This window comes from Parasteatoda tepidariorum, chromosome 9 (genome assembly GCF_982258835.1).
Source record: "Parasteatoda tepidariorum strain Cologne lab strain chromosome 9, Ptep-v5.0, whole genome shotgun sequence".
Taxonomy (NCBI): Eukaryota; Metazoa; Arthropoda; class Arachnida; order Araneae; family Theridiidae; genus Parasteatoda; species Parasteatoda tepidariorum.
Genome location: NC_141763.1, coordinates 58,197,740 through 58,321,757, shown reverse-complemented (window position 1 = coordinate 58,321,757; position 124,018 = coordinate 58,197,740). Strand labels below are relative to the sequence as shown.

The 124,018-nt window shown below is 29.8% G+C and overlaps 7 protein-coding genes across 10 annotated transcripts; 3 read left to right on the top strand and 4 right to left on the bottom strand.

Annotated features, from left to right (window-relative positions):
- Positions 1-884: 884 nt before the first annotated feature.
- Positions 885-1,907, bottom strand: LOC110282598 (mu-type opioid receptor-like). The gene has a single exon (XM_021146455.3). The coding sequence runs from the start codon at positions 1,905-1,907 to the stop codon at positions 885-887; it is 1,023 nt and encodes a 340-aa protein (XP_021002114.3).
- A 4,244-nt stretch (positions 1,908-6,151) lies between these two features.
- On the top strand, positions 6,152-16,486 carry LOC107437996 (monocarboxylate transporter 12-like). Its single transcript, XM_043046061.3, has 5 exons — positions 6,152-6,236; positions 10,666-10,860; positions 11,815-11,958; positions 13,828-14,667; positions 16,041-16,486. The coding sequence occupies exons 2-5, from the start codon at positions 10,677-10,679 to the stop codon at positions 16,175-16,177; spliced, it is 1,305 nt and encodes a 434-aa protein (XP_042901995.2). The 5' UTR covers positions 6,152-6,236; positions 10,666-10,676; the 3' UTR covers positions 16,178-16,486.
- A 3,466-nt stretch (positions 16,487-19,952) lies between these two features.
- On the top strand, positions 19,953-37,196 carry LOC107437683 (uncharacterized). Its single transcript, XM_071186663.2, has 5 exons — positions 19,953-20,056; positions 22,824-23,027; positions 27,128-27,271; positions 30,286-31,683; positions 36,368-37,196. Exons 2-5 carry the CDS (start codon positions 22,844-22,846, stop codon positions 36,493-36,495), a joined length of 1,854 nt encoding a protein of 617 aa, XP_071042764.2. The 5' UTR covers positions 19,953-20,056; positions 22,824-22,843; the 3' UTR covers positions 36,496-37,196.
- Positions 37,197-39,676: 2,480 nt separating this feature from the next.
- LOC107437682 (monocarboxylate transporter 12) lies at positions 39,677-62,351 on the bottom strand. Of its 4 annotated transcripts, none has more exons than XM_043046035.3 (5): positions 62,011-62,351; positions 45,271-45,458; positions 43,984-44,127; positions 42,450-43,526; positions 39,677-39,922 (listed from the first exon to the last, which is right to left on the bottom strand). In XM_043046035.3, the coding sequence occupies exons 2-5, from the start codon at positions 45,455-45,457 to the stop codon at positions 39,759-39,761; spliced, it is 1,572 nt and encodes a 523-aa protein (XP_042901969.2). In that variant the 5' UTR covers position 45,458; positions 62,011-62,351; the 3' UTR covers positions 39,677-39,758. The 4 variants fall into 4 exon arrangements, with proteins under 4 accessions (XP_042901969.2, XP_087008008.1, XP_015905251.3 ...); XM_087151882.1 differs by lacking the exon at positions 62,011-62,351 and adding an exon at positions 49,044-49,191; XM_016049765.5 differs by lacking the exon at positions 62,011-62,351 and adding an exon at positions 46,465-46,903.
- Positions 62,352-69,168: 6,817 nt separating this feature from the next.
- Positions 69,169-72,083, bottom strand: pix (ATP-binding cassette sub-family E member 1 pix). Its single transcript, XM_016049801.5, has one exon. It carries the CDS (start codon positions 71,822-71,824, stop codon positions 70,019-70,021), a length of 1,806 nt encoding a protein of 601 aa, XP_015905287.1. The 5' UTR covers positions 71,825-72,083; the 3' UTR covers positions 69,169-70,018.
- A 210-nt stretch (positions 72,084-72,293) lies between these two features.
- LOC107437712 (WW domain binding protein VOPP1) lies at positions 72,294-101,516 on the top strand. Its single transcript, XM_043046083.3, has 5 exons — positions 72,294-72,729; positions 80,818-80,873; positions 84,562-84,642; positions 91,770-91,894; positions 101,157-101,516. Exons 1-5 carry the CDS (start codon positions 72,649-72,651, stop codon positions 101,378-101,380), a joined length of 567 nt encoding a protein of 188 aa, XP_042902017.1. The 5' UTR covers positions 72,294-72,648; the 3' UTR covers positions 101,381-101,516.
- LOC147804077 (zinc finger protein 862-like) lies at positions 87,144-89,901 on the bottom strand. The gene has a single exon (XM_087151880.1). The coding sequence runs from the start codon at positions 89,236-89,238 to the stop codon at positions 87,202-87,204; it is 2,037 nt and encodes a 678-aa protein (XP_087008006.1). The 5' UTR covers positions 89,239-89,901; the 3' UTR covers positions 87,144-87,201.
- Positions 101,517-124,018: the final 22,502 nt, after the last annotated feature.

The following is a 124,018-nucleotide window of genomic DNA, read 5'->3' as shown; positions in this document are numbered from 1 at the left end:
TAAATTAAGGTAAATGAAAGGAGATAAAAATGCAATTGTTTGCTGCATTTTGCTCAGAAAAACAGATGATCAATTGTTCCAGGTTTCAAAATTTGTTACAATAGCTGATTAGAAATACTGTGCATAGTTTTTTGCTGCATACATTTTTAAGTCTAAAATATGAGCATGGACACCTTTTAATGTCTTCAGACCTCAACACGTTGTTGCTGAAAATGGTGGCTATGTTATACACATTATCTTATAGTTTTTCAGTTTGCGGAACCATCAGTTGTAACTGACTTCAGGAGAAAATTATTAAGCAGATTTCAGCAAAGCTTACATTGCTATCTCCAGCCACTTTCCTCAATTTATTTTTTAAGTAAATTTTAAAAAACTAAAAAAAAAGATTTAATCAGGTGTCGGTAATGTCGTCAGACAGCACCATGTTGTTACTGCAAAAGTTTTTTTCCCTTCCAGTTAGCAGAACTCTATGTTGACGAATTTTGTAAATTTCATGAGGAAGAACACTGATTTGTCTCGAGAAACGCAGCAAACCTTACGTTTCTATTGACTCTCACATTTCTTAATTGTTTTTTTTTTAAATTAAGAAAAAGTTAAGAAAACAGATTTAAACAGGCGTCTGTTAATGTTCTCAGATAGCATCACGTTTTTGATGCAAATGATAATTATTTTATAATCATTACTTCGGATGTTTTTCATTTAGAACTCTCTGTCGAAGAACACGCTGGCAAAGAGTTTAGTAACTCTAGAAACTTATTGCGAAAAACTCCAGATTTTCCAAGCAGAACGTAACAAATCATATGTCTCTATCTTCTACCATCATTTTGAAATTTTTTTCGAAATCATCATTCAGTTTTGGGGCACTCGGCATCAAAACCATTACATTAAAAGCAGTAGTAATAGTATTTTTCCCTGAATAATCTGGGAATTTTTTTGAAACCATCCCTATAATCTTTACGCAGAATACCATAGATAAAAGGATTTGTTGCTGACGAAATAAACATCAGTATTGTGATTGTATAATTCAGCCACGGAGGAGCATCAATCCCAGTCATCGCTTTGCCCTGTTTGTTGATGGAATAAGGAGTGAGGCTAAAAAAATAAACTATAACAATGGCCATCATACTATATATGGATTTACGCATTTCCATATCTTTCCGTTTTTTCATATTCTGTTCGAAAACTAGAAGTTTTATGGTCGTAATGTGTTCAGACATCACTTTAGAAGACCTCCTTATTTGCATCAAGATGATGGCGTTGCAGGTTCCTATGATCAGTGCAGGTATGTAGTAACAGAATGCGCAGCCACAATAAATAAAGACCTTCGAAAGATATTCTGAATAGGTGACAGCACAAACCGCTTCATTGTAGTCATAAGAAATCCATGGCGTTGCACCGACAAATATCGCGCAGGATCCAGTGTTGAATAGAATCCAGACGCAAATACTAATCATAATTTTCGCCGTCATCATGGATTTATACTTCAATGGGTAAACAACAGCAATTGTTCTGTCGAAGCTTATCATCGCTGCAGTATGTGATGAGGAGCATGCGCACATGTAGTTGAAGACGGCGTTGATTCTACAGGCTATTTCACCAAAAGGCCAAAAGCCGACGGCCATTGCGATAGCTGAAGGCATCATGACAAATATGGAGGTCAAAATATCAATGCTTGCTAGGAAGACTATCAGGATGTTGCCGGTTTGATTTCGAAGTTTTTCTTCCCAAGACGAAACAATTATGACAGCAAGATTGCCAACAAATGAAGCGAGAGCTATCAATACAATCGTCAGGCAAGCAAATACATTGAATATATGATTAGTTTCTTCAGATTCAGGAGTCATTGTGGAAGAAGTTAAGTTGCTGGCGTTCATAGAACAATCTTCATCCAAGTTTGTTAGTTCCATGATTCTGAAATAATAAAAGATCAAGTGAAGCATTAATAACATAGCTTTAAATCAAATTTGAGGAAAAAGAAAAAAAAATATATGAAATAAATGACGCACAAATCCTAAAGTTAAAGAAAAGCAAACTAGGAAATAACGTATATGACATAAATTAGAAGTACACAATTAAAGTTGAATACAAAGCTTAAAACACAAATCGAAAAATAAAATAGAAAATATCGAATAAAGCACAAAGTTTTTTTAATTCCACAGTGCGCAAAATAAAATAAAAACAAAAAAAACGGACCATCCTGAATTACTTTTGATCTAATGATCTGATCTTCACGCTCGGATTCAATCTTAATGATTCAAAGGGGTTACTTCAAATATGCTAATATATTAGTGCAGACCATTTCTCAAGTCAACGATATTTAAGTATTTAGGATATTTTAGACACTAAAACTTACTTTCTTTGACTAAACATACTCTTTTTTTTCTCCATGGATTCGGATTTCTGACCCCCAAAATATAGGGGGTAGCCGCAATCTGGGAAATATGGTCTTTATAATATGGTTTATAGTTTGGTTATGAGAGCGGTCTAAAGTTTGAACCCCTTAGTTTACTTTTTGCATATTTCGTCATATCTCGTGAACTTTTTCAGCGAATTAAAGCTTTTTGGAAAACAGTTATAAAATTCGTTTAAAGATTATTCCAGATGAAAAAAAGACTTTTAGTAAGGATTGATTATTGTTTTTTCTATTTTATTTAATAATAATCAAAATATAATATCGTTTGAAATTTAATTTTCTTCAATAATAGCTTGACTTGTCAAAAATACAGTTTCTTACATCTTTTTAATGAATGTAATTTGACATGAAAAAATACAAATTTTGTGCGAAATCGGTCGAATAGTTCGTGAGAAATCGAATTTTGAAAAAGTCGTATTTTTAAAAATCTGATTTCTCTTGAACTATTTGATCGATTTTGTTCTAATTTAGTATGCTGCCATGTAAAATTGCATTCTTTAAAATGGTGTAAAAAATGTATACCTTGCGACTAAATTTTTTTTACTATATTATTAATTAACTGGACAGTCCAAATTTAACAAAACAGGGAATTACGCGCTTACTTTTCCTTATTAATTTAAACACTAAACATAATCATTATTCATTTAAACACTAAATATAAGTCAAAGTCCAGGACTTTGGGGGCCGGGGTAGCGACAGATCTAACTTTTCAAGCGATGTCTTCGTATTCAGAATTCTAAACAATAAAGTGAGTTTTAAAGCTCTAAATTTATACATTTTAAATTTACTACCATTATTATAAATGTACAGTTCACATGGCAACTTTGTAAAAACAACTGTTCAATTTTCAAGTCTTTTTTTTTTCTTTAAGGGAAATACTAAGTTAATAAAATGTACCAAGTGATTTATGCAAATCTAAGATATCACATTACGAATTTATTTTTTTTCATTCGTTTATTCTTTAAGATAAGAACAATACTCATAAAAAAGGTTTGAAAATGGAATTAAATGCAAGTCCATTATTATAAATAGCTATGTCCATTTTCGCATATATGCATTTCGCGCAGTGTCCATTTTTGCGAACAAGCATTTCCAACTATGTCTATTTTCGTAAATACGTATTTTGAACTTCGTCCATTTTCGAAATCGCGCACTTCTAATTGTAATCATTTTCGTAAATACGCATTGTTCTAATTGAAAAACTCAATTGCAACATAGAAAAAAATTTCAAGTATTTTATTACATTTGCAAAAAAAACTTAAATATTTGTTAAATTAAATTTCAAAGTCATTCAAATCTTTATACTTACAACAAGAAGCTGTCTTTTGAGGTTGAAAAAATATCTTCTGAAGCTCTTCAAAGTATGTCTTTCTAAATTCGAAAGCACTATAAAAAGAAACTGTTATGTAAATACTAAAAATAGTACTTGTTTTTTTCTCCTTTCTTCGTAATCTTCATTAAAATTGCATTCATTGTCCGGAAGCTGATCATTACAATGAGTTTAATATTTTTATTAATGATGGCAAATCTTAATCATGAAACGTAAAGTTCGATTCTATAAATCAAAGTCTTTAAAATTTAATGGCACTGAACTGGATCAATTATGTAACTAATCGATTCTAAGGAATTGCTTATAGTTCTTGAAGAAAAATAACATTTCGTAATTGTTGAAAAACTAACTTAATGTTATCTAACTTATCGACTAAACTAACTTAAACTAACTTATCGTTAATGGTTATCCAACTAATGACAAAGAAACTCACCAAGAAAAATTTAAAAGTCACAGTTTAAGCGTCTTCCAATTGAGGCTAATCTATAATTGCAATTTCTGTCTAACTTTTTTCCTTAAGGAGTTACTAAGGAACGGATAAATAACTTAAATATTTGAAGAGTTATACGTCTTTAAAAATCGCTAATTTGGCAAAGTTTTCACTCCTAGATGAAAGTTATCAAATTTAATGAATAATTCACAACTTTTGCTAATTTTTAAGAGCCCATATAATGCAGCGCAATTTTTTTAATATAAAAAACTTAGACCACAAATACTTTTCATTTTCACAAATCTTCAGCTATTTTTTTAAAATTTTTTTATGCTATCTTCAGGATTAGCCTAAAGGGCGCTGACTAAACATAGGCTAAATTTAACCTAACAGTATAAATAACTGTTATCAACACACAGCAGTGGCAAAAACAGCATATCATTCAGAAGAAGAGCATTATTTCATGCGAAGTCTGAGCCAACGAATCATCTATAAAGTAATAATAAACTAGGACCGACATAACAAAACTTAGTACTCGCATATCTTAGTTAGAAATTTAACACTTACTGGAAAATTTAGGGTTCATTATAAAGGATAACCTTAGCTTGCTGGAAAGCTTTTGAATATTTTGGTATTGCACAAAACTCATGAAATATTTGTCTTATATCATAAATATATTTTGCAACATTTAATCTTGGGAAATTAAAATACATGCTTTAATTAATTTGCAATGAATGACATTAATATAATTATGTTACTTGGTATATTTTTGTTAAATTAATAATTATTTAATTACGAAATATTGGTGTTATTTAATTTCTACCTCTTTAATGTAATTTATGTCATCAACTATGACTGCTAACTAAACTATTTCTTTCAATATGTTATTTACACAATATATAGGGTTAGAATATTTTAAATAATTGTCTATTAAAACATTTAGTTTAATTTTATTTTGAATGTTTGATATTTATGCGGATTAATTGTCAGTTTAATTTTTATCATGTAATGTTAACACTATTCTTAATTTCGCAATTTAGTCCTGCCATTTCATTGTTTGTTAACAGTACAAGTACACTATCGATGGTATGATATATCAATATACGATAGTGTTTTTTTTAACCTTAGACATAAAAATAAATCAGAAGCAGTTACCCAGAAGTCTTATTACGAATTTTAGCCGCAAGCATCACCTGCGTTTAGCTTTATACGGCTATTTACTCATAGTTACTCTTCTCCCTTTTGGTGCATGCTAAATGCACATGGAACGTTCTTCAACTCCCAGATCAGACAAATGCTGTTGATTAATATAGTCTCTTATCTCCTGGGTTCTAAGATATGACCGAAAAAATAAAATAAAGGATTAAGATCTTTTCTGAAATCAGAAACTTTTTCAAATGTCATCAAGAACTTTTTTCCTCCAAGCTTTTAAAATATGAGCAGAAATTTTTTTTCAGTTTTATCATCTCCTAAAATACGCATTAAATAATTATTTGTTTCAATATACATTTTAAAATCATTATATATATATATATATATATATATATATATATATATATATATATATATATATATATATATATATATATATATATATATATATATATATATATATATATATATATATATATATATATATATATATATAAATTTAAAATTTTCCCCTTAAGCCAAGAAAGTTGTTGTTAAATCATATTTTTGTATTTTTGTCACGGAAACAGTTTCCATGCATTTTTAATTCTCAGATTGATAGAAAAGGTTGAAATAGTTTTTATTCTTCTAAAATATTATTTCTTGTTTTAATATTTATTAAATAATCTATTCACGAAATGAATTTATTCTCTGAACTATCATAAACATACAGTTTACATCTTTTTACTCCGTTCAACAGACAAAGGTTTTTTATTGTGTGCTTTATGGGATACATATTTCAGAACGACGTTAATGATTTCTAAATTTCACTTACTTTTGAACTCATTAGAGAAACAGTTTTAGCAAGATCAATTATAACAAAAGTCTCCGCAATAGCTTGTTATTCCATCTCAATGTTTACTACATAACAAGTAAGTTTTTTTTTGTTGTCATTTGTCATAAAAGAATGGTTTTATTCATTTATAATTACTACTTTCTCACAATTTCACTAGTTTATGTAACGATTAAAACGATCTTAATATTAATCTAACTAGAACAATAATGTGCTATGATATGTATAAAAGATACTATGCTATATAATAGATAATAGTGTTAAATTCATCGGCTTTGGTTATCAGTGTTCTAAAAACTAAATCCTTCATATATATGAAGGATTTAGTTTTTAGAACACTGATAACCAAAACCGATGAATTTCATTTTCTCACGTTGTCAACAAGAAACTGGAAGAGATTGAGCGATAAATTGGACTGTTAAAAGGGAACAGTTCATATAAACAAGTGAACTGTTCGGTATTTTTTTTTATAATTATGATTAATAGTTAGTATAGTTACCTCAGGAGAAAGATGTGTTTGATAAACGGATGTCGGGCACGAATTATATTGGGTTGCTCAGAAAGTAATTTCGTTGTTAATTTTATTTTATGAAAATGGAAGACGTTTTTCTCATAGTGAATAAATATTTTATTAAATCAAGTATTGCTGTCCATTCTGGTCCGATGATCTTTACAATCTATCTGGCTGTGGCATGATTACACGCGCATAAAATTTTTGTGTTTTGCTGGCAAAAAAATTGATCCAGAAGAATTTTTAACTCCTTATTTGAAGTAATGGTTTTACCGTCTAAAACATTTTGTAAAGAGAGGTTGGAGCATTGCTGTAGACAAGCCATTTCCTGTACATGATGATGCGCTCCAAAACTAGATAATTTTCCTGACGTTTGGGAAGACAATCAACAGGCGTCAACGCGATGGCACTAATTTCATTGTGTAAGAACATGAAAAACTCACCTGTCGAGGTTTGAGATTAATTATTTACGTCTTTCAAATGATTATGAACCGTCAAATTCGATAAATTTAATCTCTTATCGATCTCACGAGTTGTTATTCACAGGTTGTATTGTCTCTTCATCAATTTAAACTGGCGTGGTCTCAATTAGTCTGTTGGAAATATCTTGATCTGTACCTTTTCTGCCCTTAATAACTGCTCCAACGTAGGTAAAACTATTGACTTTTTCGATTGGATAGTTTTCGAACTATATGTTGTTATTCTGCTTTGTGTTAGTTTTTATGATCTTTGTTTTGTCTTTCTTGATCTTTAATCCACATCTTTTTGCTGCAGTTCAAATGGTATTTGCATTGGTTTTCATATGTTGCAGGTTTCTTGTTTGAAAGCAGAGATCTTCTGCAAAATTCAAGTCGCTGAGATATTCCGATTGCAACCATCTTATACCCTTATTGTTGTTAGCTATTTTTCTCATAATACAATCAATTACTATTAAGAAAGTTGTTGGGAGAGAGAATGCAAACCTGTTTTACTCTTAATAACATTTAAAAGGGAGGTGAATTCTCCAAATTGCACTATTTTTACACGGTAGTTTCCGTACATTTTCTGTACGGAAACTATTTATATGCAAACTGCAGAAGATATTTATAAATAAATCTGGAATTCCGTAATATTTTACCAGTTTCCAAAGTGTTTCTCAGTAGACACTGTAAAATGCTTTTTCAAAATCGATAAAATTTAGGTAGAGTGTAGCCTGCAATTCAATTGATTGTTAACTATTATTTTTAAAGTAGCAATTTGGTTGATGCATGATTTGTTTGCTTAAAAGCCAGCTTGTTCAGGTCCTAGTTTTTCATCGATCACATATTTCATCCTCTCAAAAATTATTTTGTTAAAGTTTACTTGAAACATTGAAAAACATTCCTCTCCAACTGTTACACTTCGCTATGTCTCCCTCGTTCGCCATTCCTTTTATTTCAGAATTCTATTAACAGAGTTGTTATAGACTTCAGATGCTATTTCAGGAATGGATTTTCTTAAAAAGTTCTGCAAAAAAGGTTGTCGCTTCCAGCAGCTTTACCTCCTTTTAGCGATTTGATTGTTTTTAGCACCTCTTGTCTAGTGATTGGGTATGTGTTTATGTTCAGCTGTTCTATTGGTTGTTCTGAGATGTCTTCAATTTCTACAGGTGCATTTCAGTTCAATGCTTCTTCAAAATGTTCTGCCTATTTCTTCATCTGTAATTACTTTGAAGTGAATTTTATTCCTTGTTTATCCCTTAGTGATGTATCTGTTACGGGCAATGTAATTATTTAGGTCAGTATTCATAATGCTTAGTTATTATGAATAATAACCATCAAAATTGGGCAATTTGATAAATTTGAATTACTTTACGATAATTTCTCACATTGCCCGGTCATTATAAATACCGCTATTATTTCTTTGGGCACTTTGATTAATTGACAGCAATGGGACAACTACGTGCGTGTGGTGTGATTCTGGCTGGCCAATGTTCACCGGTGAATATTGACAATCAAATTAGTCGCTTTGGTGAATGTCCGTAATATTTATTACATCCAATTTGATACTAATTTATTCGCGGATATAATTACATTTATTCGACATTTTAATACTTACTGATGATAGATTAGAACAAACATCAGTGTTTGCAGTACCGGGCAAATGTATACCGGGCAATGGCATTTAACCAGACCTAGTATGACTAGACCTTTGGTAAATGTCCGAAATATATACTAGGTCTAGTGCCACTTTTGCTATAGCTTAAATATTTAAAAAAATTAAACAAAGCGTTTGAATAAATTTTAAATTGATACCGAAATTATTGCTTTAAAATTAAAAAAAAAATAATAAAAACTGCACCAGATAAGAGTAATTGAAGTAGTTGCTTTATACAGCGCATGTGAGGGAAAAAATTAAAAAAAAATTATCCAGGTGCATCTAAAAGTGGATGAATATCCCAAGACACCCTGTGGCTGTGTGTGACGCAAATTGCCCACTTGACTTTTAGCATTATACATAATGACCGGGCAATGTAATAATTGCAACGTAATTTATCATTTTGTCATATCCTTTTGGGCACTTTTTAAATTGCCCGGGCATTATAAACAATGCCCAATTATTTACATTGCCCGTGACATATCCACTGCATGCCTTTTCCCTATTATTTTATTTGTAATATCACACAGTTTTTTGTTATCATTTATACAATGCATTTGTAAATGCAGCTATTATTTATACAATGCATTTACTACTTTTTCTACATATTTTCTTTTATCTTACGTGCACTTTCACATTCTTTGTTTTGTTTATTTGTATGAGTCAAGTATTTGCTTTGTATTTGCTTTTTAATCACAGTTAATAATTTTTAAGTTAATTTTCCTTCTTTCTTTAACTAAGTATTTGGTGTGTTCAAATATTCAGTCATAATATTCATGTTCTTTCTTCACAAGCATTTCTTCTGCTGTTTCTGTATAGAATTTTTTTAATTATCTCCCATCTTTTATTTACCTCCATATCTTTATCATTTTCCTCTTTTAGAGTTTAGAATCTGTTTTTTAGATTCAAGGTAAAATTAAGTATAGGAGTAATATTTTGTAGTTTGTCAGTATTGCATCTGGTTCTGCAGTTGCCGCTATTAGTCATTATATTATATTAGTATTTATTTTAGTCAGTTTTAATTTTACTCTTGCTCTAACTAAGTAATGATCTGATAGATTATGCAGAAAAAATCGTGGTATTAAAAAAATGCATAAGCATCTACAAATGATGCAGAAGATGAAGAAAAAGACTAATTTTGTTAATATCTTACAAGATACTGAAAATAATATAAATGCAAAGGACGTGCTGATTGTTATGGGAGACTTAAATGCAAAAGTCGGCCACGAAAATTAGGGAGCTGAATCAATAATGGGAAGAAATGGACAGAGATTAATGACTGAAAATTGAGAATGTTTTATATAGAATTTTGTTAATTATCCGTCCTGTGTATAGATGGAACTCTATTTTAACACAAGGAAGTCCATAAAGCTACCTGGATATCACCAGATAAAAAATAGAAAAAACCAAATTAAGAACACAAGGAAGTAAGTTACCTGGATATCACCAGATAAAATATAGAAAAAACCGAATTGGAGACACAAGGAGTCCATAAAGCTACCTGGATATCACCAGATAAAAAAATAGAAAAACCAAATTGATCATACTACTATCAATAGAAGCATAATCGATAAGAACATTTATTAGACATTAGTACCAAAAGGATCATTTTTTAATTAGAACACGGTAAACCAAACGATTTTATTTCTTTCATTTTCTATCATTGATTTTTAAACTGTTAATTGCCTTTGAAACAACGATATTTATTTTCTAAATGATATCGCAAGTTCAGCGAATAAAGCGGGTTATTAATATTAAGATATAAAACTTTTTATTTTTATCGGAGCTACCATAATATATTTGACAGTAATGAATATATATAATGCAATTCATAAATAAGTGATATTGTAGCTAATATTAATCATTACACTTTTTTTTTCAGATTTTATCTAAATGATTCAACTAACATCTAATGATTTTAGGGTGCTAGTTGGAGCATCTGCAATCAATTTCTTGATAGCTGGTAGTGCCAGACTTTCTACAATATTTTTTGTCGAATCATTAACTCGTTACAATGCAAGTAGGAAAGAGGCCTCTTTAGTTTATGTTTTGCCTTATCTGGTGAGAACTCTTTCAGGCAAGTATATATTATATCAAGGATCATCGAAAAATATGATAACTCATTGCTATAGCATTTGATGAGGTCAATCTTAGCGACGGTTACAACTTAATGTCTATTCTGGAAAGTAGGAGTCAGTTGTTGTATTTAGGACTACATGTACTACAGTGCTCAAAAAACCTGTAAACGTGGGAATAAGCAAATTAAATTCTTCTTTAACCTGTTAAGTTCAACTTGTTTCACAATGGGGTCTTTTTTTCGTAGTTATCTGTAACATAATTACACCACAAGTAATTTCCATGACGAAAAATGTTGTTATACCCTTTGCACTAGTAGTTCGGGTATGACAAAATATTTCATCATAGCCAGTTATTCAGGTTAAGGTTCAGACACTATCATTTGCATTTTGTACTTTTTTTAGGAAATATCAAAATATACAAAATTTAACTTAAGTTTGTTCAACAAAAATTAGTTTTTACCTACAAAAACATCATCAGCTCTTTTTTATTTCGTAATGGAATAAATTTTCCTGTTGCTGGAAATCCTAGCGTTTCGTAAAGGAATAGAAATTAAAGAAATTTTTTTTAGTTGCATGTAAGTTCCTCATGAAAAATCAGCATATGGAACATTTACATATTTTTAAGAACTAACAATACATGCGTACATTTATTTAGAACATATTTACGGGTGAAGTGTTGTTAAGTTATCGGTGAAATAGGAAAGCAAGTTTGGATGGAGCTTCTGAGCCTACTTGCTTTCTGAATAAGATTCTAAGTTACAAGGAGAAGAAAATAAACTTTATCGTCTCAAATCCAGTAATATAATTTAAAAGGAGGTCTTTAATTAATTTTAATTCCTTTTTAAAACTTTACAAATTATTTGCAAATTTTAAAAAGTTTTAGAAATTGTGGATGTTTTAAGCTAATTCAATGTTGTGCTTTCCTTTAAATAATTGATGAATTTCCCTTATAGGTCCTCTGATTGGATACTTTGATCAAATATTCGGATTAAGAAAGCTCATTATCGCGGGATGTCTGGTGTCTACGCTAAGTATAGGGTTTTGCTTTTTTGCCGAAGATATTTTTACAGTCACAATTTTATGGGGCGGACTATTTGGTAATTTCTTAAGACTTCAAAAATATTTCCACCCGTCTTTGTGAAGTAAAATCTTTAATTCTTAAAATAATTTAGTTTTACTACTGGAGAAAATTAGACTTAAAGCAAATAGTTGAAAGTCGAACAGGAGCACGATCTGTTTCTGGGTTTGAATGATAAATTAAAAAAATTGGAGTGCATATGGTACACCAATTGGCATTGTCTTTTCAAAACATTTTCATTGTCTTTTTCAACCAATTACATTCTTCAATATTTACATCTCTAATAACAACTAGTTTTTACATATATAGTGTTTAGTGAGAGAATAAAATTCCTTCAATTAAAACAAAAAAAGAGGAGTCCTAAAAAAAGCTTCTCCTGATGAACAGAGATGTATGAAAGACAAAAAAAAAAATTAAATATGAGAGATTACACGTAAATTTATTTTTACACATAATTACCAAGTACGCTGAAGCATTTTCGATATCGCTTTATAAGCTTCAAAAAGCTCTCCTCAAAAAAAAAAAAAAAAAAAAAAAAAATCAGAGCTCTGCATATAGAAGAAGCATTGAAGAGTTTGCGTGATTTTAGCATTGCTTCAGGAATTGGAAGTCACTGGGTGCGAGATCAGGACAGTATAGCTAATGGTCAAGGCGCCCTTAATTAAGAGGTGCAACACGGTTTTGTGTTGCTATCACCGAGTTTCACATCATCATTCATTAACAGAACGCTAGATGTGAGAAGGCTCAGCCCTTTTTCCGAATAGCCATATTCTATTTCGGCAGGTTGTAACAGTACAACATAGCTTTTTTCCAACTTCTAAAAACACTAGCAACATAGCCCTTAGACCAGACTGATAGGTAATCACCTCTGCTTCGACCATGATCATACTCAATAGTGTATGAGTGTTTTTCACATTAAGCCAGTGTGCCTAGTAATTGATGTTCGATTTCCTGTGAAGAACTATGGGTGGGGGGAGATTAATTTTCGGAATCACTCTTGAACATTAATTGATATGTCCTCAAAATAACCAACGGTTGGAAAAATAAATTTTAAAAAAGTTGAAGGAGATAAAAATTTACTGATTTGCAAAGTTCTGCTTAGAAAACCAGAACATTATTCCTACCATGTCTTAAATTAGTTACTAAGTTCGTTAACAGATAGCCAAAAACTGCAAAGTAATGTTTTCAACTGTATTTCAGACCATTCCAATTGAAATATTTTCTTGGATATCTTCTGAACTTGTCTTCAAATTGCGCTGCATTGTTGCTGATAATAATGGTTATTTATGTTATTCTCAAAAAGTTTCAAAATAGTTACCAAGTTCGTCAACAGATAGTATTGCTGACTGGAAGAACAAAAACATGCCATTTAGATGCCAGATCATTTTAACTAAAATTCTTATTCGAGTATCATTTTGTCCTCAGACTCTGTCGCTTTGTTGCTGAAAATAGTATTTTTTTCTTAAGAAACATTATTTTTTCCCCCTCAGTAAGTAGCGCCATCTGTTACAAAACTTTGTTACTAATTTTGAAATTTAGTGAAGGTGAATCACCTTGATTCCTTAGAAAATCGCAGATAAGTTACATATTTATTTACTTCCCCTTTCTTAAAATTTATTTTTAAAATCGATAGTTATGTTTGCAATACCAGGTATGTAAAGCGCAGTAAATATTTAATTAACTTTTTAGACGTGAGAAACTGAATTAACGTTTTTTCTACAAATCATTCATCGTTAAAATCCTTGTTTTCTTGATTTTTAATTGCTGCCGAGTTATAAAAAACATAGCGTCTTGATTTGATTACTTTCAAATTAACAAAAAGTCACTAACTTGCAGTTTTTTGTGTTATCTATTTTGTGTTACTCAGATTTTTGTGAATATTTTGCAGGTTTCGGTTACGGATTATCACACCAAACTATTCCACCTTATCTCAACCAACATTTTTCTGAAAATAAAAGTACAGCAAATGGTCTGGCATTGACGTTTGCAAGTCTAGGTGCAATTTTATTACCTCCCGTAATGCAGGTTTGCATAAACTTGTACGGATTGTCTGGATGCTTCTTAGTTCTCTCTGCTATGGTAGCAAACACCATTCCAGCTAGCCTAGCGATGCCAAATCTTTCAAATAATGATTCACCGAAGAAAAATAAAAATTTCCCTGCAAATGGCCTCACTACTGAAACTAATTCTGCAAAACAAATTCAGAAAAGTGATAAAGATAATTACATTGCAGAAAGAAATATAAGAAATTTCCCTGGGAATAAGATTTTTGTTGTTTTTATTGACCCAGCATTTATTATAATGCTTATTATCAATAGCTGTTTTATGTTTATTGTTGTAACAATATGGACTATAATTCTTGATTACAGCTTGGATAAAAATCTAGATGAAGGCATGAAAATACACGTAGTTACAATTATATCAGTGTCTGACTTAATTAGTCGTTTCTCTTCTGGATTTATCATTGATGCAAAATGTATGGAACTCACCAAACTGACATTTATTTGTTTCTTCAGTACGGGTCTATTGCTTATAGTTCTTGTGTTTGTGTATAATCCTTTGTTTCTGATGATATGCGAGTTTGCAATATATTTTATATTCGGATTACTGTTCCTTTTAACTATTGCACTGGTTCCAGAATTTATAGAAGATGATAAAAGGACTATGGCACTGACTAGTAGACATATACTGAGTATTCCACTTAGTTTAGCAACTCCGTCTATCATAGGTAAATATATAAACTTTCACTAATTAAAACGATTATAATATATAGTAAGCGACTTTAAGCATGCATATTTTTTTACATTTTGACAACTTGTTTTTTGCTGTAGACACATTTTATGTTAACTTTAGTTTTCTCAGAAAATTAATATTTGATAAATATTTATTGATTTGTTTTAAGGTGAATTTTTTTATTTTTCACACCAAGGAACAAAAATTTCTAGATTTTCAGAACCATTTTTTATTTATTCAGAAGTTTAGTGTGCACCAGTCGCCATTTTGTTCACGGAGAGTTTTGGGCCGGCGGGGATCGGACCGACGGCCTCTTGAACATGAGCCAAGCGTCCTTCCAACCAGGCTATCCCGGCGCTAGTAATACTATCGACTAGGAATAAAATTGGTTTCATTTTGTTCACCACAAAAATGAAATTTATCAGAAACAATTGGTCATTTGCTTTAATAACAATATTTAAGGTCTATAGTAACTCTATTTTGCTTGGCTTTATCCTTTCCTCTATCCAGTATAGAGTCAGAACATAAAGTACCCCAGTAGCTTAAAATCATATTCGTATCAGGTATCGAAAATTGATAAAAATGTTTTTTGCTTTTATCACAAAATGTAACATTTTTGTGTACAAAAGGTGTTAACTTAAAAAGAGAAAATTTTCTTTATTGATTTACACTAAAATAATACGAAAAATCACTAAAATAATAAAATGAATCACTAAAATACTTAAGGCCGTGGTAGTTCAGTAGTTAGAGAATCGGTCGGGGTTCGATTCTCTACTCCACTAAGACTCACCGAGTGCAATGCGATATACTTGCACGCAAAATGTGTGAATCGAAAGACCTGTGGTCAGTCCCTGAGCGCATGTCCACGAGTACATAGATCAGGAAAAAACTTCCTTCTCCTACAGATCTCACGAATGAGTGGTGCTGCCATCTATCCGTGGGTGCTCTGAGCCACGATGTTCTTTCACCCTTGCAGTGCTCTTTTGTCAAACGACTTTATTCGCGAAAGGCTGATGGTGAGCTTGGCTTGTCCAAGTATCATTAGAGACTACAACAACATAAATACTTACACGAACTTCTAAAATATTAGGGAGACCGGAAAATAATGTCGCTTCGGCTCATTAATATTCATTCGTATTAAAAACCAATAAAATTTTTTCGATTCATTTTTGATCCGACATTGAAAGGTTGTTGCTTACGAGGGTGAATACATTATTGATTAAAAATAAAATCTTGATAAAAAAAATATCAAATGCACCGAAATGACATTACTTTCCGGTCTCCCTAATACTTACACGAGCTACTAAAATATTTTATTATTTTCATAATATCTGTTGCCCATAATAGAAGCTTGTTTTTGTTTTTCAGGTTACTTCAGAGGAACTCATGGTTCATATGACGGTGTATTCTATATTTTGGGCATAACATGTATTTTCTGTGCTTTTTCAGCGTGTTTCGTTCCTTACCTAGCGAAGAAGAAAACGAGAACTCCTGATTTTGAATGAGCTACATAGTGCCCGAACTATAAATAGACCATGAAAAGAAAAAACAGAAAACGAAAAAAACTGACAGTCTGGATTGTGTTACGTGATGCCCAATCCATAAACAGACAAAAAAAAATAAAGACTGACAATCTAGATTGTGTTACATGATGCCCGAAATATAAGACAATAAAAAACAAGAACTGACTATCTGGATTGTATTACATAATGCCCGAACTATAAAGGCACAGTAAAAAAATTTCTTGTTTCTCCCAAAGAAAAAGTGAATAGTGTGATCTAACATAAATACATAATAAATTTCTTAAAAAAAAATGTATTTTTTTATTCAATGAGACGAAAAATTTAGAGAGTATCTACATCGCATTTTATTAATGCGTATTGTATTTGAAAAAAAAAGGAACAGTCCATTTAAAAGGACGTTAAGCACAGGGTTAATGTAGAGTCATTAATAAAATGTACTTTTAAAAAAAAGGTCAAATAAAACCCAGATATTTTTTGTGAATTAACTCTATCGTTTTAAGGTGTTTAAGATAAATATATGCATTAAATAATTATTAATATTAGGTAAAAATATTTGGGAAAATAATTTTCCAACTTCACCTTTAAAACAGATTTCGAATCAGTTTTGGGAATCAGAACGTAAAAACCATACATCATAACTATTTAGACGTGCAGCGGTAACACTAATGAAAGCGAAACTAAAGACAGTGCAAAATAGTTTTTGGTTTAAATACAAGGCGGGAAATCTCACTGAAAAAATTGTGAAGAAAGGGGGACTAGTTGCCTCTTCATAAAGCGTATAAGCCAGTCCTCTCTTGGTTTACCGTTCTTAAAAATATTAGAAGATGAATTTTTAAGTGGCTAAAATTCTTGCCTGTTATAAGAATAATCAAACCTGGTTCATGCCAATGAATCCTATACGTTCCTGCTCTTCTTTCAAATTCATGTTCACAGCAGTCAGTTCCCTGATTTCTAAAATAACTTTTCTTCTAATTTGCAGCTGATACTGGAATGCCATATTTTCTTTCAATATTTCACTGGCTCATATTCTTGGTTTTTACCATAGCAACAGCTTCTGGCAAGTTCTTTGGAGTGTAAGAAAAAAGATCTGGAACATACGTAAAATAGAGGATAGAGGATCTAGAACTTACACAAAACTGTGTATGTTCTAGATATTTTTAGGCAACAGAATATAAAAAGTAATCAATTTTGAATTGAATTGAGATATGATCATAATTACTCCATTCAGGTAAAAAAAAGGAAAAAAGAAAATGGGATAATTATGACTATGTACTTTTAGGTTATAAACATTAATACCAATCTAAAGTATTAATGAAATATGAAAGAACATGGCCTAATACATGAGCTTTGTTATAAGTCTATTTACATTTACTACAAATCACTTTGAATCAACATGAAACTGTTTTTCATAGATTTGAATAGTTTTTTAAAACCATTTGGAGAATTTTGACTCAATATTTTTTTCCGAGAACTATTTAAAGGTTCCCGGAACAAAATGAACTTGCAAAACTTGATAAAAAGTATTATTTTACATTTTGATCCAGGACAATTTAAAAAAAAAAATGGCGCTAGTCACAGTTATCTCGTGGTATTAATTTCAATACTTAACCCTAAATGTAACATAAAGAACAATTTTTTTTAATTATCTGTGGACTAACAATTCTCTACACTGGGCTAAAGCTTCGAGGAAAAATTCGAACTTTGAAGTTTTATCTCAAGAGACAGCTAATATTTGGGGAAGTATGAACATCAGCTTATTGTAGAAAGTAATTATTTTCTACAATAGGCTAATTTTTCGATGCAAAGCTATAGTTTTCGGTGGCCAGGTTTCTACAGATTTCTTAAGACATCAATTCGCATTCGTCATTGTTGCGCGGCTTGCTTTTGTATTTACCTCTTAGAATGTGATGAACATTCTAAAATAAGTATGACAAAAAATAAATATGACAAAAAATAAATATGACAAAATATGACATAATGAATGACATGACTCGTTGAATATTACAAAAAATATAGCTTTAATTACATTAAATAAATACTAACTGTTCCTAAGGAATAGTTGCGGTTCACCTGTTTAAATAAGTAGAACTTCAAGTATTAAAAATCGTACAGTCGAAAACCAAAACAAAAGGCATGTGCTTGTATTGCAGAAGAGAAATTGAATTTAATTTTTGCTTCTTGCATGTTCACATTTTAAGATCTTGGAGGTATTTTTTACAATTGACAAAAATGGGTATCGTGAGGAATTTATTAATAAAATGTTGAGTATAACATATGCTAACATTTTGAACAAGAAAAAATATGTATATAAATGAATTGGCTCACGAATAAGCATATTTATGTTTAAAATTACCACGGATGGGGAAATATAATTTTTTCCTTAATTTTTAAAAAGTTATATTAGCCAGCGTATTTCTTTCTAACACGCGTTTTTACTTAACTATCAGCAGATTTTAAACTATCAGCTAATTAGATGTTTATTTTTTTTCGAGATTTCCTCTGCTTCTATTCTTTTTTAAGCATTTTGTTATAAGGCTGTTTCCCCGACAGCACACCTTAAAACAATGAGAAAAAAACATGAGCTTTCAATATTGCATTCGAACAACTTAACCTAGAGGAATAGATAATATCACAAAATGATCCAAAAAGTATTCGTAATGTATAACAAAAAAGGCGTACCAATCGGTTTAGCCGCTTAAAAGATATTAAAACGAGTTTTAACCTTAACAGTGGGCTTTAATAAAGGAATTTCGTATTTTCGATACTGCGCCTAAAATACATGGCTCCAGAAAGCGCTGATTGTTTACAAATCGCACCATAAAAATTTGTAAACTGTTGAAAAAAAAGAAATGATCCAAAATCTGTGCTGTCGTTTTCGAGTTATTTGACTAATTCATCCCATACAAACAGAATTTCGCTTTTGTATAGAGATATCTTATTTAATATTTTTTTTTTAAGTTTCAGAAATCAATTCCCCCTTAGAGCCGTGGTAGCCCAGTGGTCACAGAATCAGACTCCGTTCCGGAAAGACAGAGGTTTGATCTTCTACTTCGATAAGACCCACCGAAAAAATGCGATATAAGTATATTCATAATCGTAAACTCGTAACCTCTGTTGTATTGAAAGACCTGTGGTTGGTTGCTTAACAGTATAATGGGTACAAGAAACTGGAGAAAATTTCCTTCCCCTTCGGATCTATGTCTAAATTTGCGGAAGCGGCCTCACAAATCAGTGGTCCTGCCATCTGTCTGTGGGTTTCCGAGCTAAGACGTCGGATTATAGAATCTTCTTCTTTTAGTTTTTTGAGTAACTGTTTTGAAAAACTTTTGCTTGTTCAGTAGATAAATAATGAAAAAAGATTTTTATACAAATAATTTCTTTTTAAAAATAATATTTTATCAGCATTAGCATTTCTGAATAAATATCATACAAACAATTTATTCCTACAAACTATTTATTGTTTAAAAAATCCATTTCTTTAAAAAAAATCCATTCTTTTAAAAAAAATCCATTCTTTTAAAAAAAATCCATTGTCAGTTTATAAATTTATATTTAAAAATACAATAACAATTTTCTATCTTTCAGTTTTGTATTAGAAAATAAACATAAAAATGTTAATTAAAGAAAATATTTGATTAGTTTTTCTCCATTCTAATTTTCCTCTTTCAGAATTTAAAATGGTCGTTTTCCTATTATTGTTCTCATACTTTATTCAATTAGTGTCAACGTGATTACGACCTATCTTAATTATAATGACATGAGAGGCAATAGCTCAGGAAGAAAAACCATGAAACAATACTTTATAAGATTACTAACAGAAGAAACTTAAGTTTTGTCGGAATTTAAGCTATTTAGACTCAGGTAATGCATAATATATTTATTTTAACAATTAACTTAACAAATTGTTTAGTAAAGATATAGTTAGTTTTGCTTTTGTGTCGAATGTAAAATCGTATTCCTGTAATAAAGTAAGTCATTTAATTTAATTTTCCTGTTTTTAATTTTATTTACTGAATTCTGCGTAATCTATTCGATAAGCAAAGATTATTTAACAAAAAATTGCAATTTGAAAATGATATATGAGTTAATTTCTCTGTTGTGTCGAAAATACAACGTGTGTTGTAAAAAAATATATTTGTTTTGTCCACTGGTTTAATATTCATCAATTGATTTATGATCAATCTATTTGATATTAAAAGTACACTGAACTTAACAAATAGTTTTGTTAATGATATAATTATGCTCTTTTCATGCTAAAAATGCATGTGTGCTGCTGTAACGATTAAATTCAATTATTTTAGAAAACTGATTAAATTTTAATCTAATGATTTCAGCTTTATCTAGTTGATACTAAAACTTTACTCAATTTGACAAATAACGTAATTTTATGGGGCGTAGTTATCTTTTGCTTTGTACTGAAAATACAATCGTATTATTGCAAACTTTAAAATGCATTTGATTCAGTTTACAAGTTTAACTTTACTAATTTATGCTTAATATCATTGATATTAAAGTGTTTACTCTATTCGACAAGTAGTAGGATTCTATGCGGTATGATAAAGTTTTGCTTGTTTTTAATGACGAAGACATATTTGTGCTGCTGCAACAATTAAATTCAATTATGTTAATCAGTTAATTAAATTTTAATCTAATCACTAAGCATCTAATTTTAATCTAATCACTAAGCATCTAATTTTAATCTAATCACTAAGCATCTAATTTTAATCTAATCGTAATTTGATAATGAAATTGTTATCTTTTCTTTTGTGCTGAAACTAAGTTCGAATTGTTGCAATCTATGTATTTGGTTTAGTTAACTAGTTTAATTTTAATATTCTGTTTCATGCTTTATCTATTTGATATTAATAGTCTACTAATTTGACAAGTTGTGTAACGGAATAATGATATAGTTATGTAATTTTTTTTAGTTGAAATTTGCAAATAATTTAGTCGAAATTGTGCTGTGATAACAGATTCAATTGGTTTAGTCAACTGATTTTTAATCTACTGATTTTTGTTTAATCTAGTTCACTCAATTTGACAAACAGCTTGATTTGATAATGATATAGTTAGGTTCTTTTTTATGCCAAAAGTACATTTGTTCTGTTGCATCAATAAAATACAATTAATTTAGTCCATCGATTGCTTAATTTTAATCAATTGATAATAAAAATTTCTCAATTTTTCAAACATCGTGATTTGATTATGATAAAGTAATGATGCATTTTTTGTGCTGAAAATACATTTGTGCTGCAGTAACAGCAAAATTCAATATGCTTAGTCAAACTGTTAGATTTTAATCTAATGATTTCAGCTTAATCTATTTGATATTAAAGTTTACTCAATTTGACAAACATCGTAATTTGATTATGATTTAGTTATCTTCTCTTCTGAGTTAAAAGTTCACTTGTGTTCTTGTAAAAATAAAATTGACTTGATTTAATTTACTGGTTTAATTTTAATGAATTGATTTAAGATAAATATATTAATTATTAAAATACAATTCAGTTTCATAAAATAGTTCTTATTTGGTTATAATACAGTTATTTTTTCTCTTCTGTAGAGATTACAATCATGCTGCAATAACAGTAGATGGTACTTGATTTAGTTCCGTGACTTAATTTTTATTTATTGACAATTTTTTTCCTAAAAAACTGTAATCTTTAAAAAACCGTGCTTACTGGTTAAGGGTACTGAACTGTCTTTTAGATGGACAGGGGTTCGATTCTCATTTGCCCGCTTGAAGCTCGTCTAACTTCAAATAGATGGATTCCAGCTTGTCTGGGAAATAATGACAGTCTATGCGTAACCACATTACCGGGTTCGAATCCCAGCTATGGCAGGTCGATACGAATTCTGCACACTGCTTGCACGGACCACAGTGCTGACGTAAAATATCCTCAGTGGTAGACGGATAATGGGTTATAGTCCCCTTGCCGTCAAGGTAAGCGTGGAAGGTTTTCCTCACCATGTAACCCAAATGTGGGTTAGTTCTATCAAAAAGTCCTACACGAAGGAAAAAATTTCTCCCAATACTTGATCCAGAAGTTCTTTTGTCTTCTGGATTGGGTTCAAAATTACAAGGCTACCCAGTTCAATATTAGCAGTCGTAAGTCCAAAAAAAATTGGGTCAGCTGTTCAACGACGTTTAAAAATTAAAATAAAATCATGTCGTTGGCCTCGAAAATATAGACCCTAAGCCACTCTCGGCACACAACGGGCTGTTCTAGGAATATTTTATTCAGATTAAAGATTTTTCTAAATCCATTTAAGGTATAAAGCTTAAATAGAACCAATAAAATATTTTTGTTCAAAAGAAAAACTGAACGTTTATTCGGCAAAAAAAACTGATTTCGTTAATAATTGCGCTTTTCAAGGCCACCCAGTAAATTAACTGGCCCTTAAGATTTTAAGGCCTAACTTTTGAGATGATTATATTCCCTATAAAAATAATAGCGTTTCTCTTTACTTCGTTTAATTATTAATTTGAGATCGTGAATATGCAGGATTTAACGATTTTATTTTTTACAATGATTCTAAAACTATGTATTAAAGAGAGTGATTACGAAACATCCTGCACAAAGAGTTAATAAGGTAATTTATTAATTGTTGTTGTTTTTTATTGTAGCTTACAGTAAATGTACATTGATGAATCCCCACAGAATTGACTCTTGTAAAATTCTAATAGGAACCTTTGTTATAAATTTTTTAATTGCTGGTGCGATGAGACTTCAACCATTGATCTATGTTGAATCTTTAACGTACTACCAATCGGATAGAAAACTAGCCTCTCTTCCATTTGTCATATGTTTCCTACTAAGAAATATTTCAGGTAAGTTGAAAGAAACCAATTCATTGTTTCTAAAATATTATAAATATAGATAAATTGGAGCGCTTGCAAGATCAATAAGATAGGTGGCAGTTTGAGAACAATTTTTGGGTTTAATCCTTTGACGCATATCTTTTTTTTTGTTGTTGCTTTTTTTCTCATTATTTTGCATTGAGTTAGATCAAAATGAGTGACAAATATTATATCTAACACTTCAATGATTTATAGTTATGAAATACGACGTGGAAACACCGGTGTCTTTTTCTACGGTGTTAAAGGTAAAATCTTCCAAGCACGACTGGCTTCCAAACTATCATTTTTAATATTCGCACTTTTTTTAAAGATGTTTAGATCATTGAAATTTCTTTCTTTTAAGAAATCAATTATTAATAAATTTTTGAGCACGAGTGAAAAAAAATTTAAACTGCTTTTTTGGATTTTATATTTAATACAAATATAATTCCAATAATCTGAACATATTTTTATTTTTTTATTAACTAGTACTTTTGCTTGTAATTAGAATATCAGAAATGATATATATATATATATATATATATATATATATATATATATATATATATATATATATATATATATATATATATATATATATATATATATATATATATATATATATATATATATATATATATATATATATATATATATATATATATATATATATATATATATATATATATGAAGATAAATCAAAGGAAAATTACTGACATATGAAAAAAAAGGGGAAAAAGAAAAATGATAATAAAAAAAATAACAAACAACTGGGGGGAAAATAATCCGGGGAAAAAAAGGATAAATTTTTTTAAAAAAATATGCACTCTTTTTTGCGGATATAATCGTGTGGGCTGATAAAAAAATTATATTTTTTATTTTCCGGATTTTTTTAAGAAAATTTATCCTTTTTTTCCCCGGTTTATTTTATTTCATTGTTTCCCCAGTTGTTATTTTTTTTATTATTATTTTTCCTTTCCCCCCTTTTTTCATATGTCTGTAATTTTCCTTTGTTTTACCTTCATTTTGATCTTATTTAATGAGTTCTATTTACTTGAAGCTTATGCGCAATAAATGAAATTTATTGTTTTTCTTAATTTTCTTCGTGTTTTTTTGTATTTATTTATTTTGCTATATATATATATATATATATATATATATATATATATATATATATATATATATATATATATATATATATATATATATATATATATATATATATATATATATATATATATAAATAAATAAATAAATACAAGAAAACACGAAGAAAGTTAAGAAAAACTATAAAGAAGAAAGATTATATCTTTTTTTACCGGTTTTTTTTTCTCCGGTTTTTTAAATAAAATTTCACTTTTTTTTTCTTTTTTTTTTTAAAACTGCTGTTTGTTATTTTTTTACTTATTATTTCCCCCCCCCTTTTTTTTTTCATTTGTCTATTATTTTTCTTTGCTTTATTCTTCATTTTGAACATATATATATATACATATATATATATATATATATATATATATATATATATATATATATATATATATATATTTCTGATGTTCCATTGTATGATTGTATGATGATTCATGTGTATCCATTGTTGTATAGAAATATATCGCTCTCGAGAACTTGTGTTTGACTTGATGTCTTAAGTAACAAAAAATGAATAAATATAAGATGTTGTCATATATATATCTTAGCAATTATTTTGAAATTTTTAAATTATAAAAGAGTCCAGTTAGATAAAAACTGGTTACAATATAAACGGCAGTAATGATAAAAGTATTAAGAAAACAATTACTTCCCATTTATTCCTCATTGAGCCACACAACCTATATTTCTTACGTTTTTTTTCTCCAAGTACAATTGATTATTTTTCAAACTCAGGCAATCATTCATTTTGTTACGATAAGATATAAACGAGATGTTCTTACAAAAAGAAAAAAAAAAAAAAAAAAAAAATACAATAATTATAGATTTTCGTTCGTCGAACAAACTGTTCGTTGTTTTGTATAAAATATCAACTTTTAAGAAAAGAAACAACCATGAATGAAAAGTATTCACAGGAGCTGGTAAACGTAGCCTCCTAGCACTAATAATAATAAAAACAAGGATTTAGTTAGCAACAAAATTTAAGGAATTTAAACGATTTATTTAAATATTTCTGTTCTTCAGGGTAATAGTTTATCCAAATGTTTGTTTTCAAAGTTATTGTTTTTATTAAAGACAAGGATTTAGTTAGCAACAAAATTTAAGGTATTTTAACGATTTATTTAAATATTTCTGTTCTTCAGAGTAATAGTTTATCCAAATGTTTGTTTTCAAAGTTATTGTTTTTATTACAGACAAGGATTTAGTTAGCAACAAAATTTAAGGTATTTAAACGATTTATTTAAATATTTCTGTTCTTCAGGGTAATAGTTTATCCAAATGTTTGTTTTCAAAGTTATTGTTTTTATTACAGACAAGGATTTAGTTAGCAACAAAATTTAAGGTATTTAAACGATTTATTTAAATATTTCTGTTCTTCAGGGTAATAGTTTATCCAAATGTTTGTTTTCAAAGTTATTGTTTTTATTACCACCGCATTTAATAAAAATACAATACTGAAAAGTAAACTTAAAAGAAGAGAAAAAAGGTTTTTTATTCCATATCTGGAGAATTAAAATAAAATTACCAGGATATTTTTCAGAATGTATAGTTTTTAAATGTTGCAAATTTACTACCTTATTCGGTAGTTTTAATAGTAATGGTAATTCTATTATTATGGTGATTTTATCACAGTAATTTATTATCAACATGGTAATTTAATCATACCTCATTACGAGAAAGCAACGGTTAAAACTTTGGTTGTTCCCATAGTGCCAGAAAAGATTATAAATTTTATCAAGTTGTGGTATTTTTCACTACATTTTTTTCTTCTTCCGTGAATAGGTTACAATGCCTATAAAATCATCATTTATTCTGATAAGCACGTTTTTTTAAAATCTAAAATATCCTTAAAAATTAATTTTTATAATCTGATATGAAACCGATAATAAAGGTACAAGGGAGAGTCCGAAAATAACTGCCTCCTGGCGACTGTGGACAGACGAAAAATATAATGAGATATTATAGGTAAGGCGTAACTTTATTTTCCCATGTAATTGCGAAGTGCGTTGAGACATTTATTATACCAATTTATAAGGTTCAAAAAGCCCACCAAGAAAAAAAATTAGGTCTCTGAATACGGAAAAAGTACTGAATGGCTTGTGTGACTTCAGCATCACTGTTTCCAAAGCACCATCTACAGAGATTCTTCATCAAAGCCGGAAGTCTCTTGGTGTGAAATTAGGACTATATGGTGAATAATCTAGGCACTTCCAATCAAGAGTTGCAATATCATTTTGCATTGCTGACACCGAGTATGGTCTCGCTTTGCCCTCTTACACCAAAACGCCAGATATGAGAAGGTCAGGCCACTTTATCCTAATTACTTCCTTCAGTTTTGATATAGTGTGACAGTATCACGTAGCAGTGATGGTTACATCTTTCAACACTATGCAGCTTAATAGGAAACTTAAGTGTTTAATAGATGATGTGTTTTGATCGTCTTGGTGAAGACGTATTTTGGAGAGTTGTTCCTGTTTCTTTGTTAGGAAATGATTACCTTTCTTTTGTTGCTTGTAATCTTTATTTTGAATAATTAAATGGTTAATGCTGTGATTTAATTAAAGTCATTATTATTCTAAGTCACTGCACCTTTTCTTTTTAATACACATTAGATAAAAAAAAGAATAAGAAATGTTTGATGAAACAGAAAAATTTTCAAGCAAATGTTCATAAATGAGCGGAACGGTCTTTCATCTCTTGCACTTAATTCTCAACTCTTTCAAAACCTGACGGCTTAGTGCAATATTTCTTCTTTTCTTTTTTTTAAAGTTACATTCTTTTAACATGGTAGTTTTTTATCTATAATTTTTTATAAATTAACTGCTGAAAAAATTAAAACAATTTTTTCATAATAACTTCATTTTAATAAAACTTGTCAAAATTCAAGAAGTTCATAAATTCCTTATTTAAACAGAAGAAATATAATTTGTCTTTTTCCTTTTCAGGCCCGATTGCTGGATATTTAACGCAAGTTCTTGGAATAAAATTTATAATTGTTGCCGGATGCTTAATGTCAGTTGTTAGCACGGGAGCCTGTTACTTTGCCGATGATATAATAGACATTATAATTTTATGGGGAATTGTATTTGGTAAGTGAATTCAGTTATTAGTTTTATTTCTATGCAAGAATCGTATATTTGGCTATACATTTGGTAAAAAAAAATGTTGAAAATGGTAATCAAATTAAATCTTTCAATAAAAACCTCTGTTCTTTAGATAAAATATAAAATTCCGAAATGAAGTAACCTCAATTAAAAACTGCAAGGTTGGAAATTCATGATTAAAGACGGTTGTCTGTGTTGTCTATATTTCCTGCACTAGGTCAAAATGTGTTACACTGTCAAAGGTTCTTCACACCTTGAACGTCAAGAACTCTGGCTTTTTAAATGACAAGTGTTTGTGGGTACAGCGTGCGTTCAATTCATCATCATCAGCGTCGGCACGACAGCCCTTTGTGAGCTTGGGCCTTCCTCAGAAGTTTTCCCCATTCTGCCCTTCTCCCAGCAATTGTTTTCCAGTTCTTTTCTCTTAGGATGGCAAAATCCACACAGTCCTTTCATCTCTTTTTGGGCCTTCCTCTTGGCCTTCTATTGGAGAGGGTTGCATTAAAAACTCTCAATGCTGTTCGTTCTGGGCTCATTCTCACTACATGCCCGGCCTATCTCATTCTACTTAGTTTAATAGATTTAATGATATCATCACTATTAAAGATCTTATACATTTCGAAGGACTTTCCTTTCGAAGGTTGCTAATATCATCTCTGCGTCCAATTCATAATATATCTATATATAATCCTAGAAAATTTAGAATAGAAAAATTAGATTAGATTAGAAAATTAAATTATATCCTAGAAAATTAGAAATCAATATAATGATTTCTTACTTTCTAGATGGAATAAATGGTTCGAAATATACTGTTGATGGTTTTATATGAATGGTTTAATTATTAAATTTTCTGGTCCATCTGGCCTCCTACGCTCCTGCTAATGTTCCCTGAAATAACTTTTTTTTGAAATTTATGTTACCCTTTTCAATTTCTGTTATTTTTAAACCTTTCGTATGCAAATCAATAAATTAGTTTAAACTCGCTTGTACGGATATATGTTTGTTATATTATCTTAGTTCAACTTATTTCAAATTCAAATTTTGAACGAAATTGATGGAATAGTTATAAATTTAACTCTCTATTGTGGAATTAAAGTAGACTCTTTTCCTCATATTTTACGAAAATAAATAAATAAATACAATTAAAAAAAAACGAGAACAGTCCTTAAGACTACTAAAAATTTATTAGTAGAAACTTTCAGAAGATGCAGCTATTTATAGCACTCAATCACGGCTCAAGTAACAGCGTAAATACAGCATAATACAGGCTTTACAACAGCAGACGAGTCAATGATCTGACTCAGGTCAGAACACTAATACAGTTTTGAGAAAAATGACACTCTTTTTTGGATATTTGATCCTGTTTTGTTGCTCAGAACTATCCCAAAGGCTCTCGCCGATTCATGAGATATGGTAACAATACAAGGCACAGTGGGCCAGAAGACTATGATCTTTGGCCAAAAGTCAAAAATTAAATTTCAACTAAACTATGCTTAGCCAGCTTTAATATCGCCCAAATTAAATATTCATAATTATTCCAGACATTATAATTTACTTTTTGGACCGACGAGAATACAAAATATGCTAAATTTTTTTTAAATGTAACTTTTAAATTTATATTTCAGAAATATATATAGGAATTTCACCTTACTGTTACATTTTTATGTCTGCTAAACAGCATGCTAATAAAAATCATATTTTATTGTTAATTTTATCAAAACTCTTTGAAAAAAATGCCATACTTTTTGGTTTCCCCATAGAGCTAGAAACACGGTAAATTTTACCATATTCCGGCAGTTTTTGTCATATATTTTTTTCTAAGTGAAAGGAATGTAAATTTTGATTTTGTCCTAAGTATAGAATTGAACTAAACACTATTTTCTTTACTTTTTTCGAAGTTATAATCATTACAATACTACAGAAAAATTAAATTATTTTTAAAAATGTAGTCCAATATAGTTTTATATATAAAATTAAAGTAACTTTTCTTTTTACTAAATCATAAAGCTTGTGAAATTTCCGTAACTCCCATAGAATAGAAACTAACCTTATAAATTATAATGTGCTGTTGTCTTAAGTACAAAAATGACTTTGACGCTATTTTTTAAGGAAATCAAAACCTAACAGAAATATTATCTTTTTTTTAAAATTATTATCGAGTTTTGTCTTACATAAAGAATTAAACTAGAGATTTTATTAACAACTTTTACTAAAATAAACACATGAAATTGCTATTATTAAAAATTTACCCAAGGCTTTCACAGATTTAATTTTTTGTAAAAGTTGCTAGCAATGAATTTTCAGATTAATTTATTTTTATAAAATGTAAAATCTGTATTAAATCTATACTGTTTTTTTTTCTTTTTTCTTTGATTTTTTTTTTCAATCTGCGCATTTTAATAGAGGGCGTTGTTTTCTTTCGTTTTAAGTGTTTCCTTTTCATTTGATTTGCTTGTGAAATCGCTGTTTGACCTGGTTAATGTGAGTTTTTATTTTCTGATGATTTTGTTTAAATTTCTTTTCTGAATTGGTTCTATGTATTTCATGTCTTTTTTCCTGGACTTCTACGCAAAACCATCGGAGCACTGAGGGAGTTAATTTAGGCATTTGCCTTCTCCCTCAATAGAAAAGGTTTTGTTTTATGGCTACCGGGGCCGGTACCCCCTGAAGACGTCAGCTTCGGTGGTCATATTTTTATTTTTTTCGTTTCCCTTATTTCTATATTTATTCTTTCTTTTTTTGAAATTTCAACTGCTTTTAAGCGCGTTTTTTTTCCAAAGAAGTTTTGTCAATTTAGAATTAATTTTTTTGTATTCTTTTAGTATTATTAAAATAAACACATGAAATTGCTATTATTAGAAATTTACCCAAGACTTTTACAGATTAAATTTTTTGTAAAAGTTGCTGGCAATGAATTTTCAAATTAATTTATTTTTATAAAATGTGAAATCTGTATTAAAAGAAAAAACGTAACATCTGTATTGCCATTATTTTCACAGGTCTCGGCTATGGGTTCGCACAACAGTTGATGTCTCCATTCCTAAATCAACATTTTCCAAACCACAAAAACAAAGCCAATGGTGTTGTTTTTTCTGGATCAAGTTTAGGCGGAGTCTTCATACCACCTTTAATACACATACTCATTAAATCTTATGGTTTATCAGACTCCTTCCTTTTGCTATCTGCAATCGTTGCTCACACCATTCCTGCATGTTTATTGCTGAAAAATCCTGACAAGAAACTGAAACAAACTGATAATTTAAATTCCAGTCAACGTTCAATTCGGGATGAGGAAGAGAAAGAAGTAATTTCAGAATCTAATCTGCTGTCAATAGAGGATAAGGGAGACGAAATTCCAAACTCTTTAAAATCCAGCTCGTGCTTGATGCAGAGTAATGATGAAGAACTCGGGATTTCAAAGTCTTTCAAATCCAGTCTGTACTCATTTCAAGATAAAGAGATAACTTCAAAATCTTTAATATCCAATTTGTGCACAATTCAGAAAAAGGATGACCCTATTCCACAATTTTTGATTCAGGGGAAAGAAAACGTGGTCTCTAAAGATGTTCTATACATTTATAAAAAACAAAACAACGAGGATATTGTTTACGTTGAAGAAAATAAAAATGATTTACAGTGCGGCACTGAAAATGACACTAAAGGCTTAGATTATGGATCGAGAGAAAGAAATGAAGATTTGAACAGTACGGCAGAAACAAATACGAAAGATTCACAAGGTAGAGAAGAACAAAATAAAGAAAGCATTCTAATTTCGCAAGCGATTGCACCCAACTTAAATAATTCAAAAAACAATCTTAATAAGGATACAGTTTTTCCTACGAAAAATACAATGTGCCGAAATGATGATTTTGAAGACCATAAGAAATTAGTTAAAAGTAAAAGCTTTTTTGACAGTAAAAACTTGAGTTTCAAAAGTTTCTCAATTTTTATTGATCCTGCTTATCTTGTTATTCTTATTATTTGTTCGAATTCCATCTTCGTATATTTAGCCTATTACACGATACTTGTAGATTGCATAAGAGACAAATCTGTCGATGAAAGCTATGAAATATACTTCGTAACTTTATTTTCCATTTCAGACTTTGTCGGCAGATTTGGGAGCGGATTTGTAATTGATATGAAATTTCTGACTACAGAAATAATGCTAATAATAACATTACTTACCATGGGTGCATCTTTATCGGCTTTTGCTATCTTCAACGATCCTATTTTACTTTCATTTTTCAACATTATATTATCGATGATATTCGCTTTTAATATCTTTTTGAACATAGCACTGATTGTCGAAATCGTTGAAGAGGAGAAGCAAGTACTAGCACAAAGTTCTAAATTTCTGCTAACTATTTTCTTCAACCCACTACTGCCATATATGATAAGTAAGATTTTTATTACTATTCTTTTCGTAATACAATAGGGCTCAATTAGGTAAAGGCGCCTTGATTTTGTGCCGCAAATGGGCGCGAAGAAAAGTAATGAAATCGACACATATAAAGAAAGTTTATATCTAAACACATATTTATAAGGAAAAACTTATTTCCTGCTTTACCTGGATAGGGAAAAAACATCAGATTAAAAAAAGGAGGAAAAAAAGTGTCCCGCTAAAATAAATTCACTTCTGATTATAGTTAATATATCAGCTATGTTTATATTGGGAGTACAAATTAGTTCGGTCCGTTTTTTTGTGGTCAAAAATGCATTTATTTCAGAACAAAATGAATGAACAGATTAATCAAAGTATTGCCTATCGCTAGCTACTACTTTTTCCCACCTCTCAGGCAATTTTCGAATTCCATCTCGAAAAAATGTCTCGTCTTTTGAGGCGATCTAAGTTAGGAGACAATTTTCGATTTCTGCGAATGAAGTGAACTGGTGACCTGCAAAATCATGCTGCATCTGTCTGAACAACCAGTAATCAGAAGGAGAAATGTCCAGTGAATACAGCGGGTGCAGTAAAATATCCCACTTGAGTGTTTCCTTATAATTTTTTGCGACTTTCGAGACATCAGGCCGACAGTTATTATGCAGAAGAATAACTTCATCATGTCTTTTCTCGTATTCCGCCCTTTTCTCTCGCAATGCACGGCTCAAATGAACCAATTGTAGCCTATACCGATCGCCCGTAATGGAATCACCAGGTTGTAGCAGCTCATAGTATACAAAACTATTCACCATTTACCATTCTTCATTTACCATTCTTCATTCACCATTCTTGAAACGTCGAAACCATTCCCTACATGATTTATCAGTTGGAGCATTGTCAACATAAACTTCTACAAGCATTCGATGCGCTTCAGCTGCACTTTTCTTCCAATTAAGGAAGAAACATAAAACCTCCCGCAAATGGTGCTTCATTACCGCATGCTCAACAAAGTAAAAAATAAGATTTTTGTATGAAACTCAAAGCTATATAAACTAAATATTATTGAAAGATGCTTAACCTCTCTGAAACCACCGAAACCAGCTGTCACTATATAACATTCATAACAGCAGAGCCATTTTTTAAAAACGGACCGAACTAATTTGTACACCATATATGGCAACGTTACTTTTAAAAAGTAACGAGTAAAAGTACAAGTATTTTTAAAAAAAGTAACGAGTAAAAAGTAAAAAGTTCTTATTTTAAAAAGTAACGAGTAAAAAGTACAAGTAAAAGTACAAGTACTAAACAAAAAAAGTAATGATTTAAATGTACATTTCTAGGAAATCGAAAATTCAAAGTAACCTAAAATTTCATTGAATAATATTCTTATGTTCTTTAATGTTTTCGCAAAAATTGTTATTATTTATTTAATTATTTTTAATTTTGAATGTTATGGACACTAATTTACTTTTAAATTCGGAAGAATATTATAATATAATTTTATAATATAATCGTATAATATAATTTTAAAATCAAATATAATTTTAATATCAAACTTTTTATGGATTTGCGCGAAAAAGAAATTTTATCTATTGATTTTAATTTTTAGTTTATTATTTTTATTTATTTAAATTACCATTGATTTAAAATTTTTTTACTCTATAGAAACGCGTTTTAAAAGCACAAACATAAACAAAGCAAACACGGGGTTTCAGATAGCTTTGTGATCTTTGAGCTAGTAAAAAATAATTGAATGTGCAGTATAAGTTGAAACAGAACAGTCTACACTTTTATTTGTAACAATGGCTAATGCTCAAGTCATGCGAGGAAATCATTTTCCGAACATTTCTGCCTAACGGAATAATTAAAATTTGTAAACGAATTTTAGTATCAGCGGCTAAATTAATACCTTCGAGTTTTCAAGAGTTAAAATAGTAATTATAATAGTTTACAATAGCACATATAGTTCTGAAGTTCTTAAAGATTTGACTGGGCGTTGTTTGACAAGGTCGGGCAAAAACATAATTTTAGTATAAAATGTACTAGGTAAAAATGTATTTAGTAAAAAATGTATTACTAGTGAAATCAAAAAGAAAATTGAAAAACGTAATAACAAAATCCAACATTTTTTATTTAAAATTTTTTAAACAAATGCATAAAACTCTAAAATGAATGAAAATAACTTGCTAATTAATACTTTTATTCATTTTTCAAAATAATTGCATTTCGAAAGCATTTATTTTATTTTATTATTTTTAGAAAACTTACCGAGTTTTAGAAAAAAGTAACGATTTAATTCGACATTTCCGTTACAAATACTTGCACTTTTTCCCTAAAAAAGTAACGAAAGTATAAGTAAAAGTACTAAATTTAAAAAGTAACGAAGTACAAGTAAAAGTACGTACTTTTTACTTGTACAGGCGGTACAAGTAACGAAAGTAAAAGTACTGCCATATATGTTGTACACCCTATACATTACCTGGAAAATATAATGCTGCGTACCATTTACTAAACCCTGGAGGACATTTGCATCAATATTATCCAACGTTTCGATGATGGCAATCTTCAATTTTACCACAAGCTGATAATTTGTGGCACATACAGTCCTACTAAGGAAAATCCCAGTGTTTTCTTCGGGTATAAGTCACGTAAAAGGGCAGGCTATTTCTGCTGAAATGCATCCTATTATCTTAAAACCAACACTCTGGAGATTTTGCAACGTAAATGGTTGCTTTGTCCTGATTGGGCCACTAATTATCTCTGAGGGGCTATTAATGGATTTCCAGATACCAAATATAAAAAAAGAAAAAGTAAGATATATGAAATAAAACAGTAGGTAAGAAAAAAAAAACCCAGAAAAAACTTCTCCAAATGGAACACAATATGAAGGCTTCCGATACGGATATAAGCTTCGTCTATGGTGGTAAACTTAAGGTGGCCATTTCTCCATACCGCCTGAAGACCACCAATTATATTGACTAGCATTTGAGGAGAGAATTGTTGAGCCCAAATTGATTTTTAAGGCAAAAGAATGCCTTCGCTTACGTTTCAAAATCTTTAACGAGGTGGGCTTTTTGATTAAACTGGTGGATGTCATGAATGTCATGCCATTTATCACAACACCGATTCTTAAGAAAACGTAAAGAACTATCTTCATCCTTAGATAACAGATATAAAAGAAACAGTTTCAATTTGTAGCAGAGCTAGTAGACTGCTATCATAGAAACTTCACATCATATTCATGCTGAAGTCCTCTTCAGATTTGTAATTGGTTTGAAACACGACATATTTCAAGTCATGGAGAAATAAGGTGGATATTTTGGCTGCATTCAAATGGGACTTTATTTCAGTAGGAAACTTATTTTTCTCCTTTTTACTTATTCGATGTTTTTTCCCCTTCATATCCAGGTGGAAAAGAAAGTGAGTTACTTAGATATAGACTACAGAATAATGTGTTTAGATATGCACTTTCTTAATATACAAAGAAGAGCCATTACATTATGACCACCTTTAGCCCTAAAAACTGCTAGCACCCGCCGTGGCATTGATTCCACAAGGTGCTGATAGGTAGTCTGAGGCATCTGGTACCAAGCGCTCACCAACTGGTCCTGCAATTCCCTCACAATGCGAGGGGGTAGCTTGGCAGCACGAATTTGGTTTTCCAAGTAGGATCACAAATACTCTATTGGATTCAGGTCAGGTGAATTTGGGGGCCAAAACATGACTTGAAAGTCACTGGAATGTTCCTCGAACCAATCCATGACCCTTATGACATGGTGCATTATTCTGTTGGTAAACACCATCCCCCGCAGAAAAAACTGTTTGCCATGAATGGGTGAACCTGGTCTGCAACTATGTTCAAGTAGCTTACAGACATCAGGGATTGTTCTATGAAGATTATGGGTCCTAATGTGCCCCATGAAAACATTGTTCCTGGGCGAGAAACCATGAAAACCTGGGAGAGCCCATTGTTACAGATGGAGGGTGGTCATAATGTAATGGCTCTTCGGTGTATATGTTTGTTTCGCATTGGGTTTCTTTCCCTCAATTATGGTACAGAATCAAGGTTGCTTAATTTAAATGGGACACAATGTAATATGATAGTGGATAACATGCTTAACTACTGTGTTAAAAAAAGGAAGGAAAAAAAAGAAGGAAAAAAAAAGAAGAGAGAGAGGGAGTTTAACATTTCTCCATGTTGAATCGAAAAATTTTCTTCTCAGGCTTATTATGATTTATAAGACAAATAGCAAAAGAAGGAGATTTTCAAACGTATAGAAATATTTCCGAAAAGGTGTTTTTAAGTCAGGGTTACTCCATAGAAAAAAAATACAGCTATTAGATTTCCATACAAATGAAGTGAACAAAATCTTTAATTGAAATATCCAACCATTTTGTGAGTGAGTTTAACTTTTTTAATCTTAATTTGCTCACATGTTCCCCCATCATGGTACTTCATTAAGATCCCGTGTTATTGCAATTTTCAGTTCCTCAATCTGAAACTTTACTAAATTAGTTTCACAGATCTGTGAAAGAAGCATCAAGTTTTTTTTTTAATTTAGATATGGTAGGGTAAAGCGACGATGAGTTGAAAATTTTTCCTACTTTAGTGAAATAATCTTTGTTTGGTATTATTTTACGTAATAGTCTAAGATTTTTTTAACATTCCGCTCTTTTTTAAATATTTAATTTATTTGCAGGTCATTTCAGAATGACCCACGGGTCTTACGATGGTTTCCTCTATGTGTTGAGTTTGCAGTGCTGCATTTCTGCATGCTTAGCATACACCATTCCTCATCTTGTTAAAAGAAAAGTAAACTCCAACTAGTGAAAGATTCAAGAACTTACCGATGAAAATCTTCGGGATAAACAAAGATTGGAAGTTGATATATAAAAAAGTAATTGATTATCACATTCTATTGTTAAAAGACTGCTTTTGAACTTCAATTATCTATATCTGGAGTATAAGTCAATATTGAAGGCTGGAATGAGAACGAATGAATTACTATGTTCTTTATCTTTCTGAATTAATTCCTTGAAGAACGCATATTTCAAGCATATGAAGCTGTGCATTCTTTGTTTTTTTAAATAATAATATTCCAAAGGAAGCATAATAAAAGCATCTAAACCCGAACACTTTTGTAAGACAATATTATAGGGTTATCAGTTGTAAGAAAGAATGAATTAATACATGGTTCATTTTTCCAAAAAAATACTTCCACGAAAGCATAATCCAGAGGTGAACACTTTTGTACGACAATATTATAGTGTTGAGGTAGGAAAAGATGAATTACTACGTTTTTCATTTTTCCAAAAGAATACTCCAGCGGAAGCATAATCCAAGCATCTTGAAACTGAACACTTTTGTAAAACAATATTGAAGGACGATATTGTTCAATGTCATCATCGTTCATCGTTCTCAAAGTTTTTTAAAGTTCAAGTTTTAAAAATATTAACAAACTTGAAATTTAAAATTTGCCAAAAAAACGTTTTATGGAGAACAATTTTAATAAATAAAGTGGAGCAAAATGTATTCCAAAATATTAATGAGTTACATAATAACATGGAGGGAACAGAATTTCTTTTCTCTCCGAAAAGGAAATCTTGAACCACATTTCTTGACCACCACATTACTCATGCTTTGTGGTAGTCAAGAAACACCACATTACGTGAGTTTATTATTAAGACTCACATTTCCCGACCACCACATTACTCGTGCAATGTGGTGGTCGAGAAACACCACATTATATGAATTCATTATTTTTAGCATTTTTAAATCCATTTTAAAATTAAGTGACGTAGAAATTTTGTATTGTGCTGAAGTTCAAATAAAAAAATCTTATTAACTGTATAATCGCTTGAAGAACGCTTTTCTCTATAAAAAAAAATTATAACGGATCTGAGTAGATTTTAATACAATCGTTTACCAAAAATATTTTCAGTGATTAATTTCGAGAAAAAATCGAATTATAAAACATTTCCGATTATTTTTTAATCTTCTGTTATTATTGATTCAAACGCTTTTTCTGTTTCAGCGAAAAAAATTATTTTCTAAAGTTAGAGGTAAACGAGTATCGTATGCATGTATCATTAAACACAAATTTAAATTTTTAACTTAATACAAGGTATAATATTGATAAAAGAAACCATTTTTTCAAATTCAATAGGCAATTATTTACTCCCGAAAAATATTATTACTATTGTGTTGCTTCTATAAAACAAAACAAAAACTATATCATGCATAAATATGCTTTCTGAAATACGTGTAGAATATGAAAAACATTAGGAAACTATAAGAAAATATAGTAGTCGGGGGGCAATTCGTGAAAAATACACGAAGAAACTGATTAAAACTATTAATGAATTGAACAATTATGAAATAAAATATCAAATCAAAAATAGAAAATTATAAAAAACTTCATGCGTTGTTACAGACATAAAATATTTTATTTAACTTAGAATTTTAAATTTAACTAGAGATTTTTTTTGCTAGAAAATCATCATTCACACTATGAAAGCATATTTATGTTTTTAAACAAACTTGTAAAACATGAACTATTTCCCCTTCATATAATTTGTTAAAAGTATTTATTTGAATTGTTGTCAGTATTCATTAATTTGAAACAAAACAGTTGAAAATCTCTTAAACTCAAGTTAAGCAAATGCTTGCTTTATCTGTATAATGTTTGACTGATAAAACCAGGAAAATAAATTAAAATTCGATTTTAATACCACATGCAATTTAATGTCCATATGATTAGTGTATTAACCTTAATGCATTGATTATATTATCAATTGCAATAAAAAGTAGAATTAACAAATGAAACGTGTGCTTTTTTGCGTCAATACTTAAAAATTAATTTATAATATACACGATAGAAACATCTGGCAATAGAAAAAGACTTTCGTTCACCATAAAATTATTGTTTTGAGTCGCGATGGCTCAGAGGAAAGAGCGTTCGCCTTCTAGTGAGGTGAACCGGGTTTGATCCCGGGGATGGCAGGTCGATACGAATTCCGCATCCGGCTTGCGCCGACCACAGTGCTGACGGGAAATATCTTCAGTGGTAGATGGATCATGGGTTAGACTCCCCTTGCCGTCAGGCCAGCCGTGTGAGGTTCTCGTGGTCTTCCTCTTTATGTAACAGAAATTCAAGTTAGTTCCATCAGGAAGGCCTCCACGAATGCAAATTTCTCCCACTACTTGATCCAGGAGTTCCCTTGTTTTCTGAATTGGGTTTTAAATTACAAGGCCACGGAATTGAACATTAGTAGTCATAAACCCAAAAATTGGGTCTGCTGTTCAACGACGGTTATAAAATTAAAAATAATAAAAAAAAAATAGTGCGTGGAGTCCCTCCGCGCGGAAGAAGTTAAACGTCGCAACCTGCGACGTTAAATGTAGAAGAATCAGCAGTCGTAGAAGGATCACTAGTTCTATTCAACGACTCTTCTTTCCTGCTCCACTCGCTTCCGTGCTCTGTAATCACGGTAATATTGTGCATTTTTCCCTCGTAGACCTCTTGAACCAGTGGAAGTGCTTGTGGTTGCCTCATCGTCTCGCCCTGGGAAATGTATTTGTATTAATAATGTATGTGAATGAGTCATAATGTAATTTCAGAAGAGAAAACCTAACAATCAATTGATATTCACAAGAGACGTACCATGACATAACCTTAAATCCGTCGCATTGTCCGTGGGATTGTTTTCACTCATTTTTTACAATTTATTATTATCCACTAAATTTGAAAATAAAAAATACTACCCTATTAAATTATATGTGTATCAAAACAAACTAAAAAAACTATTTATAGAAAAACAATACTTTTATGACTTTTATTATTTTTAAGCTAGTGAGAACCAAAACAATATGGAAATGAATGAGGGAAAACTGGATCCTACCACGTGATTTCCCGGCCAATAAAAATGTAGCGTTAAACGTTTAACGCAACCTTGTTGGAAATCGCATAAGAAGTATAACTTCAAAAAAATTATTATACTGCTGTGAATTGTAAATTTGAGAAATTGTAGGGTTTATAGAAATATTAAACAATATACAGACAAAATATATCTACAAAATATTACTAAGCGTTATATGGACACTTTTTTTGGTTTAGACAGCTTAGAAGTCATTCTCAAATCTCTCCGTTTAGCAGCCATTGGAGTTAGAATTGTTAGTCCACTGCATAGAAAGCATAAGATAGTTAATGTGTAATACACTCCATCATACGATCCCAAACGACTTCGGAAGAAGCCTGTAATAATAACAAGTTGTTAATAAATGGCATAAAAGCGATAAAAAGAACTTAATGATTAAAAGAAACAGGTTAGAACAAATAGTTATTACATGTTAAAGAAATAACCCATAGAACATAAATGAAGCACGATATGTTTATTATTAAATTAATTGAGGGATGTTTTATGAGATTAGAATAAATCTGTTTAAAAGAGTATCTCTGTTTAAAACATGTTATAGTGTGAAAATAGTTTCCGAAGAGTCAATCGAAGACCAGAGAGAAAATAGAAGTTTTTTTATTAACATATTTGCAAATAGCTGAAGTAATATTTTATTTGGTGTTTTAAAACACCCATTGAAAATAGCATCGGCTAAACTATTGCTATCATTACATGGCTTAAACCATTTAAAATATTTAATTTTTCTTGCGTTTTTATATCTAACAATTCTTCGATTTAAACTCACTAATTGTTTAAAAACCTTTCTAGGCAAAAGAAATACAGATATTTAGTTAAGCTGAGGCATTTTAAGCAATAATACAAATGAAGGGCCATAAAAATTATTTTATTTTACAGTACAAAATTTAAAAAAAGGGCAATTTTTTAAAAATTTCTTTTTTATAAAGTTATTGTTCAAATCTTTAACTGTTGCTCTAACACCAGCCTTACTGTATAATGACAATACCGTAGGGTTTTTTGAAATTCAGTAAAACGAGACACTGTTCTGGGTAACAACGAGCTGATTATTAATGAAGCCATGATGATATAAAAACTTAGCAAGAAACGTACAAGTTGTTATACAATATCGGCAGTAATTCTGCATCACTTTATCCAGTCACAACTTAAAACCAAATGGGATACCTGCAAGTGACCTGTTGTCGGAATCTCGATCCTGATTGGTTGTTGAAGCGTGGCATTTATTTACGTTAGCAACTAATCTTCCCATTCTATTTCGAGTAAGCCAAACCCGTCAATTATCAATTATCTTAGATAACACATTCTATATTTTTTCACAAAGATTCTTTCACAAAGAATTAAATTCTTTCACAATATATTTCTCACTTTGCCCAAAGCCAGACACGAAACCACGTGAATCATTAGCTAACTAATTATACATCATAGTATGTATTTTGTATCCCAGGTACGCAAATGAAAAATATATCACGGTTATAATAAAATACAGAAACAAATAATAAATATAAGTTAAGTAAAAGACGTAGAAGAGAAATAAATCTATTTCAACAAACTTGTGATACGGCACTATATTTAATTAACTTCATATTAATTAACATTCTAACGTGTGTGGAGAAACTTAGCTCAACTTCAATACGCCATTTTGCTTATAAGCGATCAGCTGGCACTAACGTCTTAGATCCCATGTGTGGATGTCCCTGATCCTCTTCTTCTTGAAGTGCAAGTACCCAATCGCACAAAATTACACATATTGCAAGAAAAGCTTGGAAGTTATTCACTAATAACAAAAATCGCCGGCAATGAGGGATGTCAATGGGCAGACGAGGCACTTGTTTAGTAAGGGTCCCTGAATTTGATAATTGGAGAGAAAATTTATTTTAATTCAACGTATGTAAGAGATACACAATGTGTATACAGTGAAACCTGCCAAGTTGACCACCTTTGTAAGTTGGACACCTGTATGAGTTGACCTCAATTATCAAGAATGTAATTTTTCCTATATAATATAAAGAAGCAAAACTTTTGTAACTTGACCACCTGCCTATCTTGCATGTTGACCATTAAAATAAGTCAATTTTGTCAAGGAGTATTATGAAATTCTATTCTAAAACCCTCATAAGTTGACCAGAAAAAAAAAATCAGAAAATTTTCTGTCATTTTGAAATGTATGTTAAAATTTCACTTGTTTGGTGAAACAATGTAAAAAGCTAATCTAAACCCTTTTGTGAGTTGACCATCTGGGAAAACTGTAGGGGGTCAGTTTTTGACCATTTCTTTCATTCAAAACATTGGGCTGATGTAAAGTCTAAACAACAGCTCCAAACAACAATGAGGGAATATTTTTGTAACAAATAGGTTTGCAAGTGTAGTAATAACAGAATAAAATTTAAAGTGTTCAAATAATTTTGTTTTGTTAAAGTTTTCAAATTACATGTTTTCGTGTACTGATATTTTAAGAAATTATTTTTATTAAACACTTCACATGCATAACTAACGAAATAATTTATTTTTAATAAGTTAGTTAATTAGAATTATATGTAACAAATTGAAGTTCATTCAGGTTTAAACACACATCTTAAGATATTCATTTGGCTATTGGCTAAGTAAAATTTTTAAGTCAAGTAAAATTTTTTTTAAATATATAGCAACATGATATAGGCAGCGAAAAAGTAAACAATGACCCACCCCCTCTATAAGTTGACCCCTTGTTGACCACTAAAACAATACACCACAAGTGATCAACTTACACAATTTTTACTGTAACTGTGTTATTCTTCTAAATCAGGACTTGAAAAACCATCAAATGTTTATGTATCAGTTATAAGAAAAAAGTATTATAATTTTGAAACTTACCTATAAGAGGCGACTGTGATAAACTAAGAGGTCCGTAGAGTGACAATCTTGATGCTAAAGCCATTGTAACTTTGTCTTCTTCCACGAAGTCGGATACGATTCCAGGAAAGACGATTAGAAGACCGCCTAACAGTAATCCAAACGGAAGCATTGTTGTCATCAATAATGCAAATCCTCTTACCCAAACAGTCAACAGTAAAAGCAAGCCCATCACTGTGTAACAGGACGCAGTAAACGCAGTTTTAGTCATGTAGCCTGAATCTGTTATGAAGCCTAGTCCAAAGCGTCCTACCATATCTGCAATGGAGATACCCATGACAATATATACTTCTTCCTGACCTACAACTCCAATATCTTTGGAATAGTCAACAACAATAGTGAGGGCCGTTGTGGTTATGTAAATGAAGAGACTCTGACCAATTAATATAAGAATAAATGTGATGTCAAAAAATACAGTAAAAGATCTGAAAGCTGAATTGTTTTCATTTGTTGCTGGAGCGTTACTAAACGCGTGAGAATCTGATTTTCTTCTTTCAGATGATATTTCATGGACGGAATAATCTTGAGATAAAGTGTTGTGGCAGTTGATAGGACGAGCATAATCATTTGATGATCGATGATAATTATTTAGAGCGCAACTATGGTCAGCCGATGAATAGTAAAAACTACGAGAGTTTTCAGGAAAACAAGGAGTCTTTTCAGATTTCTTTACGGCAGGTTGAGATTGGGAAATGGAATGAGATGAATTCTTGCTGGAATCATTTTCATCAGAGTCATCATTTTTCTCTGAAACATTATCGATTTTACGATGTTGGTGAGCCGGGTGGGATTTGGTGATTGGTTTCATTTGTGTTAAAAATAAAGCAGCTGGTAAACTGTTTAAAATTAAACCAGATAAAATTAAAAACGTTCCTTGAGTGCCATACTTATTTAAAGAAATGTCAAACAGTACTGGTAATACGAAACCAGCTACACATTCCCCAGCAAATGCTATTCCATTCGCTTTGGCTATATCAGCTGTAAAATGTTGTCTTAAGACTTCCGGTATGAGAATAGTAGTCAGTCCTAATCCAAGTCCTGTAAAAGAATGAAGCACTTTAAATTTTACAGAAAGGATTAGCATATGGTAAAGACAAAAAAAAATTTACAGCTGGACAATAAAGTTAGGGTAAGAAGTTCTAAATCATGTAAAAGAATGAAGCATTTTAAATTTTACAACAAAGCATTAGCATAAGGTAAAGTCAGAAAAAAATTTATAGCTGGACAATAAAGTTAGAGTAAGAAGTTCTAAATCATGTAAAAGAATGAAGTATTTTGAATTTTACAACAAAGCATGAGCATAAGGTAAAGACAAAAAAAAATTTACAGCTGGACAATAAAGTTAGAGTAAGAAATTCTAAATCATGTGAAAGAATGAAGCATTTTAAATTTTACAACAAAGCATTAGCATAAGGTAAAACCAAAAAAAAAATTTATAGCTGGACAATAAAGTTAGAGTAAGAAGTTTTAAATAATGGAAAAATTAGAACCTTACCAAACACTCCTCCCCATAAAATAGTGACTATAACTATATCATCTGCAAAGAAGCATGATCCGATACCCAGTGTAGATAAGATACAACCAGAGATGCAAACTTTGTGAAAGCCCCATCGGCGTCCAAGATATCCAATCAGAGGACCTTAAAAATATTAGAGGTGTAAAGCAAAATCTAATCATTCCTTTATTTTTAAATGAAACTTAATGCCCATGGAAAAAAAACGTTAATTGGACATCACAATAAATGTAATTTTTAAATGAATTACATTAGCTGAATAAACAGAAAAAGTATTTTCTTATTTGAGCCGCGATTTCCGAGTGGTTATGCACTGAACTGTCACTGTGAAGTACTGGGGCTCTATCCTCAAAGGCAACTTGTAACAGATTCAGATGGGTATGTACCATCTAGTCTGGAAAATAAAGGTGACCGGTGCGCAGTGCCAACCACATTGCCATCATGCAGTTGGTTACGAAAAGGTGGAGCCTTAACCTATTCCATCTCCCTCCCCCACCCATAAAGGGCTGTGGTGAAAATGCTTTTTATTTATCTTCAAAAAATTTAAAATATTTAAAGAAAATTCTGCAAATTTTTTTATTATTCATTTAAAATGAAATGAATAAATCGTAGATTAAGAGTTAAATGCATAAAAAAAATATATTTAGAACTCAATCTAATAAAAAAATACACGTTGATATACTTGATGAAATTATATTTTTTTTTCAAATCTGAAATTACTTTTTTTTTCTTACATACTTGAAAAGTAGGGATTGGTTGATTCATTTTTATTGAATGTGCAATCTAATGGCTCAAAAGAAATAGAAGCTATTCTGCACCAAATACAAATGACATTAAAGGCTATTAAAATATTCCAAAACTTTTTTAATGTGATTTTTAACCATTCCCCCATCGGTTGTTGGAATACTATGCATTATGCGTTCATTGCAAACTTTAAAGAAATTGTAATGACTATATTTTATAACCAATTGCATCCTTTGTCAGCGAAAATAAGCAAATTAAACCACTCCTTCTAATTTAAAATACAAAACTTAAACATTTCATGATTGACGTTTAGGTCTTCTGGTTTCTAAAAAAATGAAATTGAGCATTAAAACGAAGCAAATTGCATGCAAAAATATTAAATATTTACCACAATCTATGTGTAATTAACACTGTATAATAAATAAATGCAGAGAGGCTCAAGTTCAACAACTATAACACACCATATACTGATTTATTACAACAATTTATTGCAACAATTATAACACACCATATACTGCGACTTACCTGCAACATTTCTGACAGTATAACATAGCACAAATGGTAATGATGCTTCAGCTCTGCTGACACCATAGTGATCCATAACGGCAACAAAAAGCAAGCTGGACAACCTCGCTAAACCAAGAAGAAGAAACGTCAGAAAACAGCAGATCCATGCCACATACCAGTTAGCCTGCCGAACCTCTTCCTTCATACTATAGAGATTAAAGAAAGAAAACGAAATTTAAATATGACGTCTCTCAAGATTCAAGACAGAGACTTTCTAACAACAACTTTAATTTGTAATTTGCAGTTAGTATTACTTCACATCGAAATCACAGAACATTTCTGTCAGTGAGACTGCTTATCACTATCTAACATCTAATTGTCTAGAAACACGTACTCATCATAGATAATTAAACACTTATTAGTTTCACATTCATCTAGTATGCAACACAACTGAATAGCATGATTCCATATCGAAATCTCAGGATACTGATGTTAGTACGGCGGCTTATCAGAATCTGAAATTTATCGACATACACAATTGTTGAACAAAATTGAACACTTATTAATTTCTCGTTCATCTAGTATCCAACGCAACTCAATAGTGTAACTTCATATATGAATCATATGACATTTGCGTCAGTTCACTGACGAATCAGAATCTAAAATCTAGCAACAAACACGATGGCTAAATAAAATTTAACATTTATATTAGTTACATATTCATCTACAATGTAACATAGCTGAATAGCATTATTTCATATTGAAGTCGAAGGATGCGTCACTACGGTGATGTATCAGTTTCTAAAATCTGGCTACACATACAGGGACTGAGCGAAAATGATCACTTATTAGTTTCATATTCATTTAGCATGCAACACAACTGAATAGTATTATTTCCTATCGAAATCTGAAGATATTTTCGTCAATAAGGCAATGTATTAGTTTCTAAAATCTGACAACACATACTGGGGCTGAGCAAAAATGATCACTTATAAGTTACACATACATGTAAGTATGCAGCACAGCTGAATAGTATTATTTAATATTAAAATAAGAGGATATTTACGTCAGTACGGCGATGTATCAGTTTCTAAATCTTGCGACACATGCAGGGGCTGAGCAAAAATGATCACTTATAAGTTACACATACAAGTATAAGTATGCAACACAGCTGAATAGTATTATTTAATATTAAAATAAGAGGATATTTACGTCAGTACGGCGATGTATCAGTTTCTAAATCTTGCAACACATGCAGGGGCTGAGCAAAAATGATCACTTATAAGTTACACATACAAGTATAAGTATGCAACACAGCTGAATAGTATTATTTCCTATCGAAAACAAAAGATATTTACGTCAATGCGTATTAGTATCTAAAATCTACCAATACACACAGAGCAAAAATGATCATTGATTAGTTTCACTTGCATCTATAAATATGCAACACAGCTGAGCAGTATTATTTCATATTGAAATCAGAGGATATTTACTCCAGTATGACGATGTATAAGTTTCTAAAATCTAGCAACACACACAACACGAGGGGCTGAACAAAATAGATCACTTATTGGCTTCACATTCATCTAGTATGCAACTCAGCTGAAGAGTTTATTGATGACTTTGTTTTGAAAACGCATGCAATTGAGTGTAATAAAATTAATTTGTAAGTACTTTATGTTACTTTGATTTGGAAAGAAATCATATGAACGTTACAAAATTCATATTTATGAGAAATAAAATTACTTTTGTCCTTTAGAATAATTACGATCATAATGTTTCTGTAAATGGTTTTTAAGAATAGATAAAAATAAATCTTCAGCCATTAAACCGTTTATTTTTTTCTTATGATAAATCCAGTTCTGAGATTTAATATTTTTTTATTATTAATAAAACAATGTTTTTCAACCATTAGTGTGGTTTTGTAACTCTAATATAGTAGAAAAAACAGTGGATGTTTGTCACGTTATTTACGAAAACGTTTTTTTTTTCTTCTTAAGTTACAAAATTCTTAAGTTGACATTATTTGATAGGTTATCGTTGTTATTATTATTTTTTTTATTGAAATTATAGGCTACTCTTTTTTTTAAAGATTGTATTAACTAGGTCAAACTGGTTTACCTGGTTGTAACCTGGATACAAAAGGTTGCAGAAGCAACGATATGCACGGTTTTATCAATTTTCGGCCAAAGGTGAGCACCATTTTAATAAAAAAAAATTTTATTAACACTATGGAGAATATTTTTCAATAATTTTATTTTTCTGCTGTTTTAAAGGGTTCGGAAGACATCTATAAAATATTAGTGATTCAATTGGAGTAAATATTTTCTATTGAGAAATTTTCAGAACACGCTAGTTTTTTTTCTTCTTTTTTTTAAAAAAAAAACTTCCAATGGTTATTGAAAAAGCTCATGTTTTGAAACTTTATAATCATTCTAGTTGTTATTTATTACATATTTTTATAATGGGTTAAACTTGTAAGTTCTGAAAATAAGATTTAAAAAAAAATAAATAAATAAAAAAATTAGACATTTTTAATTCAAATTTAGTGGTGCGTTAACGCACCATCGGCCGAATGCATGAAGAATAGGCAAAAATTGAAAAACCACTTTTTTAAAAGGTTTCAGAGATTTATTGAAGTTTTATTGTATTTCAGAGTTTTATTAGTTTTATTGTGAAGTTTTTTTGATATCAGAGTTTTATTGTGCTGAGGCTAACAGTGATAAAACAAATATGCCATTATGAACAAGCGTTGCTCTGAAGTTACTTAGTGTTGTTTCAAAACCTGAGATACGCAAAAATTATTTTGATAACTTTTTTTCCCTGTATTTTATTCGAAATTTTGAAAGGAAAAAGTTTCTTTTCATCTGGCACAGCTCGCGAAAATCGCATAGCTGGTTGCATGTTGGTTGCACCATGCAAAAATATGAAGGAAAAAAAATATCGTGGCTCCTCCGATTTTGCATTCAACAAGGATGCAGTGACATGTGCAATAAAATGGAACGATAATGATGTTTTAACAATTGTTACTAAAATAACGGTACCATTTCGTCCCTCGTAAATACCAAGCGATACAGTCACAAAAAAAAGAAAAGAAGTTGTAAATTCACAACCCAACGTTATTTCGGATTACAATAAATATATGGGCGGTGTAAATCTACATGACAATGACATAGCTAATTCCAGCATCAAGATTCAAGGTAAAAAATGGTGGTGGATTATTTACAAACATCACTGATAGTTTTATAGTAAATTCATGGAAGCTGCATAGAATTTCAACTAGCTCAAAAATATCACTTATAGACTTTAGCTCTTATACAGCTATTGACCTATTGAAATCTGAATCCAAGAACAATCCATCTGGTGAAAGTACATTACAAGTTACCCATCCTAACAAAGGTCGCCCATCATCCACATCTCTACTAAAAGAAGTACGGACTGATAGAATTGGACATGCAATGAGTGAGCATGAAAAAAAAAGGAATAAAAAGAAACCCGCAGACGATGTAAAGTGTGCAAAAACCGCACGATTTATTTATGCATCAAATGCAACGTCCATTTATACCTAAAATGTTTCGAATGTTTCCATTAAAAATATAACTGTTGAACTAAACGAACTGATCATTGATCTGGCCAAAGGTGCGTATTTTTATTACATCTTAAATAAAATATTATTTTTCATGCAAGAAACTTATTTTTTGTCTTAACGAATGTAATTTAAACATATTTCAATGAAAATAATACTACATTTTATAAAATTTCTATCCTTGGCCTAAAATGGGTTAATGAACCTTCATAGCTCGAACTGACTTTAATCTTCAATTTTATTTTTATTACAACGTTTTTAGTAACTCGCCTTTATATCTGTGAGAGTGAAAACTTGCAATGGAACGTTCAACTACCTTCCGACTAGCTATAGCACTCACATCTCTATTGGAGCTCCATGCAGTGGCGTGCCAGCCGGGGGGGGGCAGAGGGGGCAGTCGCCCCCTCTGAAATTTTAGTGAGGGGGCAAACAATATATTTCGCCCCTCCTGAAATTTAAACATTCGAGAAAATAAAATCAAGTAAAATTCCGAGTAAAAAATAGTCAAAAAGTAAAATTTTAGAAAAAAGTAACTTTTTAGTTGAACTTTGTAGCTATTTTCCAAGTAAAAAACCTAATTTTCCTCTGAAATTAAAGTAAGAGGTTATAATAAATATGAAGGCAAGAAATAAATTTAGGTAAAATTGGTAATTTTAGGAAAAAACAATTTTTTTTTTTTCAATTTTGAAGTTATTTTTCAAAAAGAAAAGCTTATTGTCTTCTGAAATTTAATAAAAGGGCCTATATTGCGTTTCGCCCCTTCTGAAATTTAGACATTCACAAAAATAAAGTCAATTTAAATTAGTAAACTTAAGGGAAGAAAAAAACTTTTTTCAACTTTGAAGCGATTTTCTAAGAAAAAAAACTTTATTTAATTCTGAAATTTAAATGAAGGGTGAGTAATGTACTTCGCCCCTCTTGAAATTTTGCCATTCGTGATAATAATGTCAAGTTAAATTGATAACTTTAGAAAAAAATAGCCATTTCTTTTTCAACTTTAAGGTTATTTTCTAAATCAAAAATTACTTATTTTACTGTGAATTTAAATTGAGGGGGCGAATAACGTGCTTCGCCCCTTCTGAAATTTAGCCATTCTTGAAAACATAGTTAAGTTCAATTCGTAATTTCAGAAGACGAAAAAGAACTTTTTCTCAACTTTGAAGTTTTTATAAAAAAATGTAAGAAAAAAAACACTATTTTCTTTTGAAATTCAATTGAGGGGGCGAATAGTGTGCTTCGCCCCTTCTAAAATTAAGCCATTCGTGAAAATAAAATTAAGTTGGTAATTTGGAAGAAAAAGAAAGAACTTTTTTTTTGTTTTAAATTTAATTGAGGAGGCGAATAGTGTACTTAACCCTTTATAAAATTCAGATATTCGTGAGAATGAAGTCAAGTTCAATTGGCAACTTTAGAAAAAAAGATCCATTTCTTTTTCTACTTTAAAGCTTATTTTACTGGGAATTTAAATTAAGGGAGCGAAAAATGTGCTTCGCCCCTTCTGAAATTTAGCCTTTCGTGAAAATAAAGTTAAATTGGTAATTTTAGAAGAAAAAAAATTTCAACTTTAAAGTTTTTTTTTTAAACATTTCTTTCCTCTGAAATTTAATTGAGGGGGCGAATAGTGTTCTTAGCCACTTCTGAAATTTGGAAATTCGTGAGAATGAAGTCAAGTTAAATTGGTAACTTTTGAAAAAAAGTACTGTTTTTTTTTTCTACTTTAAAGCTGTTTTTGAAATTAAAACTTTTATTTTCCTCTAAAATTTAATTGAAAGGCGAATAATTTGCTTTGCCCTTATTGAAATTTAAACATTCGTGAAAATAAAATTAAGTTAAATTGGTAATTTTAGAAAAGAAAAAAAAACTTTCTTAAGACAAAGACTTTTTTTTCACGTATAACTTTCTATATAATTAAAAGAAAATCTTATCCCAACTTCATCTCTTTTGCCCTTCCCTGGCGGAAAGAGTAATAAAATGCAACCTTCACTGATAAAAATTGGTTTCAAAGTCACCCCTGACTTTCAACAATTTCCTTTCCACCCACTTTGGCATATAATTCTGGTGGCCAAACCCCCCACAAAGACAGTTATTTGACTCCTCAAAAACAGCCACCTCATGTTACACACTGTGGGTAAAAGTACTTTGCTTCTTAAATTTTCATTTTTATGGCCTTTTGCTCCTTTGTCCTCTTTTTAAAATGTCAGATATCCACAGAAACATATCTTATTTGGATATCTCTTCGTAAATCGTCTCAAACAAGCAATTATCTAGATTTTCTGAGAAAACAGGTGTTTTAAGCTTTTAAGGGATTAAAACTGGGGAGGACTTGTTGACATTTTCTCTGGTCTGGTCTTCTTGTGATGAGACATTTCTTAGACTAACGTAAATAAACGCTCTCTGTTAAAAAATTTTTTTAGCTCTTTTAATTACATAATTTAAGTTATCAATTTCTAAAGAAAGCATATTTTTTTATTTTGTTTAATTGTTTTAAATTATTTGGTTGTTTTTTTTGTTGTTGTTGTCGTTATTTTTTTTACATCAGTTTGATAAATTAAATAACAAGGAAACGTAAAATAGATATCGAAGGAGGTAAGCAAATGTTTTCATTTCATTAAATTATTTAATGCTTTAATAATTATGCATTTATGTACTATTTGAATTGTTTCAGATAGTTGTTCGTATATCAAATACATTTAAATAGTACATTAGTTCATGATTTACCGTTTGTTGTTGGTGTATGGATTAGTTTATGTTACGAATTTAATTTTTTTTAATTGTTAAATAATATTTTGAATTCTTTTTACTTTTAAAAACTTTGTTTTTATTCGAAAATGAAATTCAACCTTTAATTTTTTAAGAAAATCCTAGTCAATAAAAAAATAATAAATAAAGTACTTTGAAAAAAAAAATTTGTTTTCGTATTTTCGATTATTCTTTCAACTTTTAGGAGGTACATTTTAATATCGGTTCCTTAAGATCATCAATGTCTTTATTTTATTGAAATTAATTTTCTTCTGCTCTTTTGGCACAAAAGTGATATTCATTGCAGATTAATATACTAAAAATAAATAAATAAAAATGACCGAAAAACTATTGATTCTAAAAACAGGAAAATAACACGATTGAGAATGCATCATATCAGCTCTGAAAGGTGTTTTCCTTTTTCTAATTTTTTAAATTTACTATTTTATTTTTATCTTATATGATAACTATTACTATATTATGTATATCATATGATTATGTAGAGCAGAACTCTAACACCAAATCTGTTATACATTTACTCTCTCTCTCATGTGAAATAAACCAATTAAAAATAAAACATTATACACCAACAATAATTTGTATAAATAAGGATAATTCGTTTAAATAATGATAATTTTTATTTTAATACAAACAAATTAACTACCATTTTTATTTTTAACAATAAAAATGTTAAAAAATTATTCTTTAAAAAAGGTTCATTAAAAATTTTCATAATATTTTATTATTCTCTCTAACAAAAACTTTAATTAAACAAAAAACTTATTTTTAAGAATGGGGCAATATTGGAGGGTAAAACACATTCCGTAACATTGGAGGGGAAAAAATTATCCGCGTAATTTTTGTAGTCTTTTTTTTTTTTTAATCATAATTTCATAGGATGCTAAAATTGTGTTAATTAACTTTGTGAAAGCTTTTTTCATGAATATTTCTTCTGAATTTAAAGTATTAATTCTCAAAAATTTTAATGCTGAAATTATAAATGCTATTGATGGAGATTAAAAAATTAATGCGATCAATACTATTGTAATTCATCATTTCTTAAAAATGTGAATATTTCTCTTTATCAATTGAATATTTTTATTTTCCGTTTTAAGCATGACAATTACGACTTAAATCCAGATAAATTAAACTGGAACAATATGAGAAAAATACTACACATAAAACTACTTAAATTTCATTTATTTTTCCGCATTTTGTGTTATATTATATGTTATATATGTATTATGTGTTATATATATGTTATTGTGTTATATTTTTGTTTATTTTATTTTTCTCTTTAAAAATCCGAAGCAAATAAAATTCATTGTCAAGACAAGCCATTAAAAAGAATTTTTTATTTAGTAAAAAAGCTGTATAACCTTTTTCTTTGGTATTATATTTGCTTTGGAATTTCAAATAAATAAATAGTTCCCTGTCATGATTGTTTACTCATATATGACGTCGCGAATATATATATTTACATGCCTTTCTGATCAGAAGTTTCAATAGGCAAATTATTCAAAAAAGAATCTTCTTTAAAATATAGCCATATTTTTAGGTCCCTGTACACACTGGAGTAACGTAACTTTATTTTTAGCTCGATGTTAATTACATAACTGCTGAAGATTTTTTTTATAGTGGCTTTTTAAAAGGAGAGCATATGTGATACATAAAACCGTAAAATTCCATCCAATTTCTATAAAACGTGTTGAAAATTTAATTTGAAATCAATAAGTAATTTTATTTTTTATAACTATATATTAAACAGATTCAAGAAGTTTTATGAAATTGACACTTCAAGACTTGCATTATAATTAGCTTGTTGACTAGGGATACTTTATTTAAGACTTTTTATGATTACTTTATTTATTTAATTTTAAGTTATGAGCTTCCATTGCCCATAAGTGCGCCAGTTTTATAAACTTAATTTATACAACAATACAGATATTTACTAAAATTGTCTGAAAAATTAAGTTTAAAAGTAATAATAAAGTAATAACTTAGTTAATTAAATTAGCTCCAACTTACAATATCATTTAATCTAATACGTCATATGGTAACCATATTATATATAGACAGAGCTATACTTTCTTCAAAGTTTACATTTTATATTAAATCCATTTTTTGATTTTATAAAACCTTCGAAATACAATTTTCAGTGTCTGACCTGTTAATTCCATCATACCTGTCTTTCTGTATACTGGATAATAATAATAATAATCCGAATTAAAAATTAACTTCAGAAATTTTTTTAGAATTTTGAAATTCATGTACAAAAAAAAAGTTATTTCTTATAAAATAATTTCAGAAAGCTAAAAATATGCAAAAATGAATATAGAAGTATGCACCAAAGAAAAAAATGGGATAATTTATTTTAAGATTTCGTCTGAAAGAGAAAAAAGAAGTCCCTGGGCAAAGTAGAAATCGGGAGCCATCACCGATTTTATAGTTAATACATTCAATGTCAATTTCTCCTCTACTAATCAATTTTCAGGATCTCTTAAAACGAAAATCTTCGCTTAAGTTCCAATTGTTCATGCGATTTCCTGACAATTTTGAGGAATCTCAACTAAAATTATTAATTGTAGCATTTAGAAGAAGCAAACACATATTCATCGTCGACATTGACACCCAAATCTTAAAAAAAAGTTTAAAACATTGCTCAATTTTATAAAGAATTATTAAAATAATTGAATATCCATTTAGTAGTAAATTATATTTAGTTTTTTTTGCATCACATTATTTTTACTAGAAAAGCGATAAAAACAAAGATAAAAGAAAGCTATTGTCTTTTCATATTCTAATTGGTCAGTTAAATGTGAAAATTTACGGAACATGTACAGAAACGGCTAAACCGTACAAACACAAATTATTATTTTGTTCAAATTTAAAAGTTATTTCGTTACTTGAGTGGTGAGGTTTAGCACTTTCTTGTAATATCTCGCATGCTCACGCACTTTTAATTTTTGATTCTGTGCAGTGCAGGTAATAATTATTTATGTACGTGAACTAGCAAGAGGCTAAAGTTTTCTATTTTGAAGCAAAGTCAAACAATGTATTGAGCGTAAATAAATAAATAAACAAAGCAAGCACTCTTAGATCAAACAATCGCATTTTCATAGGACTCAATTCGGATAGTTCGGGAACCTGACTTTAAATATGCGAAATAATTAGTGTAAGGGTAGACGATTTTAAGAGTCAGGAAATTTCCCCCACGAAAACGTACTTGCTTTGAATAAACTTTTTCAATCAACGTATGCAGATTCTTGACCCTTAAAATAATGGGATAGCTGTAATCTGGAAGGAAAAAAAACAGTTCGACAATTTAGTCAGAGCAGTTAGAGCCTTTTTATGTTTGCGATTTGAATATTTTTGTTATACACAGGGCCGACGATTCTAAGGTTGTTCAGTGATGATTAGTAATCTTTTAATTTATTCCTTTTTTCTTGTGCGTCAGACATAGTTTAATGCATTTTTTTGCAGGTATACCTGGCTCAGTAATTACGATTTTTGTCTGACATTATTTACTTTCTATATTTAGTCATGTATTATTGAAATGCTTTTTCCGAACATTCTAATTTTCAAACTTCGTAGTTTACTTTGATTATTTGTCAGTTATTTTTAAAAATAATTTTTTTTCGGATTTTTATTTTCTCTATAATAATTTCTATTCCTCTGTCCTTGTTATTTTTCAAACATTTTTAAGCTAAATGGGAATTTTTGTGATTAATTTTGTGACCAGTAACTCTTTATTCTCATTAATAAAATAATAAGTCTTAATAAAAACTATGTTATAATACAACAAATTTTTAATAAGTACAGCAAATTTTTCAGATTTAGTCTTTGTTTAGTTGTAATAATTTTTTTAGATTTCATTTTTATCGGATTTTTGCTTTTACGCTTATGTTAATGATATTTTTGTTAATTGTTTTCTCTATATTTTGTTAGAACATTTTAAATTCTTTAAATATATTTCATTCAATTTATACTTGAAAATTTTTAAATATTTTAAAAGTATATAACATACGTTCCCAATATCATTTGGTTTTTCGAAAGATTCTTTTAAATTTCCATTAGTCTTTTTCGCTCTACAATTTTGTTTCGAATAGCTATAATTCAAAAAATAATATTGCATTGTTAAGTTAAAAAAGCACGTAGCCTCTAATATACAATAAAATTTTTGGTTATAATTTTATAACGTGTTTAGATTATACTTCTGTAAATAAGAAACATATTTAAATATGGCGAGCTGGAAATTAATTCCTTCATTTGTTTTAATTTTTTCAACCCTAGTCCTTTATCATGAAAACTTAATATAATAAAGTTAATTCTACTTCATTAAATTACTGCATATTTATATGTTTAAAATTGTATTTTTTTTTTTTTTGTATACATTTTAAGCTTTACCTTGGAATTAACCAGAAAAATCAGAAGACTATTTAAAATTCAAAGTTATTTTAAAATAAGATTTAATTTTAGAAATCAATCTCTTTTACTCCTTCATTTATTTTAATGTTTTTATATCTTATGCTTATCATTAAAATTATGATAAAGTTAATTTTCCATTTTTTTGTAAACTGAAAATTTATATTCATGATTAAATTCAAATCTATGCTAGAATCAAAATTTAAATAACAAGTTATTTTTAATTCAATATGTTTTTGAGGAGCGAAAAACCATTCTATGTCATTATGATTAAAATGTATCGACAAAATGTATTGCTCAGCATTAACAAGTTTAAAGGAGTAAAATTACAAAATTCATTAATTAAATTTTTTACATTTTAATACACTTTTTTTCTTTTTAATTAGTTTCGGATTGATAAATCATTTTTTGTTAACTAAATTGGTGTGGATGTAATAGTTAAATCATCGTCGTCATAAACAACGGAAATAGTTTAGATAATTACAATTAGACAAATTACAATATTAAAATAATACAACTAACTTTAAAATATTAAATCAAGCAAAGCTTATGACTTTGCATTGGCTCGCCCCCCCAGTCAAAAAAAAGTTGGCACGCCACTGGCTCCATGTCTAATAACAAAACAAGTTTCAATCATTTCCTGAGCTCTACAGGCAAAAATCGTCATTTCACCACGAAATAGAATTTATTAGCAATCAAATTTCAACTATTTTGTGACTATCTAGGGTGATCAGATTTAATCTGGATCTCTGTACCTGATAGAAATACAGGTTTCAATCGTTTCCTGAAATTACAATCTGAATTTATAGCCATATTATCGACAAATGGGATTCATTGTCAATTACTATACCGACCACTGAACAATTACTTAGAGTTTTTAAAACTAAACTGGAACTCTGTACGAGTTGACGCACAAGTTTCAATCGATTTCTGACCGTTAAGGAAGAGAATCTTAGTGCCATATGTTTGCCAAATGAAATTTATCTCCAATCAAAATTAAGAGCAAGAAAAATTTATCGCCTCTTCTTTATCGCTATTTTATCTGATTTAAATAAACTAACAGTTACAAAATTGAAAATGAGAAAATGATAAAGTAACATTTATTAAAAAATAAGTTTTCCAAATAGGGAGGTACTTTTATTTACGTCACACTAGAGCTTCACAACAAGCTATTGGCGACGGTTTGGGAAACATCCCTGAGAATGGATCCAAAGACATGCCATCGCAATTTTGATCTTCTGCAAAGAGGATGGCTCCCCTGCTTTGGTAGCCCGACGACCTGCGCGCGAAGTGGAGCAGTTTACGGTAGAACAATTTAACGAGAACCTTCTGCGCATCTTCGGTCCCTACGCTGGCTGATCAAAGTGGTCACCCACCCGCTTACTGACAGCAGCCAGTGATGCTTGAATTCGGCTGTCTACTGGGAACCGGGTCTTTACGATCAGTCCACTGCGGGACTTTTCCAAATAGATTGAAACGAAAAATGTTGGATGCACCATTTTAGTAAGACACTTACATCACAACCGAAAATTCTTCCTTTCCTCTTTCGTTTTAAGTCTAACTTATCCCGCAGTGGACTGATCGTTAAGACACGGTTCCCAGCAGATCACCGAAGTCAAGCATCACTGGCTACGGTCAGTGTGCGGGTGGGTGACCACTTGGATCAGCCTGCGTAGGGACCGAAGATGCGCAGAAGGTTCTCGTTAAATTGTTTTACCGTAAAGTGCTCGACTTCGCGCGCAGGTCGTCGGGCTACCGAAGCGGGGGTGCCATCCCCTTCGCAGAGGATCAAAATTGTGATGGCATGTCTTCGGATTATCCTCCGGGATGTTTCCCAGACCGTCGCCAATAGCCTATTGTGCAGCTCTAGTGCGACGTAAATTAACAACAACAACAACAAAGTCTAACTTATTCTAAATTATTTTCTCCTTCAATCCACCTTCAAAACATAGTTCTCAAAATTTGATTTAATAGTTTTTATAATCCTTCCCAAGTTCCCATACCACAACCAACAAGAGGACCACTTCAGCCATGACAGATTTACTGAATGTGCTACCGAAGTATCATTACGCCAGAAGCACAGGTGACCTTGGTTCTTATCTCAGAGCAATAATTCGGGTAATTTGTACTGCTCTCGATTTGCACTGAACATGAACTGTCATAATCCAATATAGAACAACTCTAACGCATCTGTCAGAGTCTCCTTTCCAGCTTAGCTAACCGGAAGTTTTCTTCGCAATAGACGTTAATATCACTCAAAATGTTGCACGAGTGGAAAGAAGCTGGTCCCAATGATTCGAAAGTTTTTTTCCGAATCAAAGTTACAAGGACATGAAGGCTATAGCTGAAAACTCACCTCTAAAATAGGCTATTTAACGACGGTGATTGAATTAACTAAAATTATAATAATTAAAATACAAAAAATTTATACAGTAATAACTTATTATTTGCAGCAAACTAATAGGCAACTGTTCCGAAGCGTTTAAAGCAATTATAAAATATTATGATATATATTGTATCTATATTTAGTGCACATGCACTTTTATCAAAGAGCAAACATAAGTGGTAAACAATTTAGTATTGATATCGCGTGACGCAATTTATCGAAAGCTAAAAATAGTAATGAATTTCTAAAGAGGAAATCGCTTGAAAAATTAATAATGAACTTTTCTTTTGCAATTCGTTTAATTATTCATTGTGTTTTACAGTACATAGAATTCCAAATTAGAAAGAAACTTTTTGTGAGGGTTTCTATTGTTATTTTAATTTTATAGCAAAAATAATGAAACATAAATTGAAGAAAAAAAATATTGACATTATTTGCTTAGACCTAAATATACTAACGATTTGTCACTATATGCTTTATGAAATAACTTAAATATTTTTTTTTTAAAATTAGCTTTGTACAATTTTATTAATGAAAAAAGTTTTCATAGCATTTTTAAAATTAGGTTTCTATTTTTAATATGTAATCTTTATTTGGATTTTTTATTTCTCCTACTTTGTTACCAGAATTATTTTTTTCAATGATCTGATTTTTTTTCAACTCCGATTTTTTATACTTGACGTTGGGAGCAAGCATTAGCAATTTATGTAATACGGAATTCTAAACATTTACTTTAATATGCTTTAACATGATTTTTTTGACCTATTAATAATTAATTTATTAAAAACTTTTATTACAACTAAATTGTCTACTTATGCAGTAAATTCCTTAATGCCAGTCCTTACTATATGCATGTATTTTTAGAATCCTTTTCAAAAGTGAAGACAAAAGGAGAGTTAAAATCTCCACAGAGTTTCACCAGCAATCAAACTAGTTTTGACATCTTTAATCCCAACGATCTCGTTAGAGATTCAACAGGTTTCAATAGTATTTTTATTTTTTATCTCACGCTTAAATATTAATACCCGATCCTTAGTATGCATATTTTTTGACATCATTTTTCATATTGATTCTAAAAATATATATTAACAGTGGTCATTACGAAAAATCTTAAATATGATATACTTCTGCGTAAATTAAAAAAAAAAAAAAATCTAGTTGAACAGAATGTAGAAATTTTCACACTATTATAAATATTTTTTTTCTTTTGGAGAAAAATATGCATTTACAACAATCGAAAGAGAAAAATAGCTCATCTTGGCATTGAAAAATTTAAGATTTAAAATTGTGAAAATTGCAATTTGCAAATATTCTCTATTTTCTTCGGGTATTTAAATTTTTTCAAATTAGACATTAAACAAATTCTTTAATTATTACAGAGTTTATATTATCTTATTTTATGTAACAGGCGTGGAACAGCCGACCCAATTCTGAGTTAACGGCTATTAATGTTCAACTCCGTAGCTAGTAATATTGAACTCAACCCAGAAGACAATAGAACCCCTGGATCAAGCAGCGGGACTAACAAGCCTTCGCTGAGGACTTTTTGATGGAACAAATAGCATTTAAGTTACAAGGAAAGGAAAACCACCTACGCTTAGCCCGGCGAAAGAGGATTCTAACATATGATCAGTCTACCACTGCGGATATTTTACGCCAGCATTGTGGTCGGTTTTATAAAATTTAGAAATTTCCCAGACTTTCTCCATGAGCTCTGAGGTAGCTAGATCCTTTGTTTAAAATTTGACGATATATAAAGTATTTCCGCCACAGCTCATTGTGAGCCAGGGGGAATCACAAGTCACAATGGTTACGTACGTACCATAACGATGACCACGTTGAGTCCGTTATTTGCCTAGCTGTAAAAGCTAGCTAGCCAAATGATTGACTTTCAAATGTTGGGAATTATAGCATTACTTAGATTTATACACATTATAGATTTTTAAATTTGACAAGACAAAAATTTTGAAAAGTATACATACTTATTATCAAAGGAGCATAAATTATAAATCTCGTAAAATTATAATTATCTAGTAAAATTATATCTATTTCATTTAGCAGTTAGGTATGCGAGAGATATCACCTTGAAAATGATTTTTATGTTTTTCTGAACAAATAAAATACATCTCTCATGAGCAAGATGTAGTGATCTTGATCTGTCTTCTACGCTAATTTAGCCACGTGATCAATTTATGTCTAATTAAAATCAATATTATTCCGTTCTCTTGAGAAAAATGATGAAAGATCAATTCATGTATTGAATTCACGATTGAATTTTGCTAGCATAGAACTAAAAACTCTGTTAGAAAACTGTAATAATATAATCTCTTCTCTTTTCTTAAAAGTACTAATTTTTCAGATTCATACGATATAAAATATCTCTAAGTAACACAGATGTTTACTTTATGCATGTTATTTACACAATATTTTTTTATTCTTGTAAAATGTATTTAAAAAAACTGATCTTTTTCCCAACAAAATTCGTTAAAATATTTGAATAAGTTATCATAAAATAAGAATTAAGTCTGAAATAATAAAAAAAATTAGATCATTGAAATAACACTAACATATCGACGAGTCAATGAGTTTTATAATGGAATGTAATAATCAAAAGAAAAAGTAAATTTGAAAACAACCAATTTCTAATTTCATGTTAAGGGAACAGTATATAAATCTGAATATAGTAAAAAACTTGCATGTGTTTTGTACCTCAGAAAATGTTTCTTCGTTTTGAAGAGTTAAAAAAAAAGACATTAAAATAATAATAATATTAATAATGAATGAGAATTAAACGAAATTTTATTTCGTATTTTTAACATTATATTTTTAATAGCTTCTCAAAAAAAAACTTTAAAATGACTTTAAAACAAATTTGAAAACTTTAAATTTGTGTCGTATTATTGGAAATTTTAAAATTAAATTCTTTTACAATAAAACGCATCTGTTTAAAAAAAAAATTTACATATGAAATTATTATGCATTCAATTTTTTATTGAAATTATATAGCAAAGTATATTTTCGATTTGAATAAATATTGTCATAGGATTGTATGTTAGTGATTTGAACGAGAAGAAAAGAAAAAAAAAAAGAAAACAGAATTGATAAACACAATTTCTAATTTAACTTTCAGTTGACATAAAAATTACAAATGAAAGTGATTATTAAAAAAATGTCTCCATGTTAACACACCTATGAAACTTACATTTTGAATAATTAAATAAAATGACATCAAACTAATAATATCAAGAATAAATTAACAATAAATAAAATTTATCATATTTCGAATTTTTCGTGTCTCGTGACAGAATAAAACAACACAATTCTTAAGTTGATTGCAAGGATTTATTTATTTTATTCGAATCTCATTATTAGAAGTTTTAAGTATTAAAATCAAAGTCCTATACAATGAAAATCATTTATTAATAAAATAATCGTATAGTATAAAGCCAAATTTAAATCTGAAATTACCATGAATTTAATTTTTACAGATATAAGGTTGCATAATATATTTACGATATGAATGATAATTTAATGAAGGGAAACAAATATAAAAAAAAAAAAAAATCAATTTCGCATTACATATAAAACTAATTATTTTCAAAAAATATTCAAGGGTACATACCTGAAAATGTTCGTAAACTTTCAAGATTTAGAAAAGCCAATTGCAATCAATTAAAAAAAAAATAATGAAGGGAACATAAATTCTTTCCTTAAAACCATAACATTTTCAGTTTTTCACGTTTCATTTTCAAATAAAACAATGCAATTTTTGGGACAATTAGGGGTATTTTTTTATTAAAAAAAAACGATGCAAAAGGTCTACCGTATCGAATTTTTAACTTAAAACGTCCTTCGATTAAAATTTTTGCATGCTTTACGAACTGCATTGGATTTTAACTTTCTTGTGCACTGTTTATTTTAACTAATTTTCTGACGTATTCATCTTTTTTTTGGTTTCTGCGCAGTTTTATGCGCAGCATACTAATGACGCCGGCTATTTTGATCAGATTAATTGAAGTTATTTATCAACGCTTTGGTTTCGCAAAAACGAACAATGTTTCATTTCTAAGGAAATGAAGAATTCGTTTATTTTGCTTTACTTACATCTGCGCTTTTGAATAATTGTCAAAATGCTTTAATTTGATATTCTTACACAACACAGCATGAAATAAAATGAAGAGTAAAAAGTATTAAAAAACTTAACCTTCTACAATTACTAAATTTATTCTCGATTTCTAAGAAGCGTAAACAGATCGTTATCATTAGCATGAGAAAGAGACAGATTTTTTCTAAGATATGAGGCCGTTCACTTGGAATAATTAGTTTAAGAACTATTGAAGAGATGAAACTTATTATGGTTTTTCATTAAAGTTCTAAACAGATCTTAGGTAGTTATGATATATATTAAACATTTTATGCACAGTACAAAAATTTTATTCAAAAACGCGATAGGCGAAATTCCGTGTCGTATAAGAGCTAATTAAGGAAATAATTACGGGAAAGCAGGAATTCGTTTTAAAAGTTTTGGGTTAGGTCTAATGAGAATAACAAATTGGACCCCTTTTTCGGGATGAGGTTTAGCCGCCATGCTGAATTTACAGAAATGGGAATTATCAAGTTGACTAGCGTCCTCCCAAAACTAAAAAAACTGGTAATAAAATTACAGTTACTAAATGGATATAGTAAAACTCAATGCTTTTCCATTCTAATTTAATATCGTAAGAACAGAAATAGTATTTTTTCTTCAAATAATTGGAAAGGTTAAGAAGTGGGTTTTCGATTGTTTGTTTAGAAATTTTGCTACTAATTTTTTAATTTTGGGAGAACACTACTAAGTACTATACTCAACTACAAAGTACTATAGTCAACTTAGCATTACGATATAAACATAGTGAAGTATCAATTCCCATGTTATTTTAATATTTTACGGTGAATTTAACAAAATTAGCCGAAGACGACCCGGCTTTAAAAATTCTGAGTAGGCCCTGGTAGCTTGCCTCTTACTTAGGGATCATGTTGAATTTGAAGGGTGGTTTTAAAAGCGATATATCTAAATATTGCGTAGATGTATGAGATATTGATATCTATGTATTTTTCACGTTGTATCAAATTAAACCAATCCCAAGTCAACCGAGTTGTAAAAGTTTTGAGTTAGGCCCCAAAATGAATATCTGAAATTCGCCCTAGCTTTCACCGCCATGTTGAATTTACTGAAATGGGTTGTGATTAATAAAGAGAGAGAGAGACCAAACACTACGATCTAATCAAGTGGCGTATTTATTGATCTCTCTGTATTTTTTTAGGCTAATAAACGAAATCTAACCCAATAAGTTTCAAAATTTTCGGGTTAGACCCAAAATGAATATCTGAAGTATGCCTTTACTTTAGACGCCATGTTAAATTTATTGAAATGGATGGTGGTTAATAGGAGAGACCTAAACACTACATAGTGGCGTTAATGCAGTATTCTCTGTATTTTTTTTAAAAATCTGAACCAAATGGAGTCAAACACACATCGATAGAGCTGTTTAAACGTTGAAGTTGTATGAACAATGCGCCCCCCCCCCCGAAAAAAAACGGATTACTTTGAACAACTTTTGATCTTCACGTTCTAGGACTCAATCTTAACGAGGGAGTGACCTCAAATATGTTAATTAATTAGGGCAGACGATATTTTAAGTTACGAAATCAGTACTCTTTCTGAATAGCATACTTTTTTTTAACCAATTCGGATTTCTAACCGCAAAAATATAGGGGGTAGCCGCAGTCTGGGAAAATATGGTCCCAATAGTTTGGTCAAGAGAGCAGTCTAAAGTTTGAACCCCTTACCGTTAATTTTGCTTTTTACGTAATTCACAATATCTCGAAAAATTTGTAAGCAATTTAAATTTTTTTGGCATACAATTAATTTAGCGTAAGATAATTCCATACAAAAAACAACTTTTAGTGAGTATTTACTACTTTTTATTAGTTTATTTTATAATAGTCGAAAAAATTTTGAATTGTAAGGTACCGGAAAGATCGAATTTTAAAGAAGGTGTATATTTAAAATTCTATTTCTCAGGAACTATTAAACCGATTTCGCTCAAATTTTGTATTTTGCCATGTAAAATTAAATACACTTTAAAATGATTTAAAAAATTTTTATACCTTACAATTCAAATTTTTTTCCGACTATTATTAAATAAAATTTATTTTTTTGTATGGAATAATCTTTGGATAAACAAACTTTATAATTGTGCGCAAAATTTTTTCAATTCGTTTAAAAGGGTCTTGAGATAAGGCAAAATACGCAAAAAGTAACATTAACATTAAGGGATCGCTCTCCTGACCAAATTATGGGGATCATATTTTCCATATTGCAACTACCCAGAAAACCGAAGGGGAAAAAAAAAAGGTATGTTTATTCAGAGAAAGACGTTTTTGTGCCTGATTGCGTAACATAAATCATCGTCTGAACTAATTAGTATATTTGAGGTCACGAAAATCACAGAATATCGAATAGTTTAACTCGTAGTCAAATCTGGGCAAGCCGCTCAAGATAAATAGTTTTAATTTATTCCAAGTGCAAGAATCGTATTGTTTTACTTGGCAATTTCAGTTAGCGCAAAAAATAAGCCTCGAAAAGAACGATCCAGCTGTTCAACCATTCTGCTTCTTTGAATCGTGAATATGAAAAGAGAAAATTTTTCGTTTATTTTATGATCTTCGATTATTTGAATACTTATTGAAATTCGTCTTTAGGGAGTTTGCTCTCTTAAAATAAATTCCGAATCTCGTTAGACAATTCACAGCAAATTATATTCATGCACAATAAATTCCTCGGATTTAATTCTGTTTTGCCTTTAAGATCTTTTTAGTAAATTTATAACTTTTTTATGATACCCTTCCATTTGTTTTATATTTTATTTTATAACATATTTTATTTTATAATATATTTATTATATATATTCATTGAACAGGCGACCCAATTTTATGGGTTTACGACTACTATGATCAACTTCGTAACCTTGTAATTTTGAACCCAATCCAGAAGACAGGGAACTCTTAGATCGAATAGTGGGAGAAATTTTGCCTTTACGGATGACTTTTTGATGGAACTAACCACCATTTGCGTTACATGGAGAGGAAGACTATGTGAACCTCCCAAGTTTAGCCCGATAGCAAACAGACTCTAACCCATGATCCGTCTACCACTGAGGATATTTCACGTCATCACTACGGTCGATGCAAGCCGGATGTGGATTTGTATCGACCAGCCATTGCTGGGATTCGAACCCGGTTCACCTCAATGGAACGCTCTATCTCCGGAGCCATTGCGGCTCCTTCCACTTGTTTTGGCATGAGCCATAGCTTCTATTTCATTTTAATTTTGTTACCTGGCACGCGTAAGATTAAAAGAATTTTTCCTCCAGTTGGCCACCGCACAGTCGCATCCAGTTCTTTGGGTATGAAGTTTCGGATTCAAATTCTAATCTTGTGACTAAATAAATTATTAAATACGTTGCTAGTGTTCTAGTAGAGAGAGCCATTTGAAGCCAGAATGTAATGACATTTTTTTATTCACAATTAGCAAAAAATATCCCCTTTAAATCTCATGAGATGTTGCTCCAAAACTCCTAAATTCGGCTTTTAACATTTGTCATACTTAGAATCTGTTTTTCTTACCTAAGAATCAGCTTTCAGTTAAAAAGAAGAAGAAAAAAAAACTATTAATTTTTGGATCTTTTCAGCGAGTCAAAATTTTTAATCATTATTACTTTTTGTAATATTGCTGATGAAACTTAAGTCACTTTCTACCTTGGAGTAAGGGAGGAAAGCAACTTTTTCCCTCCAAGTTCATCCTGTGCACACAAGTTTTTCTTTCAATGATATAGACACCCCCAAAAACAAATGGAAAGAAATGTTATATTCCACAACAAATTGAAAGATAAAGCTTTCTGTATTCAAATTCTTCATCAATTCTTTTCTGCCCCTTGGCTGACTCTATGGGTGGTCCTTTAGAGTCTACCATGTAAAAGGGGGCAACCACAAAGGACTTGTAGCTTAAAAATTTTGCTGTGGGGATAAATTACATTGCTGCTCACAGTCTAGCACCTAGCCTTACTAGGAGGGTCAAGGCTGAGCGCTAGAAGTTTTTGCTTTTTCCTCAATGAAATAGGTATCACACAAAAACAAATTGATAATTTGTAAGTTACAAATCATTTGTGGTTGCCCCCATTAACATGGCGGACGCTAGAGGTCGGGGGCTTGAACCCGGGGAGGACCACTTGTCTAGTCAGCAGAGGGGCAGGCAAGGAGTGATAGATTATGAGGAATTAGAATGCAGAAGGCCGTATCGTAACAATTTGTTCTTGTGGAATATAACATTTCTTTCAATTTGCTTTTGTGGGATATCTATTTCATTGAGGGACAAAAAAGCTGCTAGTTCCGTGGTTGTGGGAAGCCTAATCCTTAATTGCTCATCTTCGAAATCTTATATCTATTTTCTCCACTTTTTGAAGTACTTATTTGTCTAAAAATGCATGCATATCGAAGTACTGATGAGGGGAGAGCTTTAAACTTCTGATTATTTTTATTTATTAGTTCTTAAATTATTATGAAAGCAATACTCGATGTAAGTTCGTTCCTCCCATATAAGTTTTAATTATTTAATTGCTTTTTGTCTCTTCTAAAAAATATTTTAGGAATAAAAATGTAGCTTTTGAATAGAGTGAGCTACACTTAATGAAATCGAGACAATGACTTGTAATACACAGATATACTATAAAACGTCGCAAAACTGCAGTTTAAAAAAAAATTATCATACTAATTAGTAGGTTAAAATAAAATGATTGACATTGGTCTGACCATTTTGCTTTATAGGGTAAAATGCAAATGTAAAAGATCTATATTAGTTTAAGGTAGACCAAATACAAAGACGGAACAAGAGTCTAGAACACTGACCTCCTTTATGACTTTCCAGTACGTTTCTGCTAGCCAGAGTGCCATTCATGGATTCTAAGTTGAGTATAATTTGTTTGTGATCTATTTATATTTCTTTAAATTATGAAATGTATATGATAAAAAAAATACACCAAGAAACAAATTGATATACTACTAAAAAAAAAAAAAAGCAGTTATATTATATAGATGAAGCGTTGCTAATTTTCATTTCGATAAATAATTCCTCCAATGGCTGGAATAACTACCAAGTTGTTCTATGGAGGGTTAAAAAATTACTGTAAAATACATTGGAACATAAAAATATTGTGAAAAGTTAATTTAGTAAGTGAAGAAGAATATGAAAATATGCATATGCAAGGTGTTAATCAAGACCCGTTGCATTGAACATGCCTAGAGTTCTTTTCAAAAACTAAGTAAAAGAAATTATACAATAGTGGACACAATAAATATTTAAGTGAAAAAAAAAAGTTATTGAAATCTAATGGATAACTACTAAGGAAAACAAGACTGAAAATATAAAAGCCAGTTTGATCGCCCTAGAAAACAGAAGGTATGTTAACTATGATTATCAGTTATGTCTCAAAATTTCATTAAGCTAAATTAATGAAGAAAAATAGATTGTAATAATTAGAATTAACTCTTGTCCGTTACCTCAGGTAATCAAACTGATTTTGATGTTTTAATTCCAGATTTCTCTGTTGTGATTTGCCAAATTTTGATATTGTTACTCTTTTTTCATTGCATTATTCACGCAAATTTTTTTGAAGTTCATACAAAATCAAAGTTTATGATTCTAAAGCAATAGAAACTCTTCACATTGTTAAATATTCTCTTCTGTGGTAAGTTTTCATAGTAAATAATAATTAAATGTCAAAAAAATGAGTTTGTGGATGAATGGTTGTGTTTGAAGAAAATAAATGAGGATAAAATAATTGTATTTGAAAGAAAATTTTTTCTACTGACCTCAAAGTTTTACTTTCACATAAAAAAGTTTTATGAATCAGCCAATCTGCTTAGATAATTTAATAACCCTTATTTGATTTTTAAGGTAACATTAAAATTATTCTTAAATTAATACCTAATTACTTTAAACAAATGACATTTATATTACTGCAATTTTCAAAATAGTAACTGAATCAAGATATAATTAGAAAAAGTGCAAGCTAAATAAAATGATAAAACCATTTTAAAAAAATTAAATAAGTTTCAGAAAAAATGTATTTTTTTTTATGTGTGAATAAAAAACATACACGATGTAAAGCAGAGTTTGATATTTTCTTAAACTACACACGCAGTAGGCAATCTTTTTTTCCTATGATAGTGGTCAGTCAATTGAAATTAGCACAGAAGTAAGGAATGTAGGAGGATGAGCTTTCAATTTGAATTATTATTACCGCAGAGTCATAGGTGCACGAAAAAGTTGCTCGCCTCTCACCATAGGTCCGAAGGGAAATAAAAAAGCGTTTGGTTTAAATATTTTAATTTCTAACTAAATTTGGTTTAAAAATTTAATGTTATAGTTTTAGTGTTTCTGTCAAGTTTATTGAATCTAGTTTGAAGAGTCTAACATACTTAACATTAAAAATATTTTTATACTAGTTATAAACATAAGTTTTTCTAGTCAAACTTTGTTGTCAAAGTGGAGGGCATTTAGTACATTGATCGCTTTATATTTCAGGACAAACCAAAAATATTGTGCATGGCTATATTAAAATAACCTTTAAAATGGCAAGTATTAAGCATATTAATATTTTTTTCAACAGGTCTAACTGTACTTACAATAATAAACTAAAATAAAAAATCTTAACAAGTGAAAGAAAAAATATACAAATCATTCATTTACCAAAATAATTTTAATCATATTGACCAAAAACAAAAAAACACAAATACAATTATTTTCTTTTTACTTTCAAGATTGATATTAAATTTATATATAGTTCCGACAATTTAAATAACAGTACAAAATGTTTAATATTTTATTTCATGAAAATAAAATAGTAATTAATTATGGTTCAGTTATTCTTTTTACTTAAAAATGCACCTTCAAGGCGCTGGCTACATAAGTTTCAAGTAATAATAATCGATAAAAGAAACTACTGTTCTTGCTTCGAAAAAATTACTTTTTAAAACATAATTATAAATGATTTAATATGCTTTCTGATATATTATAAGAACAAAAACATAATAAACTATGGTTTAACAGAGCTTTTCACACCTTACTATAGCGAATGCATGCATATTTAACTTCTAAAATGAGGTACATAAAAATAAAATTATTTTGAATTATAAATTTAACATTCTTCACTTATTTTCCTATATATTTCACCTCTTTTTTTTATTTCATAGAAGTGTTAAAAAATACTCAAATAAAATTTTAAATTGGTTAATTTTTATATAATATTGTGCCAGGGCACTATGTCATTTCCCACACTTTTATTTTATTCAACAAAGAGTTCATTAATGATTTTAACTAAAGAGGGAAAAAAAAGGTTTTTGACAGTTTTATATATGCATAACAAATGAAATAACTTTACAAAAACCTTTAGTTTTGTACCACCAAATTTCACTTATATATAAAAATGTAAAAAATAAAACAAATATATTTGTAATAAATTATGGTTTTTGTTGCTTTTTATTATATTGTGCCTGCAAGGCACTGTGAAATTTTCTAGTTAAAATAATCATTAATCTTCCAAAAAGAAAAAATTTCCACCTTTCTTTTGTTCAGAGTCCTTTACTGAATTTAATTTATTAATACGTGGTCGGAAATTATTAGGATCTCGACGGAAAGTAATGTTCAACAATTCTAAGAACTTGTTCATACCAGCAAGGAGGGTTTGTGGAGAGTTCGCGTGAGTTTCAACAGATGGTCTACCTTCAAATACAATCACCCTGTCAGCAAGGTAAGTAGCCATTATAAAATCGTGCTCTACAACAAAACCGGTTTTCTTAGCATGCAAAATAAAGCGCTTGATAACTTTAGCTGCAACCAAACGCTGTTCGGAATCCAGATAGGCAGAGGGCTCGTCAATAAGGTAAACATCAGCCGGTTTACCCAAGCAAAGCACTAAGGCAACTCTTTGCAACTCACCACCAGACAAATTGCGGACTTCTTGGTCAATGATGTTATCAATCTGCAGAGGTTTCATGACATCAGCGATGAACTGGGGATGGACATAGGCATCACGGACTTTTTCGTGCAGCAATTGTCGAACAGAACCTTGCGATTTGGGAGATATTTTTTGCGGCTTGTAACTGATGTTTAGAGTTGGAATGGTGCCACCATCGTCTGGCTGTAATTTGCCAGCCATCATTCGGATAAAAGTTGTCTTGCCCGTACCATTTTCACCCAGCATAACAATGATCTCCGAATCAGTGAAAGTGCCAGTCTCCACGGACATTTTAAAGTTGCCCAACTGCTTAACCATCCTGGGATACTCATAACGACACATACGCTTGATTTCTTCTTCAGATGCTGTTTCAGAAACTTTAAAAACTAAAGACACATCTCTAAACCGGAGATTCTCCGTTGGGACAAATCCATCCAGAAAAATATTGATACCTTCTCGAACCGAGAAAGGCATAGTAACAACACCATACGCTCCTGGCACACCATACAAACAGCATATAAAATCAGAGAGATAATCTAACACTGATAAATCGTGTTCTACAACGATGATATACTTGGTAGGACTAATTAGGTACCTAATTGCTTCAGCAGCTTTTAAACGCTGTTTTACATCCAGATAACTGGAAGGTTCATCAAACATAAATATATCAGCTTTTTGTATGCATACAATAGCGCAAGCAAATCGTTGTAATTCCCCACCAGATAATTCTTGAACTTGTCGATCCCTAACATTTCCTAAATCCAACATTTCACATATCAAGTTTTGATTTTTAAGTTCATCTTTCTTGTCCAACAACTGTTGCACGGAACCTTGTACAGCTTTAGGTATTTGATCAACATATTGGGGTTTAATAATAGCCTTTAAATCATCTTCTAAAATTTTAGTGAAATAATTTTGCAACTCCGATCCTCGAAAATGAGCCAATATTTCAGTCCAGTCTGGAGGATCTAGATATTTCCCGAGATTAGGTTTCAATTTACCAGCAAGAATCTTTAACGCTGTTGATTTACCAATACCATTAGTGCCAACTAACCCCAATACTTCTCCAGGCCTTGGAGTTGGAAGTCTGTGAAGTTTAAAAGAATTTTGACTGTACCTATGAGTAGTGTCTCTTTCTAGATTGCTTGGAAGGTTAATAATAGTTATAGCTTCAAAGGGACATTTTTTGACACAAATACCACAACCAATACAAAGGTCTTCTGATATAGATGCGATCTTATCATTTGGTGTTACCTCAATACAAAGCTTCCCCATACGAACCACAGGACAAGATTTTTTACATTCTTGTTTACATCGCTTCGGTTTACATTTGTCATTACTGACAATTGCTATTCTTGTTAATTTGTCTTGAGTTGCCATACTGTTCACTTGACACGTGCAACTCCTAAGTAATGGTGTTTAAAAAATTAAAAAAAAAACAAAAATGGGCAAGCCGGTTTTGTCACTCGGTGTTGCCAAAAGTAACAAAAATTGAATTTCATTTTTACTCAAGCTGTAGAAACTATCAATTCTTACACAATGGCTTTTGAATATTCCATTCTTACATAAAAATGTAATTTTAATTCAATTCACAAAATAGAGCAATATATTCAAGAAACTCAAGTTTGATCTTCTTCAACGCTACCAGCACGTGGTATTACAATATTCACCAATCACAGAAGCTTAACAAAGATTTTCAGTCTTCTTTATTTTACCATAAAAATTTCTAAAAAATGAAAGATGAAAAAAATATATACTTTATTATTTGTCTTATTTAGTTGAAAAATTAATTTACATTCTTATTTTTCCGCTTTTTATTTTAACTGGAAGCATCACATCGAAAATTTTCACTGGCACTTTCATTTCGCTACGATGTTTGTTTTGTTCCGTTCAATGCTTTTCGGATTGAAGGACTGAAAGGATTGTTACGAGTCGATTTTTTGATTGCGAAACTTAATTGATTTTTTTCTTATATAATTAACCATTATATTTTTCTTTTTGGTGCATAAGTTTGTCATCATTGAGAAAAGTTTTTCGCTCAATTAAAACTGTGTCCTTCTTTGGTTAGCGGAAACCCTTAAAAAATTTTAGGAAGTACGCGTACATTAAAATTGCGCATGTTTGAAGTTTCCACACCTGTATTTGTGGTGAAACTAAGGACTAATATTTTTCACTTATGAAAGGAAATGTTATAAGTTATCATCATGCCCTTGTTGACAAAAATTACCTTGATGAAACCGCAGTGGACACTTGTTTGCTCTTCGCTTTTATGTCTGATCAGAACGGTAAAGATTTCAATATAATGAATTGTAGTGTATTTTATGATTAATTAATAGTTTGAAGGAAATTAAATTTTGCAACAAAGCAAATTTAGACAGACTGCGGAATTTTAATGCAAACGTATACCTAAAAATTTAATTTATGCTCCATTCTTTTTAACGTGAATTGGTGGGCTTGGTTTTATATTAAGTATTTATTCTTTATTTTCTTAACAAAGTGTATTGTATGATTTATTTTATTTTTCTGTTTACTAAATGCGTTGTCCTTTAAATCTTGTCTGTAGTTTTTGGCAGTTATTTTGTAGCTATTTTTATCTATGAATTTTCAGTTGATATATTCATTGCTGCTAATTATGTTATTTTGTTTTTAAGCCTGACTAATATCAAATAATTGATACAGTTTTAACTTATATATTACACTTAGTTTAAGGATATATATTTTTTTGAATTATTTATTTAATTCTTAGCATGCATCTATGTATTAAAGGGAAAAAAAAAAGATTGTAATCTAATATTAAGGATTGAAACATTTAAAAAAAGCTAAATTCATGACATTTGCTATAGACAACACATAATTTTTCATTTTCTGACTTAGCAGTCAGGGGTCTGTCCAGGCCGAATTTACTAGTTAGGGGTACCTCAACAAATTCAATTTTAGGTAAAACGGTAGTTTCACAAATTAAACTTTAGGAAAAACAGTAGTTTCACAAAATACGTTTTCTTAAAATTTTATTTTTGTCTCCCTTAAGAAACAATAAATCTATATTTTTACCATGTTTTTGTGTTGACATTTTAATATAATTTTTAATTTTTCACAAATTATGTCAAAATTTTCACAAAATAGGTACCTTTCAGAAAATCCTAGATAGACCCCTGGCAGTGTTAATATGTAAACTAACTTCATAGCCAAGACATAAATCATGGCCAGAGAGAACAGGAAAAATTGGAATTGTCGGATAATTTCATTTTAATTCTTAAATGCAATGAATAGTCTGGGAAAGTTGCAACTTTTTTACTAAAACCTGGAAAATTCCTATATCATGAAAAATGACCAGTCCTGGAATTGTCAATAAATGAAATCAGTTTAAAAATTTTTATTTAAATAATTTTAACATTGATTGCAGTTATTTATTGTAAAAATTTCACATTGAAAACTGACATGAAACTTCCCCGTTTCCATCTTCATTCAATGATATTTTTTTCCACACAAAATCTTGTTTGACTTGACATAGCAAATTAAAAAAAAGTTGAAATTTTCTGATGACTAATTGCATGGTATAGATAAAATATGGTCTGAATTTTCATTGAAATTAATATACCTGTAAACAACTTAGGGATTTTTTTTCTTTTCTTTTTGTAATTGAGTTGGAACCCTGTAAGTATAGGTCTCAGTGTTCTTCAACATCAGAAGACACTGAATTTCCCACCTGCTTAGGGATTGAAATTTTCTTCCTCACTAAGAAACAAAGACAAATTGTTAATAATGAACCCTTTTTAGTTATGAAGATTAAGACTATTATCTAAATTCAGAAAGGAAGTCTTTGCTTTGTGCCATATGGCTTATGATTCCTCAGTTAACTATTTTATAGATTTTCTTAGTTAACTAATATTTCCTTAATGGGTGTTGTTTTAAATTATTGGATATTAAGTGCTTCAGTATTTTAAGACCTTTACGAGGGGAAAGACTACAAATGTATTAAGAAGTAACATGATTAAATTATTTACGAATTAGAAATTGATTTGTTTGCATTTATAGAAAATTGTTTTAATGCATTTTTACATAAATATTTCTAAAAAAAAAATAATTTTCTGAATTTTTATGCAGGAGGGTATCCGCGCACCTGGAAAATCATGGAAAGCCATGAATTTCGGTATTGAACAAAATTTGTCATGAAACGTCATGATTTTAACTATTTAAAAAAAAAATAATGAAAAGCCATGGATTTACTTTGCTGAAAAATTTTATTTTTAGAATAATATCAGGGTGTTCCGAATATCTGAATTTGTAACAAAATTCCCACTCAGAGTCATATTTTATTAAAATATAAAATGTTTTTATCATGTTCTTTAAAAATTATGGTGTTCTTCCAAAAAATGAAAGAAAAAATATCATTTCTAGAGTGAAATATGTTTTAAACTTCTGTGATTTCAGAATTATTATTATTTTTAATTTATTATTTTTATTTTATCAATTTAAAATTCTAGCTTTAGCAAGCTAGTCATTGGCAAATTTTTTTTATTCTGAAATGAGAATAGAAAAATCAGGAGTATTTCTTTCCTTTCTGATGAACAAGAAAATTATCTTTAGATTATAATTCTGCAGAAAAAAAAAATATTTGCTCAGCTATTATTTTTTCAGCTATTTTATTGCTTCAACTCATTCTTTACCCTGTTTTTTGAATTTAAAATCAATAAATATGAAGATGCAGAGTAAAATAGTTTTGGTTATACCTATCATTTCAATGAATGTTATTATAGCGCTTTTTAAATTTATTAGACTGTTTTTGTCGGAGAAAATCGTAACTTCGATAAGTCACGACAAGTTCTTGGAATTAGTCATGGAAAATCATGAATTTGAAAATCTAAAATGTAGCAGATACTCTGTTTATGAATATTTTATTTAATAACTTTTATGGTTATATCTAACTAATAAAAATCTAGTGATGGTTTATTAACCAGAAAATTACATGGTAGGGTCTAGTTATCGCACATTATTTTCTATATTTTTCTGTTGTCATCAGCTTAAAGTTATAAAGGTATTTTTACCTGTTATATTATTTTTCTTATTTTACTCTGTTACGTTCTTGAATTTTTTCCTAAATTAAGACTTGAAAAGTTTGAGTTTTTTCTTCATTATAATGTAATTCTACTTTATTATACTAATTAGGATAAATTTATTTTAATCGGTTTCTAAACTTATTAACTGTTTTATAATTATTTTTATTGTAAATTACATTTATAAGCTGTTATAATTTCCTTTAAAGAGATTTGTTGAATAGTTTAGAATTAATGATCAGTTTCATGCACAATGTGATTATGGCTGTTTTTGGTTCTGCAGGATCCTGCAATCCTGTAGGATTGATTAGTTGAAGTGTGAAAACACAAGGAACTTGTAAATTAGGGGTGCACAACCTGCGGCCCGCGGGCCAAATGCGGCCCGCCAACCTTCAATGTGCGGCCCGCGGCTTCAATATGAACAAAATGGAAAAAAAATAGTTTTTTTTTCTTATTATTTTTGAAAAAAAATCGGATATTTGAAATTTACGCATTTAAGTTTTTGACACACCCAATTTCAATCGATGGTTAACTCTACGAATTTGTGTATAGTTTTAAAAATTTCTTAAACGCCATTATTACAATATACGAATTTTAGTTAACACTTTTTCGCTTTTCGTCTGTGCCGATTTCATAGTAAATCCAATGACTTTTCGGTAGTTATTGCTACCCATTTTCACGTAGTCACTGAAATTGCGATTTTTGAAACGTTTTATTTCTACAAACTTCATGGAAAATCTAAATGATTTTTAATCCTTTATTCGGCAGTTATTGCTACACATTTCTGCACGTTTTTATAATTTCGATATTTATTTCAGCATGAATCGCGAGTAAAGCATCGCTTATGTAACCATTTTTTGACGTGGTTTATTTGTACAGATTTTAGCGCAAGTCAAATTACTTTTCAATCGTTATTTTGGCAACTATTGTTACACATTTCTACAAAATTTTGAAAGTCCCGATATTTTTTATACACTATTGCGACTTTAATTTCGAATCCTGCATTAAAATACATGAATTTTTGACCCGTTTTATTGAAGCAATTTTATCGTAAATATAAAAGGATTTTGATAATTCTTTTGGTAGTTATAACTGCGCTTTTCCCCGTGATTAAAAAAAAAATCTGATGTTTTTAATACTGTTAATAATTTGACTGCACGAGAGTTTTGAATCGCACATTAAAATAATAGCTTTTTAGGCCCTATATTTGTACCGATTTTAACATAAATATAAGAGGTTTTTTTGAACGTGTTTTTTTTTCTCTCTTTCCAGTTCTGCATTTTTAATTGGGATTTAGAATATCCTGATATTTTAACACATTACAACTCGTGAAATATGATTCTATTTTATTTTTTTTGTAACTAAAAAAGCAATTACGTATCTTAACAAAACAGATACTTTCCCAAAGAGAATTTAAAAAAAAAAATGAGATGTGAATATTTATATTAAACGCGTTCCCTTTAGCAAAAAATAACTCAAAACGCGTGCATATTTATTTTGTCCCATGAACATGTGCATGTTTAAGAACACACACAACCTATTTTTTGTAGTCACATGATTTAAAAAATCACATATCGCGATTCGTATTTACACATTTTAAAAATCGTACGTTTTGATCCTTTTCGTAATTAAAAAGTCACACGTCATAATTCGTATTTATGCGATCTTAAAATTGCACTTCGTAATACATTTAAAAATCATTAATCGCAATTCATATTAGCGAGATTTAAAATCGTGATTCGTGTTCTGGCGTTTAAAATATCATACATTGTTATTCTTCTCGCAATTAAAAAATAGCACACCGTAATTTATATTGTCGTAATTTAAAAACCACCTATCGCGTTTCATATTCACGCATTTTAAAAATCATACGTTGTGAATCGTTTTCTCGCAATTTTAAAACCACACATCTCGATTCGTGTTCACGGGATTTGAAATCAACGCATCACGTTTTATATTTACGAAATAATAGCAATTCGTATTCAAGCAATTTAAAAATAACACATTGCTTTTTGTATTCACGCGATTTAAAAATTGGGAAAGGAATAACACCATCTAGGACAGATTCCAAAACTGATAAGTTTTAGTTTAATACCAGCCACAACAACAACTTCTATTGAAAGACTGTTTTCCAAAATGAAATTGGCCTGTTTAAAATTACAGAGCAGTCTTTAAACAAAATCATTAAATTTTCATTTAATGGCTCGAAAAAGCTATCACATGATCGAGTAGATAAAATTATCCCAATATTTAAAAGTTTTGCAAATTACAGGGTAACCAATTAGAAATTTTTTAAACCATTTTCTACCTACTTAGACCATTTCATATCATTTATGATAATATACTGGGAAAGATTTGTATATCATTAAATTTTAACTTTAACAAAAAATTGTTTAGAAAAGTAATGTAAACTTTATTAATTGTTAATATATATATGTGTATTAATTGTAAATAGTAAGTATCATGTTAAAAAATATTCGTCATAAAAGTTGTAAGCAAGTATCCTAATAGTTTTCTATTATTAAGGAAAATAGTTTCTTCAAAATTCATGTTTTCTTTCTTTCCTTTTCTTTCATCTCTCAGCCCCTGCCTCTTATAATTAATTTAAAGTAACCATTTTATAGTTAAAATATATTCCCTACTAAATGCTAAATCTTATTTTCCGCAGAAGGGGTTTTGTTTTAAGTTTGATCATTTTTAACCCTATAAACTTTCTTTAAATCAAAGTATTTAACTTGCATTTATTTTAATAACTAGAATATTTATTTATTTATTTTAAATTTAATTCTATGAACAAATTTTTTAATGTTAAATTTATGTTTAAATGAATTTTTGTATTAAGTAATATGATAAAAAAAAATATGAAATTTCCCCAAATTTTTAATTATTTCAATTTATCTAAATTTTATCTGATAAATTGATTCTGATTTTCTGATTCTATTTTTTTTTCTTAAGTAATCAGTTTTGCAGTTTCTAATTTTAAACATTTAAAAGTATATAATTTTGTGGAAAGATATTACAAGGTTAACTAACAAAGGGAATTTAGTGCCTAGAATGATGCTTATATAACAATTACTACCCATAATTGCTGTCAATATGCCTGTCGAAATACTTAGGCATGCGGCCCTTCATTGGTCAATCTGCTGTGCATGTGGCCCTTCACTCAAAAAGGTTGTGCACCCCTATTGTAAATAATATGACATGTAATCTTTGGAATGAAAATGCCTAGAAATTATGATAATTGTGGTTTCAAAAATATTATTTTTTTAATTCTAAAAAATGGAATCTTAAAAAACATAATGAATCCAATGAGTTGTTTCTTAATCGGAATTATATTTTAGTGGCAATTGCAGCACGCTTTGAAAGGCTCTTTCTGACTGACTCCATATTTGATTGTTTTATAGACAGTAAATATCATTGATGTGATTGTATGCTAGGAATAGTTTGAAGTGGGCAACTGTTCGCCTTCGAAAAAGTTTAAAACAGCAGTTTTTTCTTTGAAAGCATTAAGAACAATAATTTTTTACTACTTTGACTTACATTGCAAAATCAACTTGCAACCATGGAGCAAATGTATGAACAATAAAAAAATTAACTATAATTACTGATTTCCCAACTTTTTAAACAAAATATGGTAATTATTTTGAGCAAATCATGCAGTATTGTAGAAAATGCTTAAGTTATAGAAGATTTAGTATAATTTCAAAAAATAATTAGTCTGATCCAATTTATAGCACATAGAATATGATTGAAATAAGTTTAGAACAATTTCAGACAAAAAATGTCTAGTTAATAGGTATAATAAAGCAGTAACTACGTCAATAAAATTAATTACATTTTATCTATTTATGGAATAAATGCCTCTAAGAGTATTTTTTTTAGTTTTGGACTTTTGATACTGCGGCAGCAGGATTGAATCGTCAAAGTGATGCAAGCATAAATTTTATTAAATAAATCAGCCAGAAAAAATATTAAATTACAGTTGTGAACCTACCAAATTTGTTATGACAATATATTTTTAATTTTAAATGTATTTTAAAAGAAAAGGAAATTATTTGTGTTGACTTATAGATCTTAATAGAATCATATGGAAAATGGAATCATATGAGATCTTTCATGTAATTTACTAATCAAATTTGACGGATAATAAGCATTTAATTTAAAAGATATGAATGTTGAAGGGGGAAGAGAAAGCACAAGCATAAGCAAACAATTATTTATACAGTGTTTTCACTACAGCGTGAGAATCTCGGATATTTTTTTCTTTTCTCGCAATAAAAAATGATTAATGGGAGAAGTTCGCGCACTCTATTAATCAATTTCAAAATGCGCGAATTTTGGAAAAAAAAATTCTTCTTTTGCCATTTTATTTTGAATAAAATCTGTTTCACTTTTCTTCCTTGATCTTTCATTATTTTGAACATCGGTCCTTGTTATCTAGCTTTCCTATTTACCAGTATTGTTCAGAACCGGTGTGAACAGCAGAACCCCCCCCCCCCGAACCACAGAACTCTTTCAGAACGTATTTCTCTGCAACCACGTTTTCACCATAGATAAGGTTTCTTCATGTAAGACGCGTACCTTTTTGTGCATGAATGTAAGATGGACAAATACCTTGTTAAGGCGACAGCTTCTACTCCATAACGGACAAATGAAACTGAAACAAATGTCGGTAGAAACTGTCAAAACGAGACAAATACGGATATTTTTCAGCCAAATAAATATAATAGCTGAGGAAAAAGTAGATATGGAACATTTTCCATGTGATGATGCAGCAAAAATATTTAATTAGAAGATGATAAAAATTTATTATAATTAATGAAATAATTTTTTTCCAAGTCTATTTGTGTTTTGTTTTTTTAATTTTTAGAAATCTCAGTTAACTTTTTGAAATCTCATCTTGTTTTTGAGAAAGGGTGAGAAACTCTCTCCCATTTTTTTTTCTGTAATAAAAACACTGTTATAGTACCATACATTTTTAGTGAGTAACTTCAATTGTTGTAGAAGAGACAGTTTTATGTTAAAAAACAACAATTGTGAATCGGTCATCAGGGTTTTTGAGTGGTTGAAAACAAGGTGCTTGCTGCCTAGTATCTTTATATTACTTTTTATTATAATGATTATCAATAATATAAACATCAGTTATTTTTATGTTGTATAAGGTAAAGAACTTCTCTACAATAAATAACGGAAGATAATGATATATAGATAAAAAATAATATTCTATGTAATTTAAATTTTTTATTTCTACCTGTACATTACTTGTTTAATTCCATTGCATGAATTTTGTGTAATTTTTAATTTTTCTAAATGTTCTAGGTTAAGGCCAAGCAGTGTCGTTACTATTTTGATAATGGTGATATTAAGTATTTTCAGTAAGTTTAATTTATAATATAATTCTATCCTTAAACATTTTTGATAAAGACATTCAAATTTGCAATGAAAAGTAAAGTTTTGGACACTTCTTTTTCTAAGAGAAATGATTCTTCTAAATTCTTTAAAAAAATGCATACATCTATAGTTCTCATTCCTAAATCTCATTAAATCTAGTTTTTCTTGTTCTTTTATTAATCTAAAAAATTCTTTTTAATCCAAACAATTTATTATATTATCCATGCTCACAATGAAATTAGGTTTTTAATTACTTTCTATTTTCCTGATTGATTCATTGTATATTTTTATTCATTTGAAATTTCAAGCAACAATGGTAACGTTGTATTGAAATTTTGTGAACAGTTACTAGTGATCTTGTGGCCTTTGAACATTAGGATCCTCCATATTTCTGGGTCCTTTTGTACTAAAATTGGGTTCTTTTTTAAAATACAGATTCTCTACTTCTTCATCCATATACTACTATGCAAATTCATGATTATTCCATCTATTGATAGACAGAGACATGACAATTCAATTATAATTTCGGAAAAAGGACATATAATTGAATTGTCAGGACTTATAATAAGAATTGAACTAACACCTGCATCAGAGAAAATCAACAATTATTTGATAATCAGAATTATTTTTATCTTCTCTTTCGGAAAGCAATAAAGATGAAAGAGATTTCTTTTAATATTTATTTTAATTTTAGAAATTGTTTTTGCCTCTATAAATCATCTGACGCTTTATTAATTAATTTTTTTCTTTGTCTTCCACTATAGAATCTTTGACGTACTTTACATGTTATAGCATGTAACCCGTATCATGTTTACACTGAAAAGCATTAACAAGCACTGTCACTTTACAATCTTTTTCTTCTGCTCAATTTGTTATAAAATATTACTCTAGTCTTGTGCTAACCATAACCCAATCAATCTTTGTTACATAAAATAATGATTTTACAACTGTGAAGCATTCGATACAATTTAAGTCATACAGCGTTACAAATGGTGTATGACATTCACATAATCAAGTGCAAAAGTGCAATGACCCGAGATTTCTCTAACCAAGACCAGAAGCATTATGATTAGTTAATTTTGTGTCCGGTCTTAGCTTACATAGAATAAAAGCCAATGCTCTAAAAATGTTAGTATCTTCTTTGAAGGAGGGAACACTTTTAGTTCACTTTCTAAGAGAGGGTGTAACTCGGAATCAGTTAATAATTTTTATTATGGTTGCAAACTAATTATATAGTTAGCAAAATAAATAAAAAAATAATAAGTTTTTTTTGACAAAATTTAGAAGAAAATTATAACAAGAAATTAAATATCCGTAGCTTTAAAATGATTTTTTGCAGAGATATCTTAATTTTGATTCTGAATTACTTATAATTCTTCTGAATTTAATTCATTTTGGGCAAGTTTGTTCAGTTTTTTTTTTCGACAATGAATTTGAACGACCTTTTTAAAAGGTGGGGGGGGGGATTAAATGTCTTTACTATGGAAATGAATTTTTGTTACTATTGTAAAATGATGCTTTGCATTTTTGAATTTACTTTGCTGATTGTTTTTACTGACTAGTTTAACTTTCAATATCATATTTATCATCAGGGTTGACATTTTGTCAGGGAGAAACCTATTTCTACCAAGACACTAGAAAGAAGAAACTAAAAACCAAAAGAAACTGAACAAAATTGGAGAAACTAAAATTGTTCTAAAGAATTGTTTATGGAATTGAAGAACATTTGTTAATATTAAAGATTGCTAGAATTGAATGCAATAAAATTGTTTTAAAAATAAGCAGCATAAGAATTGCTTAAATTTGAATAAATTAAATTTATGTACCAGAAAGTCAAAAGTTTTTCACATCAGTACTTAAAATTTTTATTTTTATTTTTCTATTAATTATTTGAGTTTCATACAGAATTTTTCAATTTATAAGCTATATAATATTATTTAAGTGTCAGAGTGAATATTCAAAGAGTTAACAGTATTTGATTATAAAAATTAGTATGTTATTTGTAATTGTGAATTTAATGTGTGATTGATGTTAGTATATATATTTAGTATGTGATTGGTTAATTTAACAGTTCTTTAAATATTTATTAAAGTTTTTTTTATACTCATAAATGTAAAAAAAATATATATATATATATATATACAGTGAAACCTCCGTTACGCGGACATTCATGGGACCAAAAAATTTGTCCGTTTATGAGAGTTGTCCGTTTACGGGAAGGGTACACTAATAACGAAATTTAACACCGTAAATTGTTTTTAGAATATTTTCAAAGATATAGAAATAATTAAATAGTATCTACAAGGATACTATAAATATCTACAAGAATATTTATTTAAACAATAAGAAAGATAAAAAAGAATATATAAAGAAGTTTGATATAAATACAGAATTCTGGATGTAGCTACAGATGAATAAATAAATAAATATAATTTTCATATCAGCATACATACTCAAGTAGACATATGGTACCGAATGAGAGCTTTCTGTCCTCAGTCCGTTTCAATTAATAGTTTGACATCCCCTTACACCTACTTATCATTTGATAGGGACCATGGTTATACCTTCTTGACAAAAAAAAACCTCCCATGATTCACAGAAAAAAAAGCTATGAATACCTGTAAGTAATGAGGACCTATGGAGTTGATTATTCTCAATTGATCAGCTATCAATTGTCTGAATAAATGTTTCATTTATATAAACTCTATTTTTTACCCCAGTTGTGTTAAATACAATCTTCAAATTTATAAGAAAATTAAAGAAATTTTTAATGGGGAAGAAGCATTGAGAGATGTCATTTCAGCTTGAGGGGTCTCATGACCTTATGTGGTCCAGATGAAAAGATCAAAAGACGCCGATGTCAGAATTATATCAGGAGTTCAGTATTCTCTCCTTTCTTCACAAAGATAAGGCAAGGTGACAGGAGAAAGATTGATTTTTCAGTGGTGAAATAGCTAAAGAATGTTTTTAGTTACGGATAAGGCAAAAATTTTTATTTGCATGCTTTAAAAATGGTGAAAAGTTGCATTTTTTTTAAGCTTCCAATTAAAAGCAAAAATAGTTCCTTTTTCAAATTTAGAGAAAGTAATGTCCGGTTTGTAGAGATAGAAAACAACGTTTCAGGACCAAAATGACTGTCCGCGTCCGGTTACGGGAGTGTCCGCATTGCAGAGAGTGTACATAATGGTATATTCATGGAAAATTCCCGGGGAATTAAAAATATGTCCGTATTGAGAGGCGTCCGTCTTGCAGGAGTGTCCATAATTGGAGGTTTCACTGTATATATATATATATATATATATATATATATATATATATATATATATATATGAGAGAGATGTAAAATATAAAACAATACATAATTTGATTTCTTATGAATATCATTAAATTTATTTTTCTTCCAAATTGTTGCTTTTGAGTTTTCACAAATTTAAAAATAATGTATTAAATAGCTTGAACATTAATTCTATTATTTAAACTGGATTAATTATAAGCTGTTCAAAAATTAGTATGAAAAGAGTTTCTTCCACTTGGGGTTAAAGAAACCTATTTCTTTCTGTGTGGTTTTTTCCACTGTGAAAGAAAATTGCAAACAATATTTCAAATATGCAACATTGTTAGTAAGTTTTGTTTGATTAAAGCTTATTCTTAATTTTTTCCTATAATTTTCAGGTGCTCTATTTATGAATTTTGCTGTGGAATGTCATGTTGCCGATCCTCCGCTATGACATTTTACCAAATGTGGTATTTCTGGTAGGTGTTAAATCATTTTTGAGAAATATTTGCTGTTATTTTAAATATGTTGTGCTTTTTTAATGTGTTAAAAAAGTAAGTTTGTTAAAATAAATTAAATATTATAAATAAATTAACCCTGTAAGCTGTATTTATAAAAATTAAAACTCTTCTGTAGAGTTTATAAGTTTTGCAGTCTCTTACATTGTGAGAATATATTATAATTTGTCAAAATAAAAGCAAAAATTTTTTAAAAAAATTTTAAATATTTATTTATGAAATTGATCTTTTGCTCATAGTCTTCAAATCACTCCTACTTTTACTTTGGGTTTACAGTTTGATGTTTATTGGGGTGTTAATGAAATGTTCCATTATCCATTCTGATTACCTCCTCTCTCTACCTTTTATGTTATGTACAGCATTTCCGCAAGAGCCCATTGTGGACCAAGGCTCCACAATTTCGTAATCAATAGCACGATGGTGGCCATGTTATCAGCATTGCACACTGGCTGACTTCGGTCTGAAACTGGGTGGGCTTCAAGCTGCCACAAGGGATCATTATGTAATGTAAAAGAATTCGCAAGTAATTTTTTTACCCTTTTTATTACAAAGCTTATGGTAGGTGTGAAAACAAAGGTTTTTGTCAAGTTTATCCTTTATGAGTGGTCATTTAAAAACTGATTCAGAGTTTCACTTATTATTATTATTTTTTTATTCTAATATAATTCAGTGTTTCTCAGCCAGGCTCATTTAACCATTTAACTCCTAAACCAGTGCATCCCGACATATTTTGACCCAGTCTTTCCATTTTGAATGCTAGAAGCTTTTCCCCCACACCCTTTCAAGAACTTTAAAAACATATCAGATTTAAATAATTTTTCAATATGATTAAAAAATAACTCTACTAAAACATAAAATGCTTTGGCCGATGCAGCATTATGATCAGAGTAAATTTGGTCTCATAATTTTGTGAAAAAGTACTTCGATTGGAGATTTTTGTACCCCTAGACTAGATGGAAAGTGTTACAAATTTAATATGTTTAGTCATAATCTATTCAAAAATAATATTCAGTGCTCAGAAACTTTATTATCTTCTTTAGAAAAGTTTTATTTCATTTTCTAAAAGAAAATTGTACACTAAATCAGTTAGTAGTTTTATACTTCTGTGCTAAGTTTAGCTTTGTTTTCCAAAATTGCTGAGGCATGACAGCAAATAGAAATGCTATCTTGAGCTCTTTCTCTTTTTGCTGTAGCTCTTTCGCCTTATCTCGAATAAGATTTGCGCATTAAATATCAAAATTCTGTGATGGATATTTTCATTAAATAAGTTTTGCTTGGTGTTACTTTTTCAGTTTCAAAAAATTCATGCTTCAAAGCATTAAAAACTTATAAACTTATAATAGACTAGTGTCATAAATTTTGTATTAAATCTAATTTCCTATAAGATAACTCAGGAAATTCATTTACGAATCTCATAAAGGTCTCTTTTCTGAAGGTGTAAAAACAATTATAATCAAATTGATCTCATTATTTTCTTTTATGGCACCAAAACTTTTATTTTAAAGTGATTTTTAATTAAGCAGATTCTAATAGGTTTTTATGTTTGTTGAATATCGATTAAAATCTGTAATAGCATTTTATAAAGTATTGATAATATTATGTTATTATGTCTATATTATTATTACATCTATATTATTATAGGAATCTGAGGAAGGAAAAAGTAATTTTTTTTATAAAAATACAATATACTTTTGAAACTGATGCCTTTTACTCTAAATGCATATCCCAGACAGGGGTAGAAATTAAAAAAAAAAAGTACTGGTCCATGGGACCAGTAACTAAAACATTTTACTGGTCCGCACAAAACTTTACTGGTCCGTCAAGTTTAAAAATAAGTAAACAAATAAGCGGAAACAAAATAATTATTTCAATTTTGAATGATCTTTCATTCTCTAAAATTAAAAGCTTAATCCTAAAATCCCCTTGACAAATTCAGCCTCTCTTGTCTCAGAAGTCTGCAGTTTGTATAGACTTACCTTTTTATATGTAAATGCAAAGAAGATAATAGAATAAGATATGAATTTTATAATATTATAATTAAGTTATTAAATTCCATTAATGTTAGCATTAATATAATTCAATCAGTATTTCTATTTCTTTTTTTAAAAAATAACAAGTGAATATAAGTTTGAAAATAGAAACAATTTTCAATTTATGGTATTTTTTTTATCCAAATAAATTTACTTGAACCAAATTATAAACATGTAATAATCAATTTTAAAAATGTCTATATCGCTTGAATTAAATAATATACACTCTAAAACAAGATTACTTTTACTTAAAACATAATATAATTTGATGTGGTGTTCTACTTTGAGTAAAATTTCGAAATTTAATTTTTTTGATTTAAATCAAAGATTTTTTCCTTTCTTAAAAAGGAACCTTACCTTCTTTCTTAAATCAGGAAACCCTGAATTAAATACCTAGAGTTTTTCAAAACTTGATGAAAAATATCAATAAAATTTATCTAGATTAACAATTTATTTGCATCATGTAAAAAATAAGTAAGTAAAATATAGTCTATTTTCTGAAACAAGCTTTTTTCCTTTCACCACTTTCTAACCATAAGGCAACTGCTGGTGTAGGATCAAATAAGTCAATGGTAGGACTGTCAAGATTTATTCTCATCAAATCATTCAATGATTCTGTGGACAAGCAGCTACGCCAGTCAGACTTGGTTTCATTCATTACACTAAAACCTCTTTCACATTCTGATGATGTGCTTGGCAAACTTAATAATATGTCAATTACTGCCAAGATTTGGGAATGTCCAATATGATGTTGAACATTAATGTCTTTCCAGGTTAAACTGTTTGGCTCATCCCTTCTTGAATAAAGTGCCTTTTTTAGTGTTTTCCACTCAAATAAGATATCAGATGTTTCAATGCCAAATTTTTTGAGGATACTGGCGTAATTATCAAGCACAGCATTTATTTCAGATTCTCCGAAATCTTTTGGGCAAGGTTTCAAGGGCCATTCCTTTAAAGATAAAAGTTTACTTACAGAAAGTAAGCTTTGATCAATATCAACAAACCGTTCTTGCAACTGTTGAATTATGGTATCGATGAATTGGTGAAAATGTCTTTCTTTTCCTTTTATATTCTCGTTTCTCTTTTTTTTGTCGTCAGAGAATTTAAATTTGCTCATTTTATCATTAATCTTTGCCGTATCTTCTTTGAGGTCTTCCAAAGACTCTTGCACAACTCTTACACATGTATATGCATGAAATAATGTTGTTGTTCTATCTTGGAGTGTTATTGACACTTTCTGCAAGCAGCAAACAATTTCACTTAGTTCTAAAGCAGCATGAATCAGTGAAGGTGTAGTCAGTGCTTTAAAGAGACCTAAGGAAACAGCAGCAGAATCAGTTTTTGATCTCAGGGAACAGTTTTCTAACTGTAATTTTACAGCCTCATACAATTCCCAAAAATTATTCAGGGCCGTGTTTAGATGGGGCACCCAACGAGTTCCACCAACTCTGGTTGGAACAAGCTGTTTAAGCTTAAGTGATTCACAAGCTTCTTTCAGCTCTGCTCTGTTCAGAGGACTGTAGTGATAAAATTTGTAAAGTTTGAAGAGCATGTCTTCGACATTTTGATACACTTTAAATTTTTTTAAGGTATTTTTGAATGCAAGTTCCAACCTATGAGCCATACAATGAAGTCCAATGACTTCAGGTTGTTCATTTTGAATCCTCTTAGTGACTCCAGATTTGCAACCTTGCATGGTTGCAGCACCATCTGCTACAAAGCACAAAAGCTTTTCAAAGGGCTTTTCTGAAACCTGAAAGGTCTCAGAGCATACATTCTTTAGAGCTAAAAATATAGATTCAGCATCTGCTTTTTGAAGCGAAACTATATTTAAAAATTTAGTGCAAATTTCTCCCTTCTTGCAAAATACTATGTAGACCAACAACTGTTCTAACACTGCACTGTCTGTTGATTCATCACATAGTAAGGAGAAACATTTAACTTCCTTCATATCACAGCGAAGTTGCTCATAAGATGCTTTTGATATATATTTTATGAATTCCCTACATGCTTTATCATTTTGATAACTTTCTCCAATGTCGATATTTTTCATAATATCCAGTTTACACTGCCATACAAAATCTGTAAACGGTCTGGAATGCTTAGCCAGAGCATGAGCAGTACGAAAAAGATTATCAAGTCTTTCTTTCTGACATTTTTGAAGAGACTGTAAGGCTCTACTAGCTGGTGACGTACCAGGTGCTTCTTTAGATCTTAGCATATTTGAAATTTTATCATGTTGACTACTGGATGCATGGGCTTTCACAGAGTCTATCTTAAAATTTGAAGTTCCTGTGTAAAATGCAGATTCTTTATCAGAATGATTTGAATTTCTGCAAATTTTACAAAACATTTGATCATTTTCCTTGTCATATTCCAGCCACGGAAATGTCTTTAACCAAAGTTCTTGAAACTTTCTTGTTCTCTTTTCCTTATCGTATTTTTTATCACTCGCATTCTTATTTGATTCGTCAGTAGTTTTCACCTTTTTCGTAGGCGGTTCTTTACCGATGCCGTACCGCCACATTTTAAACTTGCAGCAATGCTTAAAAAAAATTATAAAGCGAATTAATAAAAAAGTAAATCTACGATAGATCAAAATAATATTGAATGCACCAAATCACACGTGGCCCTGATTCTTCCGTTTATCTTTCTCCTCTCCGATGCTGCTAACGCATGCGCAAAACACGGAAGAAAGAAAACCTCTGACGATTGGGAACGAAGAGAGAGCCCGAAATAACGAATCATCAGGCCGCGTCGTCGATTGACAATGACGTCATGAACCAACCCCGCCACCCCCCCTATTTCTCTCCTTCAGCGCTGATGTAACGCATGCGCAAAACAAGATTTAACTTCGCCTTCCTCACGCGCGCTTGCTTCCTTTTTTTACGGATGGTGCACGTCATGAACCTACCCCGCTACCTCCCCTATTTCTCTCCTTCAGCGACTCTCCATGTGACGCATGCGGGAACAAGATTTAACTTCGCCTTCCTCAGGATCGCGTGCTAGCTTTATTTATTTTTTTTAAATTTTTTTTTTACGGAGATCTCGCACGCTAGTTTTTTTTTTTTTTTTTAAACGGAGATCGGCTGCGGCGGATGGTGGTCCGGCGGACCACTGTTTATTATTTTATGCTGGTCCGACTCTGATTTTAGTGGTCACGGACCAACGGACCACCGTTAATTTCGAGCCCTGCCAGATAAGATAGTTCAGGGTGCATAGTAGGGCTGGGCAATGTCAGAATTTCGATATTGTGGTATATTGTGAGCTTCATATCACGATATTATGATATACCGCGGTAATTAAATTGTTATGTATATTATAAATGCTAAGACTATTTTGCAATTAAAAATTAATGTGTTTAAAGAGCATCATTTAAAAAAAATGGGGTACTTATCCTATATTAGCTCGCAGCATAATTATCCCATGGAATCAACTAATTATAAAGCATCATTATTTTAAAACAGAAAAATTTTATTAATATAAACATCAATTACTAATATAAACATCAACACAATTATAAACATCAAAACAGTTATAAACATCAACACAATTATAAACATCAACAATTATAAATATCAACACAATTATAAACATCACAAGGAGATCCGACAATCTCGGATATTTTTAAAATCAGAAGCACGCTATTCTCAAAATGAAACCAAAATCAGTAACTAAGTATACCATGGAGGGTTGATATAATGCGCGGGTGTTTGAAATCCGATATCGCCAATACCACGGATATGACGCATGCGCTTTAAAATCAAATGATACCACAATATATTGTAGGAGAAATTTCTAGCTGCCGAGAGGAGGTACCGTAAATATTACGCGCAAGCCTTTGAGTTCTTCACCCCTAAATCAATCACGTGCCATACCAATACCTCCTAGATACCATACCATACCGCCACTTCCTCGCCGCCGGTCGGCCGAAGATATTGGCTAGCGGTGAGTACCGAGAGGTGCAGGCATACCGAAGTTCAATAACTCGGTATTGCCGAAGAATATACTTCCGAATATCATTACCGCGGTATCAAAGAAATACCGGTAAATGACGGTATTACGGTATATTGCCCAGGCCTAGTGCATAGCATTTTTAAAAAGTGCTTAAATGTGCTTATTTTCGTTTTTTAAAAGCCCTTAAAGGTGCTTTTTTTTATTAGGTGTTTTTAGAAAGTGCTTAATTTTCCCTTTTTCAAAAAGAGATTTTTCCTTTACTATGTTGATTTTCGCTTCGAATTATGCAAAGAGTCAAGTTCACATTGCTCTATTCAACGTTTTCGCAATTAATTCAACCCCAATCTATGTTGGTGTATTGTCTGTCCGTAGCGTATGAAAACTTTAAAATTTCATAATGCTTGACAATTGTCGAAAACAATGACAAAAGTTTTGTTTTTGTTTTTTGACATGACGATTAAAACAAGATAAAACCATCAATTGTAAAAAACTTTGCAACCCTGCCTAATTATATTGTATTAAAGTGCTTAAAAATATTTTTTGAGTGCTTAAAAGGTGCTTATTTTTGTTGATTAATTTGGCTACGCACCCTGTAGTTGATATACTGTAGTTGATACCCTGTAGTTGAAGCAGAACAGAATTTAAAGTGCTTTCACTCCTTGTGTAAAAGTAGAATAGGCATTACAGAATAATATTGAGTAGAGTTTTTAAATTTTATAATCACAATTAAATTATTAAAGAAAAAAAAGCAATGAATAAAGCACAAATATGAATTATAAGCTTCTTTTTTTTCTTCTTCTTATTGCTCACTGTTATTCACTTAAACTTTACTAGAGCCCTGATTATAAATATGAATTACAGGACTTCTTTCCTAACAATGTCAGATATTTATTTAGATACAGCTAGAAAACTGATTATAAATATGCATTACAGAGCTTTTTTAAGTATTGTTAAGTGATATTTATTTAGAGCCCTGATTATGAATATGAATTACAGGGTTCTTTTTATTCCATCGGAATTTGTTATGATAAAATGAGCCCTGATTTTAAATATAAATTAAGAGCTTTTTTATATTGTTCACTGATATTTATTTAATTCTAGGTTAATGGTATTTCTGACTATACTGTTTTGTTCTGGTGGAGGATGGTGGTATAGGATACGAAACAATGATTATACTCAGACAAGAGGTACTCAAATAATGCCTCAAAGAGTAACCATATATTCTGGTAAGTATATGTTATATACAATGTGCTTTTGCAAACTTATTTATTAATATGTATTATGACAAACAATAAAAATATATTAGAAATATTTGTTAAATATTTGTCTTTTTATTATTTTACTTAGAAATGTGTGCTAAATTTGTCAAGTGTATTTAAATCATGTTATTATAAGTTATTGAAATTCAAATATATATTTTTATCATTTGTGTGGACTTTTCGGTATGCAATTTGATTTCGTATTCTTGGAAATTTCAACCTGTAGTGATATTTCTGTAATTATTAAACGATTTTTCTGTAGTTTTTTTTTATAATGATCAATATAATTTTCTGTAGTGATATTGAAATTATTTTATTTTGATTATGTATTCTGCTGGTAACAGGAACACCTCAGCTGGGGTATTGCTGATTATTTTTCGTATCAGATTTTCTCTTTTAAAAAAAGGCTAAAAAAATACTTGATAGATAATAAAGAAAAAGAAATAATTGTCCTACTCTCATAAATAATGATTTAAGAATATTTTTCCCTTTTTAAAATCTGGCACTAAAAAAGACATGCACAGTCCATCCTGCAGGTGTGTAATGCCCTTTTTTTCTTATCTATCATTATTTATGAGAGAAGACAGGGGAAAAAAAAGAAACTGTTTTTAATTCTAACTATTTTTAAAAAATATTAACTATTCTAACTATTTGTTATTACTATTTGTTGGGGAATAAACTAGTTGTTTCAGTCCATTACTGTAATATGTTTGCTATTTAAGCAAGATTTTTTAAAATTTATATGCATGTAAGGTGTTTCCATAATTTATTTCTGCCCACTGTTCTGCTCTTATAACTTTAAGCTCTTTACTTAAGTCACTTAATGTTCATTACTTTGGTTTTATTTTTCTGCGATTGTATATATTGTATCAGTAATTGTATGGTGATAATTTTTTTTTTTGTTGAAGAAACTTTAAATAAGTACAAATAAAAGTACCTTAAAAAAACAATTTTGAATAATTCTCTTTGAGACATTTTTTTTCTTCCAAACTGTCTGTCTTGTTATGTCTGTCTTACCTATTGTAGATAATTCTTTTTTTTTTTGTTTTTTTGTTTTTGCTTACGTCTTCTGTATTTGGTTAACTGCTGTCATCTCTTTTTTCTTTTAGTCAAAACTATTTATTTTTAAATTCTACCACTCCTTTTAAAATGACTTTAAACTTACAATAAGTAAACAAAAGTATAGAGCAGTTAAATGGCAAAACTTTGCAAACCACCGAAAGTTTGGTAAAAGTTTAAAGAGAAAAAAGTTTGGTTAAAAGTAAAGTAATACTAAGATTTCAGATTATTCTGTAGCTTCAGTTTTTTAGGTTGCAAATTCATTTATTATAATGAATTAATTTGGAAAAAAGGAATAAATATGAACTACTGCCATTAGCTAAAACACTTATAAAGTCTGAACTAATAAATATGCAGTTTTTTTAATATACACTTTTAGTACTACTACTACTAGTTTTCATACTTTTTAAAAGAAGGTTCAAAATGATAAGGGGTTTTCCACAAATTTTATTTTGTATGCTATTAAATAAGATGTATTAAAAATGGCACCGGCATTGTTGGGGATCATCTGCCCCAAAAGTATGTTTTCTTTCCTTATACAATCATATTTCTGTATATGAACATTTATTGTAAGGTATTATTTATTTAATTTTGTCTTTAATGCAAAATAATATTTGTAGAAAACCTCTTATCACATTGAGCTTTTTTTTCAAAAATACAAAAACTACTTAAAGTTGCTTGAAATGAAGATATTCAAATCAGACTTTTTTCATTAATTGCTAAATGCAATTCACTACAGAGCTATGGAGACAAAAAAATTTCAGTTTTTTTGCACTCATGCACAGTATAAAAGAACTACTTTAATTACTTATATATAGCACAGTTTTCAACGAATTCTTTTTAAAATTGCAATGCAAAATTAATTTTCTGGCAACGCAAAGTTAAACATTATTAATTTTAAATTGCTCTAAAAAAATTCTTTCATTTTAATGAATATTTTAAACTTATTGCAAAAAATGTATTTTTTTTTAATGAAAATGCCCATACAGGGTTCCCACAGTCCTTGAGAGTCCTTGAATTATTTTTTGCTAAATTTAGGTCCTTGAAAGTGCTTGAAAAACGTCTTAGGTCCTTGAAAAACTTGATAGGTCCTTGAATTTGTCCAATACTGCCGGCGGCCCTTTTTATAAAACACCCGCGGATCTTTCTCGTTCTTTCTGTTTTGTTCCTGAGCTCTCTCGCGTGTTTTTTAACGCCGCCGTTTCTAACCGGGCCTAGTGTCTTGGTGTCTGCCAAGCGCGGAGCACAGCAGACAATCAATGCTTTCGGGGCGAGGCTCCACTTCATCTTCTGTCGCATATGCTTAGATCTTCTTTTTCTTATCGAAACTGGAATACTCTCGAATTTCGTAATAATATGTACCTTTTAGTTTTCAATAAATTTGCCATTTTACCATCCACACTTGCCCTCCATTTGCGTCATTTCAAAACTTTATTGTAAAGCGTATTCGCAAAGGCACGGCTTCGTATTTGTGTTATGTAGTTTAGACTAGTTATGCCTGGGAAGTGCTATTTTAATCCCCAATGGATGGATAATCAAGTTTATAAAGAATGGATTTTATCGATGCCCGAAAAGAAGTTCAGAGCCAAGTGCCGATTATGCATGAAGGAGATCGATATCGCAAAAATGGAAGAATCTGCTCTGAAATCACACATGAAAGAAAGGTAAAACAAAAAAGCAGTCTCATGCCCTGAGTTCTCTTTTTCCAAAGACATCATCTAATTCATCTGGTGTAAATACTCCTTCAACATCGTGTGCCCCATGTGATCCAGAAACTTTAGTGGCCGAGGTAACATTGTCTTATCTGGTCAAAAGGAATGTGCTTGATGCTGAAATTCTCTGGTATCTGAAGTGCATCACTAGTAATTATTCATGTAACTCCTGGGAAGGGATTAGTAAATGGTTCTCCAAAATGTTTGCTAATAGGTGTATAGCGAGACAATTTTTTTGTAGTGCCACAAAGTGAGCCTATTTGGGCTCCTTTGGATTGGCACTATACTTCAAAGGGATTCTTATAAATGAGCTGAAGAATGTTGAATGCTACACTGTACTCTTTGATGAGACGTTAAATCAGTCTCTACAATCCAAGCAGATGGACATTATGGTAAGGAATTGATAATAAAGTTTGCACTAAGTATCTTACCTCCCAATTTATGGGTCATAGAACTGCAGAAAATATTTTGTCCTCTTTTTACAAATGCATGGATGATGGTTAAAAGCTCTCTAAAATACTTCAATTATCCATGGATGGACCCTATGTCAATTGGAAATTCTATTAGAAGCTTCAGTGTGAATTAAAAGAGAAATATTCCCACCAGGTCATATTCATTGGCAGTCATGGATTACACATAACGAATAATGCTTTTAAACATGGTGAAAATGGGATATGTTCCTTCTAATTTTTATTTTTAGAAAGAATTGTTGCTGCATAACATTTAGAGAAGGTTGTGTAAATTATGGATGAATAATTTCAGAAACGATGTTTAATAGAGGAGAGGAGGGGGTTATGGAATAGTCATGGAATATGAAATACCTAAGATTTAGCTCTGTCTTTCATGCAGCCTTCGCATGGAAATACACAGGATTAAAGGATTTCACCATTAACACCTCATTATCATTTGTTATAGATTGTGCTGAAAATTAATTTGTGAATTAATATGTAAAACCAGTAGGGTTGTTTTTAAAAAAATATAAATTTTAGTCCATAATACATATACTCTCTTCTCTCTATATAGGCAAATCATTTAGGTATTATATTTGAAATTAATTATTGCCACAACAAGCATTGTTGCTTCTAGTAAAATAGAAGAGAATAATTTTTAAAATTGGTCTTAGATTAAGGTCCTTGAAAATTTTGTTGAGGTCCTTGAAAAGTCCTGGAAATTCCTTGAATTTCAATCTCATCATCGAGTGGGAACACTGCCATATCTTCATAAATATTTAAGCTAGGCTTACAAAATTTTACGCAATTATTGCAAATAATCAAAATAATTGTTACAAATCTATTGCTAAATTTTATGACCTGAGGTGTGCAAAAACACCATTTTTGTTTGTAATATATTGTTGGTCTTTCAAACTTCTTAGAGCTTTAAATTTCATTGTATGAGAAATCGCATTATTTAAATACTTCTGAAGTTTTAAAATATTTCTTTAAGTATTTCCTGAGAAATATGAAAAAATGTATTTGTGTAGACGTGTTTCCGTTATTAATGTCTACCCCTGTGTATATATCCTTACCTTAATGCTCTTTCCTTTATTTATTTTTTAATTTTTATTTTATTTATTTTTATGTTTTGTAAATTTTTAAATATTTTTTAAAAATGTTTTATTTTTAATGATTTTTTCTTTTTTTTTAAAAAAAAATATACTTATATCTTTTTTCCTTGTTTTCTCTGTATTTTATACATATACGAATATATATATATGAATGCATATGTATACCAGATATGCATGTATGTATACACACATACATGCATATCTGGTAGCCGAAGTTCTCCAGCATGGCAACCGACATTGCAAATTTTTCTTTTTTAAAAAGCAGACAAACAGAAGGTGGGGTTGGTATTGCTGTGATTCTTTTTCAATCATCAAAATATCTCTAAACTTGTTTCTAATAAAAATTAAAAAGCTGCATTGAAAGAACTCTGCACGGAACAAAAAGTAGAAAATTTTTTTCTGTTCTTGATTGCAGACATAATAATAATTTTTTTAGCTTCATTGTATAAAATTCAACATGAATTTAAACAACATGAACTGTTTATGTATAATTTTTTAGGTAAATCTTGCTACTTGTATGTCAAATCAAGCCAAATTTTTAAATTAATAGTCTCTCTGATTGGGGTGAGGTTGCAAAAAAATTTTTATTTATGAAGATACTGCAGCATGTTCTCTCTGCATATTTTGCTATTGCATATTGCTATTGCATAGTTTCAATTTTTGACATTCTTATAAATTTCTCAATAAAAACTTAGAGGTTAATTTTGTAACTTTAGAGGTATTTTAAGTCATGCAATTTGTCATATTTATCAAATAAAGTTTAAAGCTTTCAGAGGTTTGTAGACCAGTAATGAGAGGACCAGTAATGAATTAGGAACACAAATAAGTATTTTTAAACATCCTATGCCAGAAAGTATAGCAATCGGCTTGTAACTTGTATCGATTACTTTGGTTGCTATGTGCAACAATTGCATAAAATTTTGTAAACTTAGCTTATTTGTAAACTTATATTTATGGAGATATAGACATTTTTTTTATAAAAACTCATCTTTTTTTTCTATAACTTTAAATATACGTATTAAAATTAAGCAAGATTTTTGAAAACATTTTTAGTTTGTCAGAAAACTATTATTTTAAAATTTGAAAAAAGAAAAAAAAAACTCATAAAAAATTGTGTGAGGTATAGCATTTAAAGTAGGTCTTTAATGCTGCATCTGTGCACCAAGGAAAATCAAAAAATTTTTTTTTTTTATCATTAATGAATCGTAGTTTGTAAATAATGAGAAAAGCCTGATGAATATTTTCAAAATTTGAAAAGATTTTAGCAATTTATTTAGTAACTTTTGTACTTTTTACAAAGAAGCTCTAAATAATGAGGAGTTTTCTGCAAATTTCATTTTGAATCATAAGACAAAATTTAATTACAAATGATAATCAGGGATTTGTCTAGGTTTTTTATGAGGTGCCTGTTTTTTGAAAATTAAGACATAATTTGAGAAAATTAAAAATTATATTAAAAAATGAACACAAAAATATGGTAAAATAAGGAAATATTTTTTAAAAGTATTTTGTGAAGCTACCGTTTTTCCTTGAGTTGAATATTGGAAGGTACTGCTAAACGGTAGTAAATTTGTCCTGGAGGGACCCCTGATAATGCTTAGCAATTATCGTTACTATACCAAAATATGATGGTATAGGAAGAAGAAATGTGTGAAAGAAGACATACTCTAATAAGGGAATATCTGCTACAATGTCACTTTTAATGAATCTTGTTTTGTAGTATAAAATAAATTTTGTAGAAGACCCCTTATTGTTCAGAGATTTCTTTAAAAAAGTACAAAAACTACTTAGAAAATTGCTGGAAGCTTTTAAAATCTTCAAGATATTCAAAATGCACTTTTTACGTTAGTTACTAAATACAATTAATTCACTGCGAAATAATGAAAAAAATTTTTTTAGTTTTTTCTACGCATGCAGAGTATGAAAGAACTACCATAAATGCTCATATCTTGCACAATTTTTTTGAATTTTTTCAAGTTTTAAAATGATAATTTTGTTATTAATTTAAAATTGCTCGAAAAATTTTATTTAATTTTATGTTATAGCAAAAAAAGTTAGGAAAGAAAATTACTATTTTTTATTTTATGAAATTGTGCATATCTGCATAAATATTTCCACAAATGAATATCTCCAAAAGTAAAAGAATCCTTTTTGTATTTTTTGAGAAATTAAAAAAAAAAGTGTCTAAAGCTGAAAGTGTCTTTTCCATTATTGTTGAGTAATGTGTGTGTATATATATTATATATATTTCTCCCTTTTTTTTTTTTAAACATAATGAACTTTTCTAGTTGATATTATATAAAAACTTATAATGTTTGTCACAGGGTTGGGTTTTTGACGTCAAAAAGTGGTTTTTGACATGACAAGGGTATAATACTGGTTTAAACCGTCAAAAACCCGTCAAAAATGTCAAAAACTAAAGTTTGCCAAGAAAATATATAAACTTCAAAACTACCAACAGTTGCCATGCATTATATTGAAATTTAATTATACTATAGGTAATCAGCAGGTTTTAAAATATTTTTTAATTAAAATTAAGGTAAAATAACAGATTTAAAATCTCAGAAATTTGTATTCAAATGCATGTGCAGAAAAATTTTGCAAAAATTTTTTAAATATTTATATTTTGAAAAAAAAATTTTTTTTTTGATACTTAAGAAAATTAAAAGTTTATTACTATGCATTTTTGACATATAAGGAACATATAACTAATATTTATAAGGAACTTACAAGTTATGTTGTATAAATACAAACTTGATACAAGTGTATGAAAAAAAATTTTAATGTTATACCGAATATCTTTATTATCCAATATGTTAATTTGAATTTAAAAGTAGTTATATTTGGGAATAATGATAAATATAATTCATATTGTTTATTATATTTATTTATAATTATTACACTTATCATTTTAAAACAATTTTTACCTCTTAATTTTTTCCCCTATTTGTATTAAGAATACAAATAATGCATATCTTGAAAGCAAGAAGTAATTATTCAACAGCTGAATATTTAGATATTCAACAAACTATGTATATAGTATTCAGCAAAATGAAATTCACAAGTATTTGGATAAACTAAATTTTCAGCATAGTAAATGAATAGGCTAAATATACTGTAAATCGACACTAACTACTCTGTGTATTTAACAGAAAGCACTTAAATTTGTATTGTCTTATGTTAAAAAGATTATTAAGAAGATTTAAAAGAATATTAAAGAGATTTTTCTTTAAAAGATGTCTAATGTACAAAACTGCTAATGTTTATCTTTAAAAATGTCTAATTTTTAGTATAATCTATACTAAACACTAAATTTGATTATAAATAAATTTCTTAATAATATCACTGCAGATTTTCAATAACACATGAAAATGAATACATACTATTACAAAAGATGTGAGCTTTCAAAAGTACAAGATTTTGGTTACTATTCAAAATATAAGTGTTTCTTCAAAATTTTAAATTTATTTTTTCTAGAACATATTTAGAAACACTATCCTTTATAAAAAATATATAAATTTTATGTATTAATTAAATTTCACATATGAATATAGGTTTTTGACATTTTCGACATTTTTGACAGTGAGGTTTTTGACGTGACGGTTTAAACCATGGTTTAAACTGTCAAAAACTGTCACATGTCAAAAACCTGCCAACCCTGGTTTGTCATCTGTTCACATTATTATTTTTCTCCCATATTATGTTTTTTTTAATGAGTTCTGAAAGTGTAAAGACTGGTTCAAACTTTTTTGTTTAAGAGTGGTTCGACTCACTATGAGTAAGATTTACTGTGAGAATTAAAAGTATTATTCAATCCTCTAGAGCAATTATTAAACATTTTTACATAGTTACAAGCAATAATTGTGTCAAATGTCAATATTTATTTATGAAAAATAAAAAAAAAATCTGAAATAAAATTGTGAAAGGAATTTAGTTTGATACAGTAAATTATTATCTGAAAGCAATTCAATTATTGAATGTTTTTTGATCTTCTTTATATTTTGTAAAGTTTTCTGCAATTTTTTAAAATCTTTTTTTTACCTTGTTTTCCTTTTTGACAAAGGTATCTGCCAAAGTCTTTGATTTTATTTGATGAATCAAGCCTCCTTTAACTATCATTATGTAAAATAAAAGACATTAAAATGCAAAGTAAATGTAAACTATGAGTAGATTAGCTTTTAGTATGTTAATATAAAAACTCTAAGAATACAACTTTATTTCAATGTATGTTAATTTAGTAGTAGTAATAAAATTAATACTATTGATTTATATTGTAATTACAAACTGTTTCAAGAAACTGTTTTAATATTTGATATTCCTTTTTGAAAAAGAGTCACTTTTATTTCTTCCATTTGGGTTGGACCTATTTTTTTCAGGGCAGTTTTTCCATTGTGGCGGAAACTAGGCTATCCTTGGTACATATCTTTAAAAATTTCTCATTTATATTCTGTTTTATGTATATATATTTTTTTTAATTTAATAATAGTAATAAAATTTGATTGTGTTACTTTAACAGTTAATTATGTTTGACTATTCTCATTTTCAATAAAATATTGTAAAATTAGTTATTTTAATTTCTGAAGAAAGTCAGTTTTTGCTGATTTAGAAAGATAAATTAAAAAGCTTGAAAATCAATACTATTGATTTATATTGTAATTACAAAACTGTTTAAAAAAAACTTTTAATATTTGATATTTCTTTTTGAAAAAGAGTCACTTTCATTTCTTGGGTAGTTAGTAGTAGTTTCAAAAATAGGGTTGGACCTATTTTTTTCAGGGCAGTTTTTCCATTTTGGCGAAACTAGGCGTACATATCCTTAAAAATTTCTCATTTATATCTTGTCCTATGTTTTTTTGGAGTTTAATTTGTACTAAACTTGTAATTTTACACCTAGGACCTGTACGTAATCAACCTTACATGTCTACTTCGAATAATGGAGTACCTATGCAAAGTGCTGTTCCTTATCCACCCCCAATGTCATCCTACCCACCTCCACTGTCATACCCACCCCCACCGCCCTATTCTGGACCACCTCCTAGTTATGACGTAGCTGTCAATCCACTAGCTTCTGCCCCTTTCCCAACTCAAACTCAAGCATTTCCAGCTAGGCAAGGATGATGAGGATGTTGAAGCTTTATGAATTTTATCTGTATATCTGGTCTTTTTACAAGTTTTTCAATTTTAATCAATGTTTCCAAATATACATATGAAGTGTTTTGAATGTTATATATAATAAATGTGCTTATGAATCTCATACTGGCTTGTGATTTTTTTTCTTTCCGATCTATGTGTTAGGTGTCTTAGAAATTTACCACAGGAAAAAAAAAACATAAATTATTTTCAAAACAACCACCATTTACAGCAAGTATGTGGTATAGTCTGAAAAAAAAAAAAAAAAGAGCTGGGGCCTGTTCAAATATTTAATTTCAAATTTTCCAATATGTAACAGAAAATATTGTTTTGTAGTTTTTCCAATCATAGGCTGTTACTGAATTTTAAAACCAATTTTAGAAATGGGTGATAGTAAATTATCCAATTTCTTAAACAGCAAACTATGTATTTTTTTCTTTAACTTCTTTTTTTAGTTGACTTTCCAAGTCATTTGCAATTTTGGGAACAAATAATATTTGCTCTAGATTTACTTTTTTTTAAGTAATCAGAGGTTCTTCAATCCTTATCAAACTCTCCATATTTACTGTGTTCATTATATTTGCCTCTTTTTTTTTTAAATCTCACACTTTGTTTAGTTTGACACAGTGTCTGCCCTTCTGGATCAAAATGCTACAGTCAACCAATCTATGTATTTGTTAAAACGAAACTTTAAACTGTTGCATATAAATGTTAACTATTAGTAATCAAAGTCTAAAAATGATCTTGCTTTTTTTAAAAAATAACGTGATAGAAATAATATTTAAGTTTGTAGTTCCTTTTTTTTATTTAACAGAATTTTTGTAAAAGAAATAGGTTTACTTTTTTAAATGACATAAAATGTATGAAATGGTGTATTAAGCTTTCAGCAAAGGAAAGAGTTATACTTTATATAATAACAAGATAAAGCAATAAGCAACATGATTAAAGCATAAATGAAAGTACTTAAATTAGCATAATCAAATTATTTATTGCAAATCAATTTATATACTTTCATTTGTGCTTTATTCACATATTTTTTTGCTTTAGTCTTTATAATTTCTCATGCAAACCTACTTTTGACACCTAAGTCAATTGCAATATTTTATTTTGCTCTCTTGAATTTTTTTCTTTCTTTTATAATTAATTATGTGCTGTGATGTGAAGCTGTGTATATTTCAATCATATTAGTAGTATTGAAATTGAAACGTCATAAGTTAAGGGTGCTCAACCTTTTTTAAAGAGAACCATTGAAAAAAAAAAAAGATTTCAAGGACTGCATTTCAATTGATGTTGACTTTTTCTTTATTGTTGTAAGAACAATATAAATTTGTCTTAAAAACTAAAAGACTACATATTTTCAAACTGTATCTGTATTATTTTTGAAGTAAAAACCATTTGAATTTTTTAACTTTATCTTCTTGGGAAAACATTCTTTCAACTTTCTCTGTGGAAAAACAAACTACTTTTTTTAATTATTTTTACTGAATATAAATTACATGCATCATTAATTTTTAATTGAATGTTTGAACTTCCTTTCTTTCAAACACATTAGTTTTGTTTAAAAAAAAAATTCTTTTTGTTATAAGAAAAGTCGAAATGCTCTCAGATCTTTTGGCACATTTACCTAGTACCTCTAGATTTTGGAAATTTAATTATACGATTTGAGTGTTTTTTAAGGTTATTGAAATTAGTCAGAATAATAACTATATATATTTTTTCTAGTAAGGTTATTCTAATCAATTTTTGGTTGCAGGTCTCAGTTGAACCTCTAAGACTTTGATTGTGCACACCTATGATAAGTTAACGCACAATTGCATCCCAGGTTAAATTAATAGAAGAGTGTTTTGCGCACTATAAGCAGTTGGTTTTCATAATTAAAAACACTTTTTGTACCACTGAACTTTCAATAAACTGATCAATTTCTCTTCATCAGTAAAATCCCTATACAGGGTTATTCATAATTCCTTCCGGGGTTTCGAAGAGTTATAGTAAAAAAAAGAAGACGAATATGAAAAAAATAAACATATGAAATTATTCCGAAACTATTCAAGTTTTACTTACATACATTACAGGTGCTCTATGTGTGAACCCCTGGTCACACGGCGTCGATCAATGAGATAGTCCACTTCCTGCCCGGAGGAAATTATGAATAACCCTGTATATTAAAGAGTATGATTGAAAATCTTACATGAGTTAAAAATTCGTCACCATTTGTCATTGTTCGGTACGTTTGTGACATCCTTCAGCTACTTGTGTTGCACAAGTTATTTTTCAATAAGACAATGCTCGGTCACACACAGCAAGGTTACCACCCTTCCCTAGCCTGCTCGATCCCCAGATTTGTCTCTGAACTGGCTTTTCTGGGATTACTCTTTAGACAGCCTCCGAGTTTGGTCAACACCTCCTAGAAGAACGAAGGCCTCAGCACGGATCAATTTAGTAGTCCGACGTGACGAACATAAACTGCGCAGTCGATGAAAAAGAAGAAAGATGTCACTATGTTTGGGCTACTAAGTTGCGCAGTGGTGGGAAATACGAAAGATGTCATTACGTTTGGACTACTAAAGGATCAAATTTCTTGTTTATGGTAACCCGTGCTAAGGCCTTCTCTTTCTAGGAGGTATTGGTTTGGTCGATTTAGCGGTGATTTTACAGCAACTGTATAACGAGATGCCGCAGGACATCATAGTTCAGGACTTATATGACTCAATTCCCGATCGTATCGCAGTCTGCTTTCGGGCTAGATGTGATCCTAGATGGTACTAAAATTTCCATTTATATGTATTTTTTCTGAAATAAATGATCAGTTTGCAATATTTTTTTTAAAATCATTTGCTATATCAAGGTTGTACTTGTGTATGTAAAATTTTGTTCCATTCTGACATCTCTTTCTACCTGCGCTGATTTTTATGGCAATAAATGTATAAGTATTTTAAATTTTCTTCCGTTAACGGACCCTTTACAAAATATTTTATCTTACAAACGAACTCTTCGACATATTTTTCATTTTAAAAATAGCTTTCAAAAAATTCTTTTGTGTAACGAGGTTATAGAAATTTTTTAATTAAAATTTTTTAAAACTATCACGTTTTGAAAGACATTGCTCTTGTGTTTAAAATTCAGAAAATTGAGTAGATCTTTCACAGAGTCAGAAAATACCACTTTTTGGTGACGAGTCATAAAACAGTATCATAGTTTCACAAAATACTAAGTAGATTTTTCACAAAACCACCCCAGGCTAAAAATCTGAACCCACCCTCATAAAAAATCTGGAAAAACCCTTGGTTCTGCATAAAAATTTGAAGTTGGTCAAAGGTGCAATAACTCTGCCTTAATTATTTAGATTTTTAGAATTTATTTATTAAATAGACTGGAAAATATGAAACTCTATAATCTAAAGATTTCGATTATAGATTAGATTCTAACAATTTCATAATAAAATTTAGCATTTTAGTGTACAACAATTAGTTTCTTATTACTTTAAATATGTAGTTTAATTAATAATTTGAAGTTTTTAAATTTAATATATATTCATAAATATTTCAGAGGAAATTGTAGGTATCATTTTTATATAGGAGGGGGAAGGTGATTTGACTCGGGAGCTTAAAAGCTTAAAAACATTTGCCTACAGCATTTCTTTTTTTATCAGTCTCACATTTAGCCATTTAATTCTTAACCAGGGCTCGAAAAATCACCCGTCCGCCCGTCCTCGGCGGTCAAAAATTCCTCGCGGACAACGAATTTCTCGAATCTGACGTCCGCGCGGACGGCCATTTTCCCGTTAATTGTTCATGATACATTTTCAATTTTTATTATCCTACAAGAGTATCGCCTCACTTCTAAAATGACCCTCTAATCTAGAAATACAGCGACATACTGCTCATGATGGGATTGATGTTTTCTATGTCTGGGAGTACTGCAGCGGTTAAAAGGGGCTTTTCAGCAATGAACTTACAAAGAATCACATTACGTACTGGTCTTACAAGAAGCGCTAAACGCAATTATGAACATTTACCTAAATGGGAAACCCCTTTCAGATTTCTGTGCAGAAACCTCTGTAAATGATTGGCTTGATTTTGGAACTGGCAAACGTCATATTTGATGCATTTAAAAAACGCAGTATCCTCGGATAAATTGACATTCCAGATAACTTGACCTTTGTCATTTAAATTATTTCATAAAAGAAATACTAGGTTACTATTATTAACCTAGTATGTTTTTTATTACTGTATAATGAAATCCTAGTATTTGTAATCCTAGTAACTACTAATTCATTGTATAATTTATATAAATGTTTGTAATAAATAGGAGAAAATTATATTTTTATTTATTTAGAAGCTAGGGTTAGTGTCAAAGGAGGACGGGTACATTGTTGGACAAGCCGTCCTCGGGTACGGGTAAAATTTCTGAATTTTTTCGAGCCCTGTTCTTAACAGGACGCCGTGCCGCGGAAGAAAATTTTCGTCGCAAATTCTCTTTCTCCTTCATTATTAATTTAAAGTGTAGAAAAAGTGACTTTAGACAAACCAAGCCATGAAGTTTCAAATACTGAAATAAAAAATTTTAAAATATACAAATGAAAATAAATTATGAGATGATAATTTAGAAGTTCTCTTCTAAGAATTTGTTTGCATTTTAATATTTTGCAGTATTTTTTTTTCAGCAATAGAAACTTCATAACTTACTCTAAGTTTGCCTGAAGTTACTTCTTCTTTCTTTTAAATTAGTAATGAAGGAGAACTTGCGAAGAAAGCTTTCTTCCGCGGTATGGCGTCCTGCTTCAATTCAGGCATTAGTTCAAAATATTTTAAATGCACTTTAACTTAATGAGAAGTGAAATAAAGTTGATGATTTCGGTATTATTTTAAAATATTACAAATGAATTCTGTAAACTCTTTTTCTTTTCATGTTTGGTATCAACATTTCAGTAAAATATATTGGTTATTTTCACATTGTCTTACTACTTTAATTCCCATTTTTATTCTTAATTAATTAACAAGCTTTACTCACCAATACCCGTGATTGCTTTTCACTCATCATTGCTTTTTTTTTAAAAACCGGAGTTAAGAAAAAAAGATAATTTCATTAATAAACTATATATTTATTGTTTTTGTTATCACGGGGATTAAGATGCAAGGACATTTTATTAATTAAAATTGAAATGAAATGAAAAACTTCTGAATTTATAGAACTAAATACGGGAATACAGATAATGTTAGATAATACGAAGAAATAAAGGGAAATAGGTTATATTCGTTAATGATGTACAACGATCTCTCTCCCTCATTATTTGTTACATAAAAGTGCTGGCTTATAAAACTAATATCTCAAGAGAGATAAATACATTTTCTTACATCAGGGGAAATATAGTTCCTATTTAAAGCAAAATAATTCACTAGAAATAAAGAGAAATAGGTTATATTCGTTAATGATGTACAGCGATCTCTCTCTCATTATTTTTTACATAAAAGTGCTGGCTTCTAAAATTAATATCTCAAGGGAGATAAATACATTTTCTTACATCATGGGAAATATAGTTCTTATTTAAAGCAAAATAATTCACGAGAAATAAAGAGAAATAGGTTATATTCGTTAATGATGTACAACGATAGTTAATGATGTACAACGATCTTTCTCTCATTATTTTTTACATAAAAGTGCTGGCTTATAAAATTAATATCTCAAGGGAGATAAATACATTTTCTTACATCAGGGGAAATATAGTTCTTATTTAAAGCATAATAATTCACGAGAAATAAAGAGAAATAGGTTATATTCGTTAATGATGTACAACGATCTCTCTCTCATTATTTTTTACATAAAAGTGTATAAATTTAAAATTAATATCTCAAGGGAGATAAATACATTTTCTTACATCAGGGGAAATATAGTTCTTATTTAAAGCAAAATAATTCACGAGAAATAAAGAGAAATAGGTTATATTCGTTAATGATGTACAACGATAGTTAATGATGTACAATGATCTTTCTTTCATTATTTTTTACATAAAAGTGCTGGCTTCTAAAATTAATATCTCAAGGGAGATAAATACATTTTCTTACATCAGGGGAAATATAGTTCTTATTTAAAGCAAAATATTTAACGAGAAATAAAGAGAAATAGGTTATATTCGCTAATGATGTACAACGATAGTTAATGATGTACAATGATCTTTCTCTCATTATTTTTTACATAAAAGTGCTGGCTTATAAAATTAATATCTCAAGGGAGATAAATACATTTTCTTACATCAGGGGAAATATAGTTCTTATTTAAAGCAAAATATTTCACGAGAAATAAAGAGAAATAGGTTATATTCGCTAATGATGTACAACGATAGTTAATGATGTACAACGATCTTTCTCTCATTATTTTTTACATAAAAGTGCTGGCTTCTAAAATTAATATCTCAAGGGAGATAAATACATTTTCTTACATCAGGGGAAATATAGTTTTATTTAAAGCAAAAAAATTCACGATAAAAGCACTTATAATTGCGATAATCTTCTAACAAATTTAAATTTCGTAAAAAAAAAAACTGGTTTTGAAATAATGAACAAAAATAACCATATTAGCTCATCAAATTTTGACTATATAGTTGCATATCTGAGGGCGGTCAGCTAGTTGTTACACCAAGTTTATCTGTAAATAGTTCTCAAACAAATTATCGAATGCTAATTTTTTTTTATTCCATTGTTCTCTCTGAACATTTTTCTACACTTAATCCTAGTTTCAAATGTCTAAGTGCAATAGTTTTTGCGAAACAAAACAAAATGTATCATAAAATTGAATAAACAAAACAGTAGTGATTGCGCTTGCTATTTTTTTTATGGAGGCATTTTATAACTAACGCAATTTGAAATCTAATGCAATTAAAACTTTGATGTCTCACTTTAACTGTAATTCAATTAATAAAACTTTTCTTTTAGTTTTTTTTAAAAAAAAAACAATGACAGTTTTGTTTACATTTAACGTTTACAACTTTTATCAATATTTATGTCTCTTTTATTTATGTCTCCTTTATTTATTATCTTTAAACATTGTTGATTCAAAACAAAAGACGCGTGTGCCGTTCAAATATTTTCCTGGATCGTTTTTGATTTAAAAAAAAAAAGAAACGTACAGAGTTTTTATTTTAAGGAATTTTAAGTAACTTTTTGAGTTATTACTTTGATACAAAAGGTGATCGTAAAATTTTTATACATGGCTGTTGTTTAATATTTTATGGTAGTATGTGACAAGATTTTATAGAAATTAGTCATTTTCTTTCTATATTTCTTTCAGAAAAAATTTCTCTTGTTTAAAAACAGGACTATTTTTTCTTATAAGGAAGGAGTAACATATTTTGAAAAATAACCTCAGAGTCATTGCTAAACTTTAAAGGGGAGGCATTTGTTACCAGCTGAATTTTTGCCTGCATTATTAAAATAGATTATAGGTTTTTTATTCATTTATTTTTTTGAAATTCGTTCTTAAGTACGAACAATTTAACATTTGCCTATTATTATGTTATTATTTAGATTTTATTGAACTATGAGGCTCCGCCCTTTTCTCACCTCTCAACAATTTCCGTGGTTGCCTCTCATTGATCTCTGCCCCCCCCCCCCTCTTAAAAATATTAAATTTTTATTTTTATGAAATATGAATCGTTATAGTTTTATTTATGAACATTCTGTTAAGCAAAACAAACGTCGTAGCAAAATACTCAACTGCACTTTATTATATATATATATATATATATATATATATATATATATATATATATATATATATATATATATATATATATATATATATATATATATATATATATATATATATATATATACACTGGTTATCATAAATTAAGGAAAATTCACAAAAATCGCGATAACTCAAGAAATTACACATGGAATTTTATGAAACTTACCCACAATATACAACACATAGTAAGGTATTAAACAACATAAAAAGAAATTATCAGACATTAATAGTAGTATAGAAATTAGCACATGTATAAAATAAACAAATTGGAAGTATCGGTTTGCAATAGAAAAAGTACCTTTAATATGGAATATGATTGCCTCTAGAAGCAATACAGCACAAACAGCGATGTGTGATGCTTTCAATTATGCGGTCTATCAGTTCAATAGGAAGTGAGAGTCATTGCTCTTGTAAAGCAGTTGCAAGCGTGGCAAGGGTCTGAGGGGGCGGATTGATGGCAGATACACGCCTCCCTAGAGCATCCCAAACGTGCTCGATAGGATTCAAGTCCGGGGATCGAGCTGGCCACTCCATGCGAGTAATTGTTTCCTGTTGAAGATAATCATCAACAATGCGAGCTCTGTGTGGTCTTGCATTATCGTCCTGTAACAGGAAGCAATCACCAATTGCCCCGGCATATGGGCGCACATAAGCATCAAGGATGTTGTCTCGATAAACCTGAGCATTCACGGTTCCCCTTGGAAAGACATGGAGGTATGTGCGCCCTCCTAAGGATATGCCTCCCCAAACACAGACACTGCCTCTTCCGTATGCATCTCTTTCACGGATGTTTGATGGATGATAACGGGTCCCAGGTTCTCTCCATATCAAATAACGTCTACTGTCACTTTCTAGACTAAACCTGGACTCATCCGTAAAGAGAACAGGCCTCCATTGATCTGACGTCCAGTGGACATGTTGTCGGGCCCACTGCAAACGGTCTCTCCTATGGCGTGATGTGAGCGGCACGCAAATGGCTGGTCGTCTCGCATACAGACCACCTTCGTGGAGCCTTCTGCGCACAGTTGACGTTGACACCAACCTTCCGGTGGCTGCAGCAAGAGAGGATCTAAGATGTGTCGGAGTAGCGGTTCTATTCCTGCGTGCACTTAATGTCAAATATCGGTCATCGGCACTGGTCGTAACAGTTGGCCGTCCTTGACTGAACCTCCTAGATGCCGAATCTGTGGTTTGAAATTGCCTCCAAAGTCTATGAACCACAGATGGACTCACATTTAGCCATCTGGCCACTTCTGATTGACTCTGCCCTGCCTCTAGTCTCCCGATGGCTCTCCATCGTAGTTCTTCAGGCAAATGATGCCTAGAGGTCATTATTACGAATTGGCTATCTCAGATTTTCAATGTCGCAATCACAGTAAAATTTGTGTGCTTTCTCTCAAACTTGGACTTTTATGCTCCAGGCAGATGACGTAAGCCGAGTGCAGCGCCACTAATTTGCATATTGCAATTTTACTCAGCTACTCTTAGTGGACAACATATGCAAATTTTGCACGGTTTGGCTTACTTTTGAAAGAGTTATCGCTATTTTTGTGATTTTTCCTTAATTTATGATAACCAGTGTATATATATTCGCGATTTTTGTTAACTGTTTTATTATTGTATTTTTAAACCTAAACCGCGTTTTAATTCACGCCGGTAAGTTTGATTTCCTTTTGCATTTTTCTTTTATTTCATGATTTTCTACAACATAAGGTTTTTTGCGATATCGACACATATAAAGAATAATTTTTATCTTAGGATAATTATTCTTTATTCAGAAATATCGCATTATTTATGGCAATTAGATGTGTCTTGACAACGACTATTTGCTTTTACCATTTTTGTTTCTCTACCATTTAGTTTTTTATTTTATTCATGTTTTTCATGTTAATTTGTGTATATATATATATATATATATATATATATATATATATATATATATATATATATATATATATATATATATATATATATATATATATATATATATATATATATAAATAATTTTTTTTCTTTTTTCCATTTAATATAAATAAATTTTAGCACTATAAAATGTATATTATTCGAATGTCACAAAATAGCTCGTCGGGGTACTTTTCTGTATAAGTGTAGTTTAATTGTCATTTCTTTGCAAATAATAATAAAATTACAGAAAAACTCAAATCTTCTTAGTTGAATAATTTATTATTGCATATACATTTCTAGTATCAAATTTTCTCAGGAAAAAAAAAAGAAAATTTCGTTTTGTTATCACTAGTATTGTTTCTTAAACTTATTTGTATGATATAATAACGTCTGTTTAATTTATGTTCAAAGTTAAGTTTTACATAATAATAAAAGCGCTGTTTTATCAACAAACCACTTGCGCATTGCCTTCTTTGGAGAGAAAAAAAAAATCATCAAATCAATATAAAATTCTTTTACAGTTGAACAATGTAGCTGAAATATGCTTGATTTAAATTAAAATTACATTTTGAATAAATTATCCTTAATGCTGTCCGACTATCAGTTATTTTCTTAAAACTAATTTCATGCTGCATTTATTAGATAAGATATTAATTAAATCCGCTAAATGAAAAAATACCTCTTTTGTTGAATGACCAAAAAACCAGAACTATGTATTAATATGCAAAACGATACTCTTATTCGTGCGTCAATGGTTCTCAAGGGCCTCATGCTGAGGACCAATCAAAATCGAAATTAAGTGCTCACACCCGAATAAAAATCCTTGAAAAAAATGTAAAAAAGAACAGGTTGATCAGATAGATCCTTATGAAGAGATGAGCTCTTCATCTCATCAGGGGTTCAGCCATTTTAGATCGTCCTTCAAAAGTGGGCGGTATTAAGATCATCAGGATCCAGGTACCATGTCGAATATCCCTATTGAATCTTCATTAATAAGTCCGAGCACTCGTTTTCATGAAGATTAGAATTGAAAGAGAAAAGAAAAGGGGATGAATTATGTACTTATTATTATTTTGGGATTGTTGCAACAACAGAAGTATTATTAGGCTATTATAATGTCGTTAATCAAATTTATTTAACCCTGGAAAAAGTTCTAAATTTAGTAGAATTTACTAATAAGGCCATAATCATTTTGCCGCAATTTGAGTTGTTATTTGTGCTTTAGATAAATTAATAAGTGTCTTATAAATTAATGTTAGATAGATATTTTATAAATTATATTCGCATTGCAGGCGGGAAACTTCAGCAAAAATATTTCAAAAATCATAATTCAGCTGTCGTAGATCAAAATTTAAAAAAAGTGGTGGGTAATAGGTGATGAAAGCTAGGGCAAACTTGTCGCTATAGGTACATGCAGTCTTAATCCTTGTGGCGAGGGGAGTTCTTTCAATAGACAGATCTTACCTATCTTTTTAAATATTCATATTAGTGATAATGACGAATAAGTAATTTCTTTGAAAAAGATAATGAAAATGAAGTAGTTTTGCTTCACTTTATGATTTTTCTTCAATAACAGGACGCTATTTGGCTAAGCTAGATAATTTCTTCCAAAAAGAAGAGTTATCGTTCTCTGATGCAAATCCGTTAATCAAGAACTTTAACTTTCTACGCTTTTTGGGAAAATTTCTTCTAGTGGTAGCTAAGTTTATGTTTTAATGTGTTGTTCTTTAATTTGTAAATTCGACTTAAAAGTTACTTTTCGCCCCACTGTATGTAAATGGTTTAAAAGTTAATAAGAAACGCCATTTTATTCCAGTTCTCTTGTGGTGAGGCTTTTGAAATATTGACAAAGTTATGAAAAATCCTGTTAGTTTTTAACTGTCTACCACTCTATATAAAATGTTTTGCAAAAAACGTATTAGATGACAGCTCTTGTATCAATTGTATTTTTCTTATAAACGCAACTTCTTCCTCCCCAAAGACTAGAGCATGATTGCATTAAACAGTTCCTTGGCATTGTTTCCAGTTCGATATTTTATCAAGTCTTCTGAATTTCTTTTTGAAAAAAGATGATTGGATATTAACAAATATCTTAATTCCTACAAGAAATTCGTTCTAATTTACGCAAAAAAAACAGTCTCATGAACAAGTTTAAAATATGGTTAACCTATACATGCTATTTTTTTTTAAATCTACAGTCATATCTAACACTAGAAAATCACTACATGGCACAGTGGGCCAGCATCCAAGGTTTCGTGGCCAAAATTAGTATTTCGATAAAATTTGTTTCAAAATTTGGGGTTTTTTATTTAGGGTTTTCATGTGCAGGTAAATTGAATTCATAGTTGAAATTTTGAAATACACTAAAAATACCAACAAAAAAAACAAGATGGCGGTTGAAATATGAAGAGCAATATATATATATATATATATATATATATATATATATATATATATATATATATATATATATATATATATATATATATATATATATATATATATATATATATATATATATATATATATATATATATATATATATATATATATATATATATATATATATATATATATATATATATATATATATATATATATATATATATATATATATATATATATATATATATAGTACGTTTGAATAATTAAATATAGCAATGAAAATATAATAATTTTCGTAATTTTATATTAAAAATGAAAAGCAAATTATATTTCCGAAGTAATATTACAAAATAACGCGAATTAATTACAAAATAAAGCGAAAACTTGAAGAAAAAAAACATAATTTTTGTTTTTCGGTATATTTAGTCTACCTTTGCAATATGGGCAAAATGGGGCAGGTTTTTTCGAAAGAAGAAACATCAAAGAAGACAGCAACAAAAAGTTTAGCTAATTACCTCGTGGAACTTTTTGGAGATAAGTTTCGAAAGTGATTCAAACATTGTAAAATGTCAAATGATAAGATGTAAACTGTAAGTTTGTCACGAGTATTAACTAATCCAACAAATCTAAAAATTGTACTATAATTTCAGACTAATTACTCCGATAAAAATGTAACAGAAAGGTGAAATTCCTATATATATTTCTGAAATATAAATTTAAAAGTTACATTTAAAAAAAATTTTTAACATATTTTTCACTACATTGTACTCTCGTCAGTCCAAAAAGTAAATTATAATATCTGGAATGATTGTGGATTTTTAATTTGGGCGATATTAAAGCTGCCTAAACATATTTTAGTTGAAATTTAATTTTTGACTTTTGGCCAAAGATCATGGTCTTCTGGCCCACTGTGCATGGGTCAAAGCCGTTATATATCTTCCAATAAAAAATCGAAAAAACGGTAACCGATTTACTTTTAACTATGAAGCAAGCAAACTATTTAACTTTGACTTAAAAATGACAGTGCAACCATTTTTTAGAACTAAATATCAAAACTAACATAACGTAATAGTGAAAATATCTCGTTTCATCCAAAAATAAACGAAAAATGTCACAACTCTCTTATCACTATTTAAATTTGATAGGAGGCTTTGATCACTGTCTCAACTTATTTTAAGCGTAATGTCTATATTTTTTCTTCATAGAAGGTGCTTTTTATATCAATATAAAAAAAGTTAATTTTCGCTTTCTCGATGGATAGGGTTAACAAATCATATTTTAAGTTCTGTAACTTCTTAAATGGGTAAATGTTTTTAAGTGAAGCGTAAGTTAAATATTTTTCCCAGTAGTTGAATTGCGATAACACGCTCTAAAAGTGGAAATTAATATGAGAGACACTATGAAATAAATACTTTGTTAATCAAGCTGGCGAAAGATTCTCCGTTTAGTAAATCGTGGCTTGTGCACGTTAAATTTGTTGGATCACGAAGTACTCCATGTTCCCATCACAAATCAATACCACTGGGGGTACTGAATTGGAGATTGATCGTTCTCTGGTTCAGGTCAAAATCTCGATCTGTGGATGAATGAATGGATATATGAATGGGTCTGCTCTATTAACGAGTGTGATGTACGTTTGTGCAGAATTCAAATTCTTGGCCATAGATGGCGCCACTGGAAAACAAGAACAATCGCACCCTCTCTGTCTTAATGGCTGACTGTCGAGATTTTCTAATTTAGGGTTTAACCTTCTACCGTGAACAACTTAGTGGCCGACGACCTGATTTTAATAATCGAGACCACCGACGTGTACGTAGAATTGTCAGTGTTAAGAGACAAGTAACATTGCGTGAAATAACCGTGGCGAAATGCGATGGGATATGGCATCAGAAGACTGAATTGAATGCCTTTACTAACAACACAACATCACACCCAGTGCCTCACCTGGAATCGTGACTATACTGGTTGGACCCTAGACCAGTGCTTCCCAATCTTTTTATCGCAGAGGAACAATTAACGTTTGATAACTTTACCGCGTTCGCTGAGGGGAGACTCGTTGATTTTTTATATTTTAGATTGTTTTGATTGAATAATTTTAATATGATTGTTTTTGAAAATGCCTCCAAAATAAAATACAATTACTTGCGCAGCATTGGTGCGTTTTTAGGTGATGTCTCTCAATTCCTGGTTAATCCCTCGTTTATGGAAAGTCGTACGAGGCTAAGTGAAATGCACCACACTAAATAAAAAGGAAATAATTTAATGTTCATAGGGGGGCCCGGTATCATTTGATACACGGACCGGTACCGGTCTGTTACCCCGGGGGTTGGGTATCATCGCCATAGACGACAGGAAAACTGTAGCTGTGTTAGATGAGTCACGATTTCAGCTGGTCAGAACTGATGGGAGAGTTAAAATGTGGAGCAAACATCATGGAACAAGTTGTCCACGAGGCTCTGTGCAATTTGATGGTGGCTTCGTAATAGTGTGGGCTGCTTTTTCGTGGCATGGTCCGAATCGGTTCGATTGCAAAGATCATTGAGAGGAAATAGTTGAGTACAGCTACTTGGAGACCACATGCAGTGTTCCCAAACAACGATGGAAATTTCATAAATAGCAATGCGCTATGTTATCAGGCCTTAATTGTTCGCGAATGGCTAAAAGAACATTCTGGACAATCTCAGGGAATGATCTGACCACCTAGATTGGCAGACATAAATCTTATTGAACATTTTTGGAATATAATCGAGAGGTCAGAATCCTGCACACGTAACACTTTTGTAATTATATGGACAACTAGACATATAGGTGAACTCGATTCATTGGCTCTGCCAAATTTATTTAGATATATATAAACAAATGTTGAAATTGTTTTAGAAACTACGATCAAAAAGTGCTGTAATACAGTGTATTTGCAGAAGTTTGTATTCATTAGTAATGCAGACCAGTATTCGTGTGTAACAATATGAAACAGCAGTGGCCAACGCATGGTTTCCATAATCGATAAGTATTGAAAACTCCATATTTTTAAAGGTAAGAGATTAGGCGCCTAGATGCCCTAAACGTACATAAATTACATATTGGAGTCCTCACATTAGTTAAGTCGCAGCTCGTGAGTCTTAATATTAAGAAAATGAAAAAATTTTATTAGATTTTGCAATGTAAGTAAATTGTATTTATTCATTTATTTTCGCACTGTAAAATGAAATGGATTGTGACATTTTTCTTAGCGAGATATACAAACATATGTTCTAACAACTGTTCCAGTTTCAAAGAAGACAGATACAAAAATTTCATTACAAACCAGATCACGTAACGGGCTGACAAGCTGAAAGAGCGTCTTTTTATTTTTATTTTGATTTTTATAAACATCAAATAAATGTTGGTTGAGATATTGAAAGACAAATAGTACTGAATGCTGTTTTGCCAATTGTTCGCTTAGTGTCGCCACGTGTTTCGAGTTGTGAGCAGAGTTACAAGTTTTTCTACAATATTGAGACCTGCTATTCACTAGATATACTTGTCAAAATTCCCTACAGGGATTGTAACAAATTTTCAGCTTCACCTTTATCTATCTGCTCAAATTATTTTTATTTAATGAACGTCAGATTTCTTTTAATTCAATTCATTAAAAAGTTTATACACAACATTTGCTACTATAGCAAGAAATATTTTTTTTAAAATACGAAAATTCCCTAGTAGATGATTGAGTATGAAAACTTGGAATAAAGTTTTCAAGTACGGACAAAATTATATAAGTTAAATTTACCGTAATTTATCATTCCGCTACTGCTTAAAATATTTTCGTTACCATCAATGACTTATTGATTGGGATTTATGATTATAGATTACGTAATCAAACCATCTATTGTAATCTCTTCAATTTTTTTTTCTCTTTTTATTGCTTAGAGCAGAATAAACCACAAAGGAAATATAATATTGTGTTTTGCAGCTCATCGATTCCATTATAATAAGAGAACCTAAAGATTAGAAAATATTGCACATTTTATAGGCGTAAATTATAATTTACAATTGACTCTTTATTTATTAAAAAATACAACAAAAGGAAGGATATCGTTGTATTAGCACACAGATATGATTATGCGAAAAACGACAGTTTCGTGATCATCGTTTAACCGTTAAGTGACAAATCTTTAGCACGAACAGAATCAAGAGTCCTTTTTTATTTAAACAGCCTTTTTAAACTATTGGAGACAATGCATTTATGCATTTGTTAACGTTAAGAAGCGTTTGTTAACTACTTATAAGTCTACCTAAAAGTAATTTTTTATTTCGTAAAATTTTGTTGTTATTAACAAAGGAAAAGAATTGCGACAAAACTTCAACCTTTGTTTGAATGACATTTTCAGGGGTACAATACAGTACTTGAAAAATGAAGACGAATAATGTTTTTTTAAGAAGGCTAACGCTTTATATGTGACGGTTTTTTTATTTGCTTATTCATTTATTATTTTTTTAAAAAAAGGACAGAAAAATGTGATTGCAAAATTTTACTTTTTAGCGAAACATTTTAATTTACTGCTAGCAAAAATCTATATTTCAACGTTTGATTAATGGTTATTGATTTAATATTAAATTGTCCTTCATGACATACAGTGCATAAAATAAAAGAGTGAACACCCTGTATAACTTTTAATCTAATCATCAGTTTTTCACTTACAAAGACAAAATCTTATTATTTCGAGGGTCTATCCATAAACAGGTTAATTATCTTTTTATTTGTATAAACAAACTTTATAATTGTGAACAAAAACTTTATAGATTGTTAAAAAAAATTTCGAGTTATGCAGGAGGACGAAAAAAAGTATAATATGCTAACTTTTTACTTCAAACTTTTCACTTCAACTTTTCACCTCAAACCAACCGAAACAATTGGAACCATATTTCCTAGAGGGTATCTACACCTCATACTTTGAGGGTGACGAACGCAAATCTGCCGGGGGGAAAAAAATTTTATTCTGAGAAAGTACGTTTTTGTGTTTAATTTCGCCATTTAAAACAACATTTATTCTAATTAATTAAGAATATTTAATTTTAGGTCCTCGAAAAATACGTAAAGTTCCGTGAAGTTATATCAAAAGTTATTCAGCCCTCTCTTTATTTACGTGCACTGTACAATGTGCAAAATAACTTTTGTTCTAATGATCGGAACTTCACGTCCTTGGTCTCAATTGTAATGGTGCGAAAGGGGGAGCTCAATTATGCTAATTAATTAACGAGGGCGATATTTAAGTTATGAAATCAGACTCAAGAACGTACTTTGTCCAAATAAACACACATTTGTGAAATTTTTTTTTTATTTTTCCTTTTCTTTTTTTTCTTTGCAATCTAGGAAATGAGGTCCCAATATTTTGGTCAGGATAGCTGTCGAAAGTTCGAACCCTTTAATGTTAATTTAACTTTTTGCGTATTTCGCCATTTATCGAAATTTTTTGAGAGTGTGAGTTTTTGTATACTGTTATAAAATTCGTTTATCCAAAGATAATTCCTTTCAAAATATATCTTTCAGTAAATATTTATTACTTTTTTTATAGTTTTATTTAATATTGGCAGAAAAATTTTGAATTGTAAGGTACGCAATTTTTGACATAATTTCAAAAAATTCAATTTTAAATGGCAAAATGCAAAATTTGATCGAAATCGGCCAAATAGATCTTCAAGAATCAAAATTCAGAAAGGTCGAATTTTTGAAAATTCAATTTCTCAGGAACTATTTAACCGATTTCGATTTCGCTGAAATTTTGTGTTTTGAAATTTAAAATTGCATTCTTTAAAATGTTTTAATTATTTATATATATATATATATATATATATATATATATATTACAATCAAAATTATTCGACCAATATTGAATAAAAAAGTAAATAAATATTTACTAAAAGATATATTTTGTGTGGATCTTTGAATAAGCGAATTTTATAATTGTGTGCAAAAACTCACTCAAAAAGTTCTCGAGATACGGAGAAATAGGCAAGAATAAAATTAACTTTAAGGGGTTCAAACTTTCGTTCGCTATCGTGACCAAAACTCGTGGGACCATATTTCCCAAATTGCGACGACCCCTTATATTTTAGGGATAAAAAATTCAAATCCTTAAAAAAAGTATGTTTATACGGAGAAAGTACGCTTTTGTGCCTGATTTCATAACTTGAAATATCGTCTGTGCTAATTAATTAGCAAATTTAAGGGCACTCTTTAGCACCATAAAAATTGAGTCTAAGAAAGTGAAGTTCCGATCTTTAGATCAAAAGTTATTCAGGATGATTTTTATTTATTTATTTAATATTTTTTTGTGCACTGTACATAACTGTAATTGGAGTGTTACAGTTTGGCAAGCAGCGAGACCGTTAAGCCAGGGTGGTTCTCTGTTGGAATGTGTTTGAAATCTTCTTGTTACGTTTAAAATATTTTTGGTATGACCAGATAACGCTACAGAAATATTTCATTGTCAACCAAAATGAAACTATTCCAAGATTACATCTCAAATATGTTTCTGACACTACCTGAAATGTTTTGTGAAATTTTCCTCACATCTGAAATATTATTGCGACGTTTAGTGCTATATATTTTAGTAAATATTTATTATTTTTTTTATTTAATATTGGCCGATTTGTATATAGTAACAAGCACAAAAATATGAATGTTTAAGTTGCTGTTATACAGCAGTTAATACGAATGTAAGAAAATAATTTACTAACGAAATATTTTTGTCACAACCTTTGTTTTTATGGAAATATGAAAGCGATGCGTTGAAGTACTGTGAGTAGATAAAGGGTTAAAAGCGCTGTCGTGATTTATTAGAACAAAGCTACAATCGCTGCTTCCGTATTTAAAGAATTGCTTCTTAAAACAGTAGTAGTAATGCTTTTATCTTATTTATTGCATAAATTTACCACCTGCTTAAATATTTTATTCGTCAGTGCCGCTTGAATGCAAATGATTGTAAACAGTATTTTTTCAGAAGTAACATAGTCTGATTTCTGACAGCTGTTTCGTAAGAATGTAGACGTGTCTTAAAAATATGTAAATTAAAGTGACAATTATTAACTATCCGGTAGCCTAGGTTAAGAAAAATAAAATTTTAATTTACACACAGAAAACAGAATAATTTACTATTATTATTTTTCAATGCATTTAGATCTTCATATTATGCAACTAGATTGAATGTGTTTACTAAAAATATGTAAACTATAGCTATAGAAATTATTAATATTGAAGTTGTTAAAAATTTTTCTTGTGTATTTTATTCAGATGAAGAATAAATAAATCAGTTTGTAGTATAACGCAAGATTTTGATTTATTTATAGCATTTTAGTTTTACTTATTGAACAACGAAAAAAATTATTTTTTCTCGAACTTTATCATTATGTAGTATATGTTTTTATATTAATTATATATATATATATATATATATATATATATATATATATATATATATATATATATATATATATATATATATATATATATATATATATATATATATATATATATATATATATATATATATATATATATATATATATTGTAATATCGTATATTTGTTATTAATTAGTATATGCTTTTATATTTATTAGCATGTATTGTATAATTACAATGAATTTGTTTATGTTTTATTAAAGTTCATATTTTGATTCTTCGTAAGATCCTACTTATTAAAACAAAATACAAAAATTTAGAAATATTAGATAGACTGACACATTAACTGCAGTAATTATATGTATAATTTTAACAAATCTTAAAGCTAAGAAAACATAAATAATAATTATAAGTAAGAGAAAACTGCCTTGTAGTAATAGCAAATTTAAGATAGTTTATATAATTTACGTATTTTTTGAATAACTTCCAAGAAATAATAGTTAAAAAATAAAACGGCTATATAATAACTGTTATTTCTCAAACTATTCAACTAATTGAAATTTTGGATTTTATAATGAAGCTTTAAGTTACTTAAAACGTTGTAAGATTTTGCTTTAATAATTCAAAATGATTCATCACTTTTAAATTAAATAATTTACTTAATTACAATATAAAATAATTTGCTTAAGCCCTTAAAGAAACATCTTAAAATGCTTAAAACAGGTAGTTTTTAAAAGCATTGTATTTTACCATATTCGCTTATACCAAGTGAGCATTTCTTTCAGTTACCTACCACTATAATTTTAAAAAGCGTTATGCCTTAATTTCAGATCCAAACTTAATTATTTACAGTATTAATACATATTAGTTGACCGAACTATCTTGTTTTTGCGAAATAAACTCCAGTAATTACACACGAGCTGTGATGGCTCATTGGATACAGAGTTCGAATCCCATCGATGGCTGGTCGATACGAATTCCGCATATGGCTTGCACCGACCACAGTGCTGACGTAAATTATCCTCAGTGGTCGGCGGATCATGGGTTAGAGTTTCCTTCTCGTCAGGCTAACAGTGGGAGGTTTTCGTGGGGTTTTCCCCTCCGTGTAACGCAAATGCGGGTTAGTTTCATCAGAAAGTCTTCCAGGAAGACAAATATGTCCCAATACTTGATACAGGAGTTCCCATGTCGTCTGAATTGTGTTCAAAATTACAAGACTGCGGATTTGAACATCAGTAGCTGTAAACCCAAAAAATTGATTCGGCTGTTCATCGACGGTTATAAAATAAAATAAAAATAATTAAACACCAGTGCTACCAGCTTTTTATCTTTTAAGAAATTTTTCTTTTTAAAAGGATGCGAGTATTTAATACAAGACTGTTGCAAGTGGGATCACAAATGTTTCATGAGGTAGCTGGAAATTTTTAAAGTTTCAACACCTAGATATACTTATTTTAAATTACCAATGTATCTTGGTATATAGGTATTATTAAAATTAATTTATTTCTTCAATCAGGGTTGTTTGCATCCCAGAAAAAAAAGAGTCAAACCATTTCGTTTCTAGCTTGTATTCTGAAATAATAAACTTCCGCGATTACCAGGACTAATTAACAGTTATTTTCGAGCATATAAAGCAGTTCTGTATATAAGTCATAACTGTTAATAAGTCTTGGTAGCTATGGTTCCTTCGGCCCTCCCGAAAACAAGCCAGATATGAAATCGTACAACAATAAGCAGCCCTGATAACAACAACTTGGTTGAAAACAGCACTGATAAAATCTTTCCTAACCACTTTTTAAATTTTTCTTGACAGGGATGCCAACTGATTCGATTTATGTAGAATATTTCACACAGTGGTTGAAAATCAAAATCTAAAGTTAGCATGATTTTGCTATAACTTAAAAGTTGTTACTGTAAACGCTATTATTTTAAAAGATTCAACATGTTATAACTATAATATAATAACGTCCAATATATACGTCTAAACTATTTCTATGTCAGGGTAAATAAATTCACATGAACATTAGAAGGACAGATGGTCAGTTTAGCTCCTTTCGCTTTTTCTTGGTCTGTAATTCGAAAAATAAATTTTTTATTTTATTTTTTATTCTATAACAGTCGTAGAACAGCCGAACCAATTTTTGGGTTTACGACTACTTATGTTTAACTCCGTAGCCTTGTAATTTTGAACCCAATGCAGAAGACAATGGAACTCCTGGATCAAATATTGGGAGACATTTCGCCTTCTTGGAGAACTTTTTGATGGAACTAACCACCATTTGCGTTACATGCAGAGGAAGACTACGAAAACTTTCCAAGTTTAGTCTGACCGCAAGCAGACTCTAACCCATGATCCGTCTACCACTGAGGATATTTTACGTCATCACTGCGGTCGATGCAAGGCGGATGTGGATTCGTATCGACCAGTCATAGCTGGGATTCGAACCCGGTTCACATCAATGGAATGCGAACGCTCTATCCCCTGAGCCATCGTGGCTCAAAATAACTTATTGAAGTTGTTGAGTATTTTCGACTTTTCATAATTTGATACAATTTAAGCGCTTATCTCTAAAAGACTAACACATGAATAATCATTCATGTGTTAGTCTTATAGAAACACATATATAGAACCGAATACCTAGAATGACGTGAGGGGCTATGGTGGCCCCTTAGAAATTTTGGTAGGTATCCCATAACCCCATGTAGTTTTGGGGATAAAGTACCCTTTAGTATATATAAAGGTGACAGAATTTCCTTCAAAAACACGTCTAAAATTATCATTTAGAAAGAAAAGAAAACTCAATTAGTCAAATATTTTTATAAGTCAAATATTTTTGTTGACTATAAAAATGATACCTAAATCGAAAAATACCATAGAATTTCGATTATTAAGTCCATAATTAGTTTTTATTAAGTTAATTATGAATATATTTTAAGATTTTAGATGTCTAACTGATCTACTCTCAAACAATTTGAGGGGGGCAAAACTGGTCCTTACAGTCTGTCTAGGTATACAGTAATGTTCAGTTTTTTCTAGTCTTAAATTAAATAATTTAACATGCATTAAAACAAATTTTTTTTTTTTTTTTACCACTGGAAAAATATTTCCGCAACGCGGAGCACGATGGCAATTCTATTCTGGTTGGTCCCGCTGAGGACTGATCGTAAAGACACGATTCCCAGTAGAACACCTAAGTCAAGCATCACTTACT

Bases quoted from the DNA above. Each gene is read 5' to 3' on its own strand.
- LOC110282598 (XM_021146455.3), bottom strand. From the start codon at position 1,907: ATGGAACTAACAAACTTGGATGAAGATTGTTCTATGAACGCCAGCAAC.
- LOC107437996 (XM_043046061.3), top strand. From the start codon at position 10,677: ATGATTCAACTAACATCTAATGATTTTAGGGTGCTAGTTGGAGCATCT. The intron at 10,861-11,814 runs GCAAGTATATAT...TTTCCCTTATAG, and splicing joins TCTGGTGAGAACTCTTTCAG to GTCCTCTGATTGGATACTTT. The intron at 14,668-16,040 runs GTAAATATATAA...TTTGTTTTTCAG, and splicing joins AGCAACTCCGTCTATCATAG to GTTACTTCAGAGGAACTCAT.
- LOC107437683 (XM_071186663.2), top strand. From the start codon at position 22,844: ATGAATCCCCACAGAATTGACTCTTGTAAAATTCTAATAGGAACCTTT. The intron at 23,028-27,127 runs GTAAGTTGAAAG...TTTCCTTTTCAG, and splicing joins CCTACTAAGAAATATTTCAG to GCCCGATTGCTGGATATTTA. The intron at 31,684-36,367 runs GTAAGATTTTTA...ATTTATTTGCAG, and splicing joins ACTACTGCCATATATGATAA to GTCATTTCAGAATGACCCAC.
- LOC107437682 (XM_043046035.3), bottom strand. From the start codon at position 45,457: ATGAAGGAAGAGGTTCGGCAGGCTAACTGGTATGTGGCATGGATCTGC. The intron at 43,527-43,983 runs GTAAGGTTCTAA...ATTCTTTTACAG, and splicing joins TTTATGGGGAGGAGTGTTTG to GACTTGGATTAGGACTGACT. The intron at 39,923-42,449 runs GTAAGTTTCAAA...TTATTATTACAG, and splicing joins ATCACAGTCGCCTCTTATAG to GCTTCTTCCGAAGTCGTTTG.
- pix (XM_016049801.5), bottom strand. From the start codon at position 71,824: ATGGCAACTCAAGACAAATTAACAAGAATAGCAATTGTCAGTAATGAC.
- LOC107437712 (XM_043046083.3), top strand. From the start codon at position 72,649: ATGCCCTTGTTGACAAAAATTACCTTGATGAAACCGCAGTGGACACTT. The intron at 72,730-80,817 runs GTAAAGATTTCA...TAAATGTTCTAG, and splicing joins TTTTATGTCTGATCAGAACG to GTTAAGGCCAAGCAGTGTCG. The intron at 91,895-101,156 runs GTAAGTATATGT...TTTTACACCTAG, and splicing joins AAGAGTAACCATATATTCTG to GACCTGTACGTAATCAACCT.
- LOC147804077 (XM_087151880.1), bottom strand. From the start codon at position 89,238: ATGTGGCGGTACGGCATCGGTAAAGAACCGCCTACGAAAAAGGTGAAA.